The sequence below is a fragment of the Cotesia glomerata genome, linkage group LG10, assembly GCF_020080835.1.
Source record: "Cotesia glomerata isolate CgM1 linkage group LG10, MPM_Cglom_v2.3, whole genome shotgun sequence".
NCBI classification, from domain to species: Eukaryota; Metazoa; Arthropoda; class Insecta; order Hymenoptera; family Braconidae; genus Cotesia; species Cotesia glomerata.
In genome coordinates, this window is record NC_058167.1 from 13,344,221 (window position 1) to 13,471,595 (window position 127,375).

Consider the following 127,375-nt stretch of genomic DNA (forward strand, 5'->3'; position numbering starts at 1 on the left):
AGTATAAGTAATATTACTGTCTGCTCATTAATTATTTATTCAAAAAATAATTATTTATGTTGCGTAGATTTAAATATTTAACCAGACTGGGAAAAATTCTTTTATACGAACGACGGAATATAAAATAAACATGAATTTTTTCGCTGGCCTTTCGATATTCAAATCTTAGATCGAATAACTTATTGCTGTATATTTATATCGTTTCTCTCTATACGCTTATTTTCTTGTCATATGACCCCAAGGTGGTCTCGAGCCATGAATATCATGACTGACCAAACGCTACCCCTTATTTTTTTTTTTTTCACCTTTGAATTATAAAATAAATTGTTTTGATCAAAATTAATTTTTTTTTTTTCATATTTAAATTAGCTCATACTAATAAAATTCTTAAATGTTTTTTTAAAAAGTGTAAATTTACTCTAAACCTCACTTACAAAAAAATTAATTTTAATTTATTTATCTTCTTAATTTGATCCTAATTTCTTCTTTTGCACATTTTAATTTTTCCTTTATAAAGAAATTTTAAAATTTCCCGCCCATTTTTTGCATTGCGCGCTTTTTCCGTAGCCAACAGCTTCAAGAACTAAACAAAAATGGTGACAAGTCATTCAAAGTCACCAGTTTTGACATTAATTTAGCTCATAAAAATTTTAAAAAGCTATTAAAATGGTAATTTTTCACTCAGTTCTGATTTAAAAAAATCAGGCTACTTAAAAAAAATATTTCGAAAGATATCATGTTTACACATCTCGTCTTAATTAAATGACAACAAGACATGCATCATACATTTGAAATATCTACTTTTATTATCTCCTATTGTTAAAACCTACCTAATTTTTAAAATTGTGACATTTACACTTGTTAATTTCATGAAAAGAATCATTCCAGTTTTATCTAAAAACCTTAAAATTATCAATTACCATAAAAATTAAGCTATTTAACTCAAAAGTAAACGTAACGAAACAATTAACCAGAACTCATTGTCTCATACTCTTCCGCTTCCGTTTATTCAAATCCGAATTCCATTTTATTAAAAAAGGCCGTTCCGTTGGACACGTCATTCTGAGCACAATAAATAAATTTTCACATTCTCTAACAAAAAAAACTCTCAAAGTGTAAAGCATCCGAGAATATGACATTAAAAGCAACGTGGGCGCAATATTCTTCCGAGGTTCTTTATGCATATGACCCGACATAAAACTCAATATCTGGCGAAGAAAATAATTTAAACAGAAATTACTCATGAATATTAAAATAAGTTGATCAAAGTACCCCTCGAAATTATCCGTGTTAAAAATAAAACCAGTAAATGATAATAATAATAAAAATAATAAAACACCGGAAAAAATTTTTCTGATGTGACCATATATAATTTTTCCATAGAAGTATTCAAAATCTCCGATAGATGGCGCATTGTCACCGAATCTTCTCGCTACTAGAGAGTTAAGTTTTATAACTTAAGTTTTGAAATAAAAATTATTTTTCTGACTCTTAACCACCTACTAAGCCAATTTAAATTGAATAAAATACATTAATTACCGTATATATTTATAGAAAAAATAAAAAATCGCAATAAATAATTTGTTTATTCTTATTTATAGCTTGATATAACAATCTAAGATCAGATCAGGTCATATGTGCTTATATATTGTCAAATAAAATTTTTTCGCGGAAATAATAACAATAATGATTATTAATGACAAACATAATCTTAATTTTTCTACTATAAATAAAAAAAAGTATTATAAACTGAGCCTGAGACTTGAATTCAAAATTGAACATTTTGACCACATTTGATCGAGTACAAGGACTAACTTAGGGTAAGACACGTGGCTTCACGTGTCGACGATTCAGAATCAAACACGAGATCCTGGATTACACCAAGAGAACTAAGTATCGAGACTAATGCTATCATTATAACGGCCACGAATTAGATTTATTAATTCTGAAAAACTATCAAGTGCTCGACGTTACCATCAACATGAACATAAACATCAACATAAATCTAAATAATAGCAAGTATTAAGAATGCATGACTAAATATTTCACAGCAACTCTCTCTCTGTCATTTATTTTATTTAATTAAGTCTTACATCCAGGCCTGACTATGAGTAACTGTTAAATATTTTTTGCAACCCGACTCTTCATTCACAGATCCTTGATTCCACTGAGAGGCGTATTGCGACAATGAGTGCTGCCTAACAATCTCAACAACCACTACTCTATCGAGAATTAAAACAATGGTCAAAAACAACTGGCGAGCAGTTTATTGTTACCATTGGATGGTTCTCGAATTTTGCATGGATTGCTTTTCTCCTACTCCGCGATCTAGCATCAAGTAACAATAAACGAGTACTTCATTCAATTGACCGACGTATCACGTATTGGCACGTTGTTGAAGTATAACCTACATAATACATGACATTAGTTATATTTTTTGCAGTGGCATTGGCGTGGTTTAGCGTGTCACTTGACTACGTCGTCACGGGATAATCAAAGTGTTGTAACCCATGGGAAATAGTAACCCTCAATTGGGCGACTGTATATTAATGCAAGTACCCCAACATATATGCAGTATGTATATCAATGTATGTAGATGTAAAGACAGGGAGGAGAATTATTACACAATCCCCTTCTCATGACAATCCCTTGAAATTGGTGTACACACTCCACTTTGCGGAGGGTTAATAGTAATGTATTTTGAGTGGTTGGTGTCAAACAAAAGTCAATTGTTTAAAAATGACCAATAATTTATATTATATGTTACTTATTGGTTGGTCATTAAATTAATATTGCTTCGTGAAAGGATAATGCGGTAATGTAAGACGGTAAATTTATTCTGAACGTAGGTGTAAAAGCCGTAATTCGATGACTATTAAGTGTCATTTTGTAGATTGTGTTATTTCCGTGATGGGTGTAACCATAATCTAGTGCTGTTATGGTTTATCAGGGACTACATACACGTATGCGGGTTTACTTGATTCTGGATTGTGGATTGCGGAAAAAGTTTTACCAGAGAGAAGAGAGATTGCCGGTGAGAGGGCTCGGCCCGAGGCTCCATAGTCCCAGCCCATGCATACCAATTGCACCTAACACCGGTTAACCGCAACACTCGAGCCTCCGCTAATCAGAAAATCACTCCCAGGAAAACCTCCTGGGTAACTATCATTCGTTGATTTGATACTGATTTTAGTTTTTTGATTTTATTCAATCGTTTTGTTATTAAATTGGTGTTGATTTTGTTACGGGTGTCTTTGCTTTTCTAGATATTTTGGGCTGCTTTCTGGAAGTAAATTGCAGTTCAGCTTTGCCAAATAGACCCATGTAAAATTTCCTTATATGGTTACATATAATGGTCTGATATATTCAGTGAATTTTCCAACTCAACACTTCTTAGGGAAGATTTTTGATAGCAAAACAAAAATAATTAACCCAAACAAAAATATACAATTTATGGGTATTAAATTTTTAGATTAAAGGAAAAATTGTTTGTTCGCATAAATGGAAGATTTTTAAAAATTTAGTTAAACAATTCGCTAATTCGAACATTGGTAAGTAATTTTTTATCTGTCCTGATATGGAAGTGGGCGATATATTAGGTCTAATATATCCATGAGGAGGCTCATGATCGCTGAATATTCTCTTTATCGGAGAGTTAAATTGGAGGTATTTAGTTATAAAATAAATGTAATTTTTTTCTAGTTGTAGAATAAAATTTGCTAATATTTAAATAACTTAATCTTGAGAATTTGGACAATAAATGAAGATATTAAATTATAAGAATTCGCTGATTTATTTCAGTTCATCAAGCAAACTAAAAATCAAAAAAAAATAATTTTTAGTTAATACAAATATTTGACATATAAAACAAAAATAAATGAAAATAACAATAGTTGCTCTTATGGTTAGCATCCTCGTTTAGTTTTTACAAAGTTTTTTCATTTATTGTCCAAATTCCCAAGATTAGATTTAGATTTAGATTACTTTATTTATGCCAAGGCCTATCGGCCAGATGGCAATATTTAAGAAACAAATAAAATAACATGTTAATAAAATACATCATTGATATTACAAACACTGTAAAAATAAAGTTACAATTCATTTGATAATAGGTAACTTACAACTATTTTTATATTTTTAAGTTTGGTACCATTAATTAGATTAAGTTATTTAAATATTTTAAATATGGACGAGAACCTATAAATATTAAAATTTGTTTAATCTTTATTTAAAATCTTTTACAGAACTTCTCGGACACATTTTCTAGAAAAAATATAAAAATTCAAAATAATTTAAACCAAAATTCAGTTTTTATGAGCAGCGAAATTAGCTACAAAAAAGATTAAATTGATGAGACAATAAAGTAATATCACCGAAATAGATTTCAATAAAAATAGTCTGACTAGGAAAACGTTGATCGATGACTGACTGAAAGCATACGGTTAATTTGGCAGCACTTGGCTGCAACCAAAGTGCCGTAATGACTCCTCGAGTGTTTTGAGAGCACCCTACAGTTTACTTTGAGCTCGAGGGTTAAAACTCTCACGGTTAAGGCTGAAATTGAGCAGTTACTAGTAGCGCCGAAGTTAAGGATGTGAGTGAGTTAAACCGAGTCAAGAGCTCTCAGCTCTCGGGGTTACATGACTCAAGAGATTGACAATATGCAACAATGAACTCGCCAGTTAAATACATTTATAACTACTAGTTATTGTTTTGAAGTGATCAAGGGAAACCAACTTGCCACAGCAACTTGCAAGTGGCAGGGTTCGAGGTTACCATGAGAATTATCGATGGGGTGTTCCCAGTTCCTGCAATGTAAGGGGACACATTTATATTAATGATCCCAGAGAATTGCTACCAAATGCCCAGCACTCTTCAGATTTCAGACGTGCTCAATGGTAATACCTCGCATTACTCTAATACTTGCGTCTTTTATGGTTAGGTGCATTGTTAATATTTTATAAGATGACATATTGATTTTTATTGCTTTGGATGTGCCGGATAGCACAGACGAATGGATAGATAAAGTGCCGTGAGGAGCCCAAGCTTTTCCAGACTTAAAAGAACCATTTGGACGCTTACCCCTCGAATTTCCGGGAGTCGAAAATCCAATTTGTTCACTTTTAAATTCTATAAAACTTTCTTCTTCTTCTTCTACTTCTCCTCTATTGTCGATTTTGTTTTTTACTCTTGTTTTACATCCCAAAACGTCCAACATAATTTACTATTACAAAAGCGTATCATCAAAGATGACCCTCAATGCTTCCATTTTAGTTTGTCTTCAGCACTATTGTGACATTAATGAAGAACTGGCAAAAAAGGACGTGAAAAGACCGAGGAAAGTTTCCGCCGGATCCGGAATCAGGCAAGTTTTACCGTATTCGCGTATCCGGGCAATAAATAACGGTTTCTCTGCCCCTTCCCCTTTCCCTTCTTACTCCCCCAAGTTCGGCATTGCACAACAGCCAAATCTACGGATTTGCAATCGTAATTTTTTACCCTTCTTTAATTTATTGTATACTTATAAATACTAGAATCAAGAAATTATTATAAAAATTTCGACTTTCAAAACTCTTGTCAATTTTTTTAACTTTTCTACACTGATAAATAAATACTTGATTCAAAACAATTATTTTGAAGAGACTTATTGTCTTCGTTCAAGAATTTTTTTTCCCTGAAATTCATTTTATAACCAAGGGATACAAAATCTTCAGTCAATAGTACGTTATCATTTATCGATACAATCAAATTTGACATCAAAAAATACAATTCCCAAAAATTGACAATTTTTTTTTAACGATTTCATATTCTTATTTAACTGCCGTGACTTATGAACGATAAATAAATAAAATTTTGCTCGATTAAATAATGACTTTTGTTAAATTGCACTGTATTTTTGTAACTATTGGCGTTTTTAAAGATATAAGCTCATCTTGATGTTGCACTCATCAAGACCTTTTATTTAAGTACCCACATGCATTTTTGATATATTTTTCATATATACATATATATAATATATAAAATATATGAAAAATTGATATGGGTACTTAAATGAAAGGTCTTGATAAGTGTAATATCGGGGTGAGCTTATATCTTTAAAAATGTCAATATTTCACAAGATACAAGGTCATTTCTTGATTACGTTAAATTGCACTGTACTTTCTTAACTATTGACGTTTTTAATTAAGGATATAAGCTCATATCGATATTACACTCATCAAGAGCTTTCATTTGAGTACCCACATGCATTTTTGATATATTTTTCATATATACATATATATAATACATAAAATATATGAAAAATTGATGTAGGTACTCAAATGAAAGGTCTTGATGAGTGTAATATCGGGGTGAGCTTATATCTTTAAAAATGTCAATAGTTCACAAGATACAAGGTCATTTCTTAATTATGTAACTATAGAGATAGAGCATTTTCAATACAGCCTTAATACTTATCATAATAAATTGACTATCGGTAAGAATGATATGAAATCTTGAAAAGGTACAAATTTAAATCAAGACCTTTACAATGACACTAAATTTCACTAAAAAAACCGATTTTATCATATGACTATCCTGGACACAAAATTTTTCTTATTCTCTTAATAATATAAATATATAAATTAGAAATTAAAAACTAATACAACTACAAGTAAGATATGGACCACCTGGACCATGAACCCTCGCACAAGGTTAGTGGGCATACGCGTGACGATGGAATCCGATAAAACTAATCCCGATTTTTTAGCGTGTGCTCACCATCAGGATCAGCATCACCAAATTCACAGGAAACATGTTTGTAATCCACAGCAGCTCCGTCTACACATTTAGTCACGGAGTTATTGTTACAGAATAACTTTTTACAGATTATTGATGGTCGACCGATACTTCCCCCTTTTCCATCCTCAAGCTTAGAGTTCGTGCTCCAACGTCCACCCACATGCGGTATAATATCATAATTACCAGTGTGTTGACAAATTGAATTGATACCAATGTATTCTTTTGACTATTCTCTTATATTTCAAAACCCTACACTGCTACCATAAGCCATAAATATTTCATACTCTCGATTCTCTTCTATTATACTCTCTTCTTATATTAAATTTATCTTCGTGTGGCAAAATCATTACGCCGGATTTTTTCAGGGCTTTATAAGTCCGGCGATCATCTTTCATCAATCAGTATCAAAAATTCGTCTTGCTCGAGCTCTAGTCCCACTCTTCCGCCTTCTACCGCAAATCAATTATACTTTTTTTTTTTTTTTTTTATATTTTATTTGTACATCTTAATTGAAATATCTGCCCACACACTGATAGAAGAGTCTGTTGATATTTATTAAACTTTTTTAACTATTAATAAATGATTTTTTAATATGAAGTTATTTAATAAATATTAATTATTATTTATTAACTGTTCATCACCTAAAAAATTTTATTTTAAAAATACAGTAATCGCGGAACGGTCCAAAATTACCGATCAAATTAAAATTATTTTAATAATTATTCATAATTATGATGTCAAAAAATTTATCGTAGTTTTTAATAAAAATGAATCTAAGTAATCAGCTGCCCAATTTTAAAACACAATAATTGCAAAATTTTTATACCTGATTTTTTTTTAGTATTGCTGCATTTCTTATAACTTTTAGACCTTAATTTAACGTAATTTTTCTTAAAAATATTTATATTTAAGTATTTTCTATTTATAAATTAAATTTTTCATCAATTTGGCGGAGGAACTTTTTTGTAATAAGAAAAATTGAAAAAAATTTGTAAATGGTAGTTACTGTGTTTTGAAATTGGGCAGCCGTAATGATATTATCTACCGAATTTCAGGTTGCTCTTCAATCTCTGAAGACTTATCAGTCGTATAAAAAAATTACACATGTTTGTAATCTATTGATCATCAATTACAGTCAATTCTAAAAAAGTTTTGTACAATTATCAGTCTAAAAATATTTTATGATATCAGATAAATATTATTTGTTAAAATGTTAAAAAAAAAAAAATTTAATTCAACGTTTGATTTTATCAAATTAAAATTTAGTTTTTCCAAAATATTACACCTATTAAAATAATAATAATACTGCGGAATTAATAATAATTTCATTGTGTGCATCAAGCTGCATTAAAATTTTTTTTTCATTTTTTTTTTTTTTTTTTTTTTTTTTATTATTATTATTTAGAGTCGGTTTTAACTGCTGTGGTCATATCGCCGACTTTTAACTGTTGGGAGTGGTACGTTGGGTCTTTTTGGGTTGTGTAAATCTTAACCTACGCGGCAAGGGCCGAATATCAACCAAGTTGGTTTCTAAGACCAGCTTGGGATTCGAACCCACGCCTGGCCGGTAAGTTAGTCCGAGTTCTCTATAGGCCATGCGCCTTAGACGACTCGGCTAACGTCACCGGTTTTTTTTTTTTTTTTTTTTTTTTATTTTATGGGAGATTTCGGTAAATTTTACTCACAAACATTAAAAAATATTGCTGATATTTATAAATGGTAAAGCCTTAATGTCCTAAAATTATAATACAGTCTGATAATTTTTTCTCGTTAATTAAAAAGTATATTTAAAAAAATATTTTCAATCTTTCCGTGTATTAAACTTCAACTGTTGATAAATAATTTTTTTTATACTAAGAGATTTAATAAATGTCCATTAATTTATCAACTGTTGATAAATATTTGTTATTTATGAATAAATATTTTTTTACAAAAAAAATTTTTCAGATGAAAAAAATTCAATTTAAGTTAATAAAATGATACCATTAAAATTAAATTAAATAGCCGTTGTTGTTATTTATTATTTATTATTTACTACGAATAATGGGGATAAATATTGAAGCAGTTTGTTGCTGGATAATTAATAAATTCAATAGAGCAATAAACAAGGGTGATTATCGGCGGTGAAGAGAAAAGAGAAAATAGAGAGAGAGAGAGAGGAAGATAAAGCGAATTAAGAGATAAATTCACTGTATCCAAGCGTAGGCAGCCAGTTGCTGGTTGAAACTATTCGAGTCGGCTCGACGAATCCGATAGTATTTTCATCGACGCCAAATTGGCAATATCCTCGCAGTGACGATTCTTGAATTATGCATTACCCTGGAGGCCAGTCGCTTCAAAGTTTATCCGTCCCGCTCATTTCCATCGAGCGAACCCATCCGGGACTCTCTTTTCCAAGCCAACCCTCTGCCTCTACTCGGATTATCCCAGCACTGGAATCGAACACGTCACTTACGTTTCGCGAACGATAGTGCCTCCGAATTTACCAACTTTGGGTACGGCGATATAGGCTGCCAGCCAATCAACTCACGATTCGATATTGCACGCCCAAAACAGCAGCGGTGTGTTCATTTTTTGTTTATTTATTTTTTTTTCTATAGTAGTTTTTATTGAAGGCAAAAATTGATAGAAAAAATTCATTTAATCCAAAAAAAAAAATTTTAAACCAGAAAATCATTTTAAAGAATTTTTTTCACATTTTTTGTGAATTATTAAGATAAAACATATTTTTTTACTTATTATAAGCAAAAATTGTTTTCATAAAAAATACGGGACGGTACCAAGCTACAAATAAATAAATTACAAACAAAAAAAATTAATTTGAATAAAAAATCTTAAATTAAGTAAAATTTACTCGAATCAAAAACAATTTTTTGGTATTAGAATTTTCTCACTTTAATTCAAGTTAATTTTATTTTGTGCACTTTAAACTTCAAATACTAGATCCATTTTTATTTTGTATTATTTTTTTACGCTCAATTAAAAAATTTTTTAAATATCATTTATGTCTTTTTATTATTATTGTCTCTAGAGTAAAAATTATCTGAAAATTTAATCTATTTCGTGATCCTAGATTAATCGTATGTTTTCTACTTCCATTACAATGTAAGCTTAGGTAACTGGACTTATCTTCAATCTTAATGAACAAACTTGACATTTTTTCATCTATTTAGCAGAACAATTATTTCAAAAAAGCCAATGAAACAATACTGTTATTGGTATTCGTTAGTATGTATAATTATCTTGTTAACTAGACATCTCACGGAAAACTTGATAAATCTTTCTGATTAGTTTTTATTATTTATAAATCCATGCAGACACAATTCAATATTCCTTTTAATTTTATTTATATAATAATGAATATGTTTATGAATAAAGTTTGATGATATCCAAAATATTTCAAATGCAAACATGCAAATAAGCTGTTAATTGAACGTTCAGTTATAAAATGAACGATAAAATCATTCTATTCGATGCATGAGTTGTCATAGATTTGTTATAGGACACGTACGGGCGAAATTTGTGAGCAGTTATGAGCGCAAATAAAATTTTTTGGCTTGAAGCTTTATGAAAAATAAAACTTGCTATTACCGGTTTTTATTTTCAACAAAAAATTAAATTTTTAAAATTATAAAAAATTTGATGAATAATAAAAAAAATCAAAAAACTATTTTTTTAAATCTAATCAATAGAAAAAAACTCAAATATTTTGAGGAAGATTGGAGTTTGGAATGTTTAACTTATATTTTATGATTTTCTCAATTTTTAACGCGCGTAAAAATGATCTAACATGATAGTGATTAGTGATAAATTTTGTAAAATCCATTATTCATTAAAAGTCATCAAATTGATAAATAAAATTTGATTTTTGTATAGTATAATAAAGCAAAGTTGAAGGAAAAAACAGTTGACAGCTCGTTAATGCTCTTCACTGAAGGATAATCGTGTTATTTATTACAAGCGCCTCGAGTGTGCCAGGAAAAAATGCTAAAAGACAAGCCGGACAATGCTGAGACGTGAAAGAAAAATACTGAGGGTGTGCGGTCACCCCCAGCGAGCTTTTTATACGCAATAAAATGATAGCTGCTTTATGTTATATATGTTGTCTTCATGACATCACACGTATCCGGTAAACCTCACATTTATATTAATAACAATCACGATTATCACCGAATATATAAGTCATTTATTTCAATCAACTTTAACACTGTTAATATAAAATATTTATCATTATTCAATCTATTTGCTCTTCCAGAATTTTGAAAGTCGGTAATTCGGTCGCGCATTTGGAAAATCTGGCTTTGAGTCTTGAAGGCTGTTGGTCGCGATCTTCGAAACTCGAGGACAGTCGGAAGGCAACTTCGGGGGTGGCGGACACGGGCAGAGAATCACTGGCGGTGATGGTGGTTTTGGCAGATTTGTTGTCAAGAAGAATTTCTCGTGGAAATTTTCATACTTCTTTTCAGAAGAATTTATTGGAGTAGAAATTGAAAACGGACATGGGTCAGGCGGGATTAATTTTGGAGGCGCACATTTTGGGAGTGCGTAGTTTATCAATTCGTTGGCAAACGCTCCGGGGTCTACGGAAATTTTTGGAGTTGGACTTCCAAACTGTTGAGGTTTTGTTTTGTAAATTTCGCTCAATGTTTTAGATTTTGATTTTAAATCGGAGTAAGCTCGTGAGTTTGATAATTTGTTTATGTGATACAAAAAATTATTTGCTGAGTTCATACTGATAATTTTGATAGTTACTTATTTGGTTGTAAACAATCGTTGCTTGGTTACGAAAACAAAAATTTCAAAGCTATTTATTTATTAGAGAGACTTCATACAATTTATTTTTTAAAAAATCAATTAGAAAAATTCTTGGACCAAAGTTTTTTACTCTTTAATCTTTTTATAAAAATAAATTAATGAACAATTAAATAAATATAAACTAGCAACCTTTTATTAAATTGCACTGTACTTTCTTAAATATTGACGTTTTTAAAGATATAAGCTCATCTCGATGTTACACTCATCAAGAGCTATCATTTGAGTACCCACATGCATTTTGATATATTTTTCATATATACATATATATAATATGTATAAATATATGAAAAATTGATGTGGGTACTCAAATGAAAGGTCTTGATGGGTGTAACATCGGGATGAGTTTATATCATAAAAAATGTCAATATTTCATAAGATACAAGGTCTTTTCTTTATTACGTTAAATTGCACTGTACTTTCTTAACTATTGATATTTTTAAAGATATAAGCTCTTCCCGATTTTACACTCATCAAGAGCTTTCATTTGAGTACCCACATGCATTTTGATATATTTTTCATATATACATATATATAATATATATAAATATATGAAAAATTGATGTGGGTACTCGAATGAAAGGTCTAGATGAGTGTAACGTCGGGATGAGCTTATATCTTTAAAAATGTCAATAGTTCACGAGATACAAGGTCATTTCTTAACTATATATCTAGAGATAGAGAATTTTCGAAGGCAGCCTAAATACTTATCATCATAAATTCACTATTGTTAAGAATGATATGAAACCATGAAAAAGCATAACTCCAGGTCAAGACTTTTTCAACGATACCAAATTCAACCATAAAACTCCATTTTATCATATGAATACACTGGCCATAAAATTTTGCTTATTCTCCTAATAATATAGATAATTCAGAAATTTTATTTGTCTATAAAATATTATTAGAGTTAAGAATCAATCTAAAAGTCGGAGCCCTAACTAACCAACCATTTTCTATAATCGGAATAACCTCATAATTTTTTTTCTACTTCTTGCCATTAAAATCATTTCGTCTTGTCATTAAAAATATCTTAAAACATTAATCTAAGCCTTAAAAAAAAAAATCTTTGAAGTATCTAATTAAATTTCCCCGTTATTCAATACCTATCAGCTAAATTTCACACAAAAATTGAAGATTTGAAACAGTGTACTCCATCTTGTAATAATATTTCCAAGAAGTACTATAAAAAGTGTACTTTAGCACTCAACGGTAACATCATCTGTTGAAAAAGAAGATTCCTCGATAATCAACATGAAATATCTTACCCACTGTAAGTATATTTTCCATCGCAAAAAAGCCGGAAATAAAAAGGTCACTAATTAACCGACAGCGAGATCAATAATGCAAAAAATTACTCGTAAATAATTTATTTGAATGCGGCTTTTGCAGACTTGAAAATACAATGAATATTGTACAATATTTCCGATTTAAAGAGCTTATTTAAATGTACTTGCTGGAAAATAATGTAGCCGCTCTTTCTAATAGCCTTCATCGGACCAAGTGATTGTATAATCGGGGTACTTCTTCTTCAGCAATCCAACCGCAATAGTATGATCAGCTTTTCCGAATCCCTGAAAGGTATTCGTGAATAAATTGAAGATAATGCATTCACACATAAAATCAAAGATTTCCTTTGAAATAAAAGCGTCTGGAAAATTCAGACGCATTTTTTATTCTTTTGGGCCATTATACATAAAATATGGCCGCTGTGAGGAACCTTTTTGAATTTTTTATTAGAATACATTAAATTTTGACGTTTTTCTGTAGTATTGATTTATAAACGAGTTATTAGCTTCAAGTAGACAGCACTCTATTATTGATGAAGATGTTCAATTAAAAAATCAATCTTTAAACAATGAGGGAAGTTGTTTTTTATTTTCTTTTGTTAAGAGATTAAATCGATAATAAAACGTTATATTTTCTATAAGCTGGTAACTTTCCGGAGCAAGCTGCGGTATAAAAGGTGAACTGAAGTAATGTTAACAAATGTTGCTTGTTACTTATTTAACTTTTGAAATACTTATGAAAAGATGAATGGGATTCGGTTTGTTTTTTTTAAAAAAAAAAAATAGAATAAATTAATAATTGTAGAATGTTTCAATGAAAACAATAGAATTCACATTTAAAAAGTTTGTTTATTCACCGAACCTATGGTAATAATGTTATTTCGCATAAGTTTAATTTTATGTTGAAAAGTTTGAAGGTAACTGGAATTGATTTTAATTTTGATTTCATTTACTGACAAAGGTTTTGTAGCAGATAAAGTTTTTATTATTCAGTTAAAGAATAATAAAATACTAAACAAAATTTAGTGAAAAATCCGAGCTTTGAAAAAATATTTTAAGTGGTGTCAGTTGTGTAAGTGCTTCAAAGAAGCTTTTATTCGCCTATTTCAATGTACAGAAAATAAAAGCTCTTTTTTATTTTTCGCTGTAGTCTATCTGGATAAAATTATTGTTACTATTAAATGTACTTTTATTTGATTTTCAATTGCATAACTTCTTATATAATTATTTAGAGGAGCGTAAAAAATCGGATGATCTATTTTATAAAAATTAATATGTCTCGGTAACTTATTAATGTAAGGTATAGGACCCAGTTATTGATACTGGCCTAGTTGTTTGACACTTGTAATTTTATTTTAATTAAAAAAATAAAGTGTTCTCAAAAAATCAGTTATCTGTAAATTTACAATTCAAAAAATATATCGACGGCCTAATTAGCAATTGGTCTAACTCCTTATTTTTTAGAAGATGATTTTTTAACATTTTGATGTAGTAATAGTCTAATTATAAATTATTTGAATGATCCAAACCAAAATATTATACTTCTAGAAGATATTAAATTGTTTTTTAAAGTGATAATAAATTTTGAACTAATTGTTTTTTCACACAAATGGAAGATTTTCTAAAATGGAGTTAGACAATTTACTAATTAGAACGTTGATATTTATTAATTTATTAGAGTCGATTTGTTTTTTTTTTTAATTTAAATAAAATTGCAAGTGTCAATAACTGGGTCTTTAACCTTATTGCACCTCTATTTTAACATCAATAAATTAAATGTTTTTCGCCCCAGGTACCAATTCGATATTCTTCGCTGAAAGAATATAAGATTTGGCCAGCGGGCTTATAAGGATCAAAACAAACTGGTAAAAATCCTCAAAATCCTTGAAAATAAAAAATCCCCTAAAGATCTTTATTTTATCCCCTATTAAATTTTATAGCATTCGAAATAGATAAAGGCTTTCTTAGCATTATCATCACTTCATGAGGCTCTAAATTACTGTTTTTCTCAAAACAAAGGTTCTTATACTGACAAATTAATACGATTACACTGAATGTCAAATGATACAGCAGATAAATTTCGAAAAATTGAATATAGATCGATGAGAGTATGATTCTTAATATTAAATATCAAGTAAAAAAGTTTATGACAAAATTTAAATAATTTCAAAGATATGAAAAATACTCCGATGCAACAAAGTAAATTTCTATAATTATTCCTATGTGGTGGCGTAGTAATTTTTAAAATACTAGCGTGGGGGAAACAGCGATGCACTGAAGAAAAAAAAAATTATTCTTTTAAGAATTTATGTTCTTAACACAAGAATTTATATTTTTTAAAATTTCCAACAATGTTCTTTTTGTCTGGGGAATTCTTTCTTGTCTAAAGAGTCGGTCGAATTGATTAAAATAATCTTTCTTCAATTCAAGTAAAGCATTCGTTTGTTTGCTTATAATAATGAAAACCGATATTGATATTCTTTTGTCCAAATATTAATCACAATACTTCATTTTTTTTATTAGAACAATCCTTTTTTTTCAGTGCATATTACTTGATATTTTTTTTTAACCGAGATCCAAAATTTTGTAATTTTGAAATAAATTCTAAGAAACTTTTTAAAACGAATAATTAAACAAATATATCGACGTGCTAATTAGCAAATTGTCTAGCTCCATTTTAGAGGATCTTCCATTTGCACGAAAATAAAATTAGTTAGAAATTTATTATCACTTTGAAAAACTACTTAATGTTTTATAGAGGTATAATATTTTGGTTAGGATCATTCAAATAATTTATAATTGGACTATTGCTACATCAAAATGTTAAAAAAAGAGTTAGACCAATTGCTAATTAGACCGTCGCAAAAAGAAAAAATTCTTGACGCGAGAGTAAATTTTTTCGAGTCAAAAAAATATTAAAGAAGTCTAAAAATTTCTCGAATTTTTTGAGGTAAAAAATTTTATTCTTGCTACAAAATAACTTTAGTCTTGTTAAAAATTTTCTTGACGCAAGAAATTATTTTTTTTCTGTATGTAAATTTTTGTTAAATTTTTAATTGCCGAAATTTCACACGTGCGCGTGGCCAAATAACTTTGCAATGCACTAAAATATCTATAACTATCAACCTCGAACTCTTTCGTGACCGAAGAAATCGATAACTTTCCCCTACCTGTGAGTATCCGTAAACCTTGATAGTTTTTCCCTCGGCATTATGATTGATCCTGCCACCCCCGACGCATTCAGTGTCTAGCCCAGGTCCACACTTCTTCATTTCCTCTTCTCCAATTGTTTCATATATATCAGCTGTAATCAAACAAAAGAAAGATTATCAATAAATAGAGAAACTGAAATCAATCACCCGCAACTAAACTTGCTCCAATTCATCCAGTCCTATAATTAATCCCTACAACGATTTATGCAATAATGTCGACTCAATTAGTTTCATGGATCGCGGAATCCAATATTTCGATTATTTTACAAATTAGCGACTTCGCTCTCCATCACCAGGTGCTTCATGCATGTGAGAACATTTGAGATGAATTCTAGCTATCGTAAAAATAACTCACTATTCAAATACTGAAAAAAAAATAACATTTTCCCTCTCGAGTTTTTAGAAAAAAATTCTCATGTACTTCCACTCCACGAAGTATTAAAAATACTGAATACATTTATGAATACGCGCTCTTTCCGCTTTAATAACTTTCAATTAATTACTACACTAAACTTTCAGTATCTAAGTGTTTTTTTTTTGTTTTTGTTCAATTAAAAAGAAATATATATTCATAAATGACAAGGTCAACACTATAAACTCTTTTTACACTGAGAGAAAAAAGCTTTTACGGTTCGAAGCAACTTTGAAGTTACGTAGAGAAAATTGGATTTTTGTAAGTTTTCATATTCATTTATTTTTGAGTATTAGATAACAACAATATAATGCATACGTTTGTTTTAATTAAAAAAATATAAATAATGAAGAAAAAATTGTATGCATAGCTGAATGTTGATATTAGATTTTTTTTTATAATTTTTTACTTTTCCATACCGCGGACAAAGAGTATCAGCAAAAAACAATGAATTTTAGAAAATTTTATAAGTTTATAATTGAAAGTTGGTCATATCTGGCCATATATGGGCACATTTAGCTTGATATGGCCTTATATGACTTCATATAACTTGATATGATTACATATACCGATATAAAATTATTTTATAAAAATTAGTGTTGAAAATCTCCGACAGATGGTACATAATCACTGAATCTTTTCCCTACAAGAGAGTTAAGTCTTAAGAGTTAATTTTTAAAATAAAAATTATTTTCTTGGCTCTCCTAAGGAGCGTATCTATTAGTGGTTTTTAATTTAATTAACTTAAATTGTAAAATTGTATTCAATGATTATATATTCTCATATATGGCCATGGAAAATTTTTTCATAACATACTAATTGATATTTCGTTTTAGAATTTTTTATTAACCTCTTCAAAATCAAGATTCGTAAAGCGTAGGCACTTTCAATTTTCTCCGGTAGTAGTCTGGTAACTTATGCCTATTTTCATGACTTCTTTGGAGGGTGGTTTTTTATAGGAAAATAAAAATGAATTATCTTGAATATTTAGAGTGTTTTTATTTACATATTGAAAATATAAAAAAAAAATTTATTTGAAAAAATTTAATAGTTTATTACTATTATTATTGTCACTCGAAGTTGGAACCTCAAAAAAAATGCACGTGGGTGGCCCGGGTCCTAACTTTTTTTCTACTGAACCGATTGCTTTCAAATTTTAACAGGCTGTTCTACACACTTATAGTTCTCGTCGGTACTAACGAGAATTTTTTTCACCCCTAACTTTTTTTTTACAACCCTTTCTTTGCTAAAATAAAAGGACTTTTTTTTCAAAGTCCGCCATTTTGTTATTTACCCTTGAAATTTAACTTCAGTAGTTCCGACTAGAATGACATGTCTATAGATTAAGAATAATCAAGAATATTTGATTTCAGATAACATCAAGAGCCAAAATCACCCGGGCCACCCACGTGCATTTTTTTTGAGGTTCCAACTTCGAGTGACAATAATAATAGTAATAAACTATTAAACTTTTTCAAATAAATTTTTTTTTATATTTTCAATATGTAAATAAAAACACTCTAAATATTCAAGATAATTCATTTTTATTTTCCTATAAAAAACCACCCTCCAAAGAAGTCATGAAAATAGGCATAAATTACCAGACTACTACCTTAACTTGTATTGTAAAAAAAAAAAATTACAATAAATTCAACGTTCATTCTGTATTGTATTGTTAATGTATCGTTGATAACGTTAAACATTATACATTCAACTGAAAAAAAAAAAAAAGGTTTTTACTGGGCATTGACGCAGAATGGAACATCACTTTTTAATTCAGTTAGATTCCAAGAAATTGATTTAGAAATTCTTTAATTTTTTTAATAAATAATTTTTTTATAATAAAATCAATATAATTAAACTTGCAAACTGTAAAAATGATCAAAATTTTGTAAAGAATTGAAGAAATATATATTTTTTTTGTATTATTAAAAATCAAGTAAATATTGAAAGTACCATCAATCGATTCAATAATAATTAATGACAAATCACCCCCACAATATTCAGAGTAATAGCAATGACATATCTAACATATTTGTCGTCTGTTTATATTAATATTTGCTTCATAGCACATATTCATTATATTGCATTACATTAAAATTAGCAAATAAATACAAACAGTACACATAATACAGAAATCGAGAAATATTATCTATTGAACGAATTCCCAAATGCCCGAGTTGATTTAATTTATTCAATGAAGCTACGTAAATTACTCCAATAAATAAACATTGGCCGAAAATTATTCAAAACTATCCAAGCATTAAATGTGTTTATTATAGCGGTCAATATTATTATTGTTATTTTCATTGTTTTTAATATTGTACACTGAACAATAATTGTAAAAATAGCAGGAGCTTTAATTTAATCTTGAGTGAAAAAATTAAACTCTTATCTAATGGAATAAATTAACTGGTAACTGTAGTTTAATTTATAGAATGTCCTTGCTCGGTCTTCTCGCTCCAGGTGTAGTTAAAATTTTTTTTTTTTTTTTTTTTTGCGTTTATACAGGTCAAAATGAATACAGGAAGTGTATACCGGTGAAGGTAAACTGAAAATTACTAGAAATCGATCAAGTTTTCGCAGTGGGTAGTAAAAGCTTCACCGAGTCTCTACTCTCTAGTTAAGTGCAAAACATCGTAAAGTTTACGTTTTATGTTTTTTTTAAGAATATTTTATCAAAAATAATTATTTATTATTATTTTAATTTTATAGTACACATTTACTATTAAATAAATCGAAAAATTAGGAGTCATCAATTGATTTAATATTTTTATTCGTATAAGTCAATTGCCAAATATTTCGGCTTTGATCGGGAGAATTACAAATGTAGCTCCGCTTTTCCCGCTCAGAACCGTACTGTCTTTTTATCAACCTTGAGTTCTATTCCAGACGATCAAATGCATAATAAAGGAGACATAAACGTTGGATTAATTGATTAAATTTGAGATTGATTTGAAAAATTTGATTAAACAGAGCTTATAGCTACCTGGAACTATAAGAAAGATTAAAAAAATATGATATTAAAATTAAAAGACGTCTGATAAATTTTAGATTGTTCTAAGAGCCAGTCCCAGCTATTGAAGCTTTGTAAATTTCTTCTCAACAAAGAAAAATTTTAGAAAAAACTTTCTAATAGTCGATGGATTATTTAATTATCTAATTTCTATTAGAGCGTTTTTTACGAAATTTTTATTTGTTTAAGACAAATTCATGGAAAATATGAAACCCGTTCTTAAGTAAATACATTTTTATATAGAAAATAAAGAAAAAATTACAGTACGGTAAAAAAATACAAGTGGAAGCTTTAAAAAATTTGCAGAATTTATTAAAAAAATGCGATAGTAAAATTTTTTTTATTAAGCCGAAAAATAGGTTATTTTTGATCTAGAAAAATAATTAGATCGGGAAATTAAAGGTCATTCAATGAGCTTTTAGATGAGTTAAAGAAATTTAATAGGTCTTTAATTTCAGAATTCATTTCAAGAAAAATCAGTGAATGTGTAATAGCATTTTGTCAAAATTTTGAATTACTGTTATTATTGAATTATTTGACTGATTGATCTTGAAAATAGGTATCGAATTTAAATTAAATCTTCAAGGTTTGAACGCACATGTATAAACTTTTAAAAAATTATGAATGTAATTTTTTTAAAATATTTTTTTTTAGTACTAAATTATTTATCAAATAATATTCGAAAACTTTCAAATGTCCGCTAATTTTAGTATCATAAAAAGTTTTCTCGTCGCTCCGAATCAATATTAACTTGAACGAATAAATACAAAAAATAGTATTTATTAATATAAATTGACTTTGCTTCATCAAATAGATGGAAATAATAAATATTTAACAATCAAACAATTCACATTAAATTGCGAAATATAGTAAATATATATAAGGGTACTCCCTTCAGTAGCAAATTAGTTATTTGACCGATTTTACGGCACGCAATTACAATTTGATGGCTATTGGGGATTGAAGTTCAAGAGGCAATAATTATGATGTATTACTACTATTATTATCGTCATTATGATCAATACTGTTATCACGATAATTATTTTGAGTTATAGTTATATTAATACAAAATAGTGAGGATCGAATAAAGATATGCGTTGCGTAATAGGGATGGTTTTGTTTGCTAACGAGCTTTACACAACATTCCGACAACGAGTAATACCATCGGATCTCATTTTAACGAGTATAAAAGTTGTGCAAACACTGCTCATGGTATGCGAAGCGATGGAAAACACAAACTCTAATGCATTTATATAACGTTGCTTTGAATGGTTTATACGAGTTGGGAAATTCAAATAAAGATAAAAGATGAGAAAATAGACGTGGGTTTGAAGTTTATAAAAGGTGATTTGTACAGTGATAAGCTTGGTTTCAAGTGGAACAAGGTACGTAACAGAGCAACTGGGGATGAGGAGGCTAAATGGAGTAAAAAAAATTATTTTACATGCTTGAGCCCTAGTAGAAATGAAATCAAGTTTTTAGCCAGTAACTGGCCAGTTTTACTAGACTTAAACCAGTAACTGGCCAGTGTAATATCCAGTTTCTGTCTAGTAACTGGCCAGTTTTACTAGAGATCTAACAAAACATTATGGCGGCTTTAGTGAAACTGTCAGTTTCGAATTCTGAGGTTATTAGGCATTATTAAAATTGTCAAATAAATTCAAAATAATGTTTAATAAACGATATGATATAAAAAAGTTTCATTTATGTGTACATTATAAAATAGATAACATCATTAGACTGATAGACTAATAATAAATCTAACAATAAAATAAGAAAATAATTATTTTGAATTGGAGATTTGTTTTTAATGTTCACAGTCGCAATTTATATATTGTGTCATTTTTTTTCACTGCATCCATTTTGAAATATATACTGGAAATTATTTACACGTTAATAAACACTAATTTTAATTGATTTATACTGTTTTTTAATAATAATAATTACAATAATGATGCGTACAGGTTAACAAAAAAAATATACAAACATACACACACTAGTAAAGATACACTGTCGGTGTAACTAATGTTTATGACTTAGTTGTAGGTGGCGCGATTTCAAGTTTTTACTCGATATCACTGGCCAGTTACTGGTTTATATCCAGTGAAAACTCGATTATTTCTACTAGGGAGATAGTACTAGGTAACCCATATAAATTTTCAAGAGCATCGCCAGTAATTGTTATTTTCGATAGATCTGACCTTATTCGACCCTTTTAATATTAACTGAGTTATCTTGAGAGACAACAGAGAAGGCATGAGGAAATTAGGAAGGTAGGTTATCATTATATTATCATTTATCATGTTCCCAAAAATTTATTACAGTTGCTATTCATCATCATAACTCGGCGATCGTTTCTAATGTCAAATTTGAATCGCTTGGGATGGAAATAAAATTAATCGTTGCTACCTCGGTATGTTAGAATTTTATCACACTGGAAGATAACGATCAAAGTTAGAATATGAAATGTAAATTGGAGGTTAAATCAAGAAGTAGATGTCTTCAACGGATCAAAATTGTGACATTGACTATCAAGAACCTAAATTGTGAATGAAACATATCTGCATGAAAAAATAATTATAATTAGTATCGTAATTTAGGGGCAGACTTTCACTTTCTTCACTTTCATAACTCTACATTTTTAAATATACTTTAATTCTTAGAGGAAAATAAGGACTCAATTTCTTGTGGACTATTTTTTATTTCATCGCCAACGTTTCGTCAGTAATTCCTGACTTCTTCAGGGCTCTACAATGAGGAATACATAACATTAAATTAATAATATATAAAAACGTCAAATAATAAATACAATTCTTATATCTCAGTCAATACATAAACAATAATTAATCCCAATGAAATCTAACCTTTAAAATTATTAATTTCAACAAACATTTTTAAATATACGATGTTACATTATAAAAATTCATATAAAAGTAGTCCAGATACGAATTTTTATGTAAATTTTAAAATGTAAAATTATGAAAATAAAGATATTGAAAATCTGACCCTGGATTTCGATGTGACAATTGTAATTTTTTCTGCAACTTTTTTTCCGTGTAGACTAGAAACAAATATTATCAGCAGATGAAAAATGTTCCTTTGTATATTTGTGTAGTATAGAAAAAAAGCATATAAGTTACAATTAAATTTGAAGTTAAAAAATTTTGTAAAATTATCAAACTTTTGATATTAAACATAGTTCTGTAAAAGTTTTAGGTGCTGATTTTGAAACTATTTTCAGGAAAGATCGATTTATAATGCCTCCACAGATAAAAAAATAAACTTGGAATAAAAGAATTATTTTGGAGAATTGAATGATCTTAAGTCAAGCAGAAAATTTCTTGAGCCAATTTTGACTTGAAATTTTTATTTTGACATCTTAGTTAAAAATATTTGATGTTTGGCTTTCCGATTTTGCTTAGGGATCAACCGGGCTTCACTTACTGATGCATAACAAATATTTTTTTCAATGAGCTTTTAATTTTTCAAAGATATTAACATTACTTCAATACTTGATACGTTTCATTCACTATTTAAGCCTGTGACTATCTATTTAGCGTCTCAAAAACGTTCAAACTAGTAAACGCACGTGTTTAACATCAAATACGTTCTAAATTTTAACCCTGGAAAATTTACTTCTAAACTTTGAAGGTTAATCATAATCAAAACAATTTTTAACAAAAATATTCCAAGTTTTTTAACTATTGACGTCAAACTTTATTTCTAATTCCAAGTCAGGAGTGAAAAATTTAAATCAAGTATATGAAAGATCATTTTTCTTTAGTTTCCTCATTCTGCCAACCTCAATGTAAAAAATATATATAAATAAGTAATAAATTATGATGAAATAAGAGTAAACGTAGGTAGACTGTTATCGGAATATTGAAATAGATTGATGACAAGAAACTTGCCGGCAGAGCTCACCTAAAATGGTTTAACCTGAGCTGACGAGATGAATAAAAAAATTTGACAGTTTTTGGCGTCATTCAAGCGTAAATAATTTCTATGATAATCTGGTGGTTATGCCAACAGAAGCAAAGACTTTCCCAGTATTTTGTTTTTAACGATCGATTAAGGGTTCCTGCTGAATATTTACACTCATTTTTAGTTATTAATTATTATTCACTATAAATGAATTCACAATCATAAATATGAATTTTAAGTTTAAAAATTCACATCTACGGACTTATTTGACAGTCACAAACTTTTTTATATTTATAAACATGAATATGCTCATAAATGTCAGGTTTTTTTTCCGCTATCCGCTGCCAGTTAATGAAAAATTTATAAATAGAACGCAATAAAATCTCGACATTTCATAATTCGCTATTTTCTCTGGAGCATTTCTCGTTGTGAAAAATAACGAATGTTAATAACAAACATGAAAAAATCAAACGTATATTTATAAATAAACGAGATTTTGTGTTTATTTGATGTTTTTTGACTTCTTTAAATTAGAAAATGTTTTTTGTTTTGTATTTCGCTATAACGTCATCGGGTTTTGTTACTAACAATATTATTTGGCCTGAAAAGGTAGATCTAACGGATTGAAGAAGCTGCTCATTCAGGGTAGCTTTTTACGGGTAAATTCCTCCGTCGGAGTTGTGAAACTTTGTTGAAATTGAGATAGCCCAACAACGGGTTATATTGTTTAAGTTTTTTCTATTACTTAATACCGAAGCGGTATTAAATACCAACTGGGAAATTAAATTTCTTTGTTTTCTTTTACGGAATTTTCCTTCAGTAAGTTAAAGAGTCAACACTTGTCGATCGATTTGTTATAATAGACAAAGTTTATCCGAGAAGAAAACATCCGCGAGTAATTAAGTGCCAAAAATATAAATTGAAATATAAATAAATAATTGCTTGGAAAAAGAATATAGAGATAGTATAGATTTATCCAAGTAATTCCATCAACAACTAAGCTCATTAATGGGGGATTCCATCGTAATTACTAATTAGCATGTTTGCGTCAGCCATCACAAGTTACTGAGAAACTTTATGAAATAACTAACAAATATGTATTATGCTTTAATACTCCGGTAAAATATCTCGTTTAAGTTTCACAATTATAGCGTTTATAAATATAGCGTTAATAAATATAATTCAAGAAAGTTTTGAGCTTAAAAGTACTCTATAGCGATACTGATGCTTATTGGTCATGGGATAATTGGAATGTATCACAGAGATATGATTAGATTTTGATGTCAGTCGTTCAAGCTATTTCAAGAAAAAAAAAAATTTTTTTTTCTCTGATCAATTTAGAAATTTAAAAATATAAAAAATAATTATTGTGTATCAAAAAAGGTTTTATTTTAATTTTTGAGGTTAATTTTTCTATTTTTAAAATTTCTAATTCGGATCAAAAATCATTTTCACGCAATCTATTACGCGAACCAAAAATAATTAAAAAAAAAAAAATTCTGTTTTGAAAAAATTCTTAAGGTAGTACTACCGTTAGCACAAGAGTCAAATCCCAAAACCTAACCTTATTTGATTAACATATTAGATTTCCCTGTACTAAATCACGTTGAAGAAAGACAGACAGAGGTAAATTTTGAGTGTTTTTTATTAATAAATATTTTCATATGCTCAGAAACCATACTGATTGTTATTAAATATGTTCTAGATGCTATTTTCTCTCGTTGTCTTAACTTTTATAAGAATCTGAACGTCCAGTTTTGTGAAATAAAATAAACTCTTTGATTTTCCATAAGGATCAATGGTAAAGGCAAAAATATGTAAATATTAATATTTTTTTTTCAGGACTCACCGGGCTTCCAAAAATTTTACTGCTTAATTATGATATTATTAAATTCTGAACGTCAATTCTAAAACCGGTAGTACTACCTTAAATCAACTAACTGGATAATTTTTGAATGTTTTGAGAATTTTGAAATGACGATAGTAAACTGAAATTTACACTGATAAAAAATTTAACTTGACTCGAGAGCAAGAATCTTGAACCAAGAGCACCATTTTGAAGAAAATGAATTTCTTCAGCCAAGAGGAAAAGTTCTTGAGCTAAGAAGAAAAATTTTTGAGTCGAGAAAATTTTCTTGGTTTAAGATTTTTGCTCTTGAGCCAAGTTAAATTTTTTATCAGTGTAGTGACAATCAGTAAACTTATTATGATCATCAAAATATCACATTTTTTAAGTAACACAATACCAATTTTTTTGATTATCAAAAAAAATATTCTGAGTTGAGAAATACTTTTTTTTTCAGCGCAGAACCATCTCAAGGAAATAAATATTGAAAGTCACAACAAAATTTTTCATCGATTTTGGTTCGTTTAATCACGAGTTAACCTTGTATTTGAAATTAAATAAAATATTGACAAAGTGAATAAACTTTCAAGTTCTACCACTTGGTTATTTATACAGCGCTCTGTACAGAGTACATCAAAAATAGATTGACTTATTGTTTAAGTAATCAGATCAATCGACAAAGTCGGCAGGATGCGAAATTCGGAGAATAATTTTTGTGTGATGGAAAAGAAGAAAAAATGATAATAATAATAATAATCACTGGGCTGTTTATTAACTTGATACATATTTACTGCGTTCAACAACATCAATTAACTCGACAATAAAGCTCTATTTTTAACTGAAACATAATTTCATTGCCGATCACTCGTGCGCGAGATTTTAAACATTCACCGCAACTCATATTCCGATCAATTTAAAATCAAGCCTCCATTATTAGTTAGCATTTATAAAATATATTGAAAATTTCCATCACGTCTGTGAGTCTATTCCGGCGCATGAATGTCATGTTAAAATGAATCATTAGATTTTTGCACACGCGCCAAATAAAAGAACAAAATTAATACCTCGATAAAGAAAGTTTAACATTAAGCCAGCTTATTAAAGTTAGGTGTGCTTGTAATCAAATTTATACTTATACTTATATTAGAAAAGTTAACCGGATCTTAGAGGTAACATCCACACAATGTTAAAGTAGAAAGAACTCCGTAAAAAGCTTTCTCTCATCCCGATTAACTGCTTCCTTTATTCCTCTCTTGACACTTATAATTTCCGGCGGGACATTTTTATTCTCCTACACACCGATCCCGTCATTACATAATTCACATACGCTTATCTGTCCATGAAATTCAATATAAAATATCGTTTTCATATAACATCTCTTGCGTCGCATGATTATGAAAAAATAATTGAAATTTTTATAACTATTCCAACTTTGCTTGCTACTTTAATTAGTTCTCTTTGTTGTCAGTAATTGAAGCACTGAAAACAAATACTTTACTTTTGTTCTTGTTCTGTTGTGTAATAAAATGATTATTACAGGTATAAATATAAATATTTAGAGGTATATTACGGAGGTGTTCACTGTTGATATTAAAATTAAAATTAAACTGGGAATGAATGTATGCATAACTTGTTATTGTAGTAACGTCTTAATGAAAATATGGATCCTTTATACTGAGAATAGAAAGTGAGGACATAAATGCTTTAATTATAAATTATAATAAGGAATTCTGGATAAAATAGAACGCCGCTTCTGAGATAAACAAGAGAAGATATTATGTTACTTTTTATAAGAATAAGTGTTAATTATTGGCCCAATTTTCTTTTTTAGTTTTACTTAAAATTGTTGAAATTAACAATGGGTCTTGACTATGACGTACATATATGTACAAAAGTATAAGCATTAAATAGTAAGAGTCGATTTTTGATATTTCAACAGGTTATGGGCCCAGTCAAGTCTATAAATAAAATATGAAACTTTGATTTCGCTTAAGTGAGTTTTTCTTGGATCAAAAATTCTTCCCTTAAATTTTTTAATTTTTTATCAATGAATTTACGCTAACAAAAAAATTTATATATTTTATATATTATTTATATATATTATTATATTTATTTTAAATGATTCTAAAATTTTTCTTTTAAATTGTTCCCCTTGTTTTCAGGGAACTTAGACTTTATTGATGAACAAATTGATTGAATTTAGGAGGCAAATCTTAAGCCAAAAAAATAATTTTGAAAAAGTTACATCAAGCAGAAAAATTTTTGAACCAAAAAATTTTGGTCTTAATTAAGTAGAATTTTTATTTGATTAAAAAAAAATAATTAAACTTTTTGTAAGAAATTTTTACGCTTTTGAAGAAAAATTTATAACTAATTACTTAAGACATTTTTATCAATTTGTTAAAAAGCTACAAATAAAAATTTAATTATTTCAAATTAAATATAGAAGCCCAGAGATTCTTTTATGATAAAAAGCCCGAAGTATATTGATAAAATTGAATTAATAATAAAACCCTATAAATAACCGTCAGTACTTTTGCGGCATTGAAATATCATATAAAATAAATATCATAGAAATATAAATATGGAATATTGAAGTAATATTATTGATTAAAGCAACAAAATTGATAATTAAATTATTTTTATATTATTACTACTGAAATTCTTGCTATTTGTATTGTACATAAATAATTATTTCCGAAACTTGCATTTAAATAATTGCTTTATTTTAATGCTAAATAATGCAATAGCTTAAAATATAAACACGGGCGTCAGCCGTGAATCATACGGACGAATAATTAACGAGTTATATGAATTAGTCTCATTGCTTTAATAATTCCACAAACTTAGTTACTATAATTATTAATAAAATAACTAAGTTAATATATATTTTCAATTGTATTTTATTCCAAATAAAAAATTAAAATGTTCATTGCAAATTGTAAATAGTTTTTCTAACTGCTAAGCGCAACAGCTTAGCTTAAGTACTTGCGTACACAAGAGTCGGAGACAAAATCTTGTACATGCCGGAGACGAATACTAAAGACATTGTTGCACGAATAATGCTTTCGTCTAGTACATACGTGCTGCGCAGTTTATTCAACACATGTCGAGCGTTGATCGGTTACCGGATAACTGAATTCTATGAAGTAGATTTAAAACAATTATCTACACAGATAAAAAAGCTAATTTGACTCAAGAGTGAAAATTTTGAACCAAAAAAATCATTTTGAAAAATTTGAGTAGCTGAAAAATTCTTGAACCAAGATTTGTCTTAATTTAAATAAATTTTACTTAGCTCAAAAATTTGTATACTTTATTTAAAATGATCAATTTCTTCGAATTAATTTTTTTGGTTCAAATTTTTTCTCTTGAAGCAATTTAATTTTTTTTTTTCAGTGTATATAATTTATAATTAAGACAACAAGGAAAAATTTTTCTCTGGTTTGTTTAATATGATAAAATGATTTTTTTTTTTTAGTTAATTTAATAAAATTTTAAAGGTCTTGACCCGAATTTATGTTTTCAAGGTTTCATATGCTTTTCAGCGATAATTAATTTATTTTCATAACTTTTTGCTGTAGTTATAAATAGATTATAATTTCACGCTAGATAAAATTTGTTTCGAATATGTGAATGTAGTTACATTGTAAAAAATTCTACGAAAAAAATCAAAATAAAAATACCGATATTTAAAAATATTCAACAGTTGCTTTTAAGTGTTAAGAGTAGCGTGTCAATTATGAAATAATGCCACGGTAGGGAGCCTAGAAATTGACATTGCCTTTTTATTGATCACAGAATACCGATCAATAGGAGACCACTTGGGGCTCACTTGTGCATATGTCCATTGGAATAATCAATTCAATCGAATAAATTTCATGATTATGCATTTAACCGTCCGCATACATCATAGACGCACATTACTTTTTTTTTACTACTACATTGAGAAATTTAATTAGCAATTAAAGGTTTAACGTTGATCGTTAATTTTTAATTGTTTTATTGTCAGGGAAAATTACTTCATCGCGTTTTATACTCTCGATTATTTTATGATTGATTTAATAAAATTTTTGTAGTTGAAAATTTTATATTGAAATAAAACTTGTAATAAAAGCTCTGACCGTGAAAAATCACGAGTATTACACTGTAATGGGATTGTAATAGTCCAAGTTAGTGTAATATAAGTGTTCGTCATAAAATCACTGAAAATGACTCAATAAATGTAACTTAATGATTTGATATGATAATATAAGTTGAAGGTTATTTAATAATGGCAATTTTGTAAATTTTTCACTTGAAAACTATCGACAAGAATTTATTTTCTTATCTAACTGACTCATACTCTTAAATTTAACTTTTTTACTTCTTATTTTTAACTTTTAACTTTTAACTCCGCAGAGTTTTGACGTTTTAATGGCGGGTAACAACGGAAAGTATTGGATTTGGGCTTATGAAAAAGTTTTTTTTTAAATTGATAAATTTTGTTAATTAAAAATTTTCAGTAATTAGTCAGTTTTGTCAGATTGATACTAAAAATATTATTTATCATTTTAAAAAAAATTTTTTAGCAAATATAGTTGTGTAAAAAAAATCAAAAAAAAATTCCACGCGTAAAAATTAAAAAAAATTATCCATGCAATTTTATTTTTTATTTTTTGACCTTCATTAATTTTTTAAATAAAAAAAAAAAGTTTTTTTTAACAAATAAATTTATATAAAAAAAAATTATACGCTTGTAATTTAAAAAACTTTTTTTTTTTTTTTTTTTTTTTTAGATTAAAAGAAAAAAAAATAGCGGCAGAATTTTCTATTTAATTATAAATGAATTTTTTTTAATTAAAAAAAATTGAACAAAAATAAATGAGCAAATATAAAAATCACTAGATTTTCTCTTCAGCATTCAATAGTTTGTATTAGTAAATTAATGCCATCATTAGTAAAGCTAAAAGAACCCCAAAAAGTTGACAAAGTGCTAGCAAGAAAGTAACAAATAATTGCACATTAATAACAGGACCTTATTTCCCGTCAGAACTTTTTTCGATCGAAAAGTAATTACCAAGTTTCTTTCACTGTGCCAAAAGAATCACACATGACAAGCTTTAATCTTAAAAAAAGAAAAAAAATACCATTTTGACCACAAATTTTCATATTTCCGTTTTGCCTCGGTTACTTCGCATCCATATTAATAAAAAAATAAAAGAGAAAATAACAACGCAGACTCCTATTATCATAAGTTTGTTCATAATATAGAATAACGTGATATGATGCCGAAACGCCTGCGTGAGCTTTCCTGAGTTGCCTTCAGTGCTCGACGAGCCGCTTCAGATGTCGGACCGGTCTGATGTAACACCGACTAGTTTCACTTGACATCGTAATTAAAATCCAACGAAATTATTTACATTCATCCGATCAGGAATCAAACCAAGATAAAGTTTTTTTATTTAATTAAAACAGCTGCAGTAAATGTAAAAAAAGTTTCTTCAGTTAATCTATAGTTAAATGATGTAAATGTTTTATTTATTTTTTCCCGTATTTCATTCGGACATTAATCATGAAAGAAAATAGGTAAAATATCTTTGTGCGTGACTTGAATAAACCAGTAGGGAAAATTACGTTATTGATATCATAATTTACATTTGTATCTATATTTATTACAACAAATAAAATAAAATAAAATAATGGTAGAGCTCGTGAAATTTATAGGATATTAAAAACCTATTCAGCCGGTATTTTATTTGCTTATTATTTGTAAACATGGTGGTTGATTGCAGTGCCCATCGTTATATCACTCGTTCGAACGTGCAGTGAATCAACGGAACAGAAATAATAATAAAAACTGTAACGTGCAGTGCAACAAGCGAACCTTACTATTACAGTTGATATAATTTATCATATAGCAAAATATAGTGCTAATATCTTATAGCTAGTGGGTACGAAGATTAAATCTTCTCAGGTAAATGATTTATAACAAATTTAAATTATACTTTTCCAACTTTCTGCTGCTTCGGATTATAAATATCTGTTAGATTAAATGAAAAAATATCACGACTGCATTTTGTTGTAATGAAAGTTTATACGTGCTATCTGTTGTTTTTTTTTTTTATTAATTAATTAACAATATTTGGTGGTCGCTGTCAAGTTACAAAGTTTGGAAATTTATTTTTTACTTAACTTTTAAGATGATTAAGAAATTAATGTCCATTATTAGTCTTCACCAAATTTTAAAATTTTAAACCTTTTTTTTGGTTTACTATTTTACTAATTTTTCATTTTAAAGCGTGAATTTTTTAATTAAAAATTGAAAAGTATTACTTGAATGCTTCATAAATTTTAAATTAAAGCTGTAAATAGCTATAATTTGAATAATTTCGAAACAATGAAAGTAATTTAATAAACTTGAATTTCAGCGCATGAACTTTGGATGAAAGAGAATTGGTTATTTATAATTTGGTAAATATTCAAAGATCGATCATTTGGAATGTAAACCATTAAAAGTTTATTTGACGAGGGTTTGATCATCGGTTAAGTCGCTTTCAAAGAACAGAAAGTCGGTTTCGACCAATAAAAGGCAGTCTTGCAAAAACGTAAATCCTTATCAAGCTCGGCCTCGACCATTTGATTAACCGAAGGAGTCATGAGATACATTGTAAATCTTCTATTCTAGTGATCACCGAATGATCGCGCACTATCGGTGTTCTTGAACTCGCTAAAAAATAGTCGTAAAAATCGTGGCCAATAAAACTATCTTCTGTTGTAAAAGTTCGAAGCTTTTTTAGATAGACATTTTATTGATCTGATGAATTTCTACATGGAAAAAATTTTCGGTTAAAATTACTGTCACCAAGAATTTTATTTCTTTTTTTTCTAGACAAATATAAATTTTATTTTTTTATTTCTTTTTGGTAATGTATTAAATAAAATTTATACACTAAAAAAAAATTAATTTAAATCAAAAAAAAAATTTAAACCAAGAAAATAATTTTGAAGAGTTTCACTGTTTAAAATCAAGACAAAAAATTTTTGAATCAAGTAAAATTTACTTAAACCAAGAAAAATTTTTTAGTTTAAGAAATTTTTTACTCAAATCAACTAGAAAAATTTTTGAACTAAAAATTTGGTTTTGATTTAAATAAATTCTTCGTGATTTAAAAGTTTTTCTCTTAAATTAAATTATTTTTTCATCAGTTGAGTTTTAATTTTTTACAAAAAATTGTTGATTAAAGAACTAAATTTAATTATTATTTTTAAAACAATAGTACGTCAAAGTTATAATAAAATTTGACACTTATTTAACTCTAAAAGCTTAAAAAAATTCAAGAAAACCATTACGGAAACATTTAACATTATATCACCTCACATTTCACAGTTTATTGAAAAAAAAAAAAAAAAAAAAAAAAAAAAATTATAAACAAATAATTAAAATAAATGGCAAAAATTTAATAAATGGCAATGACAACACAGGTGGAGTGAAAATAAAAGTTAATTTCATAACCAAAAGCATCTCGAAGATGGCCGTCGTTAAGTCAAGGACAAGTCATGAAAAATGAATAAACTTTTTAAATTTAGTACTTTTCCCTAGTAGCATTAATATATGTGAATATATATTCATCTGTATAATATACATATATAAGCACACTCAACTTAACAGGTATAGTATACAGTACACGAAATGTTCCACGAGTACTTGTTGAGTATGTATTATGTTTCGAGGTCGGTGGAAGTTACCCGGCATGTAATGACGTAAAGTCCTTTGGAAAAATACAAGAAAACTCAACAATGATAGTCGTATTTCATACGAATCTTCATTCTGAATTTCAGTTTAGTTGTTTTATCAGCCGCGTGGATATGCGCTCTTGACTCACTCGATTAACTCGCGTGTGTAATCAATAGGGGGATTCAAAAAAATAATTGTTTTCATTTTTCCTCGCAAAAAAGTTTTTAAAATTCCGTTAAAGTATAAAAATAATCTGTTAATTTCAATATTCAATTATTTCTTTCAATAAAATTATTTCTTTAACTCTCTTAAAGAATTTTATTTGATATTTTTTTTTAGCTTAATTAATTATTAAGCCAATTTTTGTTTAACACATGTTAATTAACGTAAACATTTCTAGAAAAAAAAACAAGTGAAAAAATGTTTATTTCCTTACACAACCTGACAAGGCCATCAAAAAATAAAAAAATATTTTCACGAGCAGATATCATAAATTAATGACCAACGTCTTGCTCAAGCTCAATTTCTTCGTGTTATTTACACGCTTAGCTATTACTTAGTCACTTCATCACTTTTATTTTTTTCCGCGCTTTGTCTTTGTCGCTTAGATAATGACACTTCTTTTTTGACTTTGACACGAGATGATGATGACGGGCTTTGTTCGCAATCTGACTCCAAGTAACACTCAAGAGACTTTAAACTGTTGTTGTTATTATGCACAATCAAACAATCTATTGACTCTTTGATTACTGAAGCGTTTTTTACATTTTTTATCTTTCACACTGTGGTAAAAAAGACGTATGATGGTGAGCGTGTTAAAAATTACATCCATTCTTTGTATTGCCGCGCTGGTGTGGATGCATTAACAAACAATTTATCGCGATGCGGTTTGTGGATAGACAAAATGGGAATCAGAGATACTAGAGCTATAAACGGTGGCTTGTGGTTATTTACTTCACTATGTTTATATTATATTACTGTGTATATTTGAAAATTAATTAAAAAGCTTGGGTATAATCGCTCATTTCGAATGCAAAAGAGGCGTTGGTTGGACTAGATTTTAATAAATGGCCCGCCAGTAAAGCGTGGAGCTCTTTTCGGTTTGTATGTATCACTGTTAACTCTAATATAATTTAACTCGGCAAATATTTTACCGGGCTTCCGAATTCGTAATGATTATACACTAACACTTTTGACACTTTAGTTCAAACAATGTAAAACAGTTGAACTAATTAAAAGTACACAGTTTTTGCAGACATGCTGAATTTTTCAGGACTCTAATGAATTTAATATCTCCATGATTATAAATTGGATTAATTATGTTTGGCTACCGAAGTTATATTTTTATTTACACTCTAGATAATTTCTTGAAAGAATAGATAAATGAGGTACTTGGGGTTGGAAAGTTTGTTTGAAATTATTTTACCTTTAATGTTTTTTTCATTAGAAAAAAATTATCATGTAGTTAATGAAAAGACTTTGATCAAAACATATTTATATGCAAAAAAGTAACCAAGTTAGAAAATAAACATTTTGAACTTTAAAACGTAACATCAAAACGTTTGATAAAAGCTTCATTTTTAAATTTAACCAAAGGTAGTAATAACTTTAATTTTGTTTTTTTCAGGCAATTTTCACATTTCTAACATTTCTGAATTGATTACAGCAAAAAACAATTTTTTAAACGCTTTTTTTACTGTAGGAGCTAGAAACAAAATTATTTTAAAGATATTTTGTTTAAAATTCAATTCAGTATATAGAAAAAAAAATCACTTGAAAGTACAACTATCGAATATTAACAATAATTTCCTATAGAATTTTATGATAAATTTTTCTTGAATTTAAAAATTTCATATTTTTGCTTCAAGAAGATATTTTTTTATTAAAAATACCAAAGAAAAAGAAATTTTTTACTTGAAGCCATTTTAAATGTATTTAAGACTTATTTTTGATGATATAAAAAATAAAAAAAAATCTTAAGCATAGTTAGTATTCTTAAAACAAGTCGGTACTATCTTCAATCAATGTTACCGCCAATTTTAATTCTAAAGAAAGAAATTATTGGATAAAATAAAAGTTATCTTGTTTAGAAATAGTAAAGTGTTTCATTGAATCCTTAAAATTCTTCAATGGAGAATTTTATCTCTTTGTTCAAAAGTTTAATTTTTTCGATTCAATTCGTGACTCACTAGAGTTAATTCGAGCTTATTATGAGAGAATATTTTTTTTTAAACTAAGTAGTTTTTATTCAGTATAGATAAATAAAACATTTCTTCGTAATAAAAAATTTAATACAATATAATTTTTCACCTATTAAAAAATTTATATTTCAGAACCGAATATCAATTTATCAATTTCTCTTTAAAAAAAAACTTTGTAAAATTACTCAATTTTACAAATGCAACTCCGCTTCTCTTACTTAGTGCGATACCTCCTTCACCCATTAATCTTCCGTCTCTTTACGAAAGATTAGAGTACAAAAAATTGAAAAATCACATAACTAAATAAAAAATCAGTCAAATAAAAATTGTAGAAAAAAGCCCTTGAAATCCTTCGGGTGCATATTGTAACATAATTGTTTTTCCAATACATCAATTAGAGCTAAAAAAAATAGTATCACATCCCTCTTATTTGAAGCATCACGAAAATAAATTGTTGACATCACGAAAATGTGTATAATCGAAAAACAGATAACATGGAAGCACGCTCTTGTAAAGATAAACCCCAATTGACAATAATCTACTTTCGATCCGGATTTCCGAGAAACACGCATCAATGTACACAAGTTAAGTCTCACCACCTTTTATCACGCCCCATTCTATTAACGGCCGATTACTAAGTCTATTATTCATAAAGCAGGAGCTGTGTCTTCAACAATTAATAACCTGCCAGATATTTATCGTTCTTTTCAGAGTAAAATCCCATTGAACAACGTCATAAAACAGAATAAAATAACCGACAAAACAGAGTGCCCAAAGTTTATTCTTGTTCTTATTTTTATCCCCCATAAAATCGGTGGGTGAAAATAAACATTAAGTGTTTGAGAAAGCCCATAAATTCCGGATTGATTCTTTAGAATCAATCCTACAATCCATGGAATTTTTTCATCCTATCCACATTTTTTCCTTTTCATTTCCTCCGGCTAGCTCTCTTCGCGGCATATAGATTCCAACCCCCAGAAAATCAATCTGGGTTTTATATAAACTCTGAGGAGTCTCTAAAGCCAGACCGTTTTCAGCTAAGCCTCTTTACAACATGAAAAATTCAACCAGTAAATCGTGAGATAAAATTCAACCAATATGACAAATAATTGATCCTGACATCGACACAATCGAAGAATACACTGAAAAAACTGAAATTTCAAACCAGGAGGATTCTTGAATGAATAAACTTTTTTTTTTTTTTTTTTTTTTTTTTTTTTTTTTTTAATTTAATTATTATTGAAATAATTTCAATATTTTAGATTAGATAATTTTTTCAGAAGAATCTTGTATACTCAATTCCAGAGCCCAGATCAAAAGTTGTTTCTTTTTTATTAATTTTTCTAACAAAATCATTTTTTGTAACCTTAGAAAATTTCGGTTTCCAATCCAAGGCTGCAAAAAATTTTCTTGAACCAAAAATAATTTCTTGAGTCAAAAAATCCGTTTTTTTGATGTAAAAATTTTTATTATATCTTCGATCTATCCAATATTGTTTCAAAGGTAGCATTAGAATTGGAATTGATGTTGCTTTCGATGTGTCACTAATGACAATAAATCAAATTGCAGGTGCTTTTAGGATATTAAATAAAGGAAGCTTATCCACAATGGACAGTCTGGATGCCATTGAAAACGCCAACAGCGATGACAACGAAACGCACGAGGAAACAACCAGAAATGTGGGTCAGGAAGAAACATCAAGTGAATTGCAACATCACCTACAGACAGACACGGAATATTCTGCGAGGTAACAGACATACGACCCTTTTACTCTATATTACATTGTCATTATCACTGCCATAGTCATTGTACATGGTATTATGTCAACTACTACCCTACTTTGACATTATGAACCACTTTAGCGAATTTAAAACTCTAACCAAGTAAGCCACGTTCTGAATGTCGGAGAAACTTGGTAATAGTTAATGTTCTTGCGGAAACTTCCCGTCAAAGCTCCTTAAACTTTCGATGAACTATTTCGGATAATTAATCAATTTATAAATAACTGTTTTCTTGTACACATTTAACCTTAAACAAGAGAACTCAAAAACGTGGGGAGAATAACAAAGCTAGTCCGACAAAATTAACACCAACACTTGGGAATAGCAACCCCTTTTATTGGATTAAGTCACCACCTTTTTGCTGACAAATTAAATTAATCAAAAGTCCGTCAATTTGTTGGGAATAAAATATAAGCGGTAGTACCTACAAATATGGGTGCCTTAGGCGCTCTTGTAATTAAGTAATTTGTTAAATGGATAAAAAAATTAAAAAAAGCCGCACAATTTTAGACCCGAGCCATGTACCGAGGCGATTGACCATTGAATCATTGTTTCCATCCAATTAACCCAGACAGGAATTTGATAACTAAGGTTGTATTTAATGAGATTAGGTAACCTGACTACATGCTGGGATGCTTATCACATTGCATGTTTTATTTATGGACTGTATCTAGCATAGTATGTAGTTATATCCTTGATGAATATTATATCAGAAATGTTATGTGCCGGCGCGTTGCTGTTCTTATTACATTATAACATTGCTAACGGATAGCTTCACCAGCAATAGAGGTATCGCATCGCAATTACGGCTGGCAGCCACTCGGAAACACTCGGAAAATAAGGTGTTTCATCACTAAAACTCTACAGGTTGGAGTTTCAGGCACTATTCTCTGGTCTACTAAAAGAACAACCCAGGTCATGATGGAACGAAATGTCTATTGTGTACTGGGGTGGATATCGGGCGGAAAATAATGATAAAATGTGGAAAAAAAGAGTGATACTTTCTATAACAATGAAATTTCCACCCCTACACAATTCAATGATAGCGCCAGCGGTAAAGTGTCTCCGTCTTAGACCTGCTTGTCACTCTCATCATTCTATCTTATCCCTCATACAATGTATATGTGTCCTTTATTTCCTTTCATAGCTCATCATTTATTCTGCCGGTAGTTTCTTATAAACCCGGAAAAAACTTATAATATAGACACGTTGGTTTAAATAAAGAATACTTGCTTAACCCACGCTGATAAAAGGAATTGTTAATTTAATTATTATTTTTGGGACCGAATTATATGTAATATATAAATTAAAGTTTTAGCGCCTAGCGGTCAAGTGACTAGTAGATCTAAATTCAAGCCAACGGATGGACATTCCATCTTCAATATTGGTCGAGAGACATATTCTCTCTTTACATAATTTCGATGAGGATCCACCGAACTTGAATACTAGTGAAGCTGAAAGCTTTTGTGGTATCTGTTCGAGTTATAAAGATGTTAATTAAATGAAAGAAAGTAAATGAGAGCAAAGACAAACTTTGAAAAAATAAATGGGGTTGGTTGCCAAGCCAGGAATCGAACCTGGATCTTCCTGATAACATGTCAGGAGCTCTACCAGTTAAGCTACCGGGCCTCTTCCACCATCATCGTTTCTCAGTCCATGATTGTTAATATTTAATGAGCTTTATTGATACTTAATAAATGATTTTTTAACATTAAATTATTTTATAGATATTTATTAATAGTTAGCAAATATTTGTTTATAGTTAACTAATCATTTATTAATTTTTTATAAGAAATTTGTTAACTGTTAAAAAACAATTTTTTTGGTCCTTAAATGAAACGTAAGTGTAAAAATTCTACTTTAACACTGTTTTTATAACCCTATAAGTTCAACAGATAACCGAATTCTATAAGGTCAGGTAGATTAATAGGTTCCATTTTTTATTTTTTGATAAAATCAAAATAAGATAAATTTTTTGTGGTGAAAATTATTTTTGTATCTTTATTACACAGAAATAAAAATTTCTTGACTAGAAAACAAAATTCTCGGCTCAAGAAAATTTTCGGGTGTCTAAAGGAAGACTAAAATTGTTTTGGCCGAAGTAAAAATTTTTCTTGGAATTCTATTCTTGGTGGAAGTAATTTTTTCTTAATTCAAATTATCATAAATATTTGATACAATAAATTTTTGTATTTGATCAAGATTTTTAGATACTTTAGGGAAGCAGCGCCACCTACTTCAGCTGAGAAAAAATTTTTCTCACCTTGAGAAAATTTGTCTCTTGAATATTTGATACCCATTTTATATTATTTTAGCGTACAATTATACGTATTGAATGAAAAAAAATGATTCAATATTATTTCTATCTTTATATTTAATTTTTTGGAGCAAAAGAGACATTTTCTCAAGACAAGAAAATTTACTTCTATCAAGAGCTAAATTTTTTGGAGCAAGATGCTGAATTTTCTCAAAACAAGATTTTCTTGACTTAAATAAATTTTATTGGATCAAGATACGTATTTCTTAAAGCAAGAAAATTAATTTTGTTGGAATAAGTGAAATTTCTTGTGTCAAAAAAAAATTTTTTTTTTCGCTCAAGAAAATAATTAGGAAGAAAAATATTTTCTTGGCTCAAGTGAACCTTTTTTTCTGTCACATTAACTTAAAAAAAAAATTTGAATACTGTTCATAAATATTTGTTAAAAGTTAATTTCTATGAAATCTACCTAACAAGTTTGGTCGGACGATCCCTATATGGTATAGAAATTAATCTAAAGCTAATGACAATGTGACAAAATTTCGGTCATCGTGTTAAACCACGAGAGTAATTAGTAATTACAGAATACTAAACATGAAAACCACTCTACAAGATAAAGCGTGCTTGAGTTTATCGGATCTCCGACATCGTTTTATTGCTAGGTATCATGAAAAAATGGTTTTTAAGCAGGGAGCGGTTGATGGCAATTACCCAAGACGAAAATAATTAATGAAATGAATATTATATATCTTGTGAACACGCTGTCATTTTAGTTAATCGATACGCCAATAATCTATATCGTGTGTGCGTGTTTGTTAGACAAAGTGGCAAAAAGGTTACGCGAGTTCGCCAAAAGTAGGCCACCCTTGAGCTTGAGGAAAATAAAAAGATGCATTTAAGATAAAAGATGTTATAAGTGTATAGGTGTAGGTGTAAGTATATTGATAAATTTATATTGAAAGCCGGCTGACAATGCGCACAAGGACAATTTCACAATATTTGTACCACGGTTATTGTTTTGAATATAGTGTTACGAATAAATAAATTTCCTCTGCGTGTGCTGTGTCTTGAAGCTGCAGCATAAATTTCAATCGACTAGATTCTTTTTCTTGATACAGATATATAGATATTGAGTTTTATGCTCTTATTTTAGTTATTATTCCCAAGTGTTTGCTTGTTTTCTATTCCCTTAGCGCGAGAAATACATCTGGACTTCTTTTTCTTCTCGTTGAAAAGAACAGTAGAGACTTTAACTGATAAAAAGCGTACCATTCAATCTACTATTTTTAGGTTCTATTATCTTGAAACTTTACTTTATTACTTTAAGTTAAGTATATTCTCCGAATAACAATGACTAATTTTTACGGCTTCCCAACAGTAAAGATTTCAGCGGGCGGATGATGGAAATCTCTCGTTCAATCAAATATTTTTTACAACTTTTTATATTACTTATTTTCTCGAGTTCTCATTCGGAAAATTGAAAATTCGATGCCGGAATTTTTTACAGATAAATTTCATAAGCCGATATTCTCAATTACTTTTAGTGTCTCTCAAAAAAATATTACATGCTATCAATTTAAGATGATAAAATAAATATTTATCAAGCGAAATATTTGGTGGGTATAAAAACGTCAATTTAATGTTTAAAATTGAAAAAAGTAAACGAAAATAATATTTATCTTCAATGAATCGATTTAGATGTCACTTTTTCCCCAAGTATTCAATTTAAAGGAGTAAATATGTTTGTCCTTCAAATATAGAAAGATATATTATAAAAAATTGAAAAATTTTTCCGTGAAAATGGTTTAGAAAAAAATCGTACAATAGAATACCGATTTTTTTTACTTTCTATTGAAATTCTATCGTGAAAATTGATAAAAAAAATTTTATATTTCTTCTGATAAAATCTCTTACATTTTTTGATAATGTGGCCAGAATTTTCAATTTTTTTTATTGCATCAGAACTTTTTAGAAACTTACGGCAAATTTTTTACAATAAGTGGTATAAAATATCTCATTTATATCCTACAATATGAAACACTGTACATGTGTCAACTATGATTAAAATTTACGTACCAGAAACCAGAATTCTCTCAACGTAATATTTAATTAGCTAGTACAAATAATTACCCTACGTACGTGAGTAACGTTGAGTGCGCAAGTCGTCAAGCTAGTTACAGCAGTTTTTATGCCCAATGATCAAAAAAATTTCACAACTCATGTCATTAAATGAAAATATTCAGCACATAATTTTCACTTAAAAATCTGACAAGTATATTAATAAAAAAAATTAACTTTAATAAGTTGTGACAAGTTTGAATTAAATAAATTCATGATAAAATTGACAAACGTCTCAACATTTGTGAATACCTTTAGCGGACTAATCCTCTTTTTATAGTAGATGGCATTAATAGCCTCATGAATAAAAATTTCTTAAGAGGTTTTTTCTCCCCAGAGAACATTTCAAGAGTCTTTGATATCACCATTTTCAATTTTTGAAAATCTTTACAGCAATTTAAATCGAAAATAACATTGCAAGATTCTCTCTGGTTTCTTGAAACTCTTTTATTGCAGCTATAACACTATAAAAAGTATAAGACTAAAAAGAACACTTTATTTCTAAAAATGTAATTCTCTGAAGGGCTTTTCACGAAAAGTAATTATAAAAGAAAATCCGATTGGAAGAATAGCGATGTGGGTGTTAATTAATCTGTAGTTCAAATCTACGATGTAGTATCGGATGACTTTATTAATTGACTTCATTGTATCGGGATTTATAAAAAGTGAAATATCTGTTTCCAAAATTCAAAAAATTATAGTTTAAAAAAATAAAATTGAACTTTTAACAGCATAAAAATGAAATAACAGCAAACTAAACTAGATAGTATTAGAAAAAAAATTTTGATTGATTTTTAGAAAGTTTAAAAGAATAATAGAGCGATTAATGAAAAACTTTAATGGCTTGATATTAATTGTTATAAATATTTTGAAATAAAACAATTTTTTCTATTAATAGCTTTATAATCACTGTTTAACTATTATTATTACTATGTATTTATTTATGTGTAAGGCCCTTAGGGAGCTAAGACTTCAGGGTCTAAAAATTTTGATAAATAAATAAATAAATAAATAAAATAATCAAGCCATTAAAAGTCAAAATAAATATAATTACGAAAAATTAACGATACGGATTACTTCAGTGATATTCAATAAATTTTCCCGTTAAAGAAATCTGAAGCTAATAAAAAAATAAGGTCAGTTCAAGTCCTCTGGGAGACGTAACCGAAGAAATAAAGAACCAATCGGTCCGTAAAATTTTTTCTAGATAATTTATATTAAAGGCCTAAAATAACATCAAGTTCACCTCTCAAGAGTACTCTTGATTCAAGTGCACTTTTTATAGCAAACCATCGATAATATAATTAGAAATGTAAAACTACTTTACATTTTGCGCACAAGTTTTACAATCTTTTGTTAACTTTTTAATAAAATTAAACAACTTATTCAAGTTAATTTAGTAGTATAAATGATTCTGTTAATACCGCGGTGAAAACTGGTAATTGCAACTTTTATGTAAGATAATTTGATTTAAAAATCAATCAATCAAGAAGCTTCCGAGTCAACCTAAGAAAGTTAAAATGAATAAAAATTAACAAAAAACTTTTTCATTAAAACTCCCACCAAACTTTGGAAGTCATTGATCTTAAAATTAAATTACACTTGCCAGATAGTAACTCTTAATTGCCTCAGTTAAATGCAAATTGTTTTAGTCGTTAGTAAGACATCTTTCATAAAAGTTTAAAATAAATATTTTTCGTCTAAAGATGGAGAACAATTTGAATAAATCTCACGGCAATTTACTAATTTAAATGTCATTTTAGTCTGGTTTAAGTCTTAAATTATTTTATAAATAAATCCACAATTTAAAGGTACTTTTATTACCCTGAAAAAAAAAAAGAATAATAATGAAACCATAGCAGTCAATTGGAAAATTTCTACTCTATTTTTATTATACTAACGTCATAAATTATTTCTTACGTCTTCTTTCTTTTAGATACAGTATATATTACAATACAAGAGCTAATGCTTAAAGCTGCATCCATTTTCTCATTAAACTTTTCAACAGCTAGTGTATCTGTTACTTGCACATTACACGGTCGATTCTCCGAGGAGGAATAATAATAAAAATAGAAAAGTGAGACTTGAAAATGCGGAAGTACGAGATGAGAGAAAATCGATTTCAATAACCACTAAATCTCCAAGTTAGTCTCATAACTATATACTTTCAATGAGATGATTCAAATTTCTTATTTTTTTTTTAAATAATATGTACATTCAAAAAGGATTACACGAATCAAAAAAAAAAAATTAGCTTGAGAATTTTACTCTCGCTTCGAAATATTCAGCTCGAATTAATTTTATAAATGTCGAATTAAGACACGAGTCAAGGAAACAAAACTTGAGCGGGGAAAAAAATTGGACATTTAAGAATTTTAAGAATTTAATGAAGCAATTTACTATTTTTGAACAAAATATCGTATATTTCACTTAATTTATCAGATTGTTTGCTGAAAGTACTAAAAAAAGCAGTAAGACTGAAGAAAAAGTCAAAAAGGTTTTTTTGGTTCAAGATTACTTACTCTGCTCAAATTTTGGTCATTTTTTATATCATCAATAATAAGTCTCAAATATTTTTCAGAATAACTTCAAGTAAAAAATGTATTATTATTATCTTTTTTCGCTACTTTGAATAAAGAAATTTATTCATGAAGCAAGAATACAAAATTCTTTAAAGAAAACAAAATTATTGTTAGTTCTGAAGAATTGTATTTTTCGCTGAAAAATCTGATAGTATCTCAAAAAGATATAGAATTTATTTACGTTGCAAAGATAAAAACATTAATGTTTAATAATAAATACATTAAATCATTAATCGTTAACGATTCAAGAGCGAAAATCTTAAACTAAGAAAATCATTTTTACGAATTAGTTCACTTTGAATCAAGAAGAAAAATTCTTAAATTAAGTAAAATTCACTCAAACTAAAAACAATTTCTTATAAAATTCTTAAAGGAAAACGTAATTATCATTCATTTTCAAGAATTGTATTTTTGGATGATGAATTTGAATGTATATCTTACTAAAATAATAATCTCATGATAAATTTCAAAATTCTCTTCCCTAAAAAAATAAATTTAAAGAAAATAAATTCTTAAATTGAACCAGTCAGTTCTCTTCAAAATAATTTTGTAATTAAGAATGTTTATCCTGAATTAATTAGTTATTTGTCAGAGTACAATATCAAATTACTTTTCCCTTTTCCTTAATAATCCAAGTGAGTCAGTGAATCAACAATAAGCACGCCGCAAACTAGTTGATTAAAAAATAATAGAATAATAAAAGATAAAAATTCAATTTTTAGCATGGACTGCATCTCCATCTCTAGTTGCGATATGTATATTTACACAAATACCTGCGCTATATAGTACCCATCCATTATTTAAATATACTTATATTATAAAAAGGTATCTCGTTATACGAAAGTGCTTTCCTACCAAATATACCGTACAAATATAATTATCCGACGGTAAAATTTAATATAATAGCTATATGAAATTTTTTACGTAGCTTCCTCTTTTTCTGGTATGCAGCTACGGCAAATTGAATAGCTCATGCAAAACATATTAAAGCATCAAAAATTTTCCATTGTCAACAAATTCGTCCACGTAGAACACAGCCCTAATTAAATTATCATGTACAATGCACATTTATTTAAAATTTTACAGCAGTACATCAAACTTTTTGATCAATTGACACGCGATACTATTTTCATCTCATATTTTTACGACTGTTATTTATTATTTGCAGAGCCACCCACCCTATTTCGCCATCTATCAATGCTTCAACTTTTAACAATCAATGGTATTCGTTCATTTATCTTTTTAATTAATACCTACACGTAAGCAAGATTGTTTTTTTTCAAAGTATTAGAAGAAATGTAAACTTTAGTCTTGTAGTTATTGACAAAAATAAAAAACGAGAGATCTTTTCGTTAAATCAAATTAATTTTTTATCACTTTCAATCATTTTTTTCAATTTAGTATTTAAAACTTTTGATGCAATATTAGTTCATTTTCTTCATAACTTTCTGTGATATCTGATTAAATAGATAAAATATAAATGAAACTAACAAACCGTTGTATTCAACAAATTTAATAATATGTAGGTGTTGGTCTTCATTATTATACTAGAAATTTTCAATGTGAAATCCTTTTCATTGAAACTTCATTATCAGTTTAATTAAATTCACTAATTTTTATTTTGTTTCATGTATGAGCAATATTAAAAAAACATAATCATTAATACAAGGTATAAATAGTTATTTTAACCCATGTTCTGTTAAGCCTCTTTGTGTGTATCAAACCCACGCCCTTTAAATTAATACTCATATCCATAACTTTGGCTTCACAAAATCCACAACTGCATCAAACAACTAATCAAATACAGTAGAACCTCGATAACAAGACGATAATTCGAATGCTGGCCTTCAATCAAAAGCAAAAAAGTTTTCTGCTTGATTCTAACCAAGCGGAAATTTTTCTAATCTTTTTAGTGATTATCTTTGTAAAGCAATTCGTTGAGAAGTTACAAAAATACTTAGTAGTAATATTTAAACAAAATCTACCTTTTTTAAGTCAAAATTTGAACTTTTACAATCTTTTTTTCAAAACCCTAAATAGGTAAAAATTCTTGATAACTCAAATTTCTAAACGTTCACTGTAAAAGGAAGTAAGTTTTTACTAAAATATATTGGAAATTTACTTTTGTAACATTATTGTACTTTTTTAATAATATATCTAGTAAATTTATTAAAAAATAGTTTAACTTTATGCATCATTATTGGTAATTATTATAAATGTAATATTACAACTTCGGTTTGCGAAAAACACAAAAGATAATTTAAATTAAAAATTTTATTTGATCTACTAAATTCATTGGGAAGAAGTATAATAAGATTACGAATATTTCCTTAAAATTACAATAAAATTTTCTAATTCTATAGAATTATGTATAAGTAATTTTGTAAGTTTACTCTACTAGGGTTTGATTTTATTTTACAAAATCTGGTATTGGATTTTAACGCGTTCTTGTCTTCCAATCTTACCAATAAATAGTTAATTATACAATAAACTGATTTTGCAACCATATGTACACAAATATTAGTAAACTTTATAAATAGATTATAAACTTGCAAGGAACATCGTAAAATTACAATGCATGAATTGTAAATGTTTTTCGTAGACTCAATACGTAATTTTAACACAGTGATAGAAGGATTTGTTTACAGTTAAAAATATTTGTTAATATTTAACAAATCATTTATTAAAGACCTTTTTTTAGTATTAAACAAATATTTCTTAGTATTTAAAATGATTTGTTTGTATTTCATAAATCTGATATTAATTTATTAAATATTAATAAATCTTTTAAAATACTAAGAAATATTTTTTAAGGACTAATAAATGATTTGTTAAATATTAACAAATATTTTTAACTATAAACAAATCCTTCTATCAGTGCACATTCGTACATCAACATGACTAAATTTTTTATCAGTGTTCTCAAAGTTTATCGAAATTCTACAATACATTCTCCCTAATCATTAAAATTCCAGATGAATTGCTTCTAATCTGCAACCTATTTGTTCCAGGTACTTCAGAAAAGAATCGAGAAATGAGAAGTTAATCCTCTACCTAATTAATCGGGATCTGATAGTGAACAATGGTAAAATAGATAAGCTGTTTGGCGTAATAAAAGCTGATTCAGAATACATTAAAAACAAACGGGTAAGTAGCTTTGGTATTGATATAGAGATGATGCACAATGGAACCTATGTACGAACACATATATGCAAGACTATAGACATAGACATATATGTGGTACATACTGAGTACCAAGAGTGTATTGAGGATTGAATCAACCAGATGAAGTACTCAATAGACAGGTATTTCATGCTCGATTGAATGCTCGGTGTGTTGGTAGGTGTACGGACAAGTCACTTTGACCTTCCGATATGGACGAGAGGATGAAGAGTACATGGGAATAAAATTTTGCACCGAGGCAATAATCTGCTTCGCCCAACTGTATTCTCCATGTTCTGACTCGGATCACCAAGAGCCATCGACAGCTCTACAGGTATGCCTGAGTTCTCTAAAATACATCTACTACGACACTTCGATAAATTATTCGATTTGTCATCATCAACACATCTGCACTTCATCTATATGCTCATACATTTCCAGGCCAGGATAGCCATACATGTACGAGACTATCTACATGTATGGATCCTGGATTCTGAATTCTGAACATGCTTAACATGATTAACAGGTATTGCGATTACAACGACAATTATCGGGTATCATCCAAAGGGGAGTTATTACATGGTTCGTCGCATTTATTGTTTTTCATAACCCACCAGTCCGCACTAAATACTTACTAATGCAACGGTAACAGTAATGTAACGTAGCAGCACATTTCGATTAACTCCCAGCTCACCCAACAACTACTACTGCTACTCGGGCTGTTCATTAATCAATTTAATGAGAATAACGGCCACAACAAAATGACCGACTGCTTTTGCTATGAATATAACCATTAGCAACGTAAATCATCCTCCCGAACCGAACGTATCATCCCCGAACAGAAAAATTAATCCCAGTTATAGGGATCAAATTAAATTCTTTATAGATATAAATATTAATAATTTTTGCCCTTGTATTGTTAATTATTGAGGTTGGATGAACACGAATGACTGATGATTTTTCAAAAACTTCTTGTAATTTGGAATTAATGGAATTAAATGCATTATACACACGCTGGTAAAATTTGGAACCCATTGATTACTTTCAACGAGATATATATTTGCAATAAGAAAAATTTTATTTTATAAAAACAGAATATGACAAATTTTTATTTACATTTTAAGAATTTCAATGTTTTTATGAAAAATTAATATCTTTTAAATTCCCGTAAAAAAAACTTCTGATCTAATAACAAATGGCCATATCGAGATATTTATGAAAATAGAAAAATAATTTTTAATTTTTTCGGTCTTTATATTTTTCTATTGATAGTTATCATGTTTTTACACTATTTATGAATTGTAAAGAACTTAATTAAATATAGTTATTTTACAATTCTTCTTTTTGGCTCTATTTTTTCACATCTTGTTTTATTTATAAATGTTCGTATTTTTTATTCTTACGTAAGTTAAAAAATTGTTTTAAAAACCTAATTAAATGTTTTTAGAGTCAAAAAAAGTATTTTTATTTTGAAAACTTAATACCTTAAAATTAACTCTCTGGTAAGGGAATGATTTAGCGACCATGCGACCTCTGTCAGAGATTTTAAGTACTATATTTTGTCAAAAATTTAATACAGTCAATTTTCATATCAGGGCATAAGTAATAATATAAGAACATATTAAAAAGTATGTATAGACACATCAGAAAATTTTTTCACGGGACATAAAATGTATAAATACTCTAAAAAAAATTGGTAGAGCCCGACCTCGTATTTTTTATAAATTATCAGTAAACAACAATCACTATGAGTACCAGCGGAAAAATTATAGACCATAAGGAAGGGAGCACTAACGAGTAAAAAGGAAAATAATAGAATATAACACAAACCGTTTATAATAGTGGTACTAACGTAAATGGAACTTGCATTTTATTAAAAACACATAAATATCCTCTTTTATATTTTGGCTTTATACTTTTTCCAGCGTTTTTTAAAATGAGTAATTGCATGCATGAACTCATTTTTATTGTACGGGTTTTTCACATTTAAATTTAAATAATTACGAGCAAGGTGATTCGCATTTGAAATTCTGTTTTACATGACAATACTGCAAAGGATAAAAATCCAACAGTTCGCATTTTATATTCTATTTTTTTTCCATTTCGTGAGTGATTGTTTAAAAATTAATGAAATTTATGGAGTATTTTCAAAAGGATAATATTTTGACAAATCGAAAACGTTCGATTACCGCTTGACTGTAAAAATGGCAAGGTAACAGGAAATAATAAAAAAAAGCTCAAAATAATCATTTCGAGTTAAAGTGATTTTGATTTCGATCTGAAGGACAAATATTGATATATTTGTTGCACATCTACCTAAAAAAAGGTTCAATAGGCTTTAATTGACTCTTGTTCTGAGTGTGGCACAACCTTGGACAAGGGTTATCAATTTAAGTCTACCGTCTTGATTTTTAGAGCGTTTCTTAAAACTTTTTCTGAAGATAACTTCAAATTTTCAATATAAGCGATTTGATCTTTAAAAAATAAACGAAAAAAACTTAAAAATTCAATTAATGGCTGGAAATTTATAAGAAAAAATCTTCATAGAATATAATTATCATCATAACAAAAATTTCAGCCTTCCAACTATGAAGATGATAATACCCTCAAGGAGTTTCCTTTACTCTGAGGAAAATTTCCAACGGAATCTTCGTTAATTATCTAACGTCAAAAGTCGTAATCAATATCCGGAATATTAAATCCACCGACCGTCATAATCCTCCTTGACTTTGTGTTGCCGACATTCAATTTCAAACTCGAATTCAGCTACTATTTTCTCTTGACACATTACTTGACTCAGCGGAACGAAAAAATGTAAATTTAATATCGAATATAAGATCCATTGAGGTTTGGATAATACAAAATATATCAAACGGATTCACATATATCTTTATATATATCAGTATAGGTGATACAGGCGTGACCATCGAAAAAAAATAAAATATATTCTTTTTTACCAGAAGAAATAAAACGTTTTTATTTTTCTGCATCAGAAGAGATGTACACTCTGACGTCAGAGTATCGGGATCTGACCTTGGCCTCTACTCGATAAACCCACCGCGAATTCAGTCGCGTTTACCACTTTACGACAACTATATATAGATAGTTGAGAAGATTGTGTACTGTAGTTTTACTTTCAGGTGTAAATTACGCCATTTTTTTAGAAGGCCATCAATTTTACCGCTCATCTCTAGTCGATATATTTAAACAATACGAGATTAAGAGGATGTTTTGATAGGTCACAGAGTCAAGGTTACTAAGGACTACTCGCGAAATTTATTATCTCGAACTTGTGTCCGGAAGGAGTCTCGCCCTTTATAGATGCTACTACCCACTTAATTATTTCTGACCGGCTACCGAGTTACGACATCACGGCCGAGAACAATATACAATATACATCGGTAATGAATAACAGAGAGCTTTATTGATGGGCAGGCAGTGTAGGAAATTTTTTTCAACAAGAAAAAATTTAGAAGAAATTTTTATTTTTCTCTAAGAAAATTATTTTCTAGTTTCAAGAATTTTTGGTCTTGAATTTTAACTTCTTGGTTCACAAAATCTTTACCGTCAGTCGATAAAGAAATTCTTTTAAACTAAAAATACTTTACTTTTAAGAACTCTTTTTCTCGATTAGTCAATTGACGAGTATTGAATAGTTAAAATTATTTTTTGATTTTTAAAAAATTCGAATTTAGTCAATTTTGTCAGAACAATTTTTAAAAAACTTTTTCTCAAAAATATTTCGAATATAATAAATTTATTTTTAATTTAAACTGTGATTCGTCAATTTTTGATTATTAATTTTTTGGAGGATAAAATTTAAAAAAAAAAATTCATTTCTGGCTTTTATTTTCAAATAACTTTCACGAAATTTATTTTTTTTCATAGTTGTCTAAAAAATCTATAATAGACTTTCGTTTTATTTCAAAATCTTACAGTTGCGGTTCAAAAAAATATTCTTTATCCAAAATAGCTGAAAAATCATTTTAAAAACAAAATGTCGCCGTTACTATAATCTAAAAAATATTTTAAACTTTTTTTATGCTAGTACACTGAAAAAAAATGATCGAATCAAGTAATTCTTTTTGCATCGTTATATGCAATTTATCATACTCGAAGAATTAAGTGCTAAAGCTCTGGTTAAAGTAACTTTGCAGAAACTTTTCACACCAAATAATTTACAGTGAACCGGAGACCAGTAATTATTTACAGTGCATTCATAAAGCATATTTGAGTTGATAAAGTAGCTTAACTTGGTATCTCGTGTCACACGCCATCTGTTCGCCCTTAAATTTCCGCCCTAGTGGGAACCCACCCGTAAACATAAATCTTTTCACCTTTATTCGCGCTCGCGATATAAACGTACGAACAGAGACAGAATGAGGGTGGCAACCGCCCACCGGAAGCCAGATATAATACATATAGCGAAGAAAAGCAAAGCTTGTATGAACTAGACTACAATGCGCTGGTCGTTGAATAGAATACGCACCGAATACAAAGTTCAATATAACTCAGCGGTTTGTACCGCTCAAATAGATTCATACTACTCCTCTTCCATCTATCTTCTATCGCCTCAATGTATTCGATTCTCGGTCGATCACTATAATATTTTCTCTCTCTCTATCAACTTTGATGGAAGATCTGCTAAAAGCTTTTTTTATTTAGAATAGCTTATGGCTTATGTTAAGATAAAGTTACTTTTATTTTATTTCCAATTTATTTTATCTGTAAGCTCCTTAAAATATAATAAAGATAATATAAAGCTCGGCTGGTAAAAATTCTGTTTTTAATGGAATAAAAATATGAAATAAAATATAAACTACACAAAAGATTGTTATATTTTAACAATAAATTCTGGCATGACTTGAGATTCTTCACGCTTTCATTCGATATTGCTACACCTCGTACAGAATTTTTTTCGAGTCGCGAACCCGAAACCTTCGTCACAGAGAGTGCTTTAAACCATTTTTATAAAACTTTTTTTCATGTTATTCATAAATACAGCTTCATCATTCAATTCACTCGTTACACACTTTATTATGTACAACTGAAATGAAAATAAAATGAAAATGTATAAGCATGTCATTGTCAATCCATGAAATAACCAGCCTACTTTTTATGAAAAGCGACTTTTGTAAAAATGAAAGCTCTAACGTATGCTGGATTTAAATATATTAATATAATAATTATTATTATTATTTTTATTGAACAGTTGGTAGATAATTTTACGAAAAAAAAATTTATTCTTTTATTATTATTATTTATTTAAATATAATTCTTATAAAGTTTGTAAAAATTCAATTTTCAAACTATAATTTTTGAAATTTTTTTTTAAACCTTCTATAAATTAGTTAAAAAAAAGCCAAAAAATTTTAAGAAAATAAAAAACTTAAAAATAACAATAATCAATTAAAAAAATAATTTTTAGTCAAATCAAAGGTATTAAAAAAAAGCAACATTAACTGTTTGTGTAAAACTCAAAGAAAAGTTTAAATGTCATTCGTCTGAACAATTTGATAAATGAAAAAAAAAAAATAGTATAAGTTATATGCATCGAGAGGAATTCTTTGAACATGTTTCTAGTCGACAAACTCTTTAAAAAAGTTTTTATTTTATCCGCTGGCATAAGCAATTTAAAGTGGAAAATAAATAGAAAAAAAATTAAATTGTTTAAATGCTCACAACTGTCCATACAATTTATACTAGATATTCGTGAATTAGAGAAATAGAGGTAAAAAAAGTATAATAAAGTCGAGTGCAAACAAGCCGAACAAACTTTTAAAATTTACTCATGCGAGTTTCACAAGTGTTAATCACAAAGATAATAAAAATAAAAATATTACTTGTATTAGTGATAATTAAAAATTAACTTTAGCAATAAGAAGAAAACAGCTTAAAGCTATAGAGGTATAAAATATCGCGTACTACCTGTTCCCGAGTCGGTGTCTTCCGTCATTAAATGGCTAATCAATCTATATCAACCTTGTGACAAGCATCGCCCTCATGTCTCGCAATATTTATCCCAGCGATATAAATTTCACGATAAAAGTTATCTATACTCATCTATAACACGGCAAACATCGGCATCGACTACCATCAAAATTACTGATAAAACATCCGACTGAAAAGTATCCATCACTGTTTCGTTATATGAGAAAATTACGTAAGATTAATGGCTTGAGAAAACTTAACTAATCTAGTTCATCGTTCATCGCTTCTATTTTTTTTTTATTTATTTTATATGTTATAAACACTGAAAAAAAAATTAACTCGATTTGAGAGAAAAATTCTTGAGCCAAGAAAATAATTTTGAAGAAAGTAATTTTTTTGAATCAAAACGAAAAATTCTTGAATCAAGTAAAATTTCAAAACTATAAACTTGATTCAAGAACATTTTTTTTTCTGTGCAGGATCTTATAATTAGAAAAGAAGGACCTACAGCTCATGCATTTTCCCTGGAAATACCATCGGTAGCACCACCTTCTGTTCATCTTCACCCGGCTAAAGAGTACAATGGCGCGCCCATTGGCACCAGTTATCTTGTTACGATTTATGCTGGTAAAATTTTATTTGACCTTTATAAATAAATAAATTATTTTAAAGTTTAATTTACGTTTAAAATAAAATTAAACATTGTGGAAATTTTATTTTATATTTTTTCAATTTAAACTTTTGAAATTAAACTTTGGTTTAATTAATACTTTTTGTACCAGTTAAATTGTTATTACAATTTCATTAATTGCTACTCTGATCATGGATCGGTTTATTTGATACTAAAATAGAGAGAAAATATATTTATTTTGTACATGAATGTAAATATTATGTGCAATTAAAGTTATCGGTAAATTTGCATGAATTTTTTTTTTTATATAAAAAAATATATTTACTTAGGTATATAAAAAATTTATTGACATTCAAAGGATATTTTTTGCTAAATATTTACTGCGCTTCAAATAAAATACCGTTTTTATTTATCTGATTAAATAAAAACCAGTATCAGATTTTATTATTAAAAAAATGTATATTCTGTGAGTTATTGACTTTGAGCGAGACAATATTTACCTTACCATATATTTTTTTAATTTTTCTTTTGACATGAAAATATTTTAATTAAAAAACATGGTTAGATAAACTGAAATAGTAATTTAAATTTTAAAAAAGTGATAGTAGCGTTAAAAGTACGTAAATTTCTTTGTAAGTACATAAAAGCATTTAGAACTCATTGGTTTCTCTATAACATTAATGCAAGCGCATAAATTTCCGAGCATAAATTACAAGACCCTAAAGTTCATCTTCCAAAGTTCAAATTCACACAAAGTTCAAATTAATTATAGAGACCAATTTTCCAAGGTCTCATTTCCTTTAAATTGATTTAATTTTTTTTTAATTTAATTTCTATCGATGATAATTAATATGAAATATAAAAAGTTTGTTATTAATTTTTATAATAATAATAATAATGATCAATTATGATAAAGTTGATAATCGTAAAAAAGTTTTTCATGACTGATTTTAGTCATAAAAAATGTACAATTTTAATAATTTTTTTTTTGTTGAGAAAATATTTTTAGTTACTATTTTTTTAATAAAAGAAATTAGTAAAATTTAATACCAATGACATAAACTACCCCAGAGACGAATTACATTTTAAACATAATAAATTCCACGGTAAAAAAAAAATGTATCTTAAATATAAATGTACTTCCAGCTGAACGAACGGACAAAAAAGTAGACCCTGGTTCAGAAGTTAGAATGGAAATAAACGTAATACTCCGTACAAATTCACCACCTGTACCGCTGAGTAATCTCTCTTCGGTTTCACCACCAGCAACAATTCAATCTGACTGCAATCCGCACAAGACACAAATACTTGGGAGCGAGAATGAAGTTGTTGAGTGTGACAGTGAGTAATATTCTCTGAGAATCCAACTAAACAGTTAACCAGCTTACTTAGAAAGAAGATTTAACTCAATTTTTAAATCAACCTAAAACATACAGCTACATTGTTTCTGTTGGCTATTAAATAAATCAACCCGTAAAAATGAATCCGCTCAATTTATTTTTATGAAATAAAAAAATTTTAACTATTTCCAGAGTTCCAACCTCCCCACGCAGTTGTAGAGAAGCGATTTCTGCTAAACCCCGGGTCAATACGCCTAGAGGTGCATCTAGACCGCGCTAATTATACTCACGGAGAGGATGTACAAGTCCACGTAACTGTGAATAATGATAGTCACAAGTCCGTAAGGAGGATTGAGGTACATTAACTAATTAGGGAGTCACTGTCCATTAGCGGAGCAAATTATGAGATATTCCTATTAATCCCTTTGAATTCTAAAATAAAAATAGTCTGTTGCTGATCTGATCTCATTCTATTAATCAATTAATTAATTACAAGCAATCTTGCAGTCGCTATGTGACTGCCGTGATTAGTGAACTATAAATAAATAAAATTTTGCTTTATTAAACAATGATTTTTGTTAAATTGCAATGTACTTTCTTAAATATTGGCGCCTTTAAAGATAATATTAATATAATGTATATAAATATATGAAATACATGAAAAGTTGATGTGGGTACTCAAATGAAAGGTCTCGAAGAGTGTAATGTTGGGGTGAGCTTATATCTTTAAAAATATCAGTAGTTGACAAGATACATGGTCATTTTTTAATTATCGATATTTTTAAAGATGTAAGCTCATCCTGATGTTACACTCATCAAGAGCTTTCATTTGAGTACCCACATGCATTTTTGATATATTTTTCATATATACATATATATATTATATATAAATATATGAAATATATGAAAAATTGATGTGGGTACTCAAATGAAAGGTCTCGATGAGTGTAATCTCAGGGTGAGATTATATCTTTAAAAATATCAATAATTCACAAGATACAAGGCGATTTCTTAATGATGTTAAATTGCACTGTACTTTCTTAACTATTGACATTTTTAAAGATATAAGCTCATCCCGATGTTACACTTATCAACAGCTTTCATTTGAATACCCACATGCATTTTGATATATTTTTCATATATACATATATATAATATATATAAATATATAAAATATATGAAAAATTGATGTGGGTACTCAAATGAAAGGTCTCGATGAGTGTAACATCGGGATGAGCTTATATCTTAAAAAATGTCAATAGTTCACAAGATACAAGGTCATTTCTTAATTATGTGCACAAATGAAAGTCAAGACCTTTGCAATGACAAAAAATTTATCTAAAAAAACAGATTTAATCATATAACTATCCTAAACACAAAATTTTTCTTACTCTCTTAATAATATAGATTTAATTAATTTGCAGATCCTATTACTGCAACATGTTGACGTCTGCATGTACAAGCACGGTAAGTTCAAAAACGTTGTGGGAGCTGAATCAGAACGTGAAAACTGTCCCCTGGCTCCTGGGGCAAAATTTTCAAAAACTTACAGCCTAAAGCCGGCGTTGATCTCAACGAAAAACTGGATCGCCCTTGAGTATAATTACACGAAAAAAGAAAAAGAAAAATGTCTTGCATCGACGATTATTTCTCCAGTATACAATGAAGAAGACAGAAATCCTTATGCCATAAATGTCTCCTACTATGTACAAGTAATTAATTAAATGCATTAAGCTCTGAGAATTAAGTAATGAGTTCATCTAATGAGTAATGAAGTTCCCCAGTTACCTAGTTAAACTTATACAACTCTTCAATCTTGCAGGTAAAACTTCTGGTATCGCTGATGTGTAACGTAGTGTCTGTGAAGCTGCCTTTTACGTTAATGCGACCGGATCCAGATCCAGAATTATCGACTTTTTCCCCGCCACTACCACTAAAGAGCCCACCGGTAGAAACTTCAAACGCAAATAGCGGAGGCGAAGATAAAAAAAAGCCGCTCGCAGTGATGGAAACATCTATTCAGGCTAACGGGAACAAAGTTACTACTGCGTTGGTGCAAGTCAAGCAAATTGCTGACGTGAATCTTAAAGAGAACAATAAGCTCTTTGAAAGCACCTGAGACCGGGTTAAAGCTAACGCTGTCGTAAGCCAGCCTCGTAATATTAATTCGAATAATAATAAAAGTATTCAAAGTACTGCTGTGAGAACTCTCGGTAGTACTACTAATCACAGAGATTGCGACGAAGGTTTCAGTATACAAAGAGCTTGTTTCTGCTTTCGACGAGCCTCCTAGTGTATATTAATTGGTGTATAAATTTAATTAACTTTTATGTAAAAAGTTTATTGTAATTATAACTAAAAGAGTCAATTTTATCGTTAGGATTATTATTCCCGAGATATTTTCACGATAGTGAGACGAGTAGAGTGTAAGTGACTGTTGTGCGGGAAAGTCGGGATCGATTCTCGGTCCCGGTAAAATTTTAAACTCGGATATTTTTTCACTGTAAGAATGATTGTCTATTTTAGTTCTGTAAATTTGAAAATTTCAGTGGAAATTTTAATCTGAGAGTAGAACTGAAAATATTTTAGAGAATATTGCGAGTCTTGTAGAAATTTTTAAGACTACACAGAAAGAACAAGATTACACTGGATATCATCCCAGATTATACTCAGTGATATCTGTGGTGAAAAAAAATTTAAGATAGTAGCTAAAAAAAAGCCATGTTATACTGCGTGATATCTGGATTATAGTCATTATAATCTGGATTATACTAGCTATCATCTGAAATTTTTTTTCACTCAGTATAATCTGGGATGACATCCAGTGTCATCTTGTTCTTTCCGTGTAGAAAATCATTTTTGTACAGAAGCCGAAGTATATATTTAAAAAAAAAGGATTATATGTATATGTATATTTATTTACTTAATTAATAAGCTTTTTTTTATTATTTCTGGTAACAGATATATCTTTTTACTGCCATCGATATTTAATCTGTCATAAAAAAAACTCTCCCTATTTTTCTTACTCTGCAATTATTTAAACCAGAATTTATAAAATAAGTAAGGTCCTATTTTGGATTTGTACAAAGGAATGTAATTGTCTAATTGTCAAGTAATGTTCGTTTAATAAATTGGATATTATGCACAAAAATAAATAAAGAAAACTATTGACTGTTACAACCCTGTAGCCTAAGCTGTTTCCTTGGTTCCTGAATAAACTATCAAATTTCATGTTATTGATTTAATTCCCCAAGCATATTCCTCGGGCATAATTTATTAGCCATAAAATAAATAAATTAACAATGATTACTCACCATGAAATTTGCACTTCTTGTACCCTCGAACTATCGGTTTGCTTTGCTTAGTATTGTCGTCGTGGACATACACCAAAATGTACTTGAAAACACCATTGGGATCAATGTTTACATCAGGAATTGCATCCAGTGCTGTTGCCATTTTTGATAGACTTCTTATTGGAGCTGAAATTAAAATTTTTTAAATTGATTTTAGCAAGCTTATTAAATAATTTTGTGTGACAATTATTATATTTAGACTTTTTTATCATCTTCATAAATTATTTACATAAAATAAAAAAAAACGTATTAAAGTTAGCAATCATTTGATCATTTTTGGATTTTTTTTAACAAATTTTTTCCGAAAAATTATTAAAAAAAAAAATTACATTTTTAATTTTTTTAAATTTCTAAATTAAAAATTTTTTTTATAATTTTTTTTGTTACAAAAATTCTTAAAATTTAATAAATATCTGCTGAATTAATTTTCATAAAAAAAAACTAAAATTATTTTGAAATATTTTTTGTTATAAAATTTGAATTACTCAAAATTAAAAAAATTTTTATTTAAAAAAAGGATTTCAATTGACAGCAATTGAAATTATTCTAGGGCTCAAATAAAAAAATTTAATAATAAATGTTTCAATTTTTTAATTTTTATAATTAATTTACAAACACGCGAAACTTTTTTTTTAATAAATACATATAAAAAATTAATTATTTAAAAGAAAAAATTGTTATACTTTTTTTGTAAAATTCGCAAAATTTATAAATAAATATTTCTGTAACCCTTGATGTTAAAAATAATTTAAATTATTTTAAAAAAAGAACTATATATAGATAAGTATTTAAATAAAAAAATAAAATTTGTCATTTCTTCAAAAATTTTCTTACAAAATACCTAATTCTTAAAAATTTTTTTATTGTTTAATTAATTTAATAAAAAAAAAAAGCGGAAAACAATTTTTTATAAATTATTTAATACAAAAAGTGAATTTAACCTCAACGATTAATTTTTTAATTGAAACAACTTAAAAGTAATTGCATTAGTAGTATATAAATTATATTTAATTAATACGATAATTTAAGTATGTACCTTTGTTAAATTTAAATCCGGATTGTAATCCACGAGTAAATGTTGACAGAATAACAGAGACTGCCATAAACAGATATCCTTTTTGCATAAGTGTGTAACTTGTTTATCCGAAAAAACAATAACAGAGTCGCCATCTACAGTAAAATTTTATCGTCACTTGAAAATCAGTCATTTCCCGGTAAAACAAAAAATCCGTTACTAAGGTCGGAGCAAACATTAGTAATTTAGTAACACACAAGCGAACAAATCAAACGATAAAATTATTTATTAAAATTAATATCAAAATATTTAAAAATGTCTACCAGAGGATTTGATATTTTTCATACACCAATAAAACATACTTCAGAAAATCAACTCAATTTTCGTAAGTTCAACTATTAAAACTATATTACAAATATTTTAAGGTTATCAAAGTAAATTAGAAATTTTTATGAAAATTCAAGTAGCAGATAATAATTTTTAAACTCTTTTAAAAAATAAATTAGTGCAAAAAAAAATTGACATGTAGAAATTTTAATAAATTAAAAATACAATTTTTTTTATTTTTTTTTTTTTGGAAGAAATTTTTTTGTCAAATAAAATTAAAAAATTATAAAGTTACTGCTAAATTAAACGTCATAAATTTTTTTGATGATTAATTATGAAAATAAAGTTAGCCGACATCTGAAAATTTTTACAATTTTTTTTATTGAAGAATTATTAAAAAAAAAATATTTTCATTTGTTAAAAACTTCAAAAACTATAAGTGCAATTTTTAAAAAATATTTTTTAGTTAAAATTTAATAAATTAAGCAAAATAAAAAAATTAAAAATGTCGGCTAACTTTATTGTTATCGATTAATTGCGTACGTTTTTTCAATCAGGAGGTGCTAATTCACTAACAATGTCGAATCCAACAAAAATGATGACCAACGTTAATTTTCCGGGAAAATCATTCACGTCGGTTGGAGTAAAACCAAAGGGCTTATCCATCAGGTCCCGATCTGACTTAAACATTGCACTGCCAGCGAAATCACCATCGGCTATTAAAGTTAATGAAGCTAAAAAAAGTACATTAACTCTTTCTAAGGATAAAGTATCAAAGGTTAGATTATTAAGATTATTATTATTATTTTCGATGGAAATTGTAAAATTATTATAGAATCAATTTAATTTATAATCAAAGTATTATTGACTTACTGTGTACAATTAACTTTGAAGTAAAGTTATCACTAATCTGACAAGGTTAAAACCGATTAAATCTATTGTATTGACGAATAACTCATGATAATTTTTTTCAAGAATGTACTCCAGATACAAAAACAAGGATTATCCCCAAACTCCAAATCACCACACAAAGTAGTAAGTCCAGTATTTAAAAAACCTTTGCCACCTAAAGTCAATACTCAAGTTTACCCACCGGCAGAAAAATTAGCAAGCTCCTATGGCTTCAAAGAAAATTTTGGTAATTTACTTAAACTACTCTAAAATTTCATAAAAAAATAGTAATATGTAACAATTTATTTTAATATATTTTTTTTATGCAGATCGAGTCTTACGCAGAGCCGAGGCACTCGATAAAGAAGCTAACGAACTTTCAGCAATTCTTAAACCTTTTAATCGCATCATAAAACCTTTTGAAGACCACTTGGACCGTGAACCTTTAACTATAGTTATAGAAAAAGATTATCCTCGTTGTTCAGTTAGAAATGAAGATCTTACTTGCTCAGATGTAGAAATTCCAACTCTTCCTGACGAAGATTAGTTAAATAAGAAATCCGAATTATTTTTATTAATTATTTTTGTATAATACTTTTAATTTTTAATTTTTCAAGTTCAACTAAATAATAATAATAATATTTATGATAAATATAAGTTACATAATTTAAATAAAAGTATCAAAGATATTTAAAGACAGATTTTTTTTTTAATTACATTCTTATTATTAATTTTTAATATCTAATTAATAATTAGATAAGATTCCTCAAACGTGGAACCAATGCTTGGTTTAATTACTGCTCGTCATATTTAAAGAATTCTTTAAGAGCGGTTGATAGTTGATTTTCAAACGAGTTTTGCTCATGAATAAGATAAAATTTTGAAAAAAAACGCTTCGCTCTTCGATAGATAATTAAATTATCTATCGAAGAGCGAAGCGCTTTTTTAGAAAATTTTCATTTATTTATGCATAAAATGCGTTTTAAGATTCCATAAGTTGCACAAGTATGACAGAGATACTTTCGTTTGTCCAATAGAGGGCGAGAGAGAGAAAAAATGTAAACCCTTCTTAAGGGAAAACGGACTCCAAGAAAAACGATTAGACGTTAAACAAATTAATTGTCTTTATCATTAATCATGTTTCATTATAGAAAAAAAAAAAAAAAACGATTTTGTGGAAAAAATTCCAACTGTAGATATTGAAAGGAAGTATTTCTTAAAAAACTATTAATTAATCCAGATAATTATGTTCATTTGATAATTATTTTATTTTATTTATGAAAATATAATAATAATATGTGATTTTATAATAATTCTTACTTTATTATTTATTATTTATTAATAAATGATAATTTATTTGATTATTATTTTTAAATGATTATTTATAAATTATAAACAATTTAATGTACTGCTTAAATAATTAATTGTAGAGTCTTACAATTATTAATGTAATGTTATTGAACAATTTGAAATTAGAATCTTTACTGCTGAGTTTTGATGACCAACTTTGGTGTTTTAATACCCTGGATTTGAGATCCGAAGCATCTTCTTTCAACACAAAGAAAAATATAGACTGATTATTTTCCAAAATTAAAATTTTGGCAACTTGTAGAATTTTAAGAACTCTGGTGATTAATTTAATCTGTAGATTATTGGTCCTTGATATACAAATAGAAGAACAATCACATAGCTTCTGAAAAACATGTTTATTAATTAATTAATGACATTAAAGTTAGCTCTCACTTGACAAATTTTTAATTATATTTAACAATTAAATGAATTCTAAAAAACTATTTTTAAAAAATAGCATTTTTAATTTTTTTAAATTTCTACATGTCAACTTTTTTTTTCTCATTGTTTTTGCCATAAATTATTTGTTAAAAAAAGTTCTGAAAATTATTAAATATCTGCTAAATTAATTTTCATAATTAATTAAGTAGTTTGTTGAAGAAAATTAATTCTCAACAATAAAAAAAATTTTTATAGTTATTAAAATAGTAAAAAAATAAAAACAAACCAATTTCTTCCGTATTATTTTCATTGTCTTCATTTTTTATCTCTACTTCCATTTCTTCAGCCGGAACAGAAGTAGCTGGAAAGTATGAGTTATTATTTCCCTTTTGACACTCTATCAAAAATTGTTGGAGTTCTTTTGGTAAATTTTTGACTGCAGTCGAACTGGAAATGTCAAACAATTGATCAAGTCTTTCCTTGAAGTTTTGGACATGTCTCTGTTGAGCTTTCGATTTTTTTTCTCTGCTGCGATTTTTTTTAAGATCTTTGTACTTGGCGTAGAATTTTTCTAATTTTTTAATACTATGCTGAGGACGTATAGTTGGGATCATAAATTTGGCCCAAACAGCACTTATTTCAGAGATAACACTAGCAGAACTATTTCGAATCGTCATTTTTAAAGACATATGCTTAAACATGAACAAACTCAGCACGTCACGGTACGAAGGTAATCTATTATTATTAATTTTTTTAATTTCAAATCCAACTAGGTAATTATAAATTTTATCGCCAATTTTTTCACTCATATTAACGTTTTAATACTCAAATTTAACGCAACGTTAATTTAATTTTAATTATTATTCGACGCAACTACGTTATAATTTCAGAATAACAATAAAAAAGAAACAAAGAAGAATTTTCAGTTTGGATCTTCCCAACTGTCAAAAATTTCCTCAAATCTTATTGGACAGTGAATTTAACTGCGTGAATATTTTCAACCAATTAAATAGAAGGATACAACTCCAGAAAATTTATAACACTGAAGTTGTCAGATATTAATTTTTTTTTAATTTTATGGCAATTAAATTATAAAAATAAAAGTTTGGAAAATCCAAAAGTGCACGCCTCATAACGCTCATTCATTTTTTAAGAAATAAATTAATTGTGTAATTGATTAAAGAAAAAAAATTATAATTAAGTCATTTCTTACAATTTTTTATTTCTTTTTTTTAAATATCGGCGCCCTTTTTTCTTGTCATATGCGCACGCAGTCTAAAAAAATCTAGCTTGATCAAGTGGCGCCATAGTTTTCTCGTGACAAATAAGAAAAGTTCATTTGGCTTTGTACGGTTGTATCGTAGTGAATTTAATAAAAATTCAATTTAAAAAAAAAATACGTAAACTAGGGCACTGATATTAAATACGGACCCAGTTCATCGAATTCTTAAACTAATAAAAAAGGTCCGGTCTTGAAATATCAATTTGTTCGGGAGTAATCGTTGGTACATCCAAAATGGGGTGACATCCGGACGTCCACGTAAAATTTTTTTCAAAACGTTTTTTTTTTTCAAAATAGCAACATGAAATGATTTTAGAAAGTAAAAGATGGTTTAATTTAAGTGTTTTTTTGGTGTACATCTACTTATATCATTGTATAAGTGGAATATGGTTGTGATAGAGGCATTTAAAGATCACAAAATTGCTTGAACTTGACGAGTCGAGTATAAAGCACAACCTCACGCGCTTCGCGCTATGAGGCGTGCAAAAATTTAATTAAAAAGTTCCTTACGTGAAAATTAATAAAAATTAAAATAACACTAAAGTTAGCCGACGTTTTTAATTTTTTTTTAATTATTAAATTAGAACTAAAAAATATTTTTTAAAAATTGCACTTACAGTTTTTCAAGTTTTTATAAAAATGAAGTTAGCCGACATTTCAAAATTTTTAGAAATTTTTTATTAAAAAAATTTCAATAAAACAATTAGAGAAAAAAATTTTCACATGTAAAAAACTTGAAAAACTATAAGGGCAATTTTATATAAATATCTTTTTAGTTGTAATTTAATTAATAAAAAAAATTAAAAAATTTTTAGACGTCTGCTAATTTTAGTGTCAAGTTTTTTACAAATGAAATTTTTTTTTTATCTTGTAATAATTTTTTTAATAAAAAAAAATTGTAAGAATTCTCAGATGCTAAATTAATTTTCATAAAATTACAAGTGAAAATTTTTAGAAGCATTTTTTTATTGTAATTGATTTGTTAAAAAAATTTTTTAAATTGACAGCTGACGGCTAACTTCAGTATCATAAAAATTGACAGATGCCGCTACCATCTTGACTACCAACTCCAAAATAAAATAATTTTCATTGTTGTCAAGCTGTCGTGTTTATTATTTAACCTCCCAGCTATAATTCCAGGTCATTGTAAATAGCCATCAATATTAACAAATATTTAAAAAATAAATTTGCTAATTAAATTGACTGACTAAAATGCCTGCTACGTCAACACACAAGTTTATAACATGGATTGGATTTATTTCAATACTTCACGCTGCTTATTCTGCTGCTCAACGTAAGCAATTTTTTATTTAACTCCAACTCTTGTAAATACCAATGAAATAATCATTTAATTAAAATATAAGCATTAATTAAAATATTATTTTAGATCGATCTTACCTCAGAATAACGGAGCAGGAATTCACAACACTGCCAATTGATGTAAGAGTTTTATTTTTATTAATTATAATTATAAATTATTATAAAAATTATAAAAACTAGTAAATTTTGTAACACGTCACTTTTTTTTATTGTTAGATATTGATCCAAGGAATAATTAGTTTGTTTATTGTAATGTACGGAGTGTTACATATCGCTGGAGACTTTAAAGAAATTCGCGCAGTTGTCGACCTAGAGAGCAAGACCTGGGAAACAACGAGGAACTTGGCGTCATTCCAAATATTTAATCACCGAGGTAAATTTTTATCACCGGACTACACACCGCCGTATTAATAATTAATAAATAAATAAATAAAATAAATAAAAACTAGCTAAATAATTTTATAAATAAAAATAATTAAGGAAGAAAGGATTAAAGAAGACAAGTTAAGTAAATTTATCCAGCAATGCCGAATAATACATTATTATTATTATTATTATTATTATTATTTATGAATGAGAAATATATAAAATAATCAAAATAACATCACTCGATCACTTTTTTTGTTTTTTCTTCTCGGCTTCAGCTTCCTTCTCCTTTTCTATTTCAGTTACATACTCGCCTATCGTGTCTGAGTCAAGCATTTGCATCGGCTCATTGCGACGCATGATAGCGATCTCTAGGTTCTTTTGACCGGACGTTACTACTTCAAGAAGTGCTCTGATGGCGAGTTTTATTGAACCTCGCTCGGTGGCTACTTCTTCTGGGGTGTAGTATTTTTCTAGAAATTCCTTTACAGTCTTAGCAGCACGTCCAGTTGCGTTGGCCTAGAAAAATAATGCATACAATTAATTATCTTGATAATTAAGAAACTACCTTATATCTTGTAAACTATTGACATTTTTAAAGATATAAGCTCACCCCGATGTTACACTTATCAAGACCTTTCATTTGAGTACCCACATCATTTTTTCATATATTTATATATATTATATATATGTATATATGAAAAATATATAAAAATGCATGTGGGTACTCAAATGAAAGCTCTTGATGAGTGTAACATCGGGATGAGCTTATATCTTTAAAAATGTCAATAGTGAAGAAAATACAGTGCAATTTAACATAATTAAGAAATGACCTTGTATCTTGTGAACTACTGACATTTTTAAAGATATAAGCTCATCCCGATCTTACACTCATGGAGACTTTTCATTTAAGTACCCACATCATTTTTTCATATATTTATATATATTATATTTATGTATATATAAAAAATTGATGTGGGTACTCAAATGAAAGGTCTTTATAAGTGTAACATCGGGATGAGCTTATATCTTTAAAAATGTCAATGGTTAAGAAAGTACAGTGCAATTTAACATAATTAAGAAATGGCCTTGTATCTGGTGAACTATTGACATTTTTAAAGATATAAGCTCACCCCGATGTTACACTTATCAAGACCTTTCATTTGAGTACCCACATCATTTTTTCATATATTTATATATATTATATATATGTATATATGAAAAATATATAAAAATGCATGTGGGTACTCAAATGAAAGCTCTTGATGAGTGTAACATCGGGATGAGCTTATATCTTTAAAAATGTCAATAGTGAAGAAAATACAGTGCAATTTAACATAATTTAGAAATTACCTTGTATCTTGTGAACTATTGACATTTTTAAAGATATAAGCTCATCCCGATCTTACACTCATGGAGACTTTTCATTTAAGTACCCACATCATTTTTTCATATATTTATATATATTATATATATGTATATATGAAAAATATATAAAAATGCATGTGGGTACTCAAATGAAAGGTCTTGATGAGTGTAACATCGGAATAAGCTTATACCTTTAAAAATGTCAATAGTTAAAAAAGTACAGTTCAATTTAACATAATTTAGAAATTACCTTGTATCTTGTGAACTATTGACATTTTTAAAGATATAAGCTCATCCCGATGTTACACTCATCAAGACCTTTCATTTGAGTACCCACAACAATTTTTCCTATATTTATATATATTATATATATGTATATATGAAAAATATATAAAAATGCATGTGGGTACTCAAATGAAAGCTCTTGAAGAGTGTAACATCAAGATGAGCTTATATCGTTGCAAGTATCAATAGTTAAGAAAGTACAGTGCAATAGTTCACAAGTCACGGCAGTCACATAGTGACTGCAAGGTCGCTAGTCACTTATAAATTTAATAACCTTTAATATAAAAATTGAAAAATAATTAATTTTTACCTTCCACTCGTGATAAATGCCTGAAGGTTCTGTTTGGAATAAATGCGGGCTTCCATCATAATCAAACCCAGCTATCAAACATGATATTCCAAACGGTCTACGTCCGTTGCTCTGAGTGTACTTTTGTTTGAGTCCAGCAATATGACGAGTTATATACTCTATTGCGACAGCATCTTCAACGGTCAATTTGTGACTCTGACATTCTATTTGAGCACGGTTTATCAGTACTCTGGCATCCGCAGTCAAACCTGTCAATTTAATTATTCATTATTAAGTGCTGAATTATAAAAATAAAAATTAATTCAACAGATATTTAATAATTTTTGTATCAAATCAATGATGTCAAAAAAATTGAAGTACAAATTTTACACAATAAAAAATGCAATTTTTTTAAAATAATTTTTTGGAACAAATTTGTTGGTCAAAAAAAATTAATAAAATAAATTGATATAAAATACTAACCAGCAAAAGCCATAACAACATGATCGTCAAGAAGACAAATTTTCCTAACCGTGCGTTCCTCCTGTAATTTAGCAACTGACTTTTTCTCAACACCCAGGACAACTACATCGTTACCGCGTACTCCGACCTAGATGAAAAAATAAAAAATCAACATTTTAATTTATAAACAATCAAATTTCAGTAAATAAACATAAATATAAATTTATATTAATTGTTATATTAATTATAAGGTTAGGTTGTCCATATAAATGAAACTCACGGCAGTGGATCCTTTTCTCACAGCTTCCTGAGCATACTCGACTTGCAATAAATGCCCATCCGGAGAAAATACTGTTATTGCTCTATCGTACCTAGCTGACATTTTAGTGATTTAAGTAATAAACTTTTATCAAAATAATTTTTTTAACAAAATGACTCGACCGTTTTTAATATTCCGGCAGGATGATGTTTGGTTGAGTATATATAACTATATACCAGTAGGCTAAGGTTACAAGTTTGACGACTCACTGTGAAACTTATTCTGACGTCGTTGAATTGTTAGTAATGCAGAAATCCTATTTATCAATAATCAACATGACACTTTTATTTTCTTTTTTGTAGTCTCCATTTTTTTGCATTCCATCAGTGTGTTTGATTATAATTTTTTTTTTTTCAACAAGGTTTGTAATTAAATAAACACCAGAATTAAAATAATTTTTGATAATACAAAAAGAGTAATCACTTGAATTTTTTAATAAAATTAATTTTAATGATAAAAATAATAAACGAAAATAAAATTAGAAAATTTTTCTTAGAAAAATTAATAAAAAAAATCTAATAAGAAGAATTAAAAAAAACTATGAGTGTATTTTAAAATATTTTTTTATTTTTATTTAATTAATGAAGAAAATTTTAAACAGCATGTTTTGTATTTAATATTTATGACATTAAATTTAGCTGTCACTTGACAATTTTTTAATTTTCTTCCAAAAAATTATTTGTATTTTTAATTTTTTTTAATTTCTACATGTCAATTTTTTTTCTATTTTTTTTGTCATAATTTATTACAAAAATTCTTAAAATTTCAAATATCTAAATTATTATTTAATATTTAATAATGATAATAATAATTATATTTTTTTCAGATTAGACTAAAAATGGCAAAACAAGACAAAATAGTACTAAGCTATCACGACAGTTTACTGAGAAACAGCGACGTATTTTTATTAAAAGATTCACATTGGCTCAATGATGCAATTATTGGATTCTACTTCGAGTACCTGGAGCAAACTCTCGAATCTAACGATAACTCCAAAAATATAAAATTATTTAGTCCTGAAGTAACTCAGCTGCTGAAGATGACAGACCAGGAGTTCCCCTTCATTTCCACAGACATGGACTACATTTTCTTCCCTCTGAATGATTGCAAGAAGTCTGATGCAGCTGGTGGGTCACACTGGAGCTTGCTGGTGTATTCTAAAGCTGAAAAAACTTGTTTTCACTTTGATTCTGCTCATGGAAATAATAATACTGAGGCTCGTTCGTTCGGGCTTAAAATATCAAAGCAGTTGCTCGGTGACGAGACTGCGAGTTTTAAAAATGTTCAATGTCCGCAGCAGGACAATGGTTATGACTGTGGTATTTTTGTACTTTGTTTCACGGATGCTATTTTGGAACACTTGGAATCTAGTCCAAGTGTTGAAACATGTAATTTTTCGAAAGTTAAATCTTTAAGTATAGATAAAAGACGGAAATTGCTTGATCTTATTAATATACTAAGCCAACAAAGTAATCAATAAATTATTTTTTAAAACAATATTTATTTTAATTAATTAAAATTTAAGATTTTCTGATTTTTATTTTTTTTTAATGAGATTAAATTTAGCACTTGACAATTTTTCAATTTTTTTTAACAAATAAATTTTTTCCAAAAAATTATTATGACTTTTAATTTAGCTGTCACTTGAAAATTTTTTAATTTTCTTCAACAAAAAAATTTGTTCTAAAAAATTATTTTAAAAAAATAGCATTTTTAATTTATTAAAATTTCTACAAGTCCATTTTTTTAATAATTTTTTTGCCATAATTTATTTATTATAGAAAATTTTAAAAATTGTAAAGTGACAGGTAAATTTAATGTCATAAAATTATTTTGAAAAAATTGCATTTTTAATCATTTAAGATTTCTACATAATTTTTTTTGCTATAAATTATTTGTTACAAAAGTTTTTAAAATTATCAAATATCATGAAAATTAATTTAGCATAGATTTAATAATTTTAAAAATTTTATAGCAAAAAAAAATTGACATTTAGAAATTTTAAAAAATAAAAAATGCAATTTTTTAAAAATAATTTATTAGTTAAATAAAATTAAAAAATTATTAAGTGACTGCCAACTTTAATAACATTAAAATATCTGCTACATTAATTTATGACATTAAAATTAACAATTACTTGATAATTTTTTAATTTTATTAAACAAATAAAGTTTTTCTGAAAAATTATTTTTAAAAAATTGCATCTATGATTTTTTAAAATTTCTACATGTCAATTTTTTTTTATTTTTTTTGCCATAATTTATTTGTTAAAAAAATTCTAAAAATCATTAAATATCTTCAAAATTAATTTTCATTATTTTTTATAGAAATAAAAAAAAAAATAAGAAGACAATTCTTACCAGTTACTGAAAAAGAAGCAACCTTCAGCTGTCGAGCCAAGTTACCGCAAGAGCGCGCTGCTGCGAAATCAGTTGTCATAAAGTGGTCGTTCCTCCCCGACCACGCATTTAACCAATCGTGTTTTTTTCCCGCAGAATTGCTATAATTTTGCTTTCGTCATCAGTTAGAATCGCGTCGTGGCCTGCGATTGACGTTTACTTACACATCCATGTGCAAATATATGTATTTTAAAATTGACGTGTTGGTTGACGATTCGCGAGTGAGTTATTAAATAGCACAAGTGGTACATACAACCTTACCCTGCAATTTGACTATTAACCATTAACGCTCCACCTAATCAGTCTAATTTTTTAACTATATTAACTATACTTGTTCCATGTGTTAGTGAAATTAATGTGGCTTGTTGATTAAATATTAATAATTTACCGCCAAGTTCAGGACAGCTGATTTAAATCTACATAAATATCGGAGAGATAATCACCTGTATTTTTATTCGCAGAATGCAGAAGGCCGGCTAATTTAGAATCACGTGACAAGTGAGTATCACGCGTCTATTATGTGACAGTCTATCTGTCTTCTGTCTATCTTATATTTTGTAAAGTCACTCAATATCATTTAATTTGTTTTTTTTTTTTATATCAATTTTCAATTGTTTTTTTTTAAGCTCTTTCACTTACAAAGTAAACTATTGTAAAAAAACTTTTGAAATAGCTACTATTAAATTAAATAATAAATTATTTATTATTATTATTATTTTATATTTTTTAGTTTATTGGCTGTTCAGTCTAATATAAAAATTTTAGAAAAAATAAATATTAAAATTATTTATTATCATTAAAGAATTAGCAAGTGATGAAAAATTATGATAAATAATAATGAAATTTTACGATACCAGAATGTACAATCGATCGAATTGTACTGTATAATGTAAGCAAGCTAAAAATACATCCAATATTCACGAATCAATCCGCTGCAGTCTGTTGTTTTTCATCATCTTGTTTATCTACGAGACTGTCTTTTTATTATCTTACTTGTTGATAAAATATACTTGATAAAGTATAGTTTACAATTTTGTGTTGTAAAAAAATTAATACTGAAATTATTTGCGAGTATTTACACTGACGACATTATTTTACGGGTATTTAAACTCGATGATTTATGCTGGCTGATAATATTTTATATTTATTATTAAACTTTCACTTGATATTTCAATAATGTATACTTGCGTGATGTAACAACAGCTAAAAAACATTACATTGCGATATAGTAATTTAAAGGAGAAGGAAAGTGACCTGACATAATATAAAATTATACATAACATTAATCAATATGTCCTCGACCCTACGTTTCGTATTCTCGATCTCGAGTTACGCTTGTAATTCTAGTTTTTTGTTAGCAGTATCCGCTAAGAAATTAACACAGATTAATAAATTGTTGAGACATTATTTTACACGCAAGCTATTTAGATAAATTGAAAGACATGTTACAAAGTTAAAGAAATTTATTTAGGATAATTTTAGAAATTTTCATTTTTTATTAAATTTTATTGAATAACATCATAAATATGGTAAAATTTGGTATCGTTGGATAGGTCTGGACCTGAAGTTGTGCCTTTTCAAGGTTTCATATCATTCTCACCAATAATCAATTTATGATGACAAGTATTTAGGGTGCATTCGAAAATGCTTTATCTCTAGATACATAGTTAAGAAATGACCTTGTATCTTGTGAACCATTGACATTTTTAAAGATATAAGCTCATCCTGATGTTACACTCATCAAGACCTTTCATTTGAGTACCCACATCAATTTTTCATATATTTTATATATATAGCCATAATTTATAGCTAAATTTGTCATTAAAGACAAATTTGGGAACTGGGGAAATAAAGGATAAAGGGGGGAGGAGGGACTGTACTCAGTAGGAATTTTTCGGTAACCGAAAAAATAATTTAGACAGCCCAGACCGGGGATATATATATATATATATATATATATATATATATATATATATATATATATATATATATGAAAAATATATCAAAAATGCATGTGGGTATTCAAATGAAAGCTATTGATGAAAGTAACATCGAGATGAGCTTATATCTTTAAAAAAGTCAATAGTTCACAAGATACAATGTCATTTCTTAATAGTTGACATTTTTTAAGATATAAGCTCATCCCGATTTTACACTCATCAAGAGCTTTCATTTGAATACCCACATGCATTTTTGATATATTTTTCATATATACATATATGTAATATATCCCGATTTTACACTCATCAAGAGCTTTCATTTGAGTACCCACATGCATTTTTGATATATATATATATATATATAATATATGAAAAATTGATGTGGGTACTCAAATGAAAGGTCTCAATGAGTATAACGTCGGGATGCGCTTATATCTTTAAAAACGTCAATAGTTAAAAAAGTACAGTGCAATTTAACAAAAGTCATTATTTAATAAAACATAATTTTTTTTTTATAGTTCACAAGTCATGACAATCACATGGTAACTGCAAGGTTGCTAGTAATTTTTATTCTTTTTTAATAGTAATTTATTTATTGTAAAAATAAAAAAAATGATAACTTCAGATTCATAAAATTTATGAAAAATTATGAAGCAAAAAAAAACTGGGTTATTATTTGTACTCATAAAATTAAATTAAAAACAATCAGTTCAATTTCACATTTAATTAAAAATTAATTTATGATAAAAAAATTCTCTTTGTCAGTATTTTAAATACAATTCACATAATAAAAAATAAATAAATTTTCTAATATCTATTAACCCACTAAATTACTAAATTATAATTTCAGATAAAGAGAATGGTGCAACAAAGAAGTGAAAGAGCACCTTCATCGCTGAGATTAAATCAAAGTGAAAGCCTAACTTCAGGAACTCGCGCCCCAATGACGTCGCCGACGTCACAGCCGTCTTCCCCGAGACAAATGGGAGTCAACGGAAACTCGCCTCTAGGTGCAGGAACACCAGAGGCCCACAGCACATTAAACTCGTCAATGTCTCCTGGGGCCGGATCCGGGAATAGCAATGCTGATTCGCGCATACCTCGGCCATCTCCGACGGCTCTGCGTCGCTCAGCGAGCATGCGCGTACGTGGAGAACGCGTGCAAAACATACGCACGACAGGTTCACTGGGTCCAGGTTCCTTGTCTCATCATCACAATCAACACCATTACCATCGACACAATCATATCTCGCACCAGACGGAAATCTTCCCAGCAATCACGGAGAATGGTCTGGACTCACCGCGGCACCGCTCTCTTGTAAGTTTTATTTATTTATTTATTTCAAATAGAAATTTTTTTATTTTATTTTATTTAATTACTTACTTACTCCAATCTAATTAAATCTAATTTCACGCATTAATTTTTATTTTTTCAACTACACAATTTTTATTTCTTCACGTGGATAATTTTCTCCTCAAGATCTTTTTAATATAACAGTAGATTTAACAGTTTTATAGATTTTTATAAAAAAAATTTATCATGTAGAAAATTAAAAAAATTAAATTTGTGAATTAGAAAAAATATTTTTTTTATAATTATTGATCTATTATAAAAATTTAAAGAATATTTAGATTTCTGCTAATTTCAGTATTATTTTTTTGCTTTTAAAATAGTCTGACCTGATAACAAAAATTTATCGACAAGAGTTACTACCACACGTTTTAAAACGGTGTTATATTTTATGACACTGAAATCAGCAGATTTATAAAAATTTTTGAAATTTTTCTAACAAATCAATTATGATAAAAAAAAATATTTTTAAAAATTCGAACTAATTTTTTTCAATGAAAATAAAGTTAGCCTACATCTAAAAATTATTTTTATCAAACAATTATAACTAAAAAATTAAAAAATAAATTTTTTATTTGTTAAAAACTTCAAAAAATATAAGTGCAATTTTTTTTTAATATTTTTTAGTTATAATTTAATAAATTAAGCAAAATAAAAAAATGTTGGCTTACTTTATTATTATTTTTTTTTTTAATTTCTACATGTAAATTTTTTTTTTATAAATTAATTATTATAAAAATCTAAAAAATTTTAAGATGTACTTCAGTATCATTATATTTCAAGTAAGATAAGAAGTTACTGGGATCGATAGAATTTCTGCTCAAGGATCCTGCGTACCTGTTGCCTTCAGACAATTATTGTTTAAATAAAAAAATGATACACAATTCTTAGATATTGATAAAATCTAAACGTCAATAACAGTACCAATAACTTTTTTTTTTTCTTTATCTCAGATATTTATTTTTTGATTATTTAGATAAAACTGTTCGGTTGACTTGTACCTTTTTTAAAGAAGACAAAAGACAAGACCTGGCGCGCACAAGATAGCGCACCCTCACGATTTGCTCCAATTTTCCTAGCCACTTCCTGGAGAGGTTGTAGCGACACCCTGACCTTTGGTAATTTGCGCGTCGGCGCAGATTCACCGTGTGTTAATGTCGTGTTTCTTAATTCTTTTAGTGGAGTTTATCGTCGAGTACGTCCGAGTAATAGCTTCGTATATTACCGTCAGTGTTTACTAAGCTCCGTTGAACTCTAATTTATAATATATATTAATTAAATCAGTTGATAAGAAGCCAGACATGTTTTAAATAAATAAACAGCCAGAGACTACCTCTTGTATCTAATGGAATATTATTATTTTCTATATTTTATCGGTGGTATTCAATACCCAGATGTCGAAGAGTCTTCGGTCGGATTCGCGGGGTGAACGAAACTCACGCAGTTGTCCTTCTGTGAGTTTTAGTGGCGTGAATTTAGAGAATTTTTTATTTACATAATTAAAAAATGATGTTGTATCTCGAGAAGTATTGACATTTTTAAAGATATAAGCTCATTCCGATGTTACACGCATCAAGACCTTTCATTTGAGTACCCACATCAATTTTTCATATATTTTATATATATATATATATATATATATATATATGTATATATGAAAAATATATCAAAATGCATGTGGGTACTCAAATGAAAGCTCTTGATGAGTGTAATACCGGGATGAGCTTATACCTTTAAAAATGTCAATAGTTAAGAAAGTACAGTGCAATTTAACATAATTAAGAAATGACCTTGTATCTTGTGAAATATTGACATTTTTGAAGATATAAGCTCATTCTGACATTACACTTATCGAGACCTTTCATTTGAGTACCCACATCAATTTTTCATATATTTATATATATTATATATATGTATATATGAAAAATATATTAAAAATGCGTGTGGGTACTCAAATGAAAGCTTTTGATGAGTGTAACATCGGGATGAGCTTATACATTTTAAAATGTCAATAGTTAAGAAAGTACAGTGCAATTTAACGTAATTAAGAAATTACCTTGTATCTTGTGAATTATTGACATTTTAAAAGATATAAGCTCATTTCGATGTTACACTCATCAATACCTTTCATTTGAGTACCCACATCAATTTTTCATATATTTTATATATTTATATATATATGTATATATGAAAAATATTTGAAAATGCATGTGGGTACTCAAATGAAAGCTCTTGATGAGTGTAACATCAGAATGAGCTCATATCTTTAAAAATGTTAATATTGAAGAAAGTACAGTGCAATTTAACAAAAGTCATAAATTAATAGAGCAAAATTTTATTCATTCATAGTTTACAAATCACGGCAGTCACATAGTGTTTAATAACTATATTTAGATAAAATAAAAATAGCAAATGTTGATGTTAAATAATATTTGCAGAGTCTCTCACTGACACCAGCAAGGCCGCGTTTGGGACACGCGGCGCTGAACATAAGCGGAACTGGGGAGAGTTTATTATCATCAGGAGCTGGGGACGACAGTGATGTTGACAGTGTGAAGAGTTATGGTAGCGCTTACAGCACAGCAAGTGCCTGCGATCACGCACACTTTGCCCTTAATGGCACCACCTGGTCTGGACGCTCGCGCAAGTATGTTGTTCACTGTTCAAATTACAATGGAGATACCGAACAGTATCTCACACCAACGCAACGAGCCGCCAGACAAGTGCGTAAATTGCAGAGCTTGTTGAGCGAGGCGAGAAAGAAGGTTGAGGAGAAGGACCGAGAGATACTGAGACTGACCAAGGAAGTCGTTGAGCTGAGACTCTACAAAGCCTCGCTTAACAGCCCCGATGAGAGAACGGACAGCAGTGAGGCATTAACCGTCCGTGAGAATAATCCTTTCTCACCAGAATCACCCTGCAAAGATCTTCCTGAAGAAAGTTCTAATTCTGAGATTCAAAGTCCACGTACGCCTGATAAATCTCATCTAGCTACTGATAATTCTAGTACTAATAATAATAATAATTCTAATAATAATAATGCTGATAGTACGCCTACGAATAATAATAGTGTTAATGAATTCGGAGAGTGTCTTGTCTCATTAGCTGACTCGGGACACTTTGAAGATGACTCTATTCATTCAAAGGATTCTGTTCTTGGTGCTTCAACGGTCGACGGAACTGTCGGCGCCAGAGATACTAAAAGTGTCGCTTTATCTCGGAGCAATAACCCCAAGACGCTGTCTGATGAAGAAAGCAAGAAAATTGTTGATCTTTATGAACAGAGGATAGAAGAAATGCACCGAAGACATATCGATGAGCTTCAAGAGCTTAAAGAAAAGCACAATGATAAGGTTTTTATTATTTTTTTTATTATCTCTATTAAAAAAAAAAAGATAATTGTATTTTTATTTATTTATTTATTTCAAATAGAATAAACGCCGATCGGCTATATACATATAAGGTTTTTACAAGATTAAATAATTAAATGAGTAGATTTTTCTTTATTAAAACCCAACAGTCATAGGTCAATGATTAACTTATAAATAGTTAATAATATTTGCAGAGCTGTAAAATTTTTTTTCTAATTATTTGATTCTATATAAATGACACTGAAATTAGCAGACAATTTTTAAATTTTTTTTTTAAATAATCTAAAATAAAAGACCCAGTTATTGAAACTGGCCTATTTATTGACACTTGCAATTTTATTCTAATTAAAAAAAAAAAATCAATTAATAAATTAATTAAGATAATTTTTGAATTATAAACTTTAAGAAAATTGTTTTTTTGAGAATATTTAATTTTTTTAATCACAATAAAATTGTCAAACAACTAGGCCAGTGTCAATAACAGGGGTTTTTACCTTAATTTCAGTCAATTGTTTTTAAAAAATATGGAATTTTTTAAATAAATTTTTTTTATTATAATCTATATTATTAAGAGAATAAGAAAAATTTTGTAGTCACTGTATTTATATGATTAAATGAGTTTTTGTGCTTAAATTTGGTATCATTAGAAAGGTCTCGACCTGAAGTTTTGCCTTTTAAAGGTTTTATATCCTTTTTACCGATAGTCAATTTATGATGATAAGTATTTAGGCTGCATTCGAAAGTGCTCTACTCTATCTCCAGATATATAATTAAGAAATGACCTTGTATCTGGTGAACTATTGACATTTTTAAAGACATAAGCTCACCCCGATGTTATACTCATCAAGACCTTTCATTTGAGTACCCACATCAATTTTTCATATATTTTATATATTTATATATATATATATATATATATATATATATATATATATATATATATATATATATATATATATATATATATATATATATATATATATATATAAATATACGAAAAATATATCAAAAATGCGCGTGGGTACTCAAATGAAAGCTCTTGATGAGTGTAACATCGGGATGAGCTTATATCTTCAAAAATATCAATAATTAAGAAATGACCTTGTATCTGGTGAACTATTGACATTTTTAAAGATATAAGATCACCCCGATGTTATACTCATCAAGATCTTTCATTTGAGTACCCACATCAATTTTTCATATACTTTATATATTTATATATTTATATATATTATATATATATATATATATATATATATATATATATATATATATATATATATATATATATATATATATCAAAAATATATCAAAAATGCGCGTGGGTACTCTAATGAAAGCTCTTGATGAGTGTAACATCAAGATGAGCTTATATTTTAAAAAATGTCAATATTTAAGAAAGTATAGTGCAATTTAACTAAAGTCATTATTTAATACAGCAAAATTTTATTTATTTATTTATAGTTCACAAGTCACGGCAGTCACATAGTGACTGCAAGGTTGCTAGTTTATTTATTAATAAAAATTATTATATGTCTCTCAATATCAGTGTCGTCTATATAAACCAGAATGAAATAAATTTTAATTAATTAAATTAATTAAACCTAAGTTATGCAACATATTAAGATAATTAAAAACAATAGCAAATATAGTTATAATTATCTGAGGAAATATCAAGTTTTTATTATTTTTTTCTTGATACTAAAAAAAATTGATATAAAAATTAGGTGGAGAGTCTACTGAATCAGCTTTCTGAAGTGAACACTCGTTACTGCGAGTTACGTCCGTCCTTGGATACCGCCGAGGTGAAGGTACGAGATTTAGAAGCGGAGCTTGAGCGTACCAAGACACAACTCGAGGAACAAAAGGCATTGTTCGAGGAGCAAGAAGAGAGAAACAAGCAAATGTACCTGAAAATGTATGCCAAGGGTCAAGAGGCTGCAAGACTTGAGCTAAATGATCCGGTATGTACTCACAAGAGCCCCAGACTCTTTCTTTATTGCTCGCTTAGCTCTGAGCCAGACATCCATGGCATGCTGAGCTTTTTACCTTCGAGCTGAATAAGCTAAAGAAGATTTAGCATATGAATTGCTTTCAGGCTACGGAGCAAGCACCAGAGACGCCAAATGTCACTGTCACCGAATTGTTGCAACAATTGAGCGTTACTCAAGCGGAACTGGAGAACGTCAAGGTGAAATAAATTATTTTTTTTTACTAACATTTCAGTGGTTCGTTGGGTACTTTTTAATACGTAAGATTACTGAGGCTAATGGCAAGTAAATAGTTATTTAATAGAGAGCCAAAGATTATTTTATTTGATAATAATAATCATAAAAATAATAACATTGAAAATATTGAGATAGAGATAGATAGAATAAAGGGAGAGACAGATCCTCATACTCTTTTTTTACTTAGTCCTTGCTTTCACAATCTCGCCCACTAACCACGGCCCTTATTTGAATTAACTCCCTCAGCATTGTCTTTACTAACAATCTGCCACTTTTTGTCGCGGCTTGCATTCCAGGGTACAAACTACTTGCCACATCTTCACATTTCAGTCGCTCGTAGCCAATGTTTACTAAGTGCGCAGGAGGCTGTTTCTCTTTGGGTACTTGCCACACGTAAGGTCTGTATTTACGGGACGTCCACTACGTGAATTTTTTCAATGCCAATTTATACTTATTTTTTTTTTGTATTTTACTGCTTATTTTTTATTTTTTTTTTTTATTTGCAGTTACCTCGTATTAGTATTTCATACTGAATCGCGTGCACGTTCGCTATTCACCATCGCACCAAATTCCTTATTGTAATTTTAATAACATTTTAGCGTAAGCATGTACGACAATTCCTGGATTGAAACAGCCTCTTTTATTTTGCTTCTTTTTGTAATTAAGTGAGTGAGTAGATGAAGATGTTTCGCAACATATTGCGGATTATATTACAAAAATTATAAATTTATTTAATATTTATTAAATATTTTATTAAAATATAATCAAAATTTAATTAGCAGACATTTGATAATTTTTAGGATTTTTCTTATTATTGTTTTTTTTTTTAAATATTTTCTGACGTGAGTGATTAAATTTTTAAATTATTGAAAAAAATTGTATTAGATTGGACAGCCGATAATCTAAAAATTAAATTTAACTCATGTCAGAAAATATTTATATAAAGTATTCAAAAAAACAGTCTTTAGAAAAAATAAATTATTATTATTATTATTATTATTATGTTTGATATATGACTCGAAGATCGGTGTTCTTAATTAATAAAGATACATAGTTATTATTTTAAGCCTGTTACACGAAAAGAACAAGATGACACTGGATATAATCCCAGATTATACTGAGTGAAAAAAAATTTCAGATAGTAGTTAGTACAATCCAGATTATAATGAATATAATCCAGATATCACGCAGTATAATCTGGATTTTTCTAGCTACTATCTGACATTTATTTTCACCACAGATATCACTGAGTATAATCTGGGATGATATACAGTGTCATCTTGTTTTTTCCAATTCTTGAAAAATGTTCAATTTTTTTTTTATTATCTTTTCACCATAGTATTTTTCGGTACGAGGTCTCATACTATAAAAAAAAAATCTTAGGTGAAAAAATAACAATTAAAATTTATTTTCGACAAATTTTTATTATAAATTACATTTTTACACATTATCTAACAAAAATTTGTCAAAAATAAATTCTAATTGTTGTATTTTCACCTAGGATTTTTTTTTATGGTATGAGACCTCATATCGAAAAATATTATAGTGAAAAAATAATTTAAAAAAAATTAAGCTTAAAATAATAATTATATACCTTTATTAATTGTTATTATTATTATTAAAATAATTATTGCAAAAAAATCCGCATATAAGATTTTAAAAACTATAAAGGTAATTTTTAAAAATATTTATATAGTTTTGAATTTAATTAAAAAATTTTTAAATGTCTGATTTCAGGATTATTAAAAATATCTCATGTTTATTTTATTTAAAAAAAAAAATTAGTTTTAATAATTTAAATAGGATTTAAAAATAAAAATTTTTCTAACACCTTTAACTACTCATGTTTGCAAATATATTCTTTCTGTAATGTAGATAAATTTATCTAAGGTAAATATTTGTAACAAACATAAAATAAAGTTTATTTTTCCAGGCTATGTACAGAAGAATAATCGAGTCTCGTAACAAGGCAGCAATAGATCCAGAAATAACTCTGCAATTTTTGAAATCCGCTATTTACTACTTTTTAACCGACAAAGAAAACCATCACGGGCACTTGAATGCCATTGAGAGTATTCTTGGGTTTACGGACAACGAGAAGCTCAACATTGATCGGATTTACGGGTCAAGTCGAAAGTAATAAGTTTAAGTTTCTTCCTTTATTTATTTATTATTGCATTATCAATTATTATTCTTTGCCTGCCGGTATTGAGTTATTTTAAATATTTGACAACTATTTTATTAAAGACTAGATAATTTTATTTTTATCAAATGTTTTAATATATTTTCAAATATTAAGTTTTTAATTATCAGATTAATATTGTAAAAAGAAAATCAGAGTGTTTGTGATTTATAACTAAACTATCAGCTATTGATTAGCTGTCATTTATATCAGTAGATAATTAGCTTTAGATTAATTAAAAATAATTATTATGCATTATTCCAAATATTTAAAAATATCGGAGGGGGGGTTTTAAATATTTATAATTAAAAAATATTTGATAAATAAACATTGTTATTTCCAAATATTATCAATTATAATTGCAAGCTCTTTAATCTAGAGTTTTTCAATTATTTAATAATAAAACGTCTAATTAAAAATTAATGTTGACTTTTAAAAATATATTTCACGGCTGTGTTTGCTTACGATTGCAACACCGACTAGATTAAGCAAAAATCTTATTTATTTATATTTGAATTAATAAATTAATAAATATAAAGTAATATATATTTAACGAAAGTTGATGGAGTCTGGTGGCTCATTCCTGGACACAGGAATAAATTATGATTGAGACTGAGGGAATATTCTGCCTTTATCAATTATACTAAGATAGTTTATCCTTCATTTATAAATTGTAATTAATATTTAATATGTACGAGCGACCTTATTTTTAATGAATGACTTTATATGCCTGCATAGATACTGTCCAAATAATAAATTTAATTATCAAAAATATTTAATTATAATTATAATAAAATAAAATGATTAAAAAAAAAATTTTAGTTTTTTTTTATATTCTTTTTTTGTTTTATTTATTGTTGTAAATTATTTTTTATTTATCAAAGTCACACAGACCGTAAATTACTTTTTGCTGGCTATAATTATACCATCGTATTTCTGCTGGAACCACTTCATCGCGTCTTCTTTTGTCAAACGATGTTGGAATCCAACTTTTCCGGTCTTTCTCCTTCTGTGAGCTACGTTGAATCCTATAAAATAAATAAATAATAAATATTTTAATAATTAATAATTTTTAATATTTTCAAATAATTTAATAATTTTCAATAATTGAATAATTTCTAATAATAATTTTTAATTATTAATTTCTAATAATAATTATTAATTTTTAATAATTTTCAATTATTAATTTTTAACAATTATTAATAATTTAATAATTTTTAACAATTATTAATAATTTAATAATTTTTAACAATTATTAATAATTTAATAATTTTTAACAATTATTAATAATTTAATAATTTTTAACAATTATTAATAATTTAATAATTTTTAATACTTATTAATAATTGAATAATTATTAATTTTTATTAATTATTAATAATTTTTAAGTTTTAACAATTATTAATCATTTTTAATACTTATTAATAATTTCATAATTGTTAATTTTTAATAAATTGTCTTTGTTATTAAAAATTATTTTAAAATATAAAAAAAAAATTTTTTTTTAATTGTTGCAACATTTAAGTAACACCCTCAGTAAAATAAGTGAGCATGTGTTGCAAACATGAAGCAATTGATTTAGCACATTTTTTTTATAAATAAAAATAGTAGACAAAATATAAAACCAATAATGTCCACAATGCCAGAAGTGCATAATTAAAATTTCAAAATATTCAGAAAACTTATTTATAATAATAATAGTTGTGAAAAATTTTTAAACATACCGGGACGACCGAGGACAACGTAGAAGTCAAGACCGTAAATTCCGATACTGGGATCGTACTTGATTCCAAGATCGATGTGTTCCTGGATACCGAAACCAAAGTTACCGGTTCCTGAGAAGTTCTCCTTTCTCAACTCGTACTCACGTACCTAGATAACAATCAGACAAATTAAAAATAATAATACTCTAAATACAAATTATTATTATTATTGATATTAAAAATGGCTGACACTTGACAATTTTTTAATTTTTTCATGAAAATTAATTTAACAAATATTTGATAGTTTTAAGAATTTTTTTAACAAATAAATTGCAAAAAAATTGAAATGTAAAAATTAAAATAAAATAAAAATGTCATTTTTTAAAAATAATTTTTTCGAACAAATTTTTTAAACAAAATTAAAAAATGATCAGGTGACTGCTAATTTAATATAATTAATTTTTTTTGAATAATAATTCATCAATTAATAATTCATTCTTAATAATTAAAAATAATTTTTCTGAACAAATTTTTTAAACAAAATTAAAAAATGATCAAGTAACTGCTAATTAAAAAAAAATAACTAATTTTTTAAAAATAATAAACTAGATTTATGAAAATTAAATTAGCCGACATTTAAAAATTTTTTTTTTATTGAAATAATTATTATAAAAAAGTAAAAAATAAATTTCATTTATAAAAAACTTGAAAAACTAAAAGTGCAATTTTTTAAATATACTTTTTTATTCTAATTAAATTATTGAAAAAAAAATCAAAAAATTAAAAACGTCAGCTAACTTTATTATTAAACTAGATTTATAAAATTATTTATAAAAAATTGTACTCATAATTTTTTATAGCTCTCAAAGATGAGATTTTGAAAGTAAATTTTTCTTGCTATAAATTATTAGTTAAAAAATTTTCAAATGTCTCTCAATTAAAGTATAATTATTATTATTAAAAAAATATTGAGTTAAATACCTTTAAACCACGCTCGAGGATCTCCTCAGCTTTGGCACCACGAACAGTGCAGTGCACAGCGATCTTTTCGTTTCTTCGGATACCGAAGGAACGTACAGTGTACCTGGCCTTGGAGAAAACGGGCTGTTGGCCGGTCAACTGCTCCAACACCTTGGCAGCACGGGTCAGTCTGTCTCCAGATTCACCGACACAGATGTTCAGGCAGAGCTTGCGGATTCTGACTTCTCTCATCACATTTTTAGACGCATCCTTGGGATCTTTCTTGGTCTTGTCTTTCTTTACGCCGGTCTTTTTGGCGGGGACAGATACTTTGGCTTCCTGGATCACAAAAATAAAACAATTAATTAAAATATAATTAATTAAATTTATAAATAATTCACTGCAGGTTAACGTGGAACATGCTGACGCAAAACACCAATGGCTAACCTCACAAGTGTCATTATTTCACCAAGCGCGATTTTTTTTTAAGACTAATCATCGAAAGATTGACCTTTTCGTGCAATTTAATGATTAATTTATGGGCTAGAGTCAAAATTTTTCGATTATTTTAACAGATTATTGAGAAAACAATGGATTTTTAAAGATTATTTTATAAAAATAACATGGACTCACCACCATCGTTGCGGCAGCAGATCAAAAAGAATAAAAAAGAGCTCTTCTTTCTCTATCTGAGGGAACACGTGCTCACTCTGCCGTTCACTGGCGCAATTAAAATTTCATCGGCGCTCATTGGTCGGCTGTGAGCTAATGGGAATCACGCGCGAAAATTTAAAAATTATTTTTTCACCCGCACCTAAAAAAAAAAAAGTAAAAAATTTTATTAGCTGTGATAAATATAATACTAACGTTAGCCGACATTTTTAATTTTTTTATTTATTAAATTGGAACGAAAAAATATTTTTTTAAAATTGGACTTGAAATTTTTCAATTTTTTTTAATAAATTTTTTTATTTAAAAAATTATTAAAATTTTTAGATGTCGTCTGGAAAGTTAGCTAACTTGATTCTCATGTGATCAATATTTAAAAAATAAAATAAAATAAATAAATAAAAATATTTATTCTTTAACATTACTCGAGCTGATATAAAAATTCTGATAATAACAAAAATAAAATACGAAGGTTAAAGATAATTTGAAGTTGCTGTTTATTATGTGAAATATTTATGAAGATATAAGTGAAATAATCACAGTGGAATGTGATAAATGATAAGTGATGATTTTATAATGAAAATAGAACAAAAAAAATTTTAATTTAATATTTAAAATATAAAAAATCAATTAAAAATTATTTTTTTTTACCGATGACTCATTTTGTTTTACATTTAAACCTTTTATGGCCTGAGTCATAAAATAAAATTAAACGACAAAAAAAAACCTACTGAAGGTTACTTTTAGTAAATATAAAACAAATTTATAAGATTTAAAAAATTCTTAAAAATTAAACAGTTAATCTATATTAATTTATAAACTTTTAAAAAAGATTAGTTTAGATATTTGTATGTATATGTGATACTTAAACCTTGAAACTTTGTAACGAATCTTCGAGACAAAGTTCGGGAATGAGCCAAATCGATTGATTAGTTTACGAATAGCAGCTATTTAAACTTTTTGATCAATAACTCCAAATTAAATTTTAAAAATAACTCTAAAAATTTTCATACAAAAGTTTTAAACTTCAAAAGATTCTTCAATAAAAAATGCAATTAAACTAAATTAAAAAAAAAATCTTCCAAAAAACTCAGAGCTTTTGTAAACTAAGATCGTGTGATAAAAAAAGTAAAGTAATCAATATCTGTCGAGCACACTCCTTTGACACCGTAAAGCCGTATCTAAAAAAAAAAAAGGCAGCATTAATAGCCGAGATCCAACGTGAAAATTGGCAATAGTTAGGTATTTATTTATAATAGTAAACTGAAGCGACTGGTGTCGCGTGATAAAACCTTGAAACCACTACAGTACCTTATATTACACTTACATGGAGCAGGACGGTGAGCAACAGAGCTTGGCATAAAGCGGGTGGTAGCCAAGAGTGAGTGGGTCAGTACGGAGCCGAACATAAACAGAAAGACCAAGTAAAGTACCATACCCCCAACAGGAGATGTTGATGTTGATGTTAGTCTGGCTCCACATACATCCATACCCACAAACAAACATACTGATATAAAGTAAAGGTATATAAATATATATTTACACAAATACTCCTGCACATAGGTATGTCCACCCGCGCTTTACTGGTAAAATACCAGAGGACAGAAAGAGAAAGAGTTTATGCAAGACCAAAGACCCAAGAGCTAAAAGCCAAGAGCTAAGAGCCTTTGGATAGGAGTTTTAGCGCAAGTATTGAGTAAGAGTGAGCACAGAGACTAGAGGATGCTTGAGTTTTAAGTGAAAGAAATACCAGGATTGCTATTTAGATTATCAACACTTGAATTGACATCTAATAGTCTCTATCTCTATCTCTTACTCTATTATTATTTTAATTAAATTTACTGTTATCATTATTCACGATATTATTATTATTATTATTATTATTATTAATAATATTTATTTATTTATTTATTTAGCCCTTGGAGATATATATTAGGGTGGCGCAAAAAAACCGACTATTTTTTTTTAATCTCGAGTGAAAAAATGTTGGTTTTTGATGTTTTAAGAGCTCTCTCCAAAGAACAGCTTGAACAAAAATTTTAAGAGGTCGCTCCAAATTTTTTTAAATTTTAAAAATCGTCAAAAATCGAATTTTTTTTTTTTAATTTTTTTTCTCGTCACGTAATAATTTTATAGACCAAAAAAAAAGGTTTTCCTGAAAGTTTCCGTTCAAAATGTGAATTTTAAAAGGTCGCTCGTAATTTTTTTTTAATTTATTAGTGACTATTCAATTGGATTAGCATTTTTTGACTCTGAAATGTAAAAATGATTATGAGCGACCTTTCAAAATTAAAATTTTGAATTGAAACTTTCAGGAACTTATTTTTTTTTGGTCTATAAAATTATGACGTAACGAGAAAAAAAAAATTTCGATTTTTGACGATTTTTGAAATTTAAAAAAATTTGGAGCGACCTCTTAAAAATTATTTTTTAAGCTGTTCTTTGGAGAGGGCTCTTAAATTAAAACATCAAAAACTGACATTTTTTCACTCGAGACTCGAAAAAAAAAATAGTCGGTTTTTTTGCGCCACCCTAATATATATATACATTTTAATTTGTCTCATATTTAATATTCTTTTCTATCTTAATTCATAAATTTTTTTAAATTAATTAATAATTTACAAATAATAAACAACCCATACATCAATAATTAATAATTAACAATTTACAAAAATATACAATTAATAAAATCATGTTAATTCTATCTTATAATTCTGTACATCACTTTTTTGTCATTATAGATCATAAAAAATCGATATTGTTTTTAATGTAATCAATAATAATAATAATAATAATTAAGAAAAAAAAATTGATAAAATTTCACAATAATTATTATGAGCTGGAGTGTGCCTATGATCGGTATATATTAAATTAAAATCGGTACCAAGTGAATTTAAATATCCGACCCGGATTTAATTTAATAGCCCGAGCAGAGGGTCCACAACAATCAAATTCCAGGTTGAATATTAGGGTAGCCTTTCTGGTCTCTCCTCACTTGGCTGGGTTGTTTGTAAATATGAGCCTCGGTAGTTGGCGGGCGCCTCTTTGGGACGAGGAAGACCAACCACCACCACCACCACTAGCACCAGCATCCTCAATCCTCCTCGGTTGATCTTCCATCCTGCATCAGATCCTCACGTTACCACCACGGGCCGAGTAAAGTTGTTTGGCGCATTAAATAGCTACAGTAAAGTTACCGGGTACCGAGGACTACGGCTGGAGAAAGAGCACGAAAATCACGGTAGGCAACAAACCACTTGGTCTGTTCTGCTGGTGGGAGCATAGCAGTACCAGTAAGGCGGACCGAGTAGGATAGAGTTAAGTTGAGGCAACTAAACCAAGAGAACGTGCCTTTGCCAGGCCAGTATCCACGTGTTCACTGTAGTAGCGCGTTATGACCCGGATGTTAGATTGCAGCTGCAGTTTCGCGAGTACCTGCCGCCGACCCGGATGTCCCGCTCGACGTCGTACCCAAGTACAACACTAATGTCATCCCTTTGTAAGGAAAAATATGTTCAATCGGTAAGTTTATATTTTTAATAATTGCTACACTGATAAAAAAAAATTAACTTGACTCAAGAGCCAAAATCTTGAACCAAGAAAATTATTTTCTTCAGTCGAGAGAATAAATTGTTGAAAGAAGAAAATTTTCTTGAACCAAGAATAATTTTTTGACTCAAGAAAATCATTTTCTTCAAAATGATTCAAGATTTTGGCTCTTGAGTCAATTTTTTCATCAGTGTACCTGCAAAAAATTATTTATTAGCGGTTTGTTTTTTTTGCGAGAAGTTTATATTAAAATTAAAGTAGCAGATATTTAATAAATTTTAGAATTTTTTAAAGAAATAAATTAGTGGAAAAAAAATTAACTTTCAGAAATTAAAAAAAATTTTAAATGCAATTTTTGGAAGAAATTTTTTTGTTAAAAAAACTAAAAAATTATCAAGTGACTGCTAACTTTAATATCGTGAAGTTTATTCCTATTTTTTAATTAAGTTTTTAAGTTTATTGTTGTTACCTGTGAAGTGATTTTTTATCAATCAAATATTAAGTGACAAAACGGTGTGTTCTTGAAGGATAGATTCAAGCAAATCGACGAAAGGCGCCAGCAAACTACGAAGGGACCTGATAAACGCCGAAATAGCTAATTTACGTGATCTTCTGCCTCTACCACCCTCTACAAGACAGCGACTATCCCAGTTGCAACTGATGGCTCTTGTTTGTGTTTTTCTGAGGAAAGCCAATTATTTTCAACAGGGTGAGTCAATATTTTCTTAATCACAGTATTTACCAGTAAATATTTAAATTATAATGATGATTTTGTAGTTGGACCGGAAAAGAAGGAATAGAGTAAGTGGTAGATAGTATAAGGTTTTGAAATTAGTTGTCATATTTACCAGACTTGCTGAAAGCCGGTAGTATAGTCTTGTCTTGGTTGTAATATTCAGTCGTTTGATAGTTCAGAAAGAGAGTTGAGAATAAGTATAATACGGCGGCTCTGGTACTTTGAAATTATACCGACATTCCTCGGAACGTCTTTCCAAGATTCGAACCTGGGACCTCCCGGCAACGGTCGCGGTCGCGTCTCTGCGGTGCTCGACCCCCTTGGTAAACTTTAGAATCTCTGTACCGTCACCTCTTCATTTCTTCGTCATTCGTCCTCAAACCTCCGAGTCGCTTTTTAAGAGATGAGATGATACTGAAATTACAGATATCCCGGAACTCTTTTTTTTTGTTCGCTCAGCATCAACATTATCATTGTCATTAATGATTAATGAGTTTCCTCGAACCTGTTATTAGGAGTAAATAAATAGTAGATGCTGATAAAAATTTTCTTTTATTTCTGCATGCATTTTTTATTAATTTTCTCGCACATAAATATTTAAGCTGGGGTATAAATTAAGAACTTTTCGTCACGGTCTGGAGTTTCGAAACTTTTTGGTTTAATTTGTGGGTTGTCTGATCAGGATATCTGGAAAATTCAATTGGGTGATTAATTATTGATCTTGTTATTTAGTAATTGTTCTGTTGTTTTTAATCATACTTAATTTAAAATTTATTTAATTGGCAATTGATTTTTTTTTTAATCTGGAAGAGAAAAATTTTAATTATTATTTATAAATGTAATTTGGAAATTAGTAAAGAATTTCGTCATTTTATTTAAAAAATATTTTAAGAAATTGCAATTATAGTTTTTTAAATTCTTATATAAAAATCATTTTTTTGCTGTTGTAAAAATAACAGACATAATCTTGTTGATCTTTTAAAACCTTAGAAAAAATATGTATAAAGTTTTAAAGTTTTCAAACAAGTACAAGGAATTGTACTTTTATAAAATTTAAAGTTATAAAATTCATGTTCTATGAAAAATTTTTTATAATTTTAAAAAGTTGCACTTATAGTTTTTAAAAATTTTTTAGTATTATCTGTTAGAATTATCAGATGTTTATTTCAGTCCAACTGTAAAAATGAAGGATAAAATCTTGTAAAGCATGAGGAGAAATGTTTTCAAAATTTCTAAGCAATTATATTTTTATAAAATTTAATTTTAAATAAATTAAAAATTTAAAAGAAAATTAATTACAGTATCAAAGAATTAAATTCATAGTTTTTAACTAAACAGATCTACACTTTTCTTTAAAATAATTACTAAAGAAAAATCATCAATCTCAGTAAAATTTTCAAGTATTCTTCGCGACACCAAAAAATCGTCACAAAGAAATATTTAAAAAATTTTTAAGTTTTTAAGCAATTATATTTTTATAAAATTTAATTTTAAATTAAAAAAAAATTAATTACAATATAAAAAAATTAAATTCATACTTTTTAACTCTAAAATCTTTAAAATAATTAATAAAGAAAAATCATCAAACAATCTCAGTAAAATTTTCAAGTATTCTTTGCGACACCAAAAAATCGTCACAAAGAAATATTTTCAAAACTTTTTTTAAGCAATTATATTTTTACAAAATTAAATTTTAAATGCATTAGAAAATTTCAAAGAAAATAAATTACAATATAAAAAAATTAAATTCATAGTTTTTAGCTCTAAACTCTTTAAAATAATTAATAAAGAAAAATCATGAATCTGAGTAAAATTTCTAAGTATTCTTCACGACACCAAAAAATCATCTCAAAGAAATATTTCCAAAATTTTTAAGTTTTTAAGCAATTATATTTTTATAAAATTAAATTTTAAATGCATTAAAAATTTCAAAGAAAATTAATTACAATATAAAAAAAATTAAATTCATACTTTTATAATTAATAAAGAAAAATCATAATCCAAGTATTCTTCACGAGACTAAAAAATCGTCACCTACTCCCAACTTATCATCAAGTTCTAGCACCTTCTTCTCTCCCAGAGAATAATCATTCTAAACCAGGACAAATCCCTGAGACATACATATTAATATATTAAAATGTAAGTACACGAAGACATTTAATTTGACGGGCGTCGAGGGTACTTTATGGAAGCCCGGGAACGGGAAGAAATAAAAATGAGTGTAACAAAAGAAGTGGGACTGGGGACTTGGGACTGAGGACTAAGAAGTAAGAAGTAAGAACTGGAGACCGTGGACCGGAGGAGAGACCAGGACTGTGCACACATATATATTAAATAGTATTATATTATATAGAGAAGGAATAGGTTGTGGTGGTAAAGTTTAAAGTCCGAGCAAGGGAGAACGCCGTGGGTGAAGTCCGTGCAGAGAACAGAACAGAAACTCACCAGCACGGTTGGTATCCTCGAGTCTCAACTCTACTCGGCGTCTCGAGCACCCAGCACCAGAGAGTATAAGTTAAGTCTAAGCGCGAGTTCCGGGTGATCCGCTGACCTCTCGGCCTCTGCAACAACACTCTCACGCTCCTGTAACCCATACTCCCCCATCGGGGCGCCCGTGCTCTCCTCTTTCCTCGCCTCACCTCATCCTTGTCCTCTCTCTTTCTTCCTCCTTCGCTTCCATCAGGTATATCCAGGTACATCGTACATCTTATGTACTATACGTACACACATATTTATATATATATGTAAAAGACGGCTGTGTTTTTCTCCAGTACCTCTACTCTCATCTATATACTTTTACTACTCTCTCTCGTATCAGTCTCTTTGTCCTCTCCTCGCTCGTTCCCTCCTGTGTCTTCGAGCATGTATCATGCAAGAGGAAGACTATGTACCAATACACCGAGTACGGGTACGAGCACCGGTGGTTCCTCCTATGGATGTGGATGCTGTACTCCCAGAAACTACATCCCCTTTACTGCATCAATACAACCTGAAAATCCCAACGTTTAGCTCATACTCATGTGAAAACCGTTTTATTTGATTCACCGGATAAATTCCGTTGTTGGAACATTTTTTAAGCGCATACTTACTTTAACCATCCTGGCCACACATTTTGTTAATTTCATCCCCGGGCTTCTCTTCTTCTCTTCAATACATTCGATGCTTTTTATACTTTATATAATTCTCTGGCTCAAATTTGTCAGAATTATTTATTAAAATTGTTTATATTAAGTGTGAATAAAGAAAAAATTTTCTTCTTTCAAAAGTAATACATAAAAAATTGAACGTTGTACATAATTTTTATATAAAAGTATTATTTGTATTTATTTAAAAATGTGAAGATATTTTTAAATTTTATTTTTTCAATTTTGAAAAAATCAATTACAATTTTCGTGAATTTATTATGCTCTATTCTTCAAGTTTTTTTTTAATTTAAAAATTTTTTAACTATCTTGATCATATATTTTGTTAATTTCATCTTCGGGATTCTCTTCTTCTTTACAATAAATTCAATACTCTTTATACATCATAATTCTCTGGCTCAAATTTGTGAGAATTATTTATTAAAGTTGTTTATATTAAATATAAATAAAGAAGAAATTTTCTTCCTTCAAATATAAAATTTGTGAAAGTTAATTATTAAAATTGTTTATATTAATTAGAAATAAAGAAGAAATTTTCTTCTTTCAAATGTAATGCATAAAAAATTGAACATTGTAATTTTTATATAAAATTTTTTTTGGAAATTTCAAAATATTGCTAAATTTTATTTGACTTATTTTTTCGATTTTGAAAAAATAAATTAAAATTTTCTTGGATTTATTATGCTCTATTTTTCAAGTTTTTAAATTTTTACATATTTTAACTATCTTGGTCATATGTTTTGTTTATTTCATCCCCGGGATTATCTTCTTTTCTTCAATGCACTCAATACTTTTTATACATTATAATTCTCTGGCTCAAATTTGTCAGAATTATTTATTAAAATTGTTTATATTAAATGTAAATAAAGAAGGAATTTTCTTCTTTCAAATGTAATATAAAAAATTGAGCATTGCAATTTTTATTTAAAAATTTATTTAAAAAATTGAAGAAATTACTAAATTTTATTTGACTTATTTTTTCAATTTTCAAAAAATAAATTAAAATTTTCTTAGATTTATTATGCTCTATTCTTCAAGTTTTTAAAATTTTTAAATATTTTAACTATATTGGTCATATATTTTGTTAATTTCATCGTCAGGCTTCTCTTAAATAATTTTTTTCATTCACTGTCTAAAATTTATTAAAATTATTTATAATAAATATAAATAAAGAAGAAATTTTCTTCTTTAAAATAAATAATGCATCAAAAAAATTAAACATTGTAATTTTTTTATAAAAATATTCTTAAACTTCTTTAAAAATTTTTAAGATATTTCTTCTCACGATCCCAAAGATTGACATGTAATTTTTATTTGACTTTTATTTTCCCAAGTCTAAAAAAATAAATTAAAATCTTCCTGGATTAATAATTCTCTATTCCCAAGTTTAAAATCTCAAGATTTCAAAGTACTGTCGAGCATGTTAAACGTTTATCATTATTCCTCCTTTTTCAACAAACAGCTCTGAGCTCAGAGCTAAATAGCCGGCCGCTGGCGATGATACTCAACTTTGATAAAGTAAAACATAACTTTAAGATTGTACAGTATTTATTATTAATTTATAACTTTATTTGTTTTTTTTTTAGCCTTGAAGAGCAGTCCGTCAGAGTCAAATATCCCGACGCCAAATATTGGATTTTCAAAAGTAATAACTTTGTTTTATTATGCAATATTTTTTTTTTTTTATTTTTAATAAAAGAAACTGAAACAAAATAAAAATAAAATAAAAAGTTTTAATATCGGAAAACAGTAAAGGCTTTACAAGGCTAAAATTTTTAAAATAGTTTATGGCAATAATTTTTATCACGTACTTTGTTTATAACCTTTTTTAAGTATACGATAAAAGTCAACTTACCGTCTCGCACTTGCTGTAACTATACATCAATATCAATATAAATATAAATAAATATTAAATTAAGTAAATGTTTTGTGTATTTTATTGAATTTTATAGACATAAAAATATTCAATTAATCTTTTCTTATTGACAATACTGAAATTAACAAACACTTGTTAATTTTTTTTTAATTTTATAATAAATCAATTACAATAAAAAAACGCTTCTAAAAATTTTCACTAATAATTTTTTGAAATTTTCATCTGTAGAATTTTTTTATTAAATTTTTTATAATACTAAAATGAGCCGACGTTTTTAATTTCTTAATTTTTTATCTATTAATTAAATTAATTAAAAACATATTTTTTAAAAATTGCTTTTATAGTTTTTTTTCAAATGAAATTTTTTTGTAATAATTTTTTGAATAAAAAAAAATTCTAAAAATTTTTAGATGTCGGCTAACTTAAATTTCATAATAATTTTATTGCTAAAATTAAAAAATACGTGAAAATTGTTTTATAATACAAAAGTTAGCCGACGTTTTTAATTTTTTGATTTTTTTTTAAATTAAATTAGAACAAAAAAATATTTTTTAAAAATTGCACTTAGTTTTAAAAATTTTTTTTTAATATTTTGGTAATTATTTTTTCAATGAAAAAAACAAATTTTTTTAATTTTTAAATGTCAGCTAACTTAATTTTTATAAAAATTTCTTACTAAAAATTTTTAAAAAAATCTTAAAAAAATTTATCTAGAAACTCAAAAATAAGTGCAAATTTTTTATAATTAATTTTATAAAAAAAAAAAAGTGTCAGGTGTTAGCTGATTTTTTATTGAATTTTTTTATTTTCTTGTAGGCCATGTCAGGATTTATTATGATGATGACCCACCAAGGAAAACTGCTGTACATATCTGAAAACGCGGCTGAGTATCTCGGGCACTCTATGGAAGATCTGCTGATTCACGGAGATAGTGTGTATGACGTTATAGACAAACAGGATCATATGGTAGTCCAAAATCAATTGGCGAGAAGTGGGCCAATGTCCAGCAACGACAAACGGTTGTTTCTGTGTCGTATTAATGTGTCGAGAAATTCACGACGTCAATTGCGATTTGGCGACCAGAAGGTTAAATCAATCAATCAATCAATCACTTCATTACTCTAATTATTTATTAATTAATTAACTAATTGATTATCGAATGCATTTATTATTTGTCCGAGCCGCTTTATAATATTGACTGTAGTCGCTTACCGCTAAGTTATTAATAATTGCTCTGGTGACAGATCAAAATAGTGAAATTAAACCGCTTTTTTATTTTCATTTAACTTATTAATATCTCATCCGATAATTAGGTATAAATATAATCAATTATTTAATTAATAATAAACAAATACGTCATTGAAGTTTTTACTGACTTAAATAGCAACTTTTTTCAGGTGACTGAAAGTACCTATAATCTGATTATAATTCAATTATTTTGAAGTAAAGTAATGAAAATATTACTTTTTAAATACATTTCTTATTATAAAAATTATTATTAATAGTTACAAGGTATCAAGTTATTGATTTTTTATATTTATAAATTGTTTTACATACTTTATTATTTACAACAATTTTTTTACTCTAGAATTTATAAAAGAAGAAATAATTAATATAAAAAATTAATGGCAAAACAATGAAATAATTTTTGTCAAAAATATTTTAGATTTACAATTTAATTATTTATTATTTTATTTTATTTTATTATGACATTAAAGTTAGCAGTCACTAGAGAATTTTTTAACTTTTTTTTAAAAAAAAATTTGTTCCAAAAAATTATTTAAAAAAAATTGCATTTTCAATTTTTTAAAATTTCTACATGTCAATTTTTTTATATTTTTTTTTGCCATAATTTATTTATTAAAAAAAATTATAAAAATTATTAAATATCTGCTAATTTTATTATAATTATTTTATTTGAGATAAATTGCTCATCAAGAATAGCTTATAGCAATATTACATAGTGTAACTAGTTAATTGCATATAAATTCGTAGATTCAAGTCGAGTTAATAAAAAAGACAATTAAAAGATTATACATGTATCACATTCGCTTTGAATATAATAGGTTCAATTAAAAATAGACATAATAAATAATTATAATTACAATACATTTAGTAACACATGATATGATAAAAAAAGAAGAAAATAGACAAAATGCGCCAATGAAGAGTACAATTAATAAATGAGGAACTGATTTTCAAAAGTGTATCTTTTCATGTTTTAAAAGAGCAGTTTTTTGATATTTTAAATATTAATTACTTCGAGAATTATAAAAATTGCTTAATAAAAATCAAATTGTAGCTTCATAACTGATAGAACTTTATAGCTAAATTAAAAAAGTTCAATAAAAATATTTATAATTGAAGATAACCAGTTTTTTTGTGTCGATTGAGGGGTACAACTAGTATGACAGCCTAAAAAAGGCGATTTTTGGGAATTAAAATAAAAAAAACTCCTGTATGAATTGTTAAAAATTTTAAGGGTATATTAATACATATTTTAAGAATATAGAGTAAAATTTTTGAAGAAAAAAATGGAATATTTTTTGAACTACACGCTATCTCCGATAGTACTTTATAATTATTCATCGAGACAAAAAACTTTGAGTCTCATTGAATAATTATTCATTAAAGATAGTTGTCAATAATTACACTTTTTAGTTATTACTCATTAATTATGCTTAGACATTGTACAATTTGCCATCCGTCTAAGCCTTGGCATATAAATCCAATAAATAAATAAATAAATAATTAAAAAAAATGATTTTTCCAGGTGGTATTAGTAGAAGGTCATTATTTGCCATTTGTACCTCTATGTAATCGTAACGAATCAGTATTTTTGGCTTCATGTACTCCAGTGGTATTACCTGAAACCCGTGAAAGCGTTGTACAGGGTGCGACAAATATATTTACAACAATCCATTCAATGGACATGAAATATTTACACATTGACAAAACGTAAGTAAATAAAAATAAAAATCGTGAATTTTTAAAAAGTTCTCTTAAAAATATCTTCACCGTAAACTAAAGCTCGAAACGTTAAAGCGCTTATAAACTAGCTTATAAAAAATAAAATCGACTGAAGTTAAGTAAATGGCACTCAATTTCCTGAGTAGTCTCTAACTCTCTTAAAGATTGCTAGTTTAAAGGAGTTAAAACTTTATGAATAGACGATGATTATCGATAAATTCACCTGATATAGTTGGCATTATCGATCTCAACTCGTTTTCTTTTTATTTATTTTAAAATGTTTCTTCTTTTATAAAAACCTTAGGGCCGAGAGTCACTTGGAATATACCAGATCGGAGTTAGTTGGCGTTTCTTGGTACAACCTCCTTCACTGGGATTGCATAAGGACTGCTTACTGCAAGCATCAAACGGGTAAAACACTATGTAATAAATATATAAAAGTAAATAGCTAAGTGAAATGAACTACATTGCGCAATGAAATAAGTTATCGTTATATTTATATATCATGATTATGATTAACCATGTGTATATACTTAATATATACGGCTTACGTCTAATGGATTTGATTTATTCAGTCATACAGTCAGACCAAGAGAGAACGAGCACAGCGCTACTGAGGCTACAAAGTCGTTCAGGCAGATGGTTTTGGATTCACTGTGTTCTACAAGTAAAGGAAACTTCTGAAGAATGCCAACATCCTATTATCGTATGCACAAACCAAGTGCTGAGGTAATCCATTCCTTTTCTCTCCTCCTTCTTACTCTTCCTCACCATTTTACTCAAGGTGCTAATACCTATAACTTGTCTTCTCTTTCATCTCAAACTACACTTAACAAACTTATTGTTTAACTTAAACTTGCATTCAAAATATCACAAAAACAAGAAGAAGTAACAACTAATCTAAACTAAACTAAGTCAAAGTTAACTTTGCAAAACTTGTTTGTTATAGTATTATTTTATAACATATTTTATATTATTACTTGTATCTTGTGCTATATTTATCCAATATATATTATATAATAGCAAACTTATCTCAACGACAGACTGTCCGTGAATTTAATTATAAAATAAGAGCGATAATTATACAGATTATATTCTTCTTCTTCTTCAAAAAAAAAGGTAATTATTTACAAGTGAAGTCCACTTTATTTTTGGCCATATCTTTCTTGGTGAAAAATTAACATTTTTTTGTTTCTGCTTGTTTTTATGGCGCATTTATGATAAAAAATGTCGTGAAAGAAAAAAATAAAGATTTCGATAGCTTTTTTGCCTTCAAAAGTTAAAAAAAAATTCATCAATTTGATCAAAAAAAAAAAAATTTAACATTTTGTAAATAATTACCAAATATTTATATGATATGAAAGAAGAAATAAAAAATTTTAGAAAATTTTATTTTTACCAAAAAATATTTGGTAATTATTTATAAGTGGGATCAACCCTATTTTTGGCCATATCTAGGTGAAAAATTAACATTTTCAAATTTTTTTTCTGATTCTGCTTGTTTTTTATAGCGTATTTATGATAAAAAAAAATGTCGTGAAAAGAAAAAATAAAGATTTCGATAGCTTTTTTGCTTTCAAAAGTTGGAAAAAATTTTGACTCTCATATTTTTGGATAAAATTTCTATTTTATCTTTTTTTGATGTTTTTGAAAAGTACATAAAAAAACAAAGAATAAAAAAAAAGTTGAATATCACAATTTTCAAAATAATCTATAAATTTTTTTGAAAATTTGTTAAAATTGTGATAATCAACTTTCTTTTTTTTTTAATCGTTCATTTTTTAACTTATTTTTCAAAAAAAAATATTTTAATAAAATCAAGTAGAAATTTTGTTGAAAAAAATGAAAATTAACATTGTCGACCCCACTTGTAAATATTTACCAAAAAAAATTTATAATTTTTTTTTTTTAATTTGTAAAATTTGTTAAAATTGTGATAATCAATTTTTTTTTTTTTAAATTATTTATTTTTCAAAAAAAAATATATTAATAAAATCAAATAAAATTTTCATTAAAAAAAATTAAAATTAACATTGTGAACTCCACTTGTAAATATTTACCAAAAAAAAATTTCTTGAAGAAATAATCTAAAAAACTAATAAAAATTTCAGTGACAAAGAAGCTGAAGTGATGCGAGCAAGTTCCTGGTTATACCAATATTCATCCCAATCAAAATTTACTTACGGAATCTGCCCATCGTCGAACCAGTCTTCGCACTCGAGCACGATGTCGTACCAAGAGTCTTACAGCAGGTCGGCTCTGATGCAGCCAGTGCACCCGAGCGAAGCTTCGGTGAGCTCCTACAGCTTGGATGACAACCACCGCGCGCGAATTGACGCGGAATATCCTCCGGTACCAAGTGCGTCTACGCTGACCAAAGTGGAGGTGACCAACCAAGAAGACATCGAGCCGGTGGACATGTCGATAAACAGCAGCGGAGAGCACGAGACCCGGACTCTGTACCAGTTGTCTCACCCGATAAACATCGAGTTTCCCAAGCAAGTTCCCGCACATCACCATCATTATCACCAGCAACACCAGCACGCGAGGATGACGCCCAAGTTTTGTGGCTACAGGGGTAAATTGGCGGTCCATTACCTTCATGGTCGTCAGTATTCGTCAGTATCTTCTGCCGAGTCTCCGAAGTACACTGACCTGGACTCGGCCTACGGAGATGCTTGTGCTGAGAGGAACTCCGGACACAAGCGGGGTGGAAAATCAAACGGAATCATGATGCTGGACCCCCATGAAACCATGGACCAGTGGAACTCCAGTCCAATTTGGTCCGACGCGCTCCAAAGGGTTCCTGATGTCGTTCACCAGGATCTCAGTCCGATGTACATCACCACCCCGACTACTCCCGTAGACACTCCAGACTCCGCGGACTTGCACTCAGAAGTCCCGGTGTTTAACTTTGACTGGACTCACCACGAGCAACATGTTCCTAGCTCGAAGATTATGGTCCGCAAGGACCTGGAGCAGAGGCAGGACAGAGACCAGCAGCCGCTTACCCTTCACCTTCCCAGGAGAAAGAATCAAACTGATGCCAGTAGCAAAGAGTATGAAGACAAGTGACGTATTACCATTTTATTATTATTTAAATTAAATAGATTAAGTAGATCAGAACGTGATGATTTATGGTACTTATTAGACTTTTAATTAATTATATATTTTATATATAAATATATTATATATTATATATTTCTTCCGTCCGGAATAAACAAAATGTGCCTTATTCTAATTAAGAGTATTATTAATTATTAATAAATGTTTTATTCCCTAAATCTAAATGATTTTTTGGCAAAACAATTCCGAAAATAAAAAAATTTCTTTTTAAGATTTTTAACCCGTAGTGGTCATGGGTCTAAATGACCCGAGCCAATTTTTGAGTTGCTCTTGCTTCGTAGATATCATTCAAAATTGTATCTGTGGTACCATCTATTCTTTTTTGAAGATTTTTTGAGATTCATACACAGAAAAAAAAATTTATTTGAATCAAGAGAAAAATTCTTGAATCAAGTAAAATTTAAAAATCAATAAAAATTTCTTAGTTTAAAAATTTTTCTACTTAAATCGAGAAGATGAAATTCTTCAAAATTATGTACTTGATTCAAGTTAATTTTTTTTCTGTGTGGAAATTTACGATTTCAATTGCATAAATCAATATACTTTTTGAAAAGCGACATGACACCACTTTTTTTTTCAAAGTATTCGATATCCAGAGTAGAACCCTGGAGGTTATTTTTATTTATCTTAAAAAATGAAGTTTTTAGTGAAAAAAGTCAAATTTTTCAAAATTAAACAATTGAAAAAAAAATTATAAAACGATTGAGTTATTCAATGGAAGTGTTAAGAATTACTCTCATGTACGGCTCAAGTGAAAATATTGAAAAGAACATTTTTCCGTGCATGGGGTCAACTAGACCCAGTATGACCATTACGTTATTTTTAAGAAGTATGACCACTACGGGTTAATTATAAAAACCAAAATAGTAAAAAGAAAATTAATGTAAATCTAAAAGACTAGATTAAAATAAAAATAAAAAAAAATAACAAAGCCACACGTCACTCGTCAAATAGCATTTATTATCATCGTAATCTGCACTTTAATTACAGAGTAAAAAACATGAGTGTCTTATCGAGTTTCTCACCGAAAATTGTCTGGGACAAAATCGTTCGACAGTATTACATGCTTATTAACAATTACAAGCTCATGTGTCTTAGACTTTATTTCTTCCCATCTTGCCTACAGTCGTACCTTAACTCATTACTCGTACACGGAAAAAACAAGATGACACTGGATATAATCCCAGATTATACTAAGTGAAAAAAATTTTCAGATAGCCAGTATAATGAAAATTACAATGAGTATAATCCAGATTATAATGAGTATAATCTGGATTTTTTTAGCTACTATCTGAAATTTTTTTTCACCACAGAGTATAATCTAGGATAATATCCAGTATCATGTTGATCTTGTCGTGTATCCATAACTTAGTATTTGTATTCGCTGGGTGCGTGACCTCAGCGCCACCTTACGATACAACTTACGGTGGCTCTTTTAAGAAAATTTACATGTATTGGATGCCAAATAGTTATTTAAGAAATTAAATAAACTTGAAAAAAATTTTTTTTCTATGTAAAATGTGACATATTACACAGAGTGTAGATTAAATTAAAAATTTTTCCTTGGGTCAGCTGAAAACAGTAAGGACAATAAACACAATAACTAAAACAAGTCTCAAGTGAATTAGGTTAAGCAGTGTTAAAATCTGTCAAGGTGTTTGTTGTTAAATTAATATTGAATGAAAAATCAGTATTAATATTGAATATATAACAATTTGAAATTATATAAAGAATAACAAATAGCTTTATTTAACTTAATTATATATTTACGAATGTATCTTAAATTTTTATTTTTTTTTATTTAATTTTGCAGATAAAAAATTGAATTCGTGTTAAGAACCGACTTTCAATCTATTACCCATATTATTTTTCAACCACAAACTTAAATAAAGGGTAAAAATTTAGTCCTGACTGAACATGTGAGAGATGTTGAGCAGCAGCTATTCATTTTTTTCGCTGATTTAATTTCCAGTTGGCAACCGAAAACTTATAAAATTTACAATTGCTATTTCTACTAGTATTTTTGCAATCAACTACACAACAACTTTGATGACCCATTTTGTTTTATTTATTTAATTAAACTGACACGTGTTATTTTCATAGTCTTTAGTAATAAAGAGCCACCCTTAGTTCCGTATTGTCCGCAGCGGGCGCTGACATCAGTTTTGTGTCCCCCACTATGCCTTACGCACCCAGCGAATATAATAGTGACACTTAATCACCATTTTAAAATTCTATCCCAAATTTTACACCCGCGACAAATAAATTAATAAATAACTTTTACATCATTTTATAATTTCATTATATTTTATTTTTATCTTTCTTTTATACAATACATAAATACCTGTCGTTGCTTTATGCGTAATTACATCTCTTTACGTATTTTTTTTTTTTTTAATTTCTTTCACAGTATTTTCCGAGAAAGTAATTATCTATATAATTAGCAGTACTTTTCACAAAAAAAAATCACAAAAATTTTTTTTTTCATTTCTTCTTTGCATTTATGTCCATCGCTCACAATTTTATATTTTTATTATTTTTTTTTTTAATTAATTTATTATTTCTTTTTTTATTAATATAAAACACGTATATAAACATAGACTGAGTACATCGGTGTTTAGAATATACATATGTCTGTATAGATATATTTATCATTACAATAATAATTAAATATTACTTTTTAAAAAAAGTACAATACAATGCATATCTCCGTTCCGAGAAGCGCAGACAGGTAGAAACTAACGGGTACATATCTTCACATTTGTTTAAATATTTCTTCAGTACCCATTAGAAATGTTTTTTTTATATTTTAATTTATTTATTAATTATTCTTTAAATTTTGTGCGTAAATGTGTACTTGTGTATAATCGCGGTACAGTACACGAATGTGCAATTCCCACGCTGTACAATTGCACCCACGTGTGTTTAGCCCCTTGGGCATCGTTAATATGACTATGTATATTTATGTGTATATACATCAATACATATATAACTATATATGTATAAGTATATGTATAAAGTTTGTGTGCGTTTGTATATGTATTATATGTAAGTTTTATTTGTGTGTTTGTTTGTATACAATGTCTGTATTTAGTGGGTGTACCCCTGAAATAATTTAACCGACTGTTTGTTACAGTAGTCGGATAAAAACCCTGTTTGAAAAGTCTCACGAGTGCTTATAAAAGTGGATAAACGTGATAAAAGAAGAAGTATACTGTAGCAAAGTAATATATAACTTTAAGTTGACCTTTTTGTTAATCTTTATCATTTCTTCCTTGTTCTGTTTTTCTTATCCGTCTATTTGTTTGTACTTGTACTTTTACTTGGATGTCTAGTCCACTACAAGTAATGCAACCGTAAGACACTTCGAATCAGGGTTCATTAGTTGTTTTTATTTATAACAAATTGTAATCGGAAAAAATAAACCGGAAAAAATTTTACTCCCATGAAAAAAATAAATATATGTTGAAATACATAAAAAATATATTTTAAATATATTAAAAATCTATAAATCTATATAAAATATGTATAATTTTATTCTAATTAAAAAAAATTAAATGTTCTCAAAAAACCAATTTTTTTTTAATTTATAATTTAAAAATTATATTTATTAATTTATTAAAGTTGATTTTTTTTTAATTAAAATAAAATTGAAAGTGTCAATAACTAGGTCAGTGTTAATAACTGGGTCTTTTACCTTAGTAAATATTTTTTTTAATAACTAATTTTTGGCCGATTTTCATATATATTTTATATATTTCAAATATATTTTTTTATACTTTTAGCTATGTATTTTAAGATATATTTTCAATATATCTAAAATATATATGAGAATCGGCCAAAAGTCATTTATTAAAAATATATTTACTATACATATTTTTTATAGATTTTTAATATATTTAAAATATATTTTTGATAAATTATGACATATATTTTTTTTTTATTTTTTTTTCATGGGAGTAAAATTATGAAAATTTCATATTATTTTATTAAAATTATTATAAAATAAAAATTATAATAATAATAATAATTTTGTCATGAGCGATTGCTCTATTTTTTGTTACAAAAAAAATTAATGACATTAAAGTTAGCAGTCACTAGAGAATTTTTTAATAAACAAATTTGTTCCAAAAAATTATTTTTAAAAAATTGCATTTTTTTTTTTTAAATTTCATTTCAATTTTTTTTTCTAATTTTTTATTGCCATAATTTATTTAAAAAAAAATTCTAAAAATTATTAAGTAACTGCTAAATTTATTTTCATAAAAAATTAAAAAAAAAATATTATTATTATTTTTATTTTATAATAATTTTAATTTCAATAATATGAATTTTTCATAACTATAAAATTATTTCCTATCTATTTCTTCCGGGATTGATAACAAATAAAAAAAAACCGCGTGCGTACAAAACTAAAAATGATCTCTTGGAAGAAATAACACGCCAGTGGTGTTTAAAAAATTTCGCACCCGAAAATCTCGCTTTGGCTTCATATTTTATAATTATATTTATATTTATATTTTTTTTTATTTACTATATATTTGTATAACGTATAAATATGTTTATTTGTTTGTTTGCTTTATTTAATTATACTTTTTTGGATCCATAAGTATGACTATGATCGCACAACCTTGACGAACTACAATCGATAACGGATAACCGTTGTTCAAATGGAAATTCCTAAAGCATTTTATTATTTGTTTTTATAAACGCGTCACAAATTCGTTACGTCGATATTAGTTTCATTTATTTGTTTTAGTTTTTTTTTTTTAAAGCTTTGTTTGGCACGTATTATAATTAGAATGTTTTCAGTACGGAAGCAATCGATTTTGTGTAGTATTTTCCTTCTTTTTCAACCTTATATATAATAAATATATATATACTTTATAATATATATATTTTACTTTATAATTCTTAACATTATTTCCTCTCATCAATGATTTCTATTAACTGACGGTATATTTCCTGCCACTCCACCGTTTGCTTCTGCTTGACTATATTAATCTCTGATACTCCACCTCCCATGAGTTTACATTTAGAACATTCATTTACAATTTATTTGTAATTATTTTTAATATTATTATTATTATTATTTTAAATATTAATTTATATCACTTGCTACGGGTTTACAATGTACAATGAAGTTAACGTCGTTGCGACTTGTTAATAAATCTATTACCGTACACTCAAATAATTATATTCTGCTTTTTTATTTATTATTCACTCACCCACTCACGCTCGTACTTATTTTTTATTCACACGTTATTTATTTACTTTTTTCTTCTTTCGAACTACCTTTTTTTATTTCTTCCTTCGCGTTTATATTTTAACTATTTTGTGCGGATTTATCGTTTTTAATTTATCATCATTAATCCACCAAAAAGACAGTGATCTTTTTTTTTTATTTTTTCTGCCTGTGCATAGGTGAATCGATTAAATCTCTCAATGAAAACAATTTCGGGCGAACTAAAAATATTATGTAGATAATTTCCCTTGGCAGTATCTCACTTGCGTGTCGATTCAAATATGATTCGTGTTTCATTATTTTTTTCAGTGTAATTTATTACTTTTACAATAAATATCAATTATCAATTATTATTTATTATTTATATTAATAATTGTTATTTTTAATATACTTTAGTATCGCGCCCGACGAGACTAAAATTTAAATATTCTACCGTTTGAGTAAAAAATTTTCAAATCACTCATTTGTTTTTAATAAGCCAAATATGACAAGTCTTTTATTTATTTATATTTATAAATATTGTTTTTAAAAGTTATTCTTCACGATTGTCCGCGATAATCGTCTCTGTTCTCGTCAATAGACAATTAAGTGAGAAGAGAGTCGGAAAATTGTTAACCGATTCGCTTATGAAGAACAGAACCAGCGCTAATAGTGGTTTATTAATAAATAATTATTATTTCTTCTTAAAATTTTAATTCTAACAAAATTTGGCATTTCTTGGCATTTAAATTGATTTTTACGAATTAACCGTAAAATAATTTAAGATAATTATAATTTTATAATAAATGAAGTTTTTAATCATAATGAAGTTTTTTTACTAAAAAAAATTCTTCATAACTTTTTAAAGTTAAAAGAAGAAATATGCTTTACAAATGAACCGTAAAACAATTTAAGATAATTATAATTTTATCTTAAATGAAATTTTTAATAAGATTTTTTATTAAAAAAAATTCATAATTTTTTAAAGTCAAAAGAAGAAATATATTTTATAAATGAACCGTAAAACAATTTAAGATAATTAAAATTTTATAATAAATGAAATTTTTAATAAATTCTTTTATTAAAAAAATTCATCATAATTTTTTTAATTTAAAAGAAGAAATATACCAATCATAATTTTATCTTAAATAAAATTTTTAATAAGATTTTTAATTAAAAAAAATTCATCATAATTTTTTAAATTCAAAAGAAGAAATATACTTTATAAATGAATCATAAAACAATTTGATAATTATAATTTTATAACAAATTCAATTTTTAATAAATTTTTTTATTAAAAAAATCCATCATAATTTTTTAAAGTTAAAAGAAGAAATATACCTATACTCAACGCGTTATAAGTTAAAAATAAAATCACGGGTAGCGATGAGTCCGGTTCGACTTAAAACGAATATCCAGCATTTATGAAAAATACCCGACCGATAAATTGATTGATTGATTGATTAATAAATTGGATTGATTAATAAATGCACGCTTAGGAAGGACAATAGGCTCTGCCGGCGCCTCTGTTTCTATTTTGCCACTTGCACTTGAGAATCCTAACGTAAGTTCGTCTGAAAGTGGCATTGCACAGGGCGTAACACATTGGATTAACAGTGCTGTTGATGTAGCAGAGATAGTAAAAAAAAGACCAAAGTTCTTCAGGAATCTCGACGACACACGCCTTAGTAAGGGGCTTCAGCAGCACGAGAATGTTGTACGGCGTCCAGGTAATTACAAACGCCGCTAAAATAGCCGACAACGTTTTAGCGGCCTTTTTGTCCTGCGCGCGACTCTTTTTCTTTTTGTTTGGCTGTTTGGTGACAATACCTTTAGCAGCCCCAGCTTTGTTAGCATTCTTGGTGTTGAGAGGTAACCTGACATCCGGCATCTGGGATGGACGACGTATCATCGTCGTCGATTGATTTGACAGAGAATCGACGCGGCGACTTGTCCTACTGACACTGTCCTCCCCAGCTCCAGTGCTCGTTTGCGGAACGTGAAACATCATGTCGTCGTACAGACGTATTCTACCTGGCTCATTTGGCATCACATTTATCACAATTGTAAACACCTTAACACACAATTTATCATCTTCGTTAATTGTAAATTAAATTTTCATTTGGGATTATTAAATTTCATCAAATTATCTGAATAAATTATAATTACACTGATAGAAGGATTTGTTTATATTTAATAAGATTTATAATAATAATTATTATTATTATTTTTATAAATAACTCTTGTTAAATTGCACTGTACTTTTTTAACTATTGACATTTTTAAAGATATAAGCTCATCCCGATGCTACACTCATCAAGAGCTTTCATTTGAGTACCCACATGCATTTTTGTTATATTTTTCATATATACATATATATAATATACATAAATATATAAAATATATGAAAAATTGATGTGGGTACTCAAATGAAAGGTCTTAATGAGTGTAACATCGGGATGAGCTTATATCTTTAAAAATGTCAATATTTCATAAGATACAAGGTCAATTCTTTATTATGTTAAATTGCACTGTACTTTCTTAACTATTGGCATTTTTAAAGATATAAGCTCATCTCGATGTTACACTCACCAAAAGCTTTCATTTGAGTACCCACATGCATTTTTGACATATATATATATATATATATATATATATACATATATATATAATATATATAAATATATGAAAAATTGATGTGGGTACTTAAATAAAAGGTCTCAATGAGTGTAACATCGGGATGAGCTTATATCTTTAAAAATGTCAATATTTCACAAGATACAAGGTCATTTCTTGATTATGTTAAATTGCACTGTACTTTCTTAACTATTGGCATTTTTAAAGATATAAGCTCATCTCGATGTTACACTCACCAAGAGCTTTCATTTGAGTACCCACATGCATTTTTGATATATTTTTCATATATACATATATGTAATATATATATAAATATATGAAAAATTGATGTGGGTACTCAAATGAAAGGTCTTGATGCGTGTAACATCGGAATGAGCTTATATCTTTAAAAATGTCAATAGCTCACGAGATACAAGGTAATTTCTTAATTATGTATCTAGAGATAGAGCATTTTCAAAATAAATAATTGTCTTAAAATAGATTAATTTATTAATAGTTAATAAATTCTTCTATCAGAGCAAATAATTTGAAAATTTACCACCTCAAAATTTTTTTGCTAATTTTTTATTATTATTTTTTAATGATTATTTTCCAAACTTAACAATACAAATAAAATTAAAAATTACAAAATATTAGTTTATTATTTTTAATAATAAAAATAAAAATTTGAAATAATAAAGTGATCATTATTATTAATAATTTTTCATTTGAAATTGAAATGAATATTTGAGCTTTGCCTTTCAAACTGTCAAAAACAAAACAATTAATCAGTATTAAACAATCTGAACAAGTTAGAGCCACTCAAGAACCTTGAAAAATAATTTATCGAAAGTAAAATGTAATTTTATATAAATTAACAAAAAATATTAATATTATTGAATCGCAGTACAATTTAATTATTAACTTTCGAGAAGTAAATAATTATTTTCGACAGGCATTGATATTATAATTAATTAGCGACAATTTATAATTAAAGTAATATAATTAAAGTAAAAATATTATTTTTCACGTAAATTTAATTTACCCTAGTAATTTTGTAGTGATTAATCGTTTTGTTTCTAATGAAAAATATCTTTTTTACTTGTTGGTGATAGTTTGAGGTGATCTATCTCTACTTGCAGTATATTAACTTAAAAAAAAATAAGAAGAAAAAAAAACTAAAATAATTAATGACTCACTTTATCCCCAGAAACATCTTTACTAAGTTGACTAGATGTCTGTGATCTTCGGTAATCTTGATGCTCGCTCGTCAACTGCGTGCTCGCGGACATTCCATCAAGAGTTTGCCCGTCGGTGAACGGAGTTTCAGCAGAGACCGGCGTCAAGGTGTCCTCGCACCCGGGATGCACAGTCCTGCTGCTGACGTCTGTCCCACCGACCTCATCGTCGTCGTCATCGTCGTCGCGACCGCTGTGCCACCACGCAACACACCACATCTTCAGAGACGTCCACGAAAATGGTCGATGCTTCTGGGAAAAAAGAATGAATTTTGATTAAAGCAAGAAATTTTTCACGCACACGAAAATAATAAGATGACACTGGGTATTATCCCAGATTATACTCAGTGATATCTATGGTGAAAAAAAATTTCAGATAGCAGCTAAAAAAAATCCAGATTATACTGCGTGATATCTGGATTATACTCATTGTAATCTGGATTATACTCATTGTAATCTGGATTATACTCATTGTAATCTGGATTATACTCATTGTAATCTGGATTATACTAGCTACTATCTAAAAAAAATTTTCACTCAGTATAATCTGGGATGATATCCAGTGTCTAATCAATTTTATTTAATTGATAAGTGCGTACATTTTTGTAGTCAGGATAATGCTTCTCGAGATAAGACATGGTGAGATTAGCGTGGCCGATTTCATGAGCGCCAGTGCTGGATTCACTGCGACCGCGTCTGTATCCGTCCATGTCTAACGCCTCGTCACTTGAGTTGCTCCTTTTGCTGGCATCCTGCTTTCCCTCTTGCAGATTCGTCAGGTCCTTTTTCCTCTTCTCCGTTTCGCGCCATATTCGCCAGTACAGAAATATCATTACGCTGACGGGCACGTAAAATGCGGCAATAGCCGTGCCAAAGGTAATGTAATGATTTGTCTCGATGAACTGAATATAACACATTGTCTCTGGTACTGTTCTCTTGCCCTCGATATAGGGCCACGCGTAAATCCAAGGTGGCCAGAGTAACACTGATATTCCCCATGCGCCAGCTGAAAAAAAAAAAATTTACAAAATTTACAATAATTTTATTAATACTTAAATATTAATACTTTTAATAATTAATACAAAAATTTTTGATAAATATTTACAAGTGGGGTCAATAATTTTAATTTTCATTTTTTTTAATGAAATTTCTATTTGATTTTGTTGATATATTTTTGTTTTGAAAAATACATAAAAATTTAACTAATTTTCAAAACAATTTATTAATGTTTTTGTGAATTGTGATATTCAACTTTTTTTTTTTTTTAATTGTTCGTTTTTAATGTACTTTTCAAAAAAAGATAACATTAAAGTTAGCAGTTACTTCCCTGATTAAGAAATCTAATTTGAAATGATTTAAAATGATTCAAATGCATCGAATTTGAATACTATATAGATATACAATTAACATGAAGGTAATGATTTCAAATCATTTTTCTGAATCAGGGTTGATTATTTTTTAGTTTTTTTTGATAAAAAAATTTGTTCCGAAAAATTATTCTTAAAAAATTGCATTTTTAATTTTTTAAAATTTCTACATCTTAATTTTTTTTCATAGTTTTTTTTTGCCATAATTTATTTGTCAAAAAAATTTTAAAAGTTATCAAATATTTGCTAAATTAATTTTCATCAAAAAAAGATAAAATAGAAATTTGATCAAAAAATATGAGCCAAAATTTTTTCCAATTTTTAAAGGCTAAAAAGCTATCGAAATCTTCATTTTTTCCTTTCACGACATTTGTTATCATAAATCCGCCTTAAAAACAAGAAGAATAAAAAAAAAAATTTTTCACCTAAATATAGCCAAAAATAGATTTGACCCCACTTGTAAATAATTCCCAAATTTTTAAATTAAAATTTAATGTTTATCCTATTTGTTTTTATTCACCAAAAATATTTATATGACACGAAAGAAGAAATAAAAAATTTTATAAAATTTCATTTTTACCAAAAAAAATTCTATAATTCATAAACATATAACTAATTTAACAAAACTTCATTACTAAAAAAAAAAAAAAAAATTCTTAGCATGAAAATAACGATCGTATAAAAAGCGATTGCCAATTACTCCAGCAGATGACTGCAAAATTATTGACCACTGAAATTTTCTAAAAATTGACTTTTCTTTCCTAATAACTAAAAATTAATTAAACTTCACACCTTAATTAAACAACAAGCCCATTTAAAATAAATAATAATCCCCTAATAAATAAAAGATGTCCTCATTCGAGGGCCAAAAGTAAAATTTAATAAATATGATTTGGCGCTGGAACAAGGACTCGATAGAAACAATGTCTTAACAATAATAACATTAATAACAAAAATAATAATAATGAGAATAATAATAATAATAATAGATGAAACAATGAGGACAAAACGAGAGACATTAGGTCGTCATAAAGACTCTCTCGAGGTTGTCGAGTCTTAGGCAGCAGTGTCAGTATGTAAGTACTATTACTATGTACCGTAGGTGCACCAGCACCAGCTCTGTATAGTACCCCAGTAAACTGTATAGTATCACAGTGTTGTGTAGGGAATGAGTTGAAGAGACAGACAAAAGAACAAAGGGAGAAGCTAAAGCGATTCGCGTATAGCTTCAAGTGTGCAAGGTGGTGTTGTCTCGAGTCGCAGCCAAGTATAAATCTCGACCTCGGAAGTGCCATCAACGTTTCTCCTTTGGCATATATATATACATATAAATATATGAAATGCAGCACACAGCATCCAGCAGTTTAGTTGTTGGTTGTCGGCACGTGACTACCGACCACGCGCTCTCATTTGGATCTCAACGACTCTGCCACTCATTCTCGCCACCGCTCGTCATCTCGTTTCATTCCTAAAGCACAAACCAACAACTATATAAACTTTTTATCCATCTCTTTACTTCTCAGTTACTCACAATAACACACTCAATACGCAAACAGACTATTTATGTCCTATACTACTTGGTGCATACGTACCAAGTGTGTATTTGTATTTATATATACTTGACTGATGTGAGTAATGTAAATGCAGATGTAGTTGGGTACCAGGTAGAGAGTATTTATAAGCACATAAATAAGTGAGCCAAGTGGATGCTGATGTGTGGGTGCATTTAAAGAGAGAAATGCAAAGTAGCACGTCGTCCATTGTCACAGCATGTCGATAAGTCGATACAGTTCTTCTTTATATATGTCCGCAACAGGTGTCAGGTGACGCAGTATTTTAACTCAAGATATATAAACACAAGCCACAATCATCTACCGTCGTCCTCTACGCCTGCTAGCTATTATTTACCACCGCTGTCGGCTTTTCACGTACATCTATCGTCGAGGTAAACTATCATAATACATAAACGCACATCCAAAGCTTCATACTTGATATTATTTTTCATAGCATACACACCAGCTATATCTCTTTCTGTTTATACATTTTATATTTATGGATATTTTTAAAATATGTATGAGCTATGTGGGTCGTTTATTATCATGTAACAAGAATTTCTGCTGGGGAAATCTCTTGGAACAATGTATAACGTTATCTTCTTTTTTATAAACTATCCATTCATTTGGTTGTAATTATTGTGGTACAATCTGGTTTTAAAATAAAATACATTTTAATTTTATAAATGTCTACACTGAAAAAAAAATTAACTTGAGTCAAGAGAAATATTCTTGAGCCAAGAATATAATTTTTAAGAATACCGGAAAAAATTTTTGTCAGAAAAATTCATATTATTTCAGATTTATTAAATTATTATTATTATTTTTATTTTATAATAATTTTAATTAAATAATATGAATTTTTCATAATTTAAAAATTTTTTTCGGGTTTATTTTTTCCGATTACCAATTTTTAAGAGGGTAATTGTCTTGAATCAAGACGAAAAATTCTTTAATCAAGTAAAATTTCCTTAAATCAAAAAAAATTTTCTTAAATTAAGAATTTTTCAACGCAAATCAAGAATATTAAGTTCTTCAAAATTATATCCTTCACGGAAAGAACAAGATGACACTGAATATCATCCCAGATTATACTAAGTGAAAAAAATTTAGATAGTAGCTAGTATAATCCAGATTACAATAAGTATAATTTAGATATCACACAGTACAATCTGGTTTTTTTTAGCCACTATCTGAAATTTTTTTATCACCACAGAAAAGTGTATAATCTGGGATGATATTCAGTGTCATCTTGCACTGATAGAAGGATTTGTTTATAGTTAAAAATATTTCTTAATGTTTAACAAATCATTTATTAGAGACCACTTTTTAGTCCTTAACAAATATTTCTTGGTATTTAAAAAGATTAATTAATATTTAATAAATGAATATCAGATTTATTAAATACAAATAAATTATTTTAAATACTAAGAATTATTTGTTTAATACTAAAAAGTGGTCTCTAATAAATGATTTGTTAACTATTAACAAAATAAATCCTTCTATCAGTGCGTTCTTTCCGTGTTGATTCAAGGACATTTCTTTTTTTCTGTGTAAATTAAAATTTTTTTAAAAGTCTCTAATATTAATATGTTTTGCCTTTCAGGCATTATTATATTTTGTGTAAATAATTAAATTAAAAATTTAATTACTTACAAGAGTGTTTTACGCTGCAATAATTTAATTTAATTTTATTAATTTAATAATGTAACTTTGAAGAAGTTAACATTTTTTTTTGCTACTATAAATGTATAAAGAATGACAGACAAATTATGTCATAGACAATAATTCCTAAGCAAGGATTACAATAATTATTTTTGATGATAAAACTGATAAACTCCAAGTTAAATCATAAAAAAAATTATACAAAGTATTTTCTAAGACTTCAATGTAATAGTTATAAATTAAAAATTAAAAGCCCAAAGTTTAATTTTTAACAATTTGGTAAAATTATTGCTTATAAAGAGCTCAAAAGCAACTGTTTTATGAGGAGTGAAAGAACCGCATGGGAAATAGCTCGCAACTAGATTGTACCATTATGATGATGATGATGATTATTTTTTGGTACGGATGTCAACATAAGTATCCACGGAATTCCAACAAACTCATCGTCAATGTTATCATCCTCGCGCATACACCGCGTACTCACACGCCTCCACTCTGGGTACGTCTGTAGTTGAATCTCTCTAATTATTATATAATGTCGCAATGTGTCACGACAGAGTCTCTTACAGGCGCACAAGGACAACGATAACATCGGAGTAGTCGGCAATTACGCTTAGCCCGACCGCGCGTAAGTTTGTACCCGGTAGTCCATAAAAAAGTAAACATTAATAACATTAATAATAAAAAATAATCAAATAAATAAATACAAACATAAAACATGTAAATATTAATGACACTGATATTAAAAATTTTTTTAGAATTTTATAGCAAATTTTATTAAAAAAAAAAATTTAATTAAAAAATTCCGTGTAAAAATTAGTAAAAATTATAAGTGAAAATTTTTTTGTAATTGATTTGTTAATAAAATTTTTAAAATTGACAGCTGACAGCTAACTTGAGATGAAAATTAAGTTAGCCGACATCTAAAAATTTTTAGAATTTTTTTTTTTATTGAAAAAATTATTTTAAAAAAATTGCATTTGTAAAAAACTTGGAAAACTAAAAGTGCAATTTTTTAAAAATATTTTTTTGTTCTAATTTAATTATTAAAAAAAATTAAAATCATCGGCTAACTTTATTATTATCTTGAGATGAAAATTAAGTTAGCCATCTAAAAATTAAAAAAATTTTTTTTTTATTGAAAAAATTATTATAAAAAAATTGCATTTGTAAAAAACTTGAAAAACTAAAAGTGCAATTTTTTAAAAATATTTTTTTATTCTAATTTAATTATTAAAGAAAAAATTAAAATCATCGGCTAACTTTATTATCTTGAGATGAAAATTAAGTTAGCCGACATTTAAAAATTTTTAGAATTTTTTTTTTATTGAAAAAATTATTATAAAAAAATTTCATTTGTAAAAAACTTAGTGTAATTTTTAAAAAATATTTTTTTGTTCTAATTTAAATATTGAAAAAAAATTAAAAACGTCGGCTAACTTTATTACTATTAATTAGAGTATTATAAATATTAAAATATAATATTTACCGATCATAACACCAGCCTTGTGAGGAGTCCTCTTGGCCCGGTAGGTGAGAGGTCTGGTGACCGAAAAGTACCGGTCGAAGCTGATGATGAGAAGATTGAGTACCGACGCGTTGCTGGCGAGATAATCGAGGGCCAGCCAGGTGTCACAAACGTGAGGCCCAAGTGGCCAGTACCCGAGCAAAGTGTAAATGGTAAACAGTGGCATTGAAATAAGCCCTATTGCGAAATCAGCAACAGCGAGACTGAACAAAAAGTGGTTTGATATTGTCTGCAACTGCTTGTCAATTTTAAATGATATCATTACCATGCTATTCCCGATAACAGTAAGCAGACTGAGCGACAGCGCTATCGATGTCATAACAACTTTTTCCCAAATTTCGTACTTATGCTCACTGCTGTTAGAAGTGCCGGTTAAATTGCATTCATTTTCTATTAATAACGCCTCAGTTACGTTCATTTCGTCACTTATGAGCGTTTAAAACCCGCTCAATCTCTCTTTCTCTTCTCTTAATATTTCTTCTTCTATTTTATTGTATTTTTTTAATTATTTCTTCCCTTAAATCTCGGTTCAGTTCCAACAAACGTTTCCACGGCTCTCTGTAACAGTTAATTCTCGCCGACGTTAATACCGTCGGCGTAAAAGTTCTCAGAGTAGTTTCACCCTCCAGTGGATCGTCAAGTGAACAGAACCGTCGAGGATACAAGGGCGCTGCATACAACGCATTCGGCACCCTCCAAAAATTCCGAAAAGTGCCTAATCCACCCTTCTATAACTTCCAACAGCGTTCTCCGACTTTTTCTTCCTGTTTATCCCCTATCCTCAGTATTTCTTGCTTCTACTTGTTACTTTTCTATCAAACTCGCCACCCTCTGCAACGCTCGCTCGCGTTCTCTCCGGAGGGACGAGCAACGTCAACTACATCCTACGGATCTTGTCCTCGTTCTCGTGATCATCCAATCTGAAAATGAGTAAATAGAAGTATCAGTATCAACACATAAATAATACGATACTATTTAAGACACTTAATTACATCGAGGGCCCAAATCATCTGATATCATCACGCTTATGATATATATATACAATTATACAATAATCTGAGGATATTAATCTATCTGAACGTGTAATTCTTCTATCAGGACATTTTATCTCATCTCATTCCTCCGCGTTTAATCTTTCCGCTGTAAAATTATATAAATTTTTATTTTTATTACTAAGTAAAAAAAAATTTCAAATAATAGCTAGTATTATCCAGATTACAATGAGTATAAGCCAGATATCACGCAGTATAATCTGGATTTTTTTAATTACACTGAAGAAAAAATTAACTTGAATCAAGAGAAAAATTCTTGCACCAAGAAAATAATTTTGAAGAGTTTCATTGTCTTGAATCAAGACGGAAAATTCTTGAATTGAATAAAGTTTACTTAAACTAAGAAAAATTTCTTAGTTTAAAAATTTTTTTACTTAAATCAAGAAAATGAAATTCTTCAAAATTATTTACTTGATTCAAGTAAATTTTTTTTTCTGTGTACTATCTGAAATTTTTTTTCACCACAGATATCACTGAGTATAATCTGGGATGATATCTAGTGTCATTTTTGTTCTTTGTACACGGAAAGAACAAGATGACACTGGATACCATCTCAGATTACACTAAGTAAAAAAAAATTTCAGATAGTAGCTAGTATAATCCAGATTACAATGAGTACGATCCAGATATCACACAGTATAATCTGGATTTTTTTAACTACTATCTAAAATTTTTTTTCACCACAGATATCACTGAGTATAATCTGGGATGATATCCAGTGTCATCTTGTTCTTTCCGTGTACAAAGAAGAAATAACACTAAATTTAAGATCCAAGATCCAAGACAAGACATTAAATGCAAAACTTGTTGCCTGAGTTAAAAGTGACGGCCCCCAGATCATCAGCCAATGATCTGAGTTCGCGGTTAAACCGCCAACTCCCCTCCTCATATTCTTCTCGCTTTACTCCACTAACTAAATATATATATTACCTTTCTCTTTTATGACCACGCGAGTACAGATTACGAATCGTGTGTGCGTAAGTTGAATTTTAAAATGGTGGTTTATAAATTTACTCACCATTTTATTTAATTATCCACTACACACTCTATTATTATTATTATTAATTAATTAGTTAATTAACTAATAATTATTCCAGATAATATTATTATATCACGAAAACAGTATAATAATAAAAATAAATTATGTAAATTTAATATAATAAACGTATCAATACACAAGCAGACGGAATATACGAAATATAATTATAATCCTTACCAAATTGGCACTGATGTAATTACTCGAGAGTAGTCGACTTGCTCACCCGGCAGGCCATTGAATAATGCGAGCCACAGGAGCAGACGGTGCTCCAGTAACCGAGGATTTAAGCGCGCGAGAGAGTCACTGGATCTGTACGCATGCCCGTATATCCCATCGCCTGGAACTCTCAATACTGGGGTATACTACCATCAACTTTACTCCTCGACTCGACTAATACTAATACTAATACTATAACCAGAGCACCAGCAGCAGTAACAGCACCACCACAGATACCAGCACTAGTACTACCAACAACTACCCTCATATCATCATATAATACTGTACTCTTTCTGTACTCTCTAAAGCGCCCTTCCTGTATCTCGCCAAAACGCAATCGACCCCCTATACCTACACTGAGAACCACGGCACGGCTCCAGATACCAATACCACTGGGCAAAGTCGTGTCAGATAAAAACTGAGAGAGAAAATCACCCCTCGAATCCTCTCTTTCAATCATCCCCTTTCGTCCCTCTACTTTTCCTACTTTGCTATATAATATATAATACAATATACATGTCTATATAATATCTATGTGCGATGTACGGTACCTACACCAATACCAATACCTACACCTACAAAAGCCTTTATACCATATCACTTGCGCTCCGACACATTTCTCTTCCTTTCACACTAAACTCTCTTCTATTTTTTCTTCTTCTTCTTCTTCTTCTTCTTCTTCTTTCATCCAGACTCTTTCTTCTGGTGAAGGACTTCCACCAGAAGCCTAAAACTATAAAGCTCCGATGTAGTAACTCTGATTCACTGACCGAGAACAGCCAGATAGTCCACGTACTGAAATTTCCGCTATACACGGAAAAAAGTAAACTGTAAGATTCACTCGGATTCCAGTTAATTTTTATAGTTTCAAACAGTAAAGCGGACATCAGAGTGGCAAAAATATAAATATTACAGAATTTGATGTAGAAAGTCGGATGTCCAATTTTAAAACACAGTAACTGCACTGATAGAAGGATTTATTTGTACCAAAATATATTTTTTAATAGCTAACAATTCATTTATTAGTGACCACTTTTTAGTATTAAACAAATATTTCTTAGTATTTAAAATGATTTGTTTGTATTTAATAAATCTGATATTCATTTATTAAATATTAATAAATCTTTTTAAATACTAAGAAATATTTATTAAGGACTAAAAAGTAGTCTCTAATAAATGATTTGTTAAATATTAACAAATATTTTTAACTATAAACAAATCCTTCTATCAGTGTGCCAAATTTTTATACCTGATTTTTTTTTAGTACATTTCCTACATTTCTTATAACTTTGAAACCTTAATTTTAAGTACTTTTTCTTAAAAATATTCATATTCAAGTATTGTCTATTCATAAATCAAATTTTTTATCAATTAGGCGCGCAAAGTTTTTTTTAATAAGAAAAATTTATAAAAATCTTAAAATTGTCAGTTACTGTGTTTTAAAATTGGGCAGCTGAAGTACAAAAGCCACAATTGATAATTTAATATCCAAAATAAGTGATTAGTAGCTGTCACTATAGTAAATAACGACTCTTTCATCTTAAAAAATTACAGTTTCAAACAGTAAAAATTGCCATTTCAATATATAAGCCATATTATGAGAAGAAGGGGAACTCAGATGAAAGAGAAGGGGGTCTCACTCTGGGAGAATTTAACATTTGAAACAGTAAAAATTATACTTTTAAAATATACATTTTACCAGTCCAAACAAGTCAATAATTACAGTTTGATTATTAGCGTTGCGTTTAAAATTTACCATTTTACTTTGTAAATATTGACGTTGCTTGTATTAGAAATTTACTAACTTTATTTTATACTTTTTACATATCATAAGATCATCGTCGTACAAAAAAAATTTCTTCCAAAAAACTAATTTTAAAAAATTGCATTTTTAATTTTTTAAAATTCCTACAAGTCAATTTTTTTTTGCACTAATTTATTTCTTTAAGAAATTCTAAAATTTATTAAATATCTACTACTTTAATGTCCATTAAAGTTAGCAGTCACTTAATCATTTTTTAATTTTTTTTTACTAAAAAAATTATTTTTAAATAATTACATTTATTATTTTTTTAAATAATGTCAATTATTTTTGCCATAATTCATTTTTTAAATAAATTTTTAAAATTATCAAATATCTGGTAAATAAATTTTATTTTATCGAACTCCCTTCAACCCTAAAAAATAAAATTATTTTTGTCAAGGCAAAACAGATAACCAGTAAACTCAAAACAAAGTAATATAAAAATATATCTTTTACCCACAATACGTCAATGAAGATAATAAATATATTATTTATAAGTATAAGTATTGTTTAGAGTTAATAGTGGAGTTAACCCTTCAGTACCCACGTTCTTTTTAGTGTCTCACTTGCACTGCAGCGACATCCTATAAGTTGAATGTTGTTGCGTGAGAAAAATTCTCATAGCGAGGGTACTGAAGGGTTAATAGAGTTAATAGACATATCAAGACATTTTTTAGGTACGAAATGATAAATATCAAAGTCTGAATTCTTAATTATTATACTTAAACATTTTAGACATTTATATAGCGAATATTACTGTTAGAAATAGTATTTTCTTCCATGTAAAGAGTAAATTGTAACGTTTAAATGGTAAATATTATAAAGTGAATATCATAATTTTACTGTTTGAAATGGTAATTTTTAGCAGTTGATCATTACTTATTATAAATCGACTATTATTTAGTACAGTTTACTTTAAAAAAAAAAAAAAAAACTCTAGTCTAGCCTAGTACAGACAAGTTAGACAGGAAGAAGAATCTCTGTCACGTTTGCTCGCGTGTCGAGAGCATGATTGTCGTGTAATTGTCTAGGACTTTGTGGCATAAAACGCAGCAGGATCTAAAAAGTCAGTTTTAGATTATATATTTCTTCTTTTTGGTTTATTAGTTTTTTTTTTTTTTTTTTTTTTTTCAGCATCGAATCGAGCTGGCTGATAGATAATATAATACTGTCAGCTATCGAGTGTCCGTCAGAGTTTTAAAATTGGCTAATCGATTTATCGATAAAACCTTAACTCATTGAATTACTTATCGGTGGTACAGTACTATTTTTCGCTGGAACCATCGTTATTAATCGGATAAGCGAGAACTTGAATTGCTATCGATATACTGACTGACTGGCTAACTGACTTTTACTTTTAAATTATCTACCGGTTCAGTTAATCTGGGTTTTAATTATTCACCAGGATAACCATCAGTGATATTGATATTGATATTGATATCGATAGTGATAGTGGTGAATGGTGAAGGACACTTACTCAAAAGTGAAATGATCCTTCCAGTGGACATTGTAAACCCCAACATCGATGTTGAAGTATATGAGCGACTGGTGCTCTTGTTGCTTCTGCTTCTGCTGATGTCCTTGCTGGGGCTCGAGCTGATGACAATGATGATGATGATGATGATGATGATGAGGATGATACTGCACGGTGATACATGTTGCGTTGACGCGACAACGCGTCTGGACCTCCGTTAACCGCGCATCGCATACTGCCCTCCTGTGATAACAAAAATATTATTGTTTTTATATTTTAATTAACTTTTAATTATTGATTATTTTATATCAGGTCACCTCACAATTTTATCATCATTATAATTATTATTTATTAATATTCGTTTAATTCAATTTATCTGTCAAAATTTTGCTCGTTTTTTTACATCAGAAATTTCTGGGAACAATCGTTTAATTTACTTCTAGGAAATTGATTATACTTATTGAGATGATTGAATGTATCTATTTGAACTAATTTTAGCTAGTTTAGCAGATTTGGTAAGATAGAATTGATACGTAAGACAAATTACGGAGAGACTAAGCTCGTGTAACGGAATTTTCCGAAAATTTTCTTACAGATTATTCTATTTATTTATCTTTTGTTAAATTTTAAAAATTTATACACGTATTTGAATAAATAGGGCATTGAACGCTTCAGACAATTTAATGAATTGAATTTTGATTTATTAAATTATGAGTAATTATCAAAAAGAAAAACGGAGTAAATTTACAATTTTTTTATGAATAAAATTAAATTTTGTTTTCAAACCTGACTTTGTTTTTTCAAATCTCTTATAATATATTGAATAGAAAAAAATTTCTTTTTAATTAATGTTAATTTAATTCACAATTTTTTTATTGTTATGATTGTCAAAATAATTTTGTTTTGTTTAAATTATTATTTCTTCATATAATAACTTCAAATATAATTATTTACTATCAAAAAATCTATATTAAAATTGAAAAATAATTTAATTCTTAATTTTGATTATTTCTTCTCATAGAATTTAATAGATTAGTAAAAAGAAATGAAGAAAAAATTAAATATTAATATTAATTAAACTTACAAATTTCTCATTTTAAAAATTATTACAACAATTTTTCTAACTAAATTATTATTTTTTCAAATGTTAGTTTTAATTATAATGAATAATTTATAATAAAAAAATTTTGAAATATTTTCAATCTTAATTTTGCCAATATCTTCATTAAAAATTCAATATAAATTGTTAAAAAAAAATCTGAAAATAAGATAAAGAAGAAATAATATAATTAAAAACGAGCATAATTTAGTCAGATAATAAAAAAGTAATGAAATGAATACCAGGTCAACTAACAATTTAATAATAATTATAATTGTAATATTAATATGTATATATATATATATAAATTTTTATAATATATTATTAATTATTAATTTATTAATAAATTAGTTTGTAGTAGTGGGTAGACGAAGAAGAGGAAAAATAGCTCGATGCTTAATACAGAGGAAAAATGATTTCGTGCATGAGGTGATTAATAATGAAAGCGGAAAAATAACAAGAGTGACCGAGTAAGTGAATAAAACAAAGAGGGAAGATACTGACGTTATACATCCTATATAATATGTTGATGTTGATATATGTTTATATTTAGTTTCTGTCGGACAACAGGCTACTGGGATAATCATCGCGCCTCATGCAACATGCCTGCTATTTTGATATATCTATAACTACATCAATGTACCTCATCGCTTACTTCTGAGCGATATTTACACCTGTGTACAAACAATAGGTGTAAATACATAAACACATAGACATAGATATATTTGTGTGCGTACGTATCGTGATCATGTAAGCACCAGCTTGTACCATCACAGATCGCAGCATCCTGGGCAGTGCAAAAATAAATTTTCCAATAGCTCCTGCTAAAGAATTACCGCTCTGAGGATTAAAGTGAGCGGCATAACGCCAAGCGATAATTACCAGTACTTTTTTATACTAGCTTCATTTTTTTAAATTATTTTTTTACCGGGTCTCTTTAGCAGTCTTTTGTATCGTTACTCTGTCCCCCAGGGGCTTTCTCCCTTAGTAAATGCCCGAGTCACTCCCAGAGCTGCAATACACTCTCTTTTATCATTAATTTCATGAGCCACTCTCGCTCCAAAGGATTCAAATTATATTATGATATATTATATTATAATTTATAATATAAGTCACATTTTATATTTTATAGATTTAAATTCAAATGAAAGTAGAAATGGAGATCCAATAAAATGACATTCTGAAAGTGAAAATATTAATAAATGGAACAAACAACACTGGACACGCATGCGAGATAAAATTGGAGCAAGCTGACAATGCTATTTATTTTTTTTAGCACCAATAATAATAATAATAATTTATACATTTATACATAAATGTCAGAAAATAAAAACATTGTAAAAATAATAATAATAATAATTTAAATAATTTTATTATTATTATTATTATATTTTTATTTATTTAGCCCTTGGCTATATACATATATATGTACACATTTTTAATTTGTCTCATATTTAATATTCTTTTCTATCTTAATTAATAAATTTTTTTAAATTAATTAATAATTTACAAATAATAAACAACCCATACATCAATGATTAATAATTAACAATTTACAAAATAAAAAAAAATAATAATAATAATAATACAACTTGTTGTTGCTGTAAAAAAAACTAATAAATAAAAGCGTAGAGGTTGAATTAAAAATGAAAATAATTAGATTAAAAGTTAGAAAACTACTTACTGTTATTCCGAACTAAAAGGTACAGGTAAGGTGAGTTTGATTCTTCAAAATTAGTCGTCTGATAAATGTGGCCTCTACGATGTCTAGATCTTCGTCGATACCGTCTCCGGCACAACCCCATCGCACTTACAATAACAATTTTTTACTATTTTTTTACAATAAGTCCTAATATTAAAATACGAAGATATAAAAATTGTATACATCGGACACACGTCGTCCAGGATTATCTCATGGAGGGAGTACACACAGAAGCGCAGGACAATCGTCGAGTCCGCACAGATAAAGACCGATTAACTGGTGGCTCGTTACATAATAACAAAAATACTCTGAAGATTATGTCAAAATATGATCCCCAATAAATAAAATCTTGATTGAAGCCTGCATGGAGATGATATCCCCCCAAGTTTAATCTGGAGTGTTGACTGAGACCCGGTGGACGATAAGTCTCTGTAGAGACACTGTGCTGAGGAAGACAGTGATGAATTATTAGCCTGGTGTCGAAGCAGAGTGTCCCATCACTCCAATCCACCGGATTGAATGTAATGTTGTGACACGTTAACTGGCGCCTTACGCTCACTCCCACTGACCAACTGTACTTACGTACAACTGGCTTTACTGTCCGTGAAGCTGCTCACGAGGGTGCGGTTTTCTCCTGGATGCTCTCACAGGGTTCACCTCTTACTCCCTACGACGCTGCTGCCACTACGGGGTCGTGCTGAGACTCTACTCTGTTGTCTGTGTCTATTCTCTAGCTCTCCTCTATCTGTGTGTACGGTGGGGTCGTCACGAGGTCGCGGCTGACCGTTCCGCGATCCGACGCGATGCTCGATGGATGCTGGGTTAATCTCTTTCGACTCAGGGTTGGCTCCAATTCGATTGGCTGGCTACGCACCACCACTAGGGCACATACTACAACAACCACCAACTTGCTACGGGACCAATGTTATTTACCACCAGCACCAGAACCGATAATTTACCTCGTGCTGTATGTATTGTAGTACACTCGCGGATTTATTACATCACCAAATAAAACTTTATTACAGATATTTTATCTCTGTAATTTAATTATTTAATTTTCTCAATTAAATTATAATTATTTTTATTTATTTTTCTTGGTAATTTTTGAATTTAAATTTATTACTGAAGATGATGATGATGATAATGAGGGATTAATTAATTAATTATTGTAAATAGCTCCAATAGTAGTTACGTGACGGAGCGGTGAATGGATCGCGCGATTAGCAGGATCTTACTGGCACACATTGGCTGTCATCCAGAAAGCTACCCCTTTCGCGCAGTTGTCTCAACTGATGATGTACCCCGAATGTTGTGGATGTGGAGGACCGCGATGGACTAGGGCGTGGGCAATCTGAGCGAACCGCGCGAGCAGACTACATTGATTTTGATTTTCGCAGGCGCGCGCACTTGCCGAGCCTTTCTATCCATTCCTTCATATCATCTCTTCTATACTACACATAACACTCTAACTCTACTATACTCAACTTTACTCCCACAATTACCGTCCCCATCCTTTCTTAGTTATTTTGCATCCCCCGCTGCTGGTCCCTCTCAATACGAGGAATATCCGCGGATAATAGCCGCTGATGGACGAGCAAACGCACCGACAGAAGTAACACCGACACAGCTATCCATATTATATCCTTCAGTGGATATCAACAGTATTTAGAAGCTACCAATGTTACGTGTCTTCTCAGCTTGTGTAATCTTCTCTTGCTGGTTCTCGTACGTACTACAATAGTAGCCTTTCACGCACTACGCACTATGCCCCGCTCTGCCCATTCATGCCAGATAGTCCCAAGACTCTAGAGGTAGTAAGATATTTTCTGAAAATTAAATCAGACATCTGAAAATTTTTATTATAAATTAATTATGAAAAAATTATTTTTTTTTAATTGCAATTGTAATTTTATTTCATTTTATGACATTTTTTAATTTTTAATTTTTTTTTATTAAAAAAACCATTGCAGAATAATAAAAAATTTTCATTTGTAAAAAATTTTAAGTGCAATTTTTAAAAAATATTTTTTAGTTCTAATTTAATAATTAAAAAATTAAAAACGTCGGCTAACTGTAGTGTTGTTGATTTTTTTTCAATAATTAAATTAGAAGAAAAAAATATTTTTTTTAAATTGCACTTACAGTTTTTCAAGTGATAATTTTTTTTTGTAATAATTTTTTGAATAATAATAATTCTAAAAATTTTCAGGCTAACTTTATTTTGATATAGGTTTTTGTAAAAAAAAATTATTTTTAAAAAATTGCATTTTTTATTTTTTTAAATTTTTACTTGTCATTTTTTTTTGTCATAATTTATTTGTTAAAAAAATTCTTAAAACTATCAAATATCTGCTAAATTAATTTTTATTTCATTTTTACCCGCGGAATTTTTTCATTAACATTTTTTTATAATTTAATTTTTATAAAAATTCAAAAAATTGACAAATATTTTATTTTATACTAAAGTTAGCTGATTGTAAATTTTTTTATAAATCAATTACAATAAAAAAATGCTTTGAAAATTTTTTAGTAACATTTTTTTCTTAATTTTCATGTATGGAATTTATTTATTAAATTTTTTTCATATTAATTTTATTGCTATAAAATTCTTGAAAAAAATTTCTAACATTTTCCATGATATTTTACTATTTATGTATTGTATAGTAAATATTAAAAGATAAATCGTTTTTTGTACTCACTGAATTATCAAAGTTATTCACTGTCTCTCTTTACACAGATTTATCAAAGTACTTATAATAATAACTGTCATTAAAGAGATTGTTTCCGCACAGGTTGCTCCACGGGAAATTGTTTTCATTTAAAACTTGCTCTCTTGATAATGTCCTTTTATTAAAATCAGTAAAAGTTATTAAAAAATTTAATCCTGTTGACAGCTGACATCGACGAGTGAATTATTACATCAATTGATAGTCGAGGAGACATATAGAACCTGCAATTTGTCACACTCGGCTGGCTTACTTCACCAGATAATTCTTAATATTAAACATACATATATCTTCATTTTATTTTACAACTCATCGGTGATTATTTATTAAGAAGTAGGTCGTAAATAATCAGTGAGCAATCATAATCATGACCTACTAGGAAGTTCGCGGTCTTCATGCTTCATATTTTAAGACATACATATTTCATAGATAAATTTTTGACAGGTCTCACCACAATTTCCTGGACCTCTAATTATAATCTAGATAGAATTAATTTTATCTCTGATCTTCTAAGGTTTCTGGATAAAAGTTTTCCAGTATACAGGCTGTTTATACTCTGACAGTCTACAAATTAATCAATATTAAATTCACAAGGTAAATAATATTGATTAATTGAATAAAACTTTAAATCAATACCATTAATATCTTATGGGACGTAGGAAAAGTTATTGTTCGATTTAATCGTTTTTTTTTTTTTTTCTATTTGTTCTTATATGTTCCTCCTACATAGTTATTTATTTTAAAAATATACCTCTCGACCAGAAGTGTACAAACAGCGGCATCTCGCGGGAATTTGTTGGTAAAGAAGACAATAAATAAATAAATAAATAAATAAATAAAAAAAAAAAAT

At 28.1% G+C, this 127,375-nt stretch overlaps 11 protein-coding genes across 19 annotated transcripts; 6 read left to right on the top strand and 5 right to left on the bottom strand.

Annotated features, from left to right (window-relative positions):
• Positions 1-12,946: 12,946 nt before the first annotated feature.
• On the bottom strand, positions 12,947-59,548 carry LOC123272555 (14 kDa phosphohistidine phosphatase-like). Its single transcript, XM_044739422.1, has 4 exons — positions 59,401-59,548; positions 58,326-58,490; positions 16,052-16,185; positions 12,947-13,166 (listed from the first exon to the last, which is right to left on the bottom strand). The coding sequence occupies exons 1-4, from the start codon at positions 59,486-59,488 to the stop codon at positions 13,074-13,076; spliced, it is 480 nt and encodes a 159-aa protein (XP_044595357.1). The 5' UTR covers positions 59,489-59,548; the 3' UTR covers positions 12,947-13,073.
• LOC123272550 (phosrestin-2-like) lies at positions 30,612-57,662 on the top strand. 2 transcript variants are annotated; one of them, XM_044739418.1, is made up of 11 exons: positions 30,612-30,859; positions 31,066-31,247; positions 36,779-36,956; positions 45,116-45,169; positions 46,959-47,094; positions 47,291-47,443; positions 53,520-53,667; positions 54,818-55,012; positions 55,204-55,367; positions 56,436-56,723; positions 56,834-57,662. In XM_044739418.1, exons 3-11 carry the CDS (start codon positions 36,817-36,819, stop codon positions 57,128-57,130), a joined length of 1,575 nt encoding a protein of 524 aa, XP_044595353.1. In that variant the 5' UTR covers positions 30,612-30,859; positions 31,066-31,247; positions 36,779-36,816; the 3' UTR covers positions 57,131-57,662. The 2 variants fall into 2 exon arrangements, with proteins under 2 accessions (XP_044595353.1, XP_044595354.1); XM_044739419.1 differs by lacking the exon at positions 45,116-45,169 and having other exon boundaries at positions 30,612-31,247.
• Positions 59,549-59,572: 24 nt separating the features above from the next.
• LOC123272551 lies at positions 59,573-61,293 on the top strand. The gene is made up of 4 exons (XM_044739420.1): positions 59,573-59,764; positions 60,264-60,484; positions 60,682-60,844; positions 60,927-61,293. The coding sequence occupies exons 1-4, from the start codon at positions 59,695-59,697 to the stop codon at positions 61,142-61,144; spliced, it is 672 nt and encodes a 223-aa protein (XP_044595355.1). The 5' UTR covers positions 59,573-59,694; the 3' UTR covers positions 61,145-61,293.
• Positions 61,294-62,216: 923 nt separating this feature from the next.
• Positions 62,217-63,321, bottom strand: LOC123272552. Of its 2 annotated transcripts, none has more exons than XM_044739421.1 (2): positions 62,615-63,321; positions 62,217-62,287 (listed from the first exon to the last, which is right to left on the bottom strand). In XM_044739421.1, the coding sequence occupies exons 1-2, from the start codon at positions 63,135-63,137 to the stop codon at positions 62,280-62,282; spliced, it is 531 nt and encodes a 176-aa protein (XP_044595356.1). In that variant the 5' UTR covers positions 63,138-63,321; the 3' UTR covers positions 62,217-62,279. The 2 variants fall into 2 exon arrangements, 1 of the variants encoding a protein (XP_044595356.1); XR_006511101.1 differs by having other exon boundaries at positions 62,217-62,290; positions 62,615-62,653.
• Positions 63,322-64,686: 1,365 nt separating this feature from the next.
• Positions 64,687-65,511, top strand: LOC123273033 (ER membrane protein complex subunit 5). Its single transcript, XM_044740148.1, has 3 exons — positions 64,687-64,904; positions 64,998-65,050; positions 65,147-65,511. The coding sequence occupies exons 1-3, from the start codon at positions 64,823-64,825 to the stop codon at positions 65,339-65,341; spliced, it is 330 nt and encodes a 109-aa protein (XP_044596083.1). The 5' UTR covers positions 64,687-64,822; the 3' UTR covers positions 65,342-65,511.
• Positions 65,440-68,224, bottom strand: LOC123273031 (proteasome subunit alpha type-7-1). The gene is made up of 4 exons (XM_044740145.1): positions 67,981-68,224; positions 67,722-67,848; positions 67,260-67,507; positions 65,440-65,815 (listed from the first exon to the last, which is right to left on the bottom strand). The coding sequence occupies exons 1-4, from the start codon at positions 68,080-68,082 to the stop codon at positions 65,543-65,545; spliced, it is 750 nt and encodes a 249-aa protein (XP_044596080.1). The 5' UTR covers positions 68,083-68,224; the 3' UTR covers positions 65,440-65,542.
• Positions 68,225-68,328: 104 nt separating this feature from the next.
• Positions 68,329-70,916, top strand: LOC123273030 (sentrin-specific protease 8). The gene is made up of 3 exons (XM_044740144.1): positions 68,329-68,380; positions 68,846-69,488; positions 70,347-70,916. Exons 2-3 carry the CDS (start codon positions 68,858-68,860, stop codon positions 70,523-70,525), a joined length of 810 nt encoding a protein of 269 aa, XP_044596079.1. The 5' UTR covers positions 68,329-68,380; positions 68,846-68,857; the 3' UTR covers positions 70,526-70,916.
• LOC123273027 (myb-like protein F) lies at positions 70,567-82,048 on the top strand. 4 transcript variants are annotated; one of them, XM_044740134.1, is made up of 7 exons: positions 70,567-70,916; positions 73,209-73,676; positions 76,148-77,062; positions 78,808-79,044; positions 79,179-79,271; positions 79,605-79,706; positions 81,242-82,048. In XM_044740134.1, exons 2-7 carry the CDS (start codon positions 73,218-73,220, stop codon positions 81,446-81,448), a joined length of 2,013 nt encoding a protein of 670 aa, XP_044596069.1. In that variant the 5' UTR covers positions 70,567-70,916; positions 73,209-73,217; the 3' UTR covers positions 81,449-82,048. The 4 variants fall into 4 exon arrangements, with proteins under 4 accessions (XP_044596069.1, XP_044596071.1, XP_044596070.1 ...); XM_044740135.1 differs by lacking the exon at positions 70,567-70,916 and adding an exon at positions 71,222-71,485; XM_044740136.1 differs by lacking the exon at positions 79,605-79,706.
• Positions 82,049-82,312: 264 nt separating this feature from the next.
• On the bottom strand, positions 82,313-84,940 carry LOC123273032 (60S ribosomal protein L11). The gene is made up of 4 exons (XM_044740147.1): positions 84,787-84,940; positions 84,175-84,492; positions 83,215-83,362; positions 82,313-82,518 (listed from the first exon to the last, which is right to left on the bottom strand). The coding sequence occupies exons 1-4, from the start codon at positions 84,790-84,792 to the stop codon at positions 82,391-82,393; spliced, it is 600 nt and encodes a 199-aa protein (XP_044596082.1). The 5' UTR covers positions 84,793-84,940; the 3' UTR covers positions 82,313-82,390.
• A 3,241-nt stretch (positions 84,941-88,181) lies between these two features.
• LOC123273028 (neuronal PAS domain-containing protein 4) lies at positions 88,182-100,337 on the top strand. Of its 2 annotated transcripts, none has more exons than XM_044740139.1 (8): positions 88,182-88,344; positions 88,899-89,080; positions 93,837-93,895; positions 94,943-95,212; positions 96,900-97,084; positions 97,401-97,507; positions 97,672-97,825; positions 99,208-100,337. In XM_044740139.1, exons 1-8 carry the CDS (start codon positions 88,334-88,336, stop codon positions 100,169-100,171), a joined length of 1,932 nt encoding a protein of 643 aa, XP_044596074.1. In that variant the 5' UTR covers positions 88,182-88,333; the 3' UTR covers positions 100,172-100,337. The 2 variants fall into 2 exon arrangements, with proteins under 2 accessions (XP_044596074.1, XP_044596075.1); XM_044740140.1 differs by having other exon boundaries at positions 88,904-89,080.
• A 6,401-nt stretch (positions 100,338-106,738) lies between these two features.
• LOC123273029 (muscarinic acetylcholine receptor DM1) lies at positions 106,739-125,248 on the bottom strand. Of its 3 annotated transcripts, XM_044740142.1 has the most exons (7): positions 123,782-125,247; positions 121,002-121,241; positions 117,682-118,527; positions 115,375-116,333; positions 109,900-110,306; positions 109,262-109,552; positions 106,739-107,520 (listed from the first exon to the last, which is right to left on the bottom strand). In XM_044740142.1, the coding sequence occupies exons 4-7, from the start codon at positions 115,829-115,831 to the stop codon at positions 106,942-106,944; spliced, it is 1,734 nt and encodes a 577-aa protein (XP_044596077.1). In that variant the 5' UTR covers positions 115,832-116,333; positions 117,682-118,527; positions 121,002-121,241; positions 123,782-125,247; the 3' UTR covers positions 106,739-106,941. The 3 variants fall into 3 exon arrangements, with proteins under 3 accessions (XP_044596077.1, XP_044596078.1, XP_044596076.1); XM_044740143.1 differs by lacking the exon at positions 117,682-118,527 and having other exon boundaries at positions 109,262-109,549; positions 123,782-125,248; XM_044740141.1 differs by lacking the exon at positions 117,682-118,527.
• Between the last annotated feature and the right edge of the window lie 2,127 nt (positions 125,249-127,375).

Excerpts from the sequence above, each read along its gene's own strand:
- LOC123273032 (XM_044740147.1), bottom strand. Across the intron at positions 83,363-84,174 it reads TCCTCGAGCGTGGTTTAAAG|GTACGTGAGTACGAGTTGAG; the intron begins GTATTTAACTCA and ends ATTGTTATCTAG. Across the intron at positions 82,519-83,214 it reads CGTTGTCCTCGGTCGTCCCG|GATTCAACGTAGCTCACAGA; the intron begins GTATGTTTAAAA and ends TTTATTTTATAG.
- LOC123273029 (XM_044740141.1), bottom strand. The coding sequence starts at position 115,831 with ATGAACGTAACTGAGGCGTTATTAATAGAAAATGAATGCAATTTAACC. Across the intron at positions 110,307-115,374 it reads CAAGGCTGGTGTTATGATCG|CTGGCGCATGGGGAATATCA; the intron begins GTAAATATTATA and ends TTTTTTTTTCAG. Across the intron at positions 109,553-109,899 it reads ATTATCCTGACTACAAAAAT|AAGCATCGACCATTTTCGTG; the intron begins GTACGCACTTAT and ends CTTTTTTCCCAG.
- LOC123272552 (XM_044739421.1), bottom strand. The coding sequence starts at position 63,137 with ATGAGTGAAAAAATTGGCGATAAAATTTATAATTACCTAGTTGGATTT.
- LOC123272550 (XM_044739418.1), top strand. The coding sequence starts at position 36,817 with ATGGACAGTCTGGATGCCATTGAAAACGCCAACAGCGATGACAACGAA. Across the intron at positions 55,013-55,203 it reads TGAAGTTGTTGAGTGTGACA|AGTTCCAACCTCCCCACGCA; the intron begins GTGAGTAATATT and ends AACTATTTCCAG. Across the intron at positions 55,368-56,435 it reads AGTCCGTAAGGAGGATTGAG|ATCCTATTACTGCAACATGT; the intron begins GTACATTAACTA and ends ATTAATTTGCAG.
- LOC123272551 (XM_044739420.1), top strand. The coding sequence starts at position 59,695 with ATGTCTACCAGAGGATTTGATATTTTTCATACACCAATAAAACATACT. Across the intron at positions 59,765-60,263 it reads AGAAAATCAACTCAATTTTC|GAGGTGCTAATTCACTAACA; the intron begins GTAAGTTCAACT and ends TTTTTCAATCAG. Across the intron at positions 60,845-60,926 it reads TGGCTTCAAAGAAAATTTTG|ATCGAGTCTTACGCAGAGCC; the intron begins GTAATTTACTTA and ends TTTTTTATGCAG.
- LOC123273031 (XM_044740145.1), bottom strand. The coding sequence starts at position 68,082 with ATGTCAGCTAGGTACGATAGAGCAATAACAGTATTTTCTCCGGATGGG. Across the intron at positions 67,849-67,980 it reads TGAGAAAAGGATCCACTGCC|GTCGGAGTACGCGGTAACGA; the intron begins GTGAGTTTCATT and ends TTTTTCATCTAG. Across the intron at positions 65,816-67,259 it reads GCATTTATCACGAGTGGAAG|GCCAACGCAACTGGACGTGC; the intron begins GTAAAAATTAAT and ends TTATTTTTCTAG.
- LOC123272555 (XM_044739422.1), bottom strand. The coding sequence starts at position 59,488 with ATGCAAAAAGGATATCTGTTTATGGCAGTCTCTGTTATTCTGTCAACA. Across the intron at positions 58,491-59,400 it reads CGGATTTAAATTTAACAAAG|CTCCAATAAGAAGTCTATCA; the intron begins GTACATACTTAA and ends TTTTAATTTCAG. Across the intron at positions 13,167-16,051 it reads AGGTTTACGGATACTCACAG|GGATTCGGAAAAGCTGATCA; the intron begins GTAGGGGAAAGT and ends AATACCTTTCAG.
- LOC123273033 (XM_044740148.1), top strand. The coding sequence starts at position 64,823 with ATGCCTGCTACGTCAACACACAAGTTTATAACATGGATTGGATTTATT. Across the intron at positions 64,905-64,997 it reads TGCTTATTCTGCTGCTCAAC|ATCGATCTTACCTCAGAATA; the intron begins GTAAGCAATTTT and ends ATATTATTTTAG. Across the intron at positions 65,051-65,146 it reads TCACAACACTGCCAATTGAT|ATATTGATCCAAGGAATAAT; the intron begins GTAAGAGTTTTA and ends TTTTATTGTTAG.
- LOC123273030 (XM_044740144.1), top strand. The coding sequence starts at position 68,858 with ATGGCAAAACAAGACAAAATAGTACTAAGCTATCACGACAGTTTACTG. Across the intron at positions 69,489-70,346 it reads TAATATACTAAGCCAACAAA|AAATAAAAAAAAAAATAAGA; the intron begins GTAATCAATAAA and ends TATTTTTTATAG.
- LOC123273028 (XM_044740139.1), top strand. Across the intron at positions 89,081-93,836 it reads AGCCAATTATTTTCAACAGG|CCTTGAAGAGCAGTCCGTCA; the intron begins GTGAGTCAATAT and ends TTTTTTTTTTAG. Across the intron at positions 95,213-96,899 it reads TGCGATTTGGCGACCAGAAG|GTGGTATTAGTAGAAGGTCA; the intron begins GTTAAATCAATC and ends TGATTTTTCCAG.
- LOC123273027 (XM_044740134.1), top strand. The coding sequence starts at position 73,218 with ATGGTGCAACAAAGAAGTGAAAGAGCACCTTCATCGCTGAGATTAAAT. Across the intron at positions 73,677-76,147 it reads CACCGCGGCACCGCTCTCTT|AGTCTCTCACTGACACCAGC; the intron begins GTAAGTTTTATT and ends TAATATTTGCAG. Across the intron at positions 79,707-81,241 it reads GGGTACTTGCCACACGTAAG|GCTATGTACAGAAGAATAAT; the intron begins GTCTGTATTTAC and ends TTATTTTTCCAG.